The sequence below is a fragment of the Balaenoptera musculus genome, chromosome 5, assembly GCF_009873245.2.
Source record: "Balaenoptera musculus isolate JJ_BM4_2016_0621 chromosome 5, mBalMus1.pri.v3, whole genome shotgun sequence".
Classification (NCBI taxonomy): domain Eukaryota; kingdom Metazoa; phylum Chordata; class Mammalia; order Artiodactyla; family Balaenopteridae; genus Balaenoptera; species Balaenoptera musculus.
In genome coordinates this window covers 102670580-102814201 of record NC_045789.1, presented here as the reverse complement: position 1 = coordinate 102814201, position 143622 = coordinate 102670580, and the positions used below count along the sequence as shown (strand labels likewise).

At 43.9% G+C, this 143622-nt stretch overlaps 4 protein-coding genes, 1 long non-coding RNA gene and 1 pseudogene across 7 annotated transcripts in view; 4 read left to right on the top strand and 2 right to left on the bottom strand.

Annotated features, from left to right (window-relative positions):
• ZBTB49 (zinc finger and BTB domain containing 49) overlaps positions 1 to 16409 on the bottom strand; it is a 23498-nt gene extending 7089 nt beyond the window's left edge. The window contains exons 1-4 of one of the 3 annotated variants that reach the window (XM_036853868.1): positions 16229 to 16409; positions 10749 to 10919; positions 7715 to 8817; positions 4705 to 4751 (exon numbers count right to left, since the gene is read on the bottom strand). In XM_036853868.1, coding sequence (XP_036709763.1) covers positions 4705 to 4751; positions 7715 to 8817; positions 10749 to 10919; positions 16229 to 16269 — 1362 coding nt within the window. In that variant the 5' untranslated portion in view covers positions 16270 to 16409. Of the gene's footprint in view, positions 1 to 4704; positions 4752 to 7714; positions 8818 to 10748; positions 10920 to 15257; positions 15564 to 16228 lie in introns of those variants that run through there. The other 2 variants (XM_036853869.1, XM_036853871.1) reach the window with 2 other exon arrangements.
• Positions 16410 to 16553: 144 nt separating this feature from the next.
• On the top strand, positions 16554 to 41048 carry LYAR (Ly1 antibody reactive). Its single transcript, XM_036852045.1, is given in 10 exon segments — positions 16554 to 16692; positions 21816 to 21990; positions 23407 to 23459; positions 23462 to 23520; positions 26587 to 26694; positions 26812 to 26895; positions 30095 to 30494; positions 31194 to 31280; positions 40317 to 40402; positions 40900 to 41048. Coding segments are annotated over 9 exon segments (1134 nt in total). The 5' UTR covers positions 16554 to 16692; positions 21816 to 21868; the 3' UTR covers positions 41035 to 41048.
• A 20846-nt stretch (positions 41049 to 61894) lies between these two features.
• Positions 61895 to 71281, top strand: TMEM128 (transmembrane protein 128). The gene is made up of 5 exons (XM_036853266.1): positions 61895 to 62020; positions 63670 to 63811; positions 66983 to 67141; positions 69252 to 69360; positions 70630 to 71281. The coding sequence occupies exons 1-4, from the start codon at positions 61924 to 61926 to the stop codon at positions 69349 to 69351; spliced, it is 498 nt and encodes a 165-aa protein (XP_036709161.1). The 5' UTR covers positions 61895 to 61923; the 3' UTR covers positions 69352 to 69360; positions 70630 to 71281.
• OTOP1 (otopetrin 1) lies at positions 63737 to 129768 on the top strand. Its single transcript, XM_036853265.1, has 6 exons — positions 63737 to 63811; positions 98388 to 98524; positions 103280 to 103338; positions 109579 to 109709; positions 112670 to 113598; positions 128269 to 129768. Exons 1-6 carry the CDS (start codon positions 63766 to 63768, stop codon positions 128437 to 128439), a joined length of 1473 nt encoding a protein of 490 aa, XP_036709160.1. The 5' UTR covers positions 63737 to 63765; the 3' UTR covers positions 128440 to 129768.
• On the bottom strand, positions 66118 to 66966 carry LOC118895753 (annotated as a pseudogene).
• A 13491-nt stretch (positions 129769 to 143259) lies between the features above and the next one.
• LOC118895987 overlaps positions 143260 to 143622 on the top strand; it is a 1213-nt gene continuing 850 nt past the window's right edge. Inside the window, exon 1 of the long non-coding RNA XR_005020059.1 lies at positions 143260 to 143480. This is a non-coding gene — a long non-coding RNA (uncharacterized LOC118895987). The remainder of the gene's footprint in view (positions 143481 to 143622) is intronic.

Sequence of the window (143622 nt, the reverse complement as noted above, 5' to 3'; positions counted from 1 at the left end):
TCTACTCAGGCCTTTACAAGTACAGTATAACTAAATTACTCTTAGAAATTGGTATTATTATCTCTATTTTCTAGGTGTAAAACTGAGATTCAGATAAATAAATTAGTTGCTCATGGTAGGCCAGAAATTAATATTAGTTTGTCTGAGTTTAAACTCTTGTCTTACATGAGGGCGTGCAAGTTTCTGTGAATAAACTAGCTTGTGCTGAGTTCTCAGTATGACAAGCAGTCACTTTGCCGTCCAGGAACCAGTTCACTGGAGTTCACATAATGCACCACTGAGGGCTTTAAACCAGTCATTTCCAAATTTCAGAAAAGCTTGTCATTTAAATAACAATTTGAATAGCACCATCTGCTCAACAGTTAAATTAGATCCCTCTTGTTTTAAGCTATTTTGTAAACTATGTATTATGATTGAAATGCATTCTGATTTGATTCTTAGCAATGCTGCATCTTTCTTTTTTAAATATAGCATAACAATTACTTGTTTTCAAAGTAAACAATTACTTTTGTTTTCAAAGTAAACAATTACTTGTTTTCAAACTGAATAATCTTCCACTTAATATTATAGTACAGTAAATATTATAGTACAGTAAAACAAACTTTAAGATGTTTCCTTAGCTATTTAATACTGGACATGTCTAATGAAAGTAATTATCATTCCCCCAAATAAAGGAGCACAAATTAGTCTGATAAATGGTATAAAAGTAGATTAAATAATGGAAAGATTCAGGCAAAAAAATCCAATAATGCATGCAGATAATTTATACCAAATTACACAGCACAGTGGGGCCCAGATTATTTGCCCTTTAGTCAAGAGTCTTTATTTTTGGTAAACTTTGCTATGCTTTATTACTAGTTACACATCTTAGAAATCATCTATAGTTGGATCCATAAAAACTTCAGTAAGTGCTAATACTAGTAGCCCTCATTTATTAAGAGTTTACTATGAATGGAACACTTTGCTAAGCAGTTGCAAATAGTGTTTCAGTGAGTCGTCACAATGTCCTCATAAAGTATAATTCACACATTACAGGAAATAAACAGAGGCTCTGGGAGGGAAGCAGCCTCAGCCCCTATAGCTGGGATGGAATATTCTGATTCAGCTTTGTCTGTGGACTCAAAAGCTTGTGCTGCTGTTGGGCTGAAAAATATTAGCACAAAAGGAAGTTCCACCCTTTCTAAGTGGATACCATTTTAAATTAGGATGGAGCTGTCAGAATTTTGAAGTGAAAAACTCTGTTGTAGAAAAGAAGTTAACACCTGATTTGTTGAGCAATTTAAAAAATAAACTCCTTCTAATAGGTACCTGAACCTCAGTATTTAAACATGATCAAACCAAGCAGAGACTCTCTGTCAGAGTACTCTTCTAGTGGCTGCTGATTGTTTATATAAAAAATAGAGAACCATAAAACTTTATAGAGAAAGAGAACTCAGATCTTAAAAGTAATCTAGTTTAGAAGTTTTAAGACTTTGAAACAAAACCAAAAAAATGTGGAGACTAACATACAGATATCACCTAAAGAACAATGATCATTACATTGATAAAAGGACATTTAACACTGAAAATGTGGGAAATATCGCCTCAGAGTTGAAAATTTAAAAATTTTTAAAAAGGTCATTAAAATATTCTTATTTTTTGCATTTTCACCATGGATGGTATGAAACTTTGCCACCCCTGGCATCGGGCCACATCAGTGCCCTGGAATGTGTCTAAGCAGCCTCCCACGGGATGCTGTATCCCGTCAGTCATGCCCTGGACACAACACAGGAGCTGCTGGGAGGGCACCGAGCCTCTCAGAACCTGTCCTTCTGCAGCAGCTGCTCAGTGTTTCTATTCTGCCTCCTTGGAGAGACAATGCTTTGTCTCCATTCCTCTCCCCCGAAGACAGCTAAATACACTGTTTCCCTTTTCCTGTTTCTCATGTGACAGGCACTCCAGACCTGTCACTATCTTAGTTTTCTCCCCTGGATGCATCAAATGGCCCAGGTCCTCCACACGGGAGACACGTGGCTCCAAATGGAGCCTCATTCATACTCTGAAGTCCTGCGTGACTCTTACTTGCTGAGATCCAGGCCCGTACAGTGTCCAGAATTATATTAATATGTGCATAGTTTGTTGTCACAATCTAGGCTTATCACAGCTTTTTAAAGCTGAGGTCTCAAACTGCTTGCTGACTCATTATTAAGGTTGTGGCTGACCTTTTTTTAAAAAAAGACTAACACTACGAAATACTACACAGCATAAAAGATTAATTCTTATTGGTAGGTCTGTTTTCTAAATCTTCCAGAAAGGAAAATATTTCCAGTCCATTGTAACCACACGTATTCCAGTTCGTATGGGAAATGAAGGACAGGTTACTGAGTATCCGTGTGTAAACACCACCACTGCTCTCTCCACCTGGAATGCCAGAGACTCCAGGCTGATCAATGACTCCCTGTCTTCAGTGCCCACCCCGCCCCCCGCCAGCTTTCAGGTAGAAATGACTACTCTCCTCTTCATACTGTTGCCTATACAAGTGTCACGGCACTTGCAGCGTTTCATTGTGCTTTATCAGTTTATACAACTGTTTCTTCCTCTAAACACAAAGCTCCTTGAAGCCTTACTTGTTTTTGTGCCCTAGCACATGGCAGAGCTTATTCACAAAAATTTCGTTATTTCATTATGAAATAACACAGCAATATACATCTGTAAACTATAACTATACATAACTTTACAGTCATAAAAATCTGATAAACATACAGACACCAACACAGAAGACGAGGATTTCTGTAGCGTCTATCAGACAGGGCCACCCTTGGTGGGACTCCAGAAGGAAAGTGTAGGACAAGGTCTGAAGCAGTGGACAAGGCTGCCATCCAAACCACTGTATTAAAAAGTACCAACACTCAAGCCCCAGCCCCAACCAACAGAGTCAGAATCTCTGAGGGTGAGCCCCGGCATTAATGCCAGGAGAGAAGGCCGAAGGCAGACTTGATGATTGAATGTCTGGGTACACTTTATTTGGTTAGGTCAAGGAAAGGTTCCAAGCAAGAAAAGGACAGAACCTAAATTGTTATCACAATGTAAACGTATAAAGGACTTTCATGTCCATTTTTTCATTTAATTCTAATAGTCCCATGAGGTGGTATCATCCCTATTTTTAAGAATTAGAAAAATGAGGCCCAGAGTAGAGATTGCTAATTATTAATGGTCATTAATCCAGGTTTTACGATTTCCCACTACACCAAAACTAGAAAGATTAAAATGGTGGGATGTGGGGTGGAGAAAAGTGCACCTTAGGAAGACTGGTCTACAAGAGCAGAGAGGACAGAGAGAGGAGAGAAGGGAGGTGATGGCAACAGGAGAGGGACTAGTGACGTGTCCTGAGGATGTACTATGAGCCAGGTGTGATGCTAATCATCTTATGAACTCACTGACTCCTCACACACTATGGGGGTCAGGGGTCTCACACCCTTGCTCTATAGATAAGAAAGCTGAGTGCCAAATGGTTAGGTAGTTTGTCCAAGGTCAGAGCAGTAAACCAGAGGCTGGATCCAAATCCATACTGTCTGGCTCTAGAGGCCAAGCTCCGACCCCCAGGTGAGGCTGGTAGGAAGAAGCACAGGCCTCAACTAGAGAGGCAGGTAGAGCAACGACCCCTCCACTCAGTTCAGCAGAAGCTTACTGAACACTCAGTGGGTGCACGGACCCTGCCTGGACTAGTAATACACAGGAACACGTTAGGATGAGGTGAATCACTGCTTGCAGCCAGTAGGAAGAGTGAGAAGTAATTAGGTGGCAGGTCTGGGTGTGTGGGAGACTGATGAAGGGTAAACTGGAAGAGGCGGCTCCGTGGGGGATGTGACAAAAGCAGGGGCCGCGCTCCTGCCGTTCCCGTGCTCCGCGGGGCCACCCTCTCCAGACTCGAGGGCTCGAGTCCTCCATTGAGGTCCAGCCCCAAGGTCCTTCCCCAGTAAGACAGCATTTGCACATGCTGTTACTCCAGGATTAGCACGCATGTGTAAAACAGTTGTGGGGTGACTGCTTCCTCTGCAGGACTGTGCACTGGGCCCCTGCGAGAAGCTTCTGGAATGCCAATGCCCGGCACGTGGCAGGGGAAGAGTTACCTTCCATTTCAGAAGGAAAAGCAGGATCCTACAGCCATTCTATCATGTTCAAAATTTTCTCTAGAACATTCAATCTCTAGGTTTCTCTACGTCTAGTGCCCAGATCAGTACAGAGCCCATAGGAGGACACAACACATGCTGGCTGAGTGAGAGAATACATGTGTAATGGTAGTGAAAGCAGGGAATGGAATGTGTTTGGTCTTTTCTCCAACATCCTAACATCTAGTGTCTCAGTAGGAATAAGGACATTTGTCTTGGATCCAGCCCAGCACAATCTGCAGCCCCCAAGTGGTGCTCAATATGCTTTACATCACTTGGGGAAGAAAAGAAATATACTAGAAATGGACCCATCCTTAATGGGGGAAAAAGGTATTGTGAGAGTTCACACACTTATAAAAAATGGTATTTTCCGCCCAATGAACTAGAAATTTCTTTTCTTGAAAATTATTTTTTCTTGATTTAGTCTGAAGTCTTTTAAGTTACAGATATCATCAGAGGCTTCTCTCCCAAGTCAAAAAGTATGTCTTATCTGTAATAAAAATAAACACTGGGTTTCAGGTTTCCAATTATTAACAATAAATAAAAGTATTCCCACCTGAGAGAAATGTTTCCCACAAATGTTACATTCAAAAGGTTTCTCACCTAAAACAAAACAAAACAAAACAACAACTTGTAAAACCATGAGTAACATCTGCAGGGTAGTTTTCTGTTTAAAATGTTTAAAGTGTCTCCTTTGTCCCACCTTTCAAACCACAGCATTACATACTTCATCATCAGAGTATGAAAATGGGGAGCCTCTATCCTCATCCTCATCATCTCTCTCACCCTTAGATGATAGGCAGAGATGATAAAAGTGAATTCTATATTTACTTTTCTCTAAAAAATTAAATTGTTCTCCAAATTGTGTTGAAATCAAACGTATTTATCTGCATTCAAACCATATTTAGGCTTTGGACACAGACTTTCCCTTCAGTTGAAAATCAAATGTGAGTTTTCTGGCTGAACAGCATGAACCTGGTCACCCGTCCTCAGCCTGACTCCTGCAATGACCACCGATTCCTAACAGAACCAGGGTGACTCATTCACACCACACGAGGTATGAACCTGGGAAAGCCCAAAGCAGAGGGGGATCTCCTGAAAGTGTGATGGGAAAAATCCCCTCCCCACTGCCTTTCAGCTTTGGTTGAAACGTGCTGACAGGGGAAAAGAAGATTCCATTATGAGACATGTTCCCCTGCTGACTGCTTGGCCCCCTCTGATTTCAGCAACTCTGAATAATTAACTTTGGTACAGAATAGATGGAGAGAATGGACTCTACTACAAATAAACCACAGCAGTTCTGAAGACAGTCTCTAGAAAATGATCTGTTTAAAAACATACTTCAGGTACTGCCTTTAACACCTCTAGAACCCTAATAAACAGACTGTGAAGACCAAGAACCTTCCATTTTTCCCACTCCCCTCAAATCAAGTGCTTTCATTAAGAGCCTTTTAAAAAAATAACACAAATGTTTCCCTTCCTACTGTATTGCTGGGGTGTGCCAGCTTTATGGGCTTCTGCTAAGGTACTTTTATTTTGATCTTTTCCTAAAAACTGTTTAATGGCTTCCTCAATGATAAGGGGGGAGCTTTTGACCCCAAGTACAGTTGATCCTTGAACAACAGGGTTTTAACTGCACAGGTCCACTCATACATGGGGTTTTTTCAATAGTAAATATTACAGTACTACATGATGGAAGTTGGCTGAGTCTGCAGATGTGGCGGAACCAGTACATGGAGGACCAACTATAAGTTATACTAGGATTTTCGACTGCTCAGAGGGTCAGCGCCCCTCAGCCCTGCGTTGTTCAAGGGTCAACTGTAATTATAATCATATAGATGCTGTATTTTGGACTACATTTATGTCTGAAGTTATGGGGATAATAGATGTTATGTTAAAGTCCGCCCTATGAGATATGAGAGTCTGAAAAAAGAGATCACTAGTTCCTAAGACTCTCAAGTGACCAGGGTTAACAACCCTACTCCAGTGGTTCTCACACTTTGTGTTCTCAGGACCCCTTTACGCTCTTAACAGCTGAGGACCCTAAAGAGCTCTTGTCCATATGGGCTGTATTTGGCAGTACAGACCATATCAGAAATCAAAACGGAGTGATTTTTGAAACACACGACTAGACATTTTTCACTGGCCACCAGAGTGAAGGCCTCATCACAGATCCTGCAGCTTTTAGCCGACTCCACTGTACACTTGTGGGAGAAGGAGAAGGAAAAGGAAAAGGCAAGGAGCATCCTACATTATGATACAAAGAGTTTTGGCCTCAATGACCCCCTGAAAGGGTTCCCCAGATCATACTTTGAGAACTGCTGCCCTTCTCAATATATTTATGTCCCAGGAAGCAGCTGTGCCATATAACTGTATGACTACTATTATCCAAAGATGTTTTTGCAGAATAAACAATTCTTGTTTCCTTTAAAGTTAAATAGGTAAGTTTCTCAAATAAAAATTATAGTGATCATTAGGCTCCAGAAAATTACAGAATGACCTAAATTAAGTTTTTACAGGGCAAAACTGAGTCAATGATACTGCCTTCATATGGAGTAATAATAATGATAGTATTTTATATTCAAATACACCAAAATTTATAAAGGGCTTTCATAAATATTAATTCAGTCTCAACAGTGCAATGAGGTAGTAAACACCTAAGCAAACAGGGAATCAAAAGTGATAACAGAACATCACATCAATGGTCACAATTACACAAGCACCTTGAAAAGCAGTTACTTTAGAAGCATCCTATAACATATTCCTTCTCATGCCTCTAAGATAATTGCCATTAATTTGTAATGTGTACTAGAGTCATCATGCTTAAATGCAGGAAGGAAAGTAATATATATGTATTATATTACATAATGTATATATACTGTATAACACTTCTTTTTAAAGTTTTTGGAAAAAATAAACATTTTGGAAAGGGGAGGTATGAATTACATGAACTAAGGTATGAATTAAGGTAACAAAACTTTGAAAATCCAATGTTCAGATGGAAGGATTTTCATTTGAAAATATCAAATGGTTAAAGCTGATCCTTATTAAAAAGTTTGCCTCCTGCCTCCCAAATCACAATTTTTTAAATCTGATATTCAAATGAACTTCCAAAGCTTTCAGGATTACTCAAACTAAATTACTTCAGTCTGAATTAACCTACATTATGCTTTTAAAAAATAAACAATCTAATTCTAAAGAGAGAACTAAATATTGCTTATCTGTTTTAGAATTAATTTGAAAATCTGAGTGCATCAAAATAATTTGCCATACTTTAGAGATGGAAAGTTTCCCATATACAACCGCAATTAAAATTAAAATGAAAAGTGTACCATCCTTTTAAACTGGCTCTATGAAAGCATTTACAGAACTGAAGATTATTCTTTAAAAGGCATCACCAAAAATATAAAATAAAAAATAGCTAACACTCTTTGATTTTTTTGGGTAAATATCAATGACGTCATCAAGCAATAGCAAAACTTCTTACAAAAACAGGAGCAGGCAGTGGTGTCTGATCGTCTGCATTATTTCCTTTCCTTTTGCCTGTGGGGACCGAATCAGTGTACCTGTATGAGACCGTTTGTGAAGCTCCAAATTGCTGGGATGTTTAAAAGGTTTTCCACACAATTCACACGCATACTGTCTCTGAGATTGAAGTGTCTGGGATTGGTCTTCCAGGGCCGCAGTGTCTTCGGACCTCTCCATCTCATTCATGCAATTAAAATTCTCAGAACTGATGAGCTCTTCACTTTCTTTTTCTTCAGCACTTTGGCTGTTAACTTTCTCTATACTATGTTCACTGGCAGATTCTATCCTCTTGGTTAACCTGTCATCTGATTTGGGTTCAGATGTCTGCTCTGCAGATTTCTGTGACTTTAGGAAATTTAGCTTCTTAAGGTGAATGGCCTTCTTGAGCCTCATCTGTCTGGTAGGTTGTTGGCTTGCGTTGTCTGGCTCAGGGTCTGGGGTAGGTTCACTCAAAGGCTGGGCCAGGAAGTTGGAAGGCAAGTGCTCGGAGGACTCCAGGACACACTCGGCGGGACCAACAGCACAGGGCTGGTGTTCCGTGGCATGAAGGTCTGAGGATGTGCTGAAAGTGAAAGGCTGCTCGATTATTCTCTCATGACTGGGAGAGGTGGCTTGTTTATAGTACTGCTTACTGTACAAGTTTCTGAGCTTGTAGTAATAGTTTGGCTGTTTGAAAGGCAGTTCTGTGCAGCTGCCATCTAATGTATCAGGGGCTTGTTTTGAGGTTTCAGCTGTGGAAGTATGAAGACCAACTGAGGTTGGGGCATGTGAATGTGATTCATCCACAACTCTACTCTGCTGAACACCTGCTGAGCACTCCTGCAGCAAATGAGGGGCGTAGTTTTCACTGATAACACAATTAGAGTCAGGAGTCAAAGCACTTTGCAGGGAGAATGTACTGTGACAAGACAGACCGGGTGGCTGGTCTACACCGGCTGACTTTAAGAATGTGTGACACAGATTCAGAACATTCTGAACTTGCAAACACTGTGCCGTGTCCAGCATGACTTGTATATTGTCCTGGTTAAGATCCAGATGCGATGTGTACATGAAGTCCAGGATCTGCCCGATGCCGCTTACATTTTTAATATCCAAGTGAAAAACATCATTCTTCTGACCTGAAGAATTCTGAAAGAGGCTCCTGATAAAAGAAAGGATATCTGCTTACAGTGTTAACAGTTCATACCTTCTGATAGCTTTTTTAAATAAATAATATTCATGTTAATATTCAAAATTACTATCCTTCTATAAATGCCAAGATTTTAAAATTAAGTATGCTTTAATCCTTTAACAGGCTTTGGCAAGCCCTCCAATAAAGCAATTCGGATGCACTGAATTAGTGTGTTGAATATCCAAACTTCCAAGGAAATCTCAACATAAAATGTTGAAATATACTCATTGTTCTTTTTTTCAAAATGTAATTATCCAAATGTATTACTAATTGCAAACAGAGTATAGAAAACTAAAGAACACACATTTTTCAATATTTTGTGTTTAGTCTGACAAAGTACATATCTCAGACCATAAAACGCATACAAAAATATTTCCGTATCTGTCTTAAAAACATCTGAAAATAAAAATAGCTATAATAAACCAACCCTAGATATACACTCATTTTTTAAAATTTCAATTTGTTAATTGTGGCAAAATACACATAATATCAAACACTTGAGTATGGTTCATATGATAAATTCAGTGGCATTAAGTACATTCACATTGTTGTACAACCATCACTACTAACCATTTCCAGCACCTTTTCAACATCCCAAACAGAAACTCTATACCCGTGAAACAATAACTCCCATTATCCCCATCCCCTCAGCCCCTGGAAACCACCATTCTGCTTTCTGTCTCTAGGAGTCTGACTACTCTAGGTACTTGATAGATACTCATTTTTTAAGCGGTAATTTATCTGGCTGTCAGATGTTTCTCAGCAACCCAATGGTCCATAAACCAGCAGTGAGAGAGCCCTATAAGTTAATGGGGGGAAAAGGCACCATAAAGCCCAGGCACTTTGTTCTGGGCACAAGTCAAGTTCACAGGTGAATGAATTTGTCACATGTAAAACTACCAAGTTGAGTCAGGTAAATTGTCTTGCAAGTTTGTTAAAGACGTTTTATCAAATGCAATCACCTGCATCCCCCAAACAGTCTTCAGTTCTGTTCTAATATGTACTTAAGGAAAGTACATATCAGAAGTAGAGTGGGGAAAACTCAAAATAGCCAATGTATCACAACATCTAAACCTAACTGTTCTATGAAAACAGAAGAGGCAAAGCCCAAGTAGGGGACCATTTTGCACACGGGCAGAAAGTGCTGCCTACCTCAGTGAGCCAATCCACTATAATACAACTTGTAGCATATATGACAGCTGGGATTTAATTTGATGATTCCGGATTATCAAGGAATGAGTAAATCCTGTTCCATATGTTGTTTACTAGAGCAGTAAAATAGTATGAATTTTAGGGGAAAAAAGGTACTGAAAAAGAAGCTTTAGTGCTTAAAGAGAGATAAATCTAGTTAATCAGAAAATGTATGTAGAATACTTAATCTAATGTTAAAAATAAATGAAATACTATTGCTTGATATTATTATTTATAAGTAAATCTTTCACTGAGGCAAAAATGATTACGGGGTAAGTAAATTGAGTTCAAACCTGTTTTCTTAGAATAGTCAAATGAGAAACAAAAACTAAAATGTTTTAATTAAAAAAAATAGCATATAGAATGCTCTGATTTCTTATCACAGAAATGTTCTTACCAGAAATTCTATTCCTCAATCTTTTTATCCTGAAAGGATAAGAAATGTATACAGAAGATGGACATTAATTGGAACTATTAAAATCAAAGACAAAGTGCCAAAATAGTTTCAAGTGCCCCAAATATATTTTAGTTAAAAGGCTCTTTCCCTCAGGTTACTCTAAATATTCAATACAACAGCAAAAAACCCACAATGTGCTACAAAAGATAAGGAGAGTAAAATCCAAGAAGAAAATAAAATTTAGTCAAAATAGTTCCATTCTAGAAGAGCTTTCTCTCCGTACAATTGGAAGAACAAAGTCTAAAATATGTACCTAAAGTACTGGCTGAAAGCTGCTAGAACATTCTTATGTGCTTTAAAGCAGACTCCTTTCACCACCAACATACAGTCACAAAGCAGGCCTTGAATACGCTGCTCGTGCAGCTGCTGGAGGAGATGGCAGCTGTGAGTAGCAACTGGGTCCATGCTCCACCATCTAGGAGACCTAGGACAAAGGACATGGATAAGTTGTGATTCTTGACGCCATCACCAGAAATCAAATGGCACCCGAACCCAGTGGCTGATCTGTGCTTCACTGTCATGATTCCCTGTCACAACAGTTAAAAAAAACGAGTGAAAAACATAGCTTCTGAAGCATCTAGACCAATGCTGTCCAACAGAACCATCAGCAATGATGGACATGTTCCTTATCTGTACTGCTCAATACAGCAGCCGTGAGCCACATATGGCCGCTGAACACTGGAAATGTGGTGAGTACGACCGAGGAACTGAACGTGTAATGTAATTTATACTTAAAGTCACCATATTTGGCAGTGCAAACCTAGAATATGACCATGCTAATACTACATGCACGTCTCTCATTTCTACTTAGATTACTTCAATGAAAAAATATACATATATAAACACTTATGAGGTTGGGAAATGGCCAACTGGATAAGATGAAATCAATACTTATTGAGCAGGTGTATACGGGGCATTGAATTAGAAGTTGAGGAAAATTACAAGCCTGTTTGGGGAGATAAGACACAAGCCAAAATAAATGAACACACACCATAAGATGGCAATAAGAGAGGTACTGCAAAGCAGCACCTCCATCCATTCGTCCCTCCAGCCTCTCTGACAAGGCGCTACTTTAGCAGAGACCTGAGGAAGGAACGGGAATGAGCCGGGGGTCCTGGAACAGAAACACTGGCAATCATGAAGTCTGAGCCGGAGCTGAGTAGGCAGCTGAAGCCAAGGGAGAGGGAGGACCTGACACCCGGGGGAGGGGAGAGGCAGGGAGGGGAAGGAGAAGCAGAAGGCCAGACCCCGTAGAGCCTTGCAGGGACTTTTAAGAACCTTGATTTTGACTCTGAATGAGACGGAAGCTGTTATATGGATACAAAAAATTTCATCACTCAACATCTACTTACTGACTCCTCTGTGCCAGGCTCAAGGGCTACAACGGTAAGCAAAACACCCCAGGTCCCCACCCTCCTGAACTTACATTCTAGGGGAGGAAACACACACAAAAGTACATGACAGTGAAGCCAAACAGTCTGAGCTAGATACTTCATGAGTTAAGACACGGGCTCTGACGACGAGGAGCTCAGTCTAGTAAGAGATGATTTTTGGAAGAGGAAAAGTGGGGAGAGATGGAGTCAGACTGAGATGAGACTGTGGAAGTTAAAATGGCAGTTTGGTAGTAAAAACTAAAAAGCCATTACCTGCTTTATTTGCTTTCATTCTCAATACATAAGCATTACTGAAAAAGTCACTAAACCATGAAGGCAAAATCTTTTTAACAAGGCCTCTACTTCTATTATTGTTATTATTATTATCATTATTAGGCTTACTTCCTATTAATCCCAGGTGTGCCCTCCAAAATAAACTACCTGCAGCTCCCCAAACAAGCTGTGTTCCTGGCCAGTTTTGGACCCCTAGCCCACTACTCACTAGCTATATGACTGGGCAAATGACTTCTCTGTGTCCTACTTTCCTCATCCTATCTCACAGTTATAGAGATAATTGTGAGAACCCACATGAACATTTAAAATAGCCCCTGGCATGTATTAAGTATTCAACTCATGTTATCTAGAAGGAACACGTAGAGAGCCAGTTAAAATGCAGAGCCCTGGGGCCGAGGCATCTGCAGTGTACGCATCCAGGTGATTCTGAAGCAGGTGGATTGCAGACCTCTGCCTTGCTCTCTCCTCAAAAGTCTCTGGTTCTGATACTTCCTGTCCTGGGAGTACTTTATTTACAAATGACTCTCCCACCTTCCAGGTAACGCCCACTCTCTGAACAGGGTTTGGCTGAACTGTCATCTGTTCCTGAAGTCTTTCCGGCCACGTTTCTTCTTCCCCACCGTTCCCTCCTCAAGTCTGACTTTGGGGTCACATCTGTGCGATCTTACCGCATAAATACTTCAGTAAGATAACCTGTCATTATGTCCTATCACCTGTGTCTCCAACTCTGCCGTGAGTTCTGAAGGTACCATCTTATCCACCTTCACCTGGCACACCGCAGATACTCAACCACTAAAATGCACGCTAGCTGATCTCTGCTGCTGGTTAATGATGGTTAGTAACGTTTTCTATTTGTTTCTTTTCAACTCCGTCTACATTCCCTACAGTAGTGCTTCTGAATCCTTTCCATTCTCTTCATTCCCACCACGTCTGTCTCCCTCTTCCATAAAAATGACTGTGACCCTGACTTCACTAAGGTTGATTCCATGAATAACTTACTATAGCCTGAGTGCCTTTAAATTCTTTTTGTGATTCCAAATTTCCCCCTCACCCCCCTCAATCCCTTCACCTCAAAGGATAAAGTGCGCCTTCTCCTTCCAAAGCTAACTTCCCTTCTCCTCCCCCCCAGGACTCTGCTTCATCACCCCTTTCAGTGCTCCACTCTGTCCTCCACTGGCTCACCAGTCCCTATAAACACACCAAGATGGCCCCATGTTGAAAAAAGCAAAACAAAACAGGACAACAAACCTTTCCCCCGGGTATATCTAGTCATCACAGGCCCCCCTCTCACACATTTGAAAGAGCAATCTACACATCTTACTTTACTTTCTCACCACTCCTATTTTCACCTTACAACCTGCCGCCCTTCTCACTGTGCTGAAAGACTCCCCACAGTGGCCTGCCCTCAGTCCCTTCCCCCCAAGCTTTCCCACGACAGGTGGTGGTGCAGCCTGCCCACCTCCACTGTGGAACTCCTCCTGCCCAGAAGGCTCCCGGTTCTCTATGTCCCTGATCTGTCCCATCTCCAGGCTGCACTTCTTCCCCTGTGAGCCCCCCACACGTTAATGTCCCTTAAGATTCAGCACCTGGGCCCCCTTCTCTTTCCCGTCACCATCACATCTATTGTAGCTTTCACCTGTTCTAAGCAGACAATTCCTAAATTTGAAACTCTAGCTTCAGCCACCAGTTCCAAATGTCCAACTTTCTGCTGAACATCTCCAACTGTATGACCCTTCAACTCAGAATCTCCAAATCTCACCTCCCATCATCTCACCTCCTGGTTCCTAAACGCTGAAGCCAATGCTCTTATGCCCATGAGAAAAAGAACATTAAAAACACAACATAGAACCTTCCTCCAAAGACTTAAATGTTAAAATACAGCAAATATTCTGAATCTATATTAGACATTCTCTAGCTATAGAGAAGTGACATGCAAAGTTATGAACCATTCCACAGTTTACTTTGACTATAAAAATTGTAACGATTCTATATTACTTAGTATAGTTCTCTAATTGCTTCATGATGTCAATCCTGCGCCTCCCCAATAAGATTATAAAAAACTCCAGAAAAAGAATTTGCATCTTGTATTTCTTATGTGTCCTATGAATAACAGCTATGAATAATAATGTATCATGTACCTAGTAACAATAATAATAACAACAAATATTTATCAAATGTTTCCTCTATGCCAGGCAGTATTTGAAGCTCTTTACACATATTAACTCATTTAATCCTCAGAATAACTGTAAAATAGATACAGATGAGGACGATGAGGCATTTGGTGGATAAAAGAGGTCCACAACTTCTCTGACCCTCTTCCCAAGGGGAGGTGGGATCTAGGTCTCCTCTCCTTGAATCTGAACAGCCTCTACCTTAATCAACAGAACAGGTAAAAGGAAGGGTGTAAAGCTGTGCCCATTTCTGGGCCCAAGCCCCACAAGCAGACAGCTTCCACCTTCCATGTTTTGGACACCGGCTCTGGAAGGCCTGCGTCAACAGCAGGACTGTAAGACACCCAGCTGGAGAGAGCGCATGGGGCAGGAGCAGGGCTCAGCTGAGCCCAGCCATACCAGATATGGGAGCAAAGCCACAGTGAATGCTCCACACCAGCCCCTCCAGCTGATCACCACTCCCAGTCCATACCATGTGGAGCTGAAGAACCACCCAGCACAGCCCTGCCTGAATTCCTGCCCCACAAAACCGTGAGGTAAAATAAAACAGTTTTTAAGTCACCAAGTTTTGGGATAGTTTGTCACACAGCAATAGATAACCTGACCAGAGTTACAGAGGACAAACACAGCTAATAAGTAATAGGTAATCAATAAGACCCAGAATTGGGATTTAAACCCAGGGAATCTGACTCCAAAGTCCACATGCTTAACCACTACTCCAAGTTACATGCAATAGCTCAAAGGCCTTCCTTGGAATAAGTCAGTAGCCTTCTTCAGTCTACTACCTATACCTGACTGTCCAGGTGACCCCAGAGATAAGCACCAAAGTAAAGCACAGCACACATGAGGATGAACACGTGCAACACAGGCGCTGTGTTGTGATACAAGAAGCACGGGGCTCTCATATCTTTGCAGCTAACTCACTTTGTCACAAGGTAAAATAATCTTCTGTCTTGTTGATCAGCGTATCTCTGGTACCTAGAAGAGTGCCTTGGACACAGTAGGTGCTCAATACATGGTTTCGGGATGGATGGAGACTCTGGGCCTCAGTTTTTTCATCTGTGAAAGTGGAGGGGTCCATTGGGTCAGATAATCTCTAAGGTATCCTCCTGTTCTAAATGCTACAAATCTATACCAAGATAGTATAGATTACTATCTTGCTGACACCTTGATCTTGGACTTCTAGTTCCCAGAACTGTGAGAAAATAAACGTCTACTGTTCAAGGCCCCCACCAGGTTGCGGTATTTTGTTATAGCAGCCCTCACATACACCCTCTGTTCCATTCCCAACCCTGCTCACCTCCAGAATGAAAGCCTCCTTATCACCCACACAGCCCCACCCTAGGCCTAATGCTTCTCACAATTCTCTGTTCAAACCCCGTTCAACCTTCATTCACTCATTGAAGCAACACACACTTAGTCTCCACCGCTGTGTGCGAGACCTGTCTTAAGGGCTAAGAGCAGCCAAGCGATTAAGCCGCAGGCACTCTGCTGAGTGCTTTACATTCACCAACTCATGAAATCCTCCAAGAACCCCACCACGTAGGAACCGTTATTACACCCGTTTTACAGACGCGGAACCGAGGCACAGAGAGGTCTTAACGCCAGTGGGGCTGGGGGGACTAGGAGCTCTGTAGTCTTAAGCACTATTATCAACTACAGCGTGATGCAGCGAGCCGCGGCGGGGAGGGACCCGCTTCTTCTCGCGGGCGGTGCCCGGGCGGCCGGCAGCGACGAGCCGGAGGAGGCCGGGAGGGGACGCGGGTGGGGTTTCCATGCCGGGGGAGCTGCACGAAGGGGAAGGCCCCGCTCGAGGCCCCGGACCGGTCTTCATCTCTGAGCCAGAGCACCGCGCGGCCGTGGGTTAACACGCCTGACCCGGCAGCTCCACTGACCCTCGCGGTGCCCGGGGATGCGAGCGCGGCGGTGGTTCCATGCCCTGCCCGGCCCTCGGGAGCCCAGCCGGGGTTCCGGGGTGCTCCCACCGCGCCGGACCCGCACGCCCTCGCGAGGCCGGCCTCCTGGCCCAGCGCCCACCTTCCCCTCGGAGGCCGCTTCCCGCCCCGCCGCCTCCTCTTCTCCTGCCGCCGCCACCGCCCTCAGCGCCGTTCGCCGGGCTCCGCCGGCAGCCGAACCGCCCCGACAACGCCCCCTCAGCCAGCAGGCTCCGCCTCCGGCTTCCGGTTGCGTCACTTCCGCCAGGAGGTGTGGCCGCGGCGCGCAGGCGCGCGGGGAGGCGCAGAAGCGAGTTTTGCTGGGGGAAGCTCTGGAGGGAGGTGGCGGCTCTGCTGGGCGGGCGGTGGCGATTCCACGTGCTCCTCGCGGCCGGTTGAAACCGTTGGCGGGCGCTGGCTGAGAGGTGAGGGGCGGTGGCCCAGAGGTCCGACCTAGGAGGCTGGGGCTCAGAGAGTGGGGAGGGGGACGCGCTGTGGCCGATGCCTGCATTTCCACCGTTAGAGAGTCTCTCCTTTGGCTTATACGCATGGAAGGAGGAAATGCATTCAGGTCCCATTCGTACTCTGGGGAAGTGGAAGGAGTCCCGGATTTGGGATGACCAATTCCTCCCGGTTTTAAAATGGAAAGGTCCTCGTGCCGGGAACCCACAGAGGGGGTTGCATCCAGGATGGTTGGTCACCGCTGGACTGGGCTGCAAGGCTTGCGGCATGTTGGGGATGAGGCGCTTGCCTTCTCTGAGTCTTGGGGAGCTGGGTCCCAAAGGAGGAGGCCTTAGGGCATAGTGTTTGAGAGCCCGGGACTTAGGGCCAGAATAGCTGCGTGTGAAAACAGGTTTGCCACTAACTGGATGTGTGACCTGCTGCAGGTTACTGAACCACTTCGTGCCTGGTCTGTCAAAAGGGAATAATATAGAATCTAACTCAGAGGATTCTTGTGAGGATTACATGAGCCCAAACGTGTTAACCGCCTATGATAGGGCTTGGCACATAGTAGATGCTCAATAAATGTCAGGATCTTCTGCAACTCCTGCCTCTGAGGAGGGATTAGGGGCATGAGGTGGGGTGTGAGTGAGTGCAAGGCTGCCTTTCCTGCAGAGGGCCCATCTGGGACTTATTCAAAGAGCTCCCCCAGCCTTCCCCACCAGTGCCTAGCATAGTGCCTAACAGATAGGCTTGCACAGATAGTTATTATACCAGTGTTTAAACCCGTGCTGGTGATGTAGTGTGTGGGGAGGGTGTGAGACTGCAACTGGGAGGCAGAGAGACACGGCTCAGCTTCTCCCAGCCTCAGCTGGCTCATCTGTCCAGTGGAGATGGGTGTAACTGCCTCCTAGAGTTTTTGCAGAGCAAGGAAGAGGTCCTCCCTGAGTGCACATCCAGACCCTCATCACCCCACATTCAGAGGTTTAGGTGTGATGGTGGACAGTTTGTACTTGTCTGTCCTTCCTTTTCACCATACCCTTCATTTCTTGGAATTCTCCCTTCTCCCCGCCACCCCCCAGGGGGCTCAGGACTGGCCTAGTTGACCTGATGCATTGTTTCACAGATGGGAGAATTTAAGTTCTGAGGGTTGAGTGCTCAAGGTCACAGTGCTCACTGGGGGCTGTTGACAGCTTGGCCACTCAGGTGGGCTGTTTCGGTGTGTGATGGTGGCAGTGGGGTTTGGGTCTGTGTGTGTATGCGAAGGAATGTTTTAAGAATAGTTTTGTTTTTTTTTTTTAATAAACAATACAAAAATGTGTAGGGAAGAAGGTAAAAAATCATTCCAAATACAATCCCAGAACAAACCTGAGTTCATGTCATCAGGGAACAGGGTAGTAGCGTGGACACCCATGGGGTGGGGAGCTATAGGAGACTAGAGAGAGTTTATGAAGATGGATGGGTAGACTGAGGGTTACATTTAAAGAAGCATGTGTTTGGAGGGGACTGGGAGCCATGTCATTGATGTGCAGATTAATAGATCACAAGAAATTATACCATTGGGTAAGGATCCATCATTGACATCTGGTTATTTAACTTTCCACACAGTGCTCTACTATAGATAATAGACCCATTTAACAGATAAACAGAATCTGCGAAGTGTAGGTACCTCAAGGTCATTTAGTTTTCACTTGGCAGATGTGGGCTCCAGCTCAGATCCTCTGGCCCTGACTCCAGGCCCAGGTCAACAGAACTCGGCCACCGTCTTGCTAAGAGGAGACTGAGGTGCCTGGATTGCTTCACAAGTTCCCGGCCCCGTGCTGATGCTGTCTGTTGCCCATCAACTCAGCGCTACTGTCCAATACCCATCATACTCTGCTGTGACAAGGGTGGTCCCCTTGCCCAGTGTGGCCTGGCTTTAGGCTAAAGACTTAGGTTTCCTTTAAATGGACGGTCATGACATATATGGCACCTGAACCCAGTAGACAGGTGTCCTAAAAGTCTTAATGCAGCATGTTTTTAGCTTTTCTCACCTCTGAGCTACAAATGTGACAAATTTACCAAAAAACATCATTTGAAAGTTGAATTATTTAAATTTCTTCCACATTTATTTAGTCTTGTGAAGTTTGAATGAGTTGAGTCTTTTGTTTCAGGAAGTGCAGTGCTATCTTCAATTAGAGGAGCTGAATTTTCACAGGGTGTCTTTTTGTAAGTTTGTAGCGTTTGCACTTCCGAAATTGTCAGCCCTGCACTCAGACTTGCCAGGCAGGCTGTGCAGTTAGGGTGGTTTTGAGCTTGCTGTTTTGCAGCCCCTCCCTCCTCTCCCCACACAGGCACACAGGCAAGTGTTTACTGCATAAAAGAAAGGGGTAAGCTCCTTACAGACCTTATCTCCTTAGCAAGCAGGTGGCCACACTGCCCCCATTGCTCATCAACTATAAAAATGCAGTGATGGCTCTAAAAATCCAGAGGCACTGTGAGACTGAGTTCTGGCTTTCTGTGCAAGCTACGCATTCTACCTTTTATTTATTTATTTATTTATGGCTGTGTTGGGTCTTCGTTTCTGTGCGAGGGCTTTCTCTAGTTGAGGCAAGCGGGGGCCACTCTTCATCGCGGTGCGGGGGCCTCTCACTTTCGCGCCCTCTCTTGTTGCGGAGCACAGGCTCCAGTCGCGCAGGCTCAGTAGTTGTGGCTCACGGGCCTAGTTGCTCCACGGCATGTGGGATCTTCCCAGACCAGGGCTCGAACCCGTGTCCCCTGCATTGGCAGGCAGATTCTCAACCACTGCGCCACCAGGGAAGCCCCACATTCTACCTTTTAAAGAATCGCAACAAATTTCTAAATGCGAACATATGCCACAAAAGACCAAATGAAAACGCTTGGAGGGGTATTTTTCCGACGGACATGTGACCAAATTCTAATCCTCTCCTGAATTGATGTTTACACTGTGTATGGTTAATCCCCAGAGGTAAAACATGTTTTACACAGATATTCCGAGCATCTTTTTTGTCAACATCACTGGCTTCTTTGAGTTGATAAATTTTGTCTCCAGCGGTCCTCCTTCAGGCCTTTAATTCCTGACCTTCCACTGCAGCCTGCACCTCCCAGCTGGATCTCAAAGGCTGCCTGAGCCTCCTCCCCTCCCCTCTCCCCCTTGATTAAGATACAGAATAGACCTCAAAAACGAAGGTTGGAAAGCGCCAGTCCAGAGCTTCAGTTTGAGGGGGTATTTTTTTCATTGTTGAATCTCATTATGAAAGTACTTTTAAATTTTCCAGCAGATAATTTGGCTCATCGCAGCTGCTTCTGCCTTGCGTGTACGATGACAGTCCGTTTCTTGGTGATTAATTAATGGTTTACTCTCATTCTTAGACCAGAGTGCCGCGAGAGACTATTTATTTGACAGTGTGGTGTTGGCTTTTGTTCTGGCCTTGTTCTCTCCTCGTGAGGCAGGGTGGCTGCTCCGTTGCCTGCCAGTAATCCGTCATCCTGCTGCTGGGTGCAGAATGCTGGCTTCGGGGGAATGGGTCATAGTCCAAGTGATGCCAGCCCCCCAGGACTTGTGACTGTTTCACATGTCTTTACCATAATCAGATGAGAAGATGGTCTTTGTTGGTGCGCATCCCAGAACAGTCAGGTTTGTTTTCCTCTGGATTCTCTGCTAGGCTGTAGCTGACCACATGTAACCCTGGTGGTGAGCTGAGGAAGGGGTCCTGGGGTCAGGGACCCTCGTTTTGTGTGTAGCACATCAAGCAAACTGACATCGGACAGTGCTCCGCGGGGCCAGAGACCCCCAAGAGAGACCAGCTGGGCCTCTGTAAACCCTGGAGTTGCAGCCAGGATGTACATTTCCATTCAGGGTTGAATGGATGGGAATAGCCCTGATCCTTGCTTAGGTATGTCCTCTCCAGCAGTGACTCAGAACGTGGGAGTGGAGGAGAGACAGTGATTTCATACATGAGAATTTTCCACGACCCAGGAGTCACTCATTTGTGCTGAAGGATTCTCAAATGAAGTCTTATCCTGAAACAAATTGTATCATTTTACTTGATCCTTACCTTCACCATGAGGAAGAAAGTGCTGGGTTAAACAATTGTTCTCAGTATTTTTGCTGTGAAACTTACTTATAATGTAAAATGACAATACTCTTAGAATCTAGTGATAAAAAATTATATAACCCTGGAAAGTTACTATGACTTCTGTCCCACTTTTAGGTGAATTCGTGTTTTCTTGAGCACAATAGCATCTCCGTGAACTTTTAAAATGGTAGTTATGTGTAGGTGTGGACCCACTTAATCATGGGGCAGTGCTCGGGACACTTGGGTTTGGGAACACCCTCCAGTAATGCGGCACCCAGCATTGGGACACCTGAATATGGTCCCATTTCTTTCTTATTGATCTGACAGGGAGCCACACCTACTCCTGTCCATTAAAACTGAGAGGCACATCCTCATTTTTAACATCTGGTGGGTACATAGTTATGCCTATATGAGTGCTTTCTGTGCTTATAGAAATTATTTTTAGGCCTCTTCTCCACTTTCTAAACCTTTCTCAGTTCCCCTTGTGCTGTGTTCGTATTGTATTTGGGGACTTGAAATAATTTGCAGCGCATACCTAGAGGCATTAGAGAGAAAGAGAAGGCATGTATGCACTTTAAGTTATTGGGAAACGTAGGATATTTCATTTAACGCCCCCAAAACTCTTCATCTCTAGAGACAGCCTGCGAAGCTTAAATCCTGATTCTGCTACTGTGTGACCTTGGACAAATTACTTAATCTCTCTGAGTCCCAATACCTCATGTAAATTGAGAACAGTAATAGTCCTTACCTCATAGGGTTGCTGTGAGGATTAAGTAAGTTCATTAGCGTAAAGATTTTAGAATAGAGCCCAGCACACGGTAAGCACTCAACAAATGTTAGCCATATTATTATTGTTGATTATAATTTTACTTATGTGGTGGTAGAGGTTTATGTAGATTGCTAATCAACTTTGATTCTGTTGTGTTGTTGTTTTCATGTGAAAAGCTAGCTGTCTGAATCATATATTTGGAAAAGAAGCTTCAGACTACAATGATAATTATATTTTTTCCTTTTTGATTTTCTTTTAGGATAAGACTTAAAACCTGTCTTGGATAAAAAATATTTAATCATATAGCTAAAAATGGTATTTTTTACATGCAATGCATGTGGTGAATCAGTGAAGAAAATACAAGTAGAAAAGCATGTGGCTCTTTGCAGAAACTGGAATGTCTTTCCTGCAATTGACTGTGGTAAAGACTTCTGGTAAGTTCCACAGAATTCAGGTAGATCCATAGTAAAGGTCCAGACCAGTTATGGAACCCCTGGTCCCACAAAGCAGTAAAAAAAAAAAAAAAAAAAGAATAAGCAAGAAGCAAATTTGAGGAAAGAAATTAAGAAAGAAATTAAAAGTAACCTTACAAGACCATTTGCCTTTTAAGGGTGATTTAAAGAGGTAGACTCAGGGAAAGGGAATTGTGGGTTCGGTCATAATCTGATCAGTCTGTGGACACTGTGTTGTCAGTGTCTGCTGTTGTGTCCTTGGCCACCATTACCAGACCCAGGGAGGTGGACCACGTGGAGTAAGGTTTCAGGGGTGTGGTGTGCTGATCACAGTGAAGAAAATGGATTTATCAGACCGGAAAATGAAATTTATTTAATTCACAGTGGAGGAGCTATCTGGGAGAATAGGCTCGGCCCTCCCTAGAATATCAGCGGATAGCGGCAGTGAAGCTCCTGGCCCCCCGTGTGTCAGGTGCTTCCACTGAGGGGGTCTCTGGAAAGGGGAGGACTGAGGGGAGGGGGGCAGGATGGATCTAGCTCCTCCACTGTTTCTTCGGGAGGGTCATTTGCCAGTTGGCCAACCTCAGCCTCGTACTGATTTCCCTTCAGCTTCAGAGGGTTCAGGTAAAAAAGGTCATTTTTGGTGCATCTGCCCTAATGGCCTCTATGGCATTTGGGGGATATTTGCTGACAGTCCCTTTTAATTTCTTTCTAAAGCAGTGATATTTAAAAAAAAAAAAAAAAAGTTTGGAAAACTGCTGAAGTCTTCGTTCATGTCTAATCCTAGAGAGGAAGGATATATAGAACAGGTGAAAATTGGGGTGGTTTCTCCTTAGGGGACTTTGCCCTCAACCTTGTCCCAACGTTTCCCTGAGGACCCCATAGAGCTTCAGAAAGGTCGTTTGAGACAGAATCGAGTTTCCTTTTTTTTCCAAGGCTCTGAGATCTTTTTTTGTGACCTGATACCACCATTTTACACCACCTTTTAACTTAGTCTACAACTGATTATTGATTGCCTACTATATTACCAGGAAGTCCTACAGGTTTTGTAATTTAAGATAAAGCCACCCTGTTGCAGAGAATTCTTTTCTTTTTTATTTAGTATATATTCACATAAGAAAAAAAAAAAAAATGCTGCCTATCAATTTGATTTTAAGACATTTGTATATAAAAATGGGTGGAAAGTTTGGTGTGGTGGGTTTTGCAACAGTTGGGAAGAAGGAAAATGTGATGTGACCAGGTAGGTTACCAGCATAGTAAGTGAAAGAGGTGGGATGGCCGTGCAGAGCACAGATGTGAATGTAAGTTGTGGACGCAGAAGGCTGGGGCAGCGTGCTAGCTTTAGACAGAGACTCCAATTTGAGAATCAATCTAATGGTGGAACTTTCTCACTTTAAGGGGTTGACGACTATAAAACCACGTGAAATGCATAAGTGAAGATCAGAAGTATGGTGCAAAGGGTATGAAGGTAAAACCCACAAAGGTGATGTTAAACAGCAGGCATGGATTCAGGTTTCAGGTCTTTCTTTTTTTTTTTTAATTAGTATTTTACTTGGCTAGTTTCTCTCTCTTTTTTTTTAAGACTCAAGCTGTTTGTTTTTTAATTTATTTATGTTTATTTTTATGTTATTTTTGGCTGCAATTGGGTCTTTGTTGCTGCACACGGGCTTTCTCTAGTTGCGGAGAGTGGGGGGCTACTCTTCATTGCGGTGTGCAGGGCTTCTCATTGCGGTGGCTTTCTTTGTTGCAGAGCATGGCTCTAGGCGCGCGGACTCAGTAGTTGTGGCGCATGGGCTTAGTTGCTCTGCGGCATGTGGGATCTTCCCGGACCAGGGCTCGAACCCGTGTCCCCTGCCTTGGCAGGCGGATTCTTAACCACTGCGCCACCAGGGAAGCCCTGTAAGATCTTTCTAATTCATCAAGAAGCTTCATCTCACATCTTCTACTTTCTTGGGACACCTAAGAAACCAAGAATAAATGTATCATCTGTGCAGGCAACACCCAGAAACATCACGTCTTAGGATAGAGCTCTTTATTTCTCTTTCAGTACAACGGCAGTGTATTTTGTCTTTACACGTTTTACAGATTTCTTGCAAAAATATTTCCTAATTCTCACTGACTTTCCCTTGGCTACGAAACCGAACGGAAGCTTTCTAATCTGTATCTGCATCTAGTGATGATGCAACTTTTATAACTCAAACTATGTTAAGCTGTGATGTCTGTCATCAGAGTCGGGCAAAACAGAGACATTTTCATAAATGTGAGGAATTTTCTACTTCTAAAATAAAATGAAAACATACATTATAAAAGTGGCAAAAGCAACGAAATCCATAATTTACTGAGGTATAACTTCCAGTATGTTATTCACATTTACAGAATAGTAGCAGGAGGAAAGATTCAGAAAGGAAGGTAGGAGAATGAAAAGACAAATGTCATCTGTGTGGAAACTCTGTATTTTCCTGGAAATCAAATAAATAGTTACTCTCTTTGATGACAGAGTTTAAATGTGTATTTTCTGATATTGACTAGCTTACTGAGTTAGAAAACTCCTGGGAGGGAAAATCGGTTCACAAAGGACTAACAAAGCCTGCCAGTGCAGGTTGAGAAGCTAGTGAGACCCCTTGTCTTAACTGAGGTATTTGGGCTGGCGGCCGTCAGCCACACTTTGGGGCGCTATGTCTGCTCTCCCTGAGCACCAGATGACATTCCTAGGCCCCTGCGCTAGAGGTGCCTGGTGTGTGAGTTCTGTGTCTGTTGACATCACATCTTGAATGAAATCCTCTAGAGCAGAGGTCAGCAAACTACAGCCCACAGGTCAGATCCGGCCCACCGCCTCTTTGTAAAGTTTTATTGGCACCCAGCCATACCCATTTGTTTACACATTGTCTATGGTTGCTTTAGTGCTACAAGGACTGCACTGAGTAGTTAGGACAGAAACTGAATGGTCTGCAAAGCCTCAAATCTTTTCAGAAAAGGTTTGCCCACCCTTGTTCTAAACTGTCAGGCTTCAGCAGCCGTGCCACTGTATTAGAGATCCGAGGACTTTGTTCCGGATTCTGTCCTGGTGCACCGGTCCGCTCCCCATCTGAGTCCTCTCTAGCTCCCTAGCTGGCGTCGTTAGCAGACACCTAAGACCGAATGTGGTCTGCTGGGAGAGTGCACGGGTCCTGCTGCGACCTGTCCAACAGACATGGATTTGGGTATTTATTCTTTTCCTTAAATCCTTAAACCCTCCAGTTTTAAAGATTGAATTTTGGAATCCCATCAGTGTTAATGTTCACCGAGCATCCTTCCAGATGTCTCTGTGCTTATACACGGAGAGTGGATAGTGGGTCAGGGAGAAATACCCTATTTGGCATGGATCACAGTGTTTTCCTCCAAACTTGGTCTCCGGTGCGCTTCTCGTCTGGTTCCGCACGTGGCTCTGGCCAGTGCTGAGCTAGCCTGACTTCTTCCTTGTTCATGCTTTCTTGATTTGTTTTTCTGCCTGGGTGCCTTATCCTCTTTGTATCCTATGTCAGTTTTTTTCTGGTCTGTTTATATGTAGCTGCAGTTCTTCCGTAATGCAGGGACCCTTTCCTGCACTATATTTGTTTAGCTGCATTATTTGTCTTTATTTGTTGGTTCATAAGTGACCATCTTTCTTATGTATTGCCATCTCCCTAACTTTAATAATTACCTTTTTCCTCTGCCTTCACGGTGATTGCCATAAGCCCTTTCTCTAGATCACTTATTTATTTTTCATCTCTGTTCTTGCTATGTCATGTTTGTTTGTTAGATTTATTCCCTAGTCCCTAGAATATCCATTTTTGTCTTATTCTTTTGATCACTTTTGGTTTGTTTATATTTTTTTCTTTGTTTTTAAAAATTGTGATAGATTATACATGACATATAGTTTACCATTTTAAAGTATATACAACTAAGTACATCCACAATGTTGTGCAACCATCACCACCATCTATCTCCAGAACTTTTTCATTTTTTGATAGGGATTACATTTGAATCTGTAGCTCTCTTTGGGTAGTACTGACATCTTAATAATATTGTCTTCAATTCATGGACATGGGATATCTTTCCATTTATTTGTATCTTTAATTTCTCTCAGCTGTGTTTTGTAGTTTTCAGTATATGTCTTTCACCCCCTTGGTTGGTTAAGTTTGTTCCTAAGTATTTTATTCTTTTTGATGGTATTATAAATGGAATTGTTTTCTTAATTTCTTTTTCAGTTTGTTTACTGTTAGTGTATATAAATGCAACTTGATTTCTGAGTGTTGATTTTGTATCCTGTAACTGCTGAACTTGTTAATTGGTCCTGAAGATTCTTTTTGTGGAATCTTTTGTGTTTGCACCATATAAGACTATGTTATCTGCGAACAGAGATTATTTTACTTCTTCCTTTCCAATGTAGATGCTTTTTATTTCTTGCCTAATCGCTCTGGACTTTCAGTACTATGTTGAATTTGTAAGCATAGACATTAATACAAAATCTGTACGTGAAGTGTGAACCCTCTAGTTTGACTTTCATGAAACTCATCGGTCAATTATTTATTGTTTTTGTTTTATCTTCCTTTTTTGTAGAAAATTAATGAATTAATAAAAAGACCCAGTGTCGGCCCCAAAGTGAGGGAACTTTTAGGGCAAATTAGTGGTTTTGACAACGTTCCCAGGAAAAGGGCGAAATTTCAGGTATGTATTTGATATGACTTCCTTGAATGGAAGGGCTATGGGCCTATTGGTGACAGCTTATGTATACCTGTCAAAATATGGGATAAGTGGGTTTTTTTCTTTTTTTTTTCCATACAGAATTGGATGAAGAACAGTTTAAAAGTTCATAATGAATCCATCCTGGAACAGGTGTGGAATATCTTTTCTGAAGCTTCCAGCAATGTAAGTCAGATCTCACTCTAGACTTGTAGTGTGGCAAAAATGATTGGTAATAATGAAATGGGAATGTCTTATTTTTGGAGGTCAGGACAGCCTTCTTTTTCAGAGAGCCTCTCTGTGCCTTCATTAATGGGAAGGAATAAACAGTGCACTGCAGAGAAGATTTCCTTATTGTGCAGAGAAAGGTATTTAATCCCAATGTTTGATAATGGTACCAGTTAACATGAATTGATCCGCTTAGAAATCAGGCAGCGGGAAGTGTTAGAAAGAACGGGACCTTCGGGTTTCTGACAGATCTGGTTTGAATCCCTGCTGTGCTGTTTGCCAAGCGTTTGATCTTGAGCATGTTATTTAACCTCTCTGAGCCTAAGTTTCCTTATCTTAAATAAAAGTGGGTATTTATACTCAGTACTTACTGGGTACCTGATGTGTGTCAGGCCCCAAACAAAAAATAGAAAATATCTCAGGTGTGATAATGCCACCAAGAAAAATAAACAGGGTGAGGACAGAGAGGGTGACTAGGTGTTCTTTTAGGTGTGGGGTGAGGGGTCACAGAAGGCAAATGAGGGTATACAGGCATCCCAGCTCATGCCCAGCAGGTAGGGGGCACTTGGTAAGTGCTGGTCTCCTTCCTTCTGCTGGACGGAGAAGTCGTTGGAGTGAATGAGTCAACCACCTTCAGTCAAAGTGGTTTGATCAGAGAGGCCCCAGATGTGGAATATACATGCAGGGTCTTACTTTGATATCTTGTAGGCACATTCTTGGTTACATTGTTAAACATTTTTCTCATTAATTCAGTTGCACTTAGCTCCTACTTGGGGCTTAAGTCCCATCTGGAGACACATTGTTAGTGTTTCAAAAAAACAGTGGCATCTGTCTGGTCTTTTATTCTAGTCACCTTGTCAGCAATTGATTTGCTTTTTTATGTAGAGAGAATAGTTTTGGCCACAAATTGGGATAAAAATGAAACTTTCTCTTGGCAGTATATCTAGCGTTTGTCTCTAAACATACAAACTAGGCCTTTGAAACCTTAATACCAATCATTTAATTGGCATTTATGTGGCACCTGCTTTTTAAAGGTTATTTACATTTTAACTAAGAATCAAAAGTTTAAAATTACTTAGTTTAACTCCAGAGCTCAAAAAAAAAAAGTGTTTTCCACTTTCCTTTTTAAAGCCGTGAACATACTAAGAATTAAATAAAATAACCAGCAAGCAGCTTGTGGTAAACTCTGAGCTCTGTAAAATGAGGCTTGTTATTGCACTGCCTTTGTACAGTAAATGTCCCAGCACGTGCCTAGAGATTGTGGTGCAAACAGTTCAGAGGCCCCGGAGGTGCTGGGCTGGAGGCTTTATATTCTTCTCAGCTGCAACACTCTCTGTACCCTGGTGCGCATCGCACCTGGTCACTGTGGACACAGCCATCCTCAGGCCCAAGTCCTGCCCTCCAGAGCTGTATTCTAGTGGGGGAGACAGACAGCTGAGTATAAGGGTTGATGCTATGGTGTCAGGTGGTGATATGGGCCAGGAAGCAATGGGAGGCAGGAGACGGGGCAGAGAGTAAAGGAGGGCGCTCTGTCAGGAGAGAGTCGGTGAAGTCGTCCCTGAGGTGACCACGTTGGAGGAGAGCCTGGAATGAAGTAGGAAGTAGATGGGGAGTGAATTTGTTCACTCATTTATTGAGTGGCTGCTGGGTGGATGAATGTGTGTTTCCCTCCCTCCTTCCTTTCCTCGCTCTCTCCCCTCCCTCTCTCCACCTTCTCCCAGCAGCTGGGGGATTGGTTTGGAAGTGGAGGCGAGGCAGCAGCTGGAGACTTAGCTGAACGGGTCAGTCTCGGGGCTGCGGCGCTCAGACCCTGGTGTGATCATGCTCGCTACACACTGTACCCTAGGAGGGAGCTTGTAGGACAGGGTGTCCCTCTTCCTCCTGAGATCCTTTCTGAACTCATCCCCTGCCTCCCCCGCATGTACATGGACGACTTGACTTCTCTGAACTGCTGCTGAGAAAACTCCAACTATTTAGTTTAATCTTTAGTATTAATATCTTAAATGCTACTCTGAGCCGGGGGCTGGGCATTAAGGGTTGCCTGAGGCGGGAGCTCACTAGAGTTCTCGTCTGTCAGTGAAAGCCAAGCCTTCATCTGGTCCAGCTTGGGAGCAGCATTCCCCCCTTGTGACCTCGCCTCTCAAAGGAGGAGGACTGCGGTGACTTGTGCCAGTCACCTGGCCGGTAACTAACAGGGATGGAACGTGGGCCCTGGCCTCGGACTGTCCACCACACCTGCAGCAGCCCCAGAGCCGCCAGCACTGACCTTGGCCCTGCCCCTCCAGATGCATCAGGGCTCCCCGAGCAGTTCAGTGAATTGCTCCACATCCTCTCTTGAGAAAGGGCAGGCCTAGAGACTGCAGCATATTTATAGTCAGAGGACAGCAGGCAGTGGGGCTGGCTTTGCTGAAGTCATTTTTAAAAACAATCTGTGTGCTGGTTTGAATAAGGTGGTGCAGTAAATGGGAAGTTTATCTTATTCCAGCTCACATTTCCATGGCTCCTTACTCACCACTTTATACTCTGTCCAGGTGTCCCTGACTGTCCGCTAAGGGTAACCATCAATCTAAACACTGGTGATGATAACAGCACCTCTGCCTAGTACTCAGTAGTTTACAAAACTCTTCCCGTACATCTGGCTGCTTTATTGAGCATCACTTTTCTCATTTTATTCGTACATGAACTGTATCAGGTAGATATCACTAGCTTTCTTTTCACAGACGAGGAAATAGGTTTGGAGCAGATAAATAACTTGCCCTGAGTTACCTGGTTAGTAATGAACAGAGCTGGAACTTGAACCCAGGTCTGCAGATGCATAAATCTGGTGGTTTCTGCCACACCTACATGCTCATCTTCTACCTAAAAGGCAAATAGCGAGCCAGAATTAAAGGTCTGGCTTTTACGTGACATACGGATTCTTCACTTTTCCAGTGGAATGAAAATGTTAAGTGCAGAGAGGAATGTGGGCTGGGGGTAGTTTTTTCCATTTTTGTATATTTACTGCTACATGTTAACTGTTTTTTTTGGGGGGGGGGGTCACAGTTATAAAATGGTAAATAATAACAATTTCCTTAGAAGAATTTATTCAGTAGATACATGAGACGATATGTGTCTGGAATGAGTATTTATGTGTTTCTTGGTTTTGCTTAATAATAAGGAACCAGTCAGTAAGGGGCAAGATCAGCAGCCGCTGGAGCAAGTGGCCAAACCATGTGCAGAGAACAACGCCAAGGTCGCGTCCTCCAAAGCAAATGACAGCATGGAAGAGCCAGCAGAGACGAAGAAGAATAAGAGAGAAAGGAAGGAAGAACGGCAGAAGAAGAGAAAAAAGGAAAAGAAAGAACAAAAATTAGAAAACCACCAAGAGAATTCAAAGAGTCAGAAGCCTAAGAAGCGCAAAGCAGGACAGGAGGCCGAGCAGGAGGCTGCAGGGAAGAAGAGCCAGAGGAAGAGGAGCAAGGCTGAGCGCACCCAGGACGGGGCGGTGGACGGAGGCGCGGAGCGGGGAGGGGAGACAAAAACCAGTCTAGGGAAAAGAAAGCGGAAGCATTCGGAAGGTTTGTGGCTAGCTTATACTCCAGGGTTTGTTTTTTGTTTTGTTTTGTTTTTTGTTTTTTTTATAAATTTATTTATTTTTGTTCATCTTTGGCTGCGTTGGGTCTTCGTTGCTGCGCGCCGGCTTTCTCTAGTTGCGGCGAGCTCCTCTTCGTTGTGGTGCATGAGCTTCTCATTGTGGTGGCTTCCCTTGTTGCGGAGCACGGGCTCTAGGTGCTCGGGCTTCAGCAGTTGTGGCTCACAGGCTCTAGAGCGCAGGCTCAGTAGTTGTGGCGCACGGGCTTAGTTGCTCCGCGGCATGTGGGATCTTCCCGGACCAGGGCTCGAACCCGTGTCCCCTGCTTTGGCAGGCGGATTCTTAATCACTGCGCCACCAGGGAAGCCCCCCAGGGTTTGTTAAATACTTTTTAAGCTGTGAGTTTGGGATATCTAAAATCTGTTAGACCTTGCCTTTTGAACCACGTAAGGCAGAGAGCATAAGGTTTGGGATCAGGCCGTCCTGGGCTTAGTCTGGGCAGGTGCCGTCACCTCGCAACTGCCCATTTTGTCATCTGCCTTGGAGGAGAAACCCCATGGGTCTGGGGTGCTTGGGGAATGAGCAGGGTGATGGATGTGATGGGCCTGGCCATGTAGGCCTCTCATTAAATGGTAGCTGCTAGTATAAATGTGAAATATTTTTTTAAATCTTTCTAATTACTTAGTTGAAGCAGATTCTAAGAAGAAAAAGATTAAGCTCCCGGGACATTCTGAGAACGGAGAACCGGAAAACCATGAGGCTCCTGCGAAAGGTATGGCTGCCATCATTTGGAAGCTCTGCCCTCTTTAGGCTGGGGGAGGAGGAGGAGAGCTGGGCCCGTCTGATGGTCATGCCCTCCGGAGGCACGTGGAAGAACTTGAAGCAAAATCCGCTCTCTAGAGTGTGACTGCTAAGTAATGAGGGAGAGCTGTGTGAGTTGGTCTTACAGGGTCTGTCCAGCTTTAAGGATAGAATGTAAAGCTGTCTGGATTGGAAGCATGTGTTATCTTTGGAGCTTAAAATAAACCCTGGTTCTGAGGCCCTGTTCGCTCTCCCTGCTTCCTTGTCCCTGCCTCTCATCCTCTCTGAGAAGTACCCTGAGGTCCAGCCGGCCTTGTCTGTTCCTCCTCCCGTCTCTGGGTCTGTCCCTGCTGTCCCCGTGCTCGGAGCCCCACGGCCACCCCGTCCCTCAGCCAGAGTGCGCAGTTGTCAGCTCCAAGGTTCCTCTTAAATGCTGCCCCCTCCGCAGAGCTGTTCCCACTGCTCAGGCCTAGAGCACTCCCTAGGGTCCTGCCAGTCAAGGACAGGCCCGAGGACCCGATGGGAATCGAGACTTTATTCACAGAACTTCAGTAACTGCCCAAGTTGGGTTAGATTTCTTAGCTTGTAACTTTGATTATGTGAAGCTTTTCTTTTTTTTTTTTTTTTTAAGTTAAATTTTCAGTTTTGATATAATTGTAGATTCACGTCCAGTTGTAAGAAATAATACAGACTTACGGATCCTTCTGTAGCCTTTACCCCATTTCCTCTGAGGCTGATACCTCACACAACTGTAGGACAAAACTCCACTGGGCTGTTGACCTCGTACAGTCAAGAGACAAACGTTCGCATCCCCACAAGGACCCTCCTGCTGTCCTCTTATAGCCACACCCACTTTCCTCTCTCCCCACCCCCTCCTTTACCCCAGAGGTCAACACTGTCCGTTTACCTCCATTTACCTCTCTGTTTACCTCTCCATTTCTATAATTTTATAGTTTCAGAATGTGACATAAATGGCATCATTTAGTATGTAACCTTTTGAGACTGGCTCTTTCCACTCAGCATTATTCTCAGGAGATTCATCCAGGTTGCCGCACATCTCAATAATCCATTCCTCTTCATTGTGAGCAGTGGTCTGGTGTGAATGTACCACAGTTTGGTTATCCGTTCATCTGTTGACAGACATCTAGGTTATTTCCAGTTCAGGGTTATTATGAATAAAGTTCATGTACAGTTTTTCCTGTGGACATGTGTCATGTTTTCTGGAATAAATGTTCAGGAGTGCAATGGCTGTCTAGTACGGTAGTTGCATGTTTAGTTTTTTAAGAAACTGCCAACTTCCTCAAGAGTGGCTGTACCATTTAATATTCCCACCAGCAATGTGTGAGGGGTCCAGTTTCCCCACACCCTGGCCAACATTTGGTGTTACTATTTTTTATTTTAGCCATTTTAATGGGTATGTAGTAATAGCTCACAGTGGTTTTAATTTGTATATCCCTAATGACGTTGAATATCTTTTCATGTATTTATTTGCCATTTGTCTATCTCTTCATTAAATTGTCTGTTCTTGTTCTTTGCCCATTTTCTAATTGGATTGTTTGATTTTTTTTTTTTAACTGTTGAGATTTGAGAGGTCTTTATATATTCTAAATACTAGTCCTTTGTGAGATATGTGGTTTGCAAGTTTTTTTCAGTCTGTAGCTTGTCTTTTTATCCTCTTAACAGTATCTTTTTGTAGAGCAAAAGTTTTTTATTTTGATGAAGCCTCATTTATCCGTTTTTCCTTTAAGAGATGATACTTTTGATGTCATCTAAGAACTCTCTTTGCCAGCCCTAAATGCCAAAGACTTTTTTTTTTTTTTTTTTCTTTTGTTAGCACTTTTATGAGTTCATCAGTTTTTCATTAGAGTTCTGAAGATGCTTATTCATTCAGTTCAGCAGTACAGTCAGTTACCAGAAACCTGTACTTGTCAGAGTCTTTTCCATGAATTTCTTGAAGATGAAACCCTTTTATAGGAACATATTTGCAAAATCATCAGAGTACACCCAGAACTGTCTGTAAATGACAAAAGACTTAAAAATGACCACGGTTAAAGATTTGATGAAAGTTCATAATAATGCAGTTGACAAGAAAATTAGTTATTTCTGAGATATACATTTTAAAGTAATAACTAGGATTATTACTTATAACATTATACCAGAACATATAAGATTTTTAGAAATTTCATACAATGTCTGAAACATTTATATTAACATATTTCCATACAAATACAAATATAAGATTTTTAGAAATTTCATGTAATGTCTGAAACATTTATATTAACATATTTCCATACATATTTCCATACAAATACAAATATAAGATTTTTAGAAATTTCATGTAATGTCTGAAACATTTATATTAACATATTTCCATACAAATACAAATATAAGATTTTTAGAAATTTCATGTAATGTCTGAAACATTTATATTAACATATTTCCATACAAATAACCCAATGAAAGTTTAGTATTAGTTGTTTTGTTTGTTTTTTTATACTGCAGGTTCTTATTAGGCATCAATTTTACACACATTAGTGTATACATGTCAATCCCAATCGCCCAATTCAGCACACCACCATCCCCACCTCACCGCAGTTTTCCCCCCTTGGTGTCCATATGTCCATTCTCTACATCTGTGTCTCAACTTCTGCCCTGCAAACTGGCTCATCTATACCATTTTTCTAGGTTCCACATACATGCATTAATATACGATATTTGTTTTTCTCTTTCTGACTTACTTCACTCTGTATGACATTCTCTAGATCCATCCACGTCTCAACAAATGACTCAATTTCGTTCCTTTTTATGGCTGAGTAATATTCCATTGTATACATGTACCACATCTTCTTTATCCATTCGTCTGTTGATGGGCATTTAGGTTGCTTCCATGACCTGGCTATTGTAAATAGTGCTGCAATGAACATTGGGGTGCATGTGTCTTTTTGAATTATGGTTTTCTCTGGGTATATGCCCAGTAGTGGGATTGCTGGGTCATATGGTAATTCTATTTTTAGTTTTTTAAGGAACCTCCATATTGTTCTCCATAGTGGCTGTATCAATTTACATTCCCACCAACAGTGCAAGAGGGTTCCCTTTTCTCCACACCCTCTCCAGCATTTGTTGTTTGTAGATTTTCTGATGATGCCCATTCTAACAGGAGTGAGGTGATACCTCATTGTTGTTTTGATTTGCATTTCTCTAATAATTAGTGATGTTGAGCATCTTTTCATGTGCTTCGTGGCCGTCTGTATGTCTTCTTTGGAGAAATGTCTATTTAGGTCTTCTGCCCATTTTTGGATTGGGGTGTTTGTTTCTTTGATATTGAGCTGAATGAGCTGTTTATATATTTTGGAGATTAATCCTTTGTCCGTTGATTCATTTGCAAATATTTTCTCCCATTCTGAGGGTTGTCTTTTTGTCTTGTTTATGGTTTCCTTTGCTGTGCAAAAGCTTTGAAGTTTCATTAGGTCCCACTTGTTTATTTTTGTTTTTATTTCCATTACTCTAGGAGGTGGATCAAAAAAGATCTTGCTGTGATTTATGTCAAAGAGTGTTCTTCCTATGTTTTCCTCTAAGAGTTTTATAGTGTCCAGTCTTATATTTAGGTCTCTAATCCATTTTGAGTTTATTTTTGTGTATGGTGTTAGGGAGTATTCTAATTTCATTCTTTTACATGTAGCTGTCCAGTTTTCCCAGCACCACTTATTGAAGAGACTGTCTTTTCTCCATTGTATATCTTTGCCTCCTTTGTCATAGATTAGTTGACCATAGGTGCGTGGGTTAATCTCTGGGCTTTCTATCTTGTTCCATTGATCTATGTTTCTGTTTTTGTGCCAGTACCATATTGTCTTGATTACTGTAGCTTTGTAGTATAGTCTGAAGTCTGGGAGTCTGATTCCTCCAGCTCCGTTTTTTTGCCTCAAGACTGCTTTGGCTATTCGGGGTCTTTTGTGTCTCCATACAAATTTTAAGATGATTTGTTCTAGCTCCGTAAAAAATGCCATTGGTAATTTGATAGGGATTGCATTGAATCTGTAGATTGCTTTGGGTAGTATACTCATTTTCACAATGTTGATTCTTCCAGTCCAAGAACATGGTATATCTCTCCATCTGTTGGTATCATCTTTAATTTCTTTCATCAGTGTCTTATAGTTTTCTGCATACAGGTCTTTTGTCTCCCTAGGTAGGTTTATTCCTAGGTATTTTATTCTTTTTGTTGCAATGGTAAATGGGAGTGTTTCCATAATTTCTCTTTCAGATTTTTCATCATTAGTGTATAGGAATGCAAGAGATTTCTGTGCATTAATTTTGTATCCTGCAACTTTACCATATTCATTAATTAGCTCTAGCAGTTTTCTGGTGGCAGTTTTAGGATTCTCTATGTATAGTATCATGTCATCCGCAAACAGTGACAGTTTTATTTCTTCCTTTCCAATTTGTATTCCTTTTATTTCTTTTTCTTCTCTGATTGCCGTGGCTAGGACTTCCAGAACTATGTTGAATAATAGTGGTGAGAGTGGACATCCTTGTCTCGTTCCTGATCTTAGAGGAAATGCTTTCAGTTTTTCACCATTGAGAATGATGTTTGCTGTGGGTTTGTCATATATGGCCTTTATTATGTTGAGGTAGGTTCCCTCTATGCCCACTTTCTGGAGAGTTTTTATCAGAAATGGGTGTTGAATTTTGTCAAAAGCTTTTTCTGCATCTATTGAGATGATCATATGGGTTTTATTCTTCAATTTGTTAATATGGTGTATCACATTGATTGATTTGCGTATATTGAAGAATCCTTGCATCCCTGGGATAAGTCCCACTTGATCGTGGTGTATGATCCTTTTAATGTGATGTTGGATTCTGTTTGCTAGTATTTTGTTGAGGATTTTTGCATCTATATTCATCAGTGATATTGGTCTGTAATTTTCTTTTTTTGTAGTGTCTTTGTCTGGTTTTGGTATCAGGGTGATGGTGGCCTCATAGAATGAGTTTGGGAGTGTTCCTTCCTCTGCAATTTTTTGGAAGAGTTTGAGAAGGATGGGTGTTAGCTCTTCTCTAAATGTTTCATAGAATTCACCTGTGAAGCCATCTGGTCCTGGGCTTTTGTTTGTTGGAAGATTTTTAATCACAGTTTCAATTTCATTACTTGTGATTGGTCTGTTCATATTTTCTCTTTCTTCCTGATTCAGTCTTGGAAGGTTATACCTTTCTAAGAATTTGTCCATTTCTTCCAGGTTGTCCATTTTATTGGCATAAAGTTGCTTGTAGTAGTCTCTTAGGATGCTTTGTATTTCTGCGGTGTCTGTTGTAACTTCTCCTTTTTCATTTCTGATTTTATTGATTTGAGTCCTCTCCCTCTTTTTCTTGATGAGTCTGGCTAATGGCTTATCAATTTTGTTTATCTTCTCAAAGAACCAACTTTTAGTTTTATTGATCTTTGCTATTGTTTTCTTTGTTTCTATTTCATTTATTTCTGCTCTGATCTTTATGATTTCTTCCCTTCTGCTAACTTTGGGTTTTGTTTGTTCTTCTTTCTCTAGTTTCTTTAGGTGTAAGGTTAGATTGTTTACTTGAGATTTTTCTTGTTTCTTTAGGTAGGCTTGTATAGCTATAAACTTCCCTCTTAGAACCGCTTTTGCTGCATCCCATAGGTTTTGGGTCGTCGTGTTTTCATTGTCATTTGTCTCTAGGTATTTTTTTATTTCCTCTTTGATTTCTTCAGTAATCTCTTGGTTATTTAGTAACGTATTGTTTAGCCTCCATGTGTTTGTCTTTTTTACGTTTTTTTCCCTGTAATTCATTTCTAATCTCATAGCGTTGTGGTCAGAAAAGATGCTTGATATGATTTCAATTTTCTTAAATTTACTGAGGCTTGATTTGTGACCCAAGATGTGATCTATCCTGGAGAATGTTCCGTGCGCACTTGAGAAGAACGTGTAATCTGCTGTTTTTGGATGGAATGTCCTATATATATCAATTAAATCTATCTGGTCTATTGTGTCATTTAAAGCTTCTGTTTCCTTATTTATTTTCATTTTGGATGATCTGTCCATTGGTGTAAGTGAAGTGTTAAAGTCCCCCACTATTATTGTGTTACTGTCGATTTCCTCTTTTATAGCTGTTAGCAGTTGCCTTATGTATTGTGGTGCTCCTATGTTGGGTGCATATATATTTATAATTGTTATATCTTCTTCATGGATTGATCCCTGGATCATTATGTAGTGTCCTTCCTTGTCTCTTGTAACATTCTTTATTTTAAAGTCTATTTTATCTGATATGAGTATAGCTACTCCAGCTTTCTTTTGATTTCCATTTGCATGGAATATCTTTTTCCATCCCCTCACTTTCAGTCTGTATGTGTCCCTAGGTCTAAAGTGGGTCTCTTGTAGACAGCATATATATGGGTCTTGTTTTTGTATCCATTCAGCCAGTCTATGTCTTTTGGTTGGGGCATTTAATCCATTCACGTTTAAGGTAATTATCGATATGTATGTTCCTATGACCATTTTCTTAATTGTTTTGGATTTGTTTTTGTAGGTCCTTTTCTTCTCTTGTGTTTCCCACTTAGAGAAGTTCCTTTAGCATTTGTTGTAGAGCTGGTTTGGTGGTGCTGAATTCTCTTAGCTTTTGCTTGTCTGTAAAGCTTTTGATTTCTCCATCAAATCTAAATGAGATCCTTGCCGGGTAGAGTAATCTTGGTTGTAGGTTCTTCCCTTTCATCACTTTAAGTATATCATGCCACTCCCTTCTGGCTTGCAGAGTTTCTGCTGAGAAATCAGCTGTTAACCTTATGGGAGTTCCCTTGTATGTTATTTGTCGTTTTTCCCTTGCTGCTTTCAATAATTTTTCTTTGTCTTTAATTTTTGCCACTTTGATTACTATGTGTCTCGGCGTGTTTCTCCTTGGGTTTATTCTGTATGGGACTCTCTGCGCTTCCGGGACTTGGGTGGCTATTTCCTTTCCCATGTTAGGGAAGTTTTCGACTGTAATCTCTTCAAATATTTTCTCTGGTCCTTTCTCTCTCTCTTCTCCTTCTGGGACCCCTATAATGCGAATGTTGTTGCGTTTAATGTTGTCCCAGAGATCTCTTAGGCTGTCTTCATTTCTTTTCATTCTTTTTTCTTTAGTCTGTTCCGCAGCAGTGAATTCCACCATTCTGTCTTCCAGGTCACTTATCCGTTCTTCTGCCTCAGTTATTCTGCTATTGATTCCTTCTAGTGTAGTTTTCATTTCAGTTATTGTATTGGTCATCTCTGTTTGTTCGTTCTTTAATTCTTCTAGGTCTTTGTTAATCATTTCTTGCATCTTCTCAATCTTTGCCTCCATTCTTATTCCGAGGTCCTGGATCATCTTCACTATCATTATTCTGAATTCTTTTTCTGGAAGGTTGCCTATCTCCACTTCATTTAGTTGTTTTTCTGGGGTTTTTTCTTGTTCCTTCATCTGGTACATAGCCCTCTGCCTTTTCATCTTCTCTATCTTTCTGTAACTGTGGTTTTTGGTCCACAGGCTGCAGGATTGTAGTTTTTCTTGCTTCTGTTGTCTGCCCTCTGGTGGTTGAGGCTATCTAAGAGGCTTGATGGGAGGCTCTGGTGGTGGGTAGAGCTGACTCGCCAAAGACTTTTTTTCTGTTTTTTCCAAAATGTCTTACAGTTTTAGATTTTACACCCAAGTCCATGGTCAATTTTGAGTTAATTTTTATGAGGTATGAGACTTGGTTCAAGGTTCATTTCTTTGCTCATCAGTGTCCAGTTGGTCCACACCATTTGTTGAAAAGGCTGTCTTTTCCCTCAGTGAATTGCTTTTGCACCTTTGTCAAATATCCATTGGGCATATTTGTGTAGTTCTGTTCTGGGTTCTGTTTCATTGGTTTGTGTATCCGTCCCTCCACCACACATTCTTTTTTTTTTTTTAATATTTATTTATTTATATATTTTTGGCTGTGTTGGGTCTTCGTTGCTGTGTGTGGACTTTCTCTAGTTGCGGCAAGCGGGGGCTACTCTTCGTTGCGGTGCGCGGGCTTCTCATTGTGTGGCTTCTCTTGTTGCAGAGCACGGGCTCTAGGCGTGCGGGCTTCAGTAGTTGTGGCACGTGGGCTCAGTAGTTGTGGCTCATGGGCTCTAGAGTGCAGGCTCAGTAGTTACGGCGCACGGGCTTAGTTGCTCCGTGGCATGTGGGATCTTCCTGGACCAGGGATTGAACCTGTATCCCCTGCATTGGCAGGCAGATTCTTATCCACTGCGCCACCAGGGGAGCCCCACCACACATTCTTGACTAGCGTAGTTATATCCAAAGATTTAAATTGGGTAGGCTTATTCCTCTCGCTTTTCAAAATTCTTTTTCAAAATTAGAAGATTTAGAATAATCTTACCTATATCTGCAAAAAATCTTGCTGTGATTTATGTAGGAATTGCATTATACCTGTATATCAATCTGGGGAGAATTGATCACTTTACTGTGTTGAGTCTCCTACGCCATGAACATAGCATGTCTTTCTGTGTATTTAAATCTTTGAATTCTTTCATTAGCATTATGTATCTTCAGCCTACATGTCTTCATCTTCCCAGAAGCAGAGGTTCCCTAGATGAGTCCTAACCTGCTGACAGGAATTATTTGTGGCTGTCCTCTCTGGTTCAAGGTTCAGCTCCTTTTGCTCATCTTTGCCTTTCTTACTGTGCTTAGACAGCCCCTTGATCTTAGTGGATCCTTAGTAAATCTTAAGTTCATTAGATACAAGTCCTATCTTTTTATAGGAATTTATAGGATGGTGGTACTTAATGATACTTAGTTAACCTGCTCACTCTAAGAATGAGTTCTGTGGATGGTAGTCAGCACTTCTCGGCCACTGTGATTGGACGGGTCAGGTGTCTGCAGCATGGTACTGTGGCATCCTGTCCGTTCTGGGCTTCTTCATTCCTGGGTAGCAGCAAATAGATGGTGCAGAAATGGTTTCTTAACCCTTTTGGTAGGACAACAAAATACAGTGTTTTACATGTAATTCTCTATATTGTAGGTAAATTCAACTGGAAGGGAACTATTAAAGCAGTTCTGAAACAGGCCCCAGACAATGAAATAACAATCAAAAAGCTAAGGAAAAAGGTATGAAGTATGAACCAGGTATATATAAGCTGGGGAGAATCAGTTCTTTATTTTAAAATGTACAGTTTTGTTCTGTTTTTCTAAATCTGAAATACTGTAGTGTGTATGTGTGTGTCTCAGTGACTTTCAAGTTGCTCCTTTTAGCCCCTCAGGGCTTGTGGGGAAGGGATGGAGCCAAACCCCATTCACACTGCCTCAGCCAGAACAGTGCCTACATTAAATATGAAAATTACTGCTCTAGATATGTTGCTATCTTTTGATTATTGCAGAACAATGTTTTTTTCTCATTGTAACTTTTTATTAGTGTCTGAAACATGCAGCCAAGTGCTCACACGTGTACAGCCACATGAATTGTCACGAGCAGGACACCCTTGTGTAACCAGCACCTGGGTTCTTTCATTTGTCACTGTCGGCCTTATTGTGGGTCAGAGGAAGAACATTGTAGGTCAATTTTCAGGACAAATACACCCATTTGACAGTTGTTTTTCTTTGTGAAGGTTTTAGCTCAGTATTATGCAGTGACAAATGAACATCACAAATCTGAAGAGGAACTCCTGGTCATCTTTAACAAGAAAATCAGCAAGAACCCCACCTTGAAGTTATTAAAGGACAAGGTCAAGCTTTTAAAATGAACATTTTTATATTTAAAAATCGAATCCATTCCATTGATCTCTTCCTTTCACAACTGTTTGTAAAACATGTAATGAATTATAACAACTCAAATTTTGCTTTCCAAAGCTGTATTTTTAAGTTAAGAAAAAAATATATTTTTGGTAGAACTTATATGAGAAAATAAAATATATTCTTGTCCCAAGTTCTAAATTTGTGGTAGTGAAAATATTTTTAAATGTGACAGGTCAAAAAATAACTTGGTCAGACTAGGAAGCAGTTGTTTTAACTACATCACTTCTACACATTTTCAATTAGAGGGTTTTGTGGGTTAGTTTTTTGCGTGGTTTAAATGTACATGTGAATTGTAGTATTTCATCCAGGAACAGTCGAAACAGTCTTTTGTGTGTCATAATCCTTGCCCAGCCAGAAGTTCTGCTCTTTAGAGGGGGTTTCTCTGTAACAGTTTGGCCCATCCGCTCTGGCCCAGTCCATCTTCGGCCAAAGATGGCAGATTTGTCGGTGACTAGATTTTGGGGTGTGGCCTGTGACCAGGTATAGGGAACTAGCTCGTTTGAAACTGAATCCATTATTCGGTGCCCCAGTTGGATTGACATGCTTTCAGAACTGGTCCTCTAAATCTTAGTTTATTGTGCAGGAGGAGAGCCAGGCCACTCTTTGATATTTGAGTAGGTTTTGCCCACAAGTCCCTTCACAGCTGGTGTGTGTGGTAAGAATCACCCCTTTAACCAGTGTTAACTATCATTGTTAATACCTCTTACTACAGGTGAAAGCAAGAATGGGGCATGGAACAAGTGTTAAAAGGATTGGTGGGGGGGGATTAACAGGAGCAGGGGGGCAACAGGGCAGACGGAGATACGCTGTGAGCCTCCGAGTCCCAGATGAGCCAGCTTTCCTCCCGGACTTGCACTGTGTTCTGTTCTGATTTGGGGATGTGTTGCTGTGTCATGGCGGGACTCAGTGGCACTGTGTCAGGAGCAGTGAGGACCCGGGCTTTAGAATCAGGCCTGGAGTCAGGCCCTGGCTTGGTCCCTTCATAGGTAACTGCTCTGAACCTCACTCTTTTCATCTGGACAGTGAAACAGTAAAGGTCCCTCTTGGCTTGTGAGTGAAGGGACTAATTTGTGTAAAGCTCACAACACCATACCTAAGCCGAGAGACACCCATTCAGTGGTTGCCATGACTACTGTTAGCAGGAACAGTTTCTGAGCCACGAGAGGCTTTAGACGTTTTGGAAGCAAGGGGGAAAAAGTGGGAAAGTGAAGCTTGACTCAGAACACATAGTTCGGGACAAAGCCGAGCCCTGAGTCCAGTCCAGGACGTCCCTGTCGCAGCTCTCCAGGGACCTGAAGCAAGCACCGTCGTCCTCCGGGGATGGGGGTGGGGCTACAGCACCACTCCCTGTGGGTGCTACAAGCACCACAGTATTTCAGGATTTGTGTTGCTTTTTATTTTTCCGTCAGTTTTACTGTCATGCGTTTAAGGCTGTTCCAGAATGCTAGCAGAACATTGGGCTGGAGGAGGTAGCCACTCAGCTCCCTTGAGCTCTGCGAGGACGAAGCAAGGCCAGCAGGTGGCGATTCTGATGGTCAGTGTCATGGGCAGGTCCCTTCTTTGGAAACTGCAGTTGGTGGCAGGAACGGCTCGCCATGCCTGTAGTTGTCCCATGGCTCTGGCTGCAAAGCACAATCTACAGATCCTTCCCAAGGTCTTAGCACAGAGACCACCCTTTGGTTTTGGCAAGTGCCTGCCTGACTTGAACTCAAGCACAGATGATACTGGAACTCTGGGGACTTTGGAACCAATCTAATGACATTTGTTTTGGGCTTTACAGCTTCATTTTGTCTAAGTTGAGTGTAAGATTGAATTCTACCATGTTCCGCCTGTCCCTATGCTGGTCTGATGGGTCTGGCACTTGGGTTTCCCCAAACCTGCCAGGCATGCATTTTGACACACTTAAAAAAATTTTTTTTTGGACACCTTCCTTTCTGGCATTCCTGGTATTTGTCAACTGTGTGCACTGGCCATTTTCTGTGATGCTGTTTACAAATAGGATTTGGGAGAAGATGGGCTGTATTCTGCCCACCAAAAGATTAAGATGTATTGCCGGCTGGGGTCCTCCTTTATGTCAGACACACAAGGCATTTTGCAGTCTGATGAGGAAACTGAGGCTCAGAACAGTGAAAGGGAGGCCAAGCAGGAGTGAACCCAGGGCTGCCCTTTCTTCTGATTGGCTGTGACAGCCAGACTTGTGCTGATGCAGAAGTCTAAATATTCAAGCAGCTGAAGGCAGGGGGCATTTAGGTGGAGAGAGTTTAAAAATTGCAAAACCACTCAAGTTCCCCCAGGTTAATCTTGCTCCAGGCAGGTACGAGTGGTTTGTTACCTCAGTGTGAAGTAAGAAAAAAGAGGCTTTCAAAGACCCTGTTCTTAGTTCTCTGTTTAAACCCACCTCACAGGGTGGTTATAAGAATAAACTAATAAAAGTCAAGGTTAATCGCATTGTAACAGGTCTGCAAATTTTTATGAATATCCTTAAAAAGTTATTGTATTATCCTTATAAACATGTCATTTTTCTTTCAGGGTTAAACCTTGAGCTGACTAGGTCCTATTAAAACAATTTACTTTGATAGTATTGGGTTGGCCAAAAAGTTCGTTCGGGTCTTTCCATCACATCTTACCCTGAACAGACTTGTTGGCCAACCCAGTATCAAAGCAGCCTGAATTTCCTCTCTTTTCCGAAATAGATTTCTAGGAGTTGGAGAGAAAAAGAAAAAGAAGAAGCAATCTTTGGTATAGATTGTTTTCTTTTAGATAGCACTTTTGCAGTTGAATAAGGAAAGTTTTAAGAAATCAGTAGTTTTATTCAGTTCAACTCCATTGGTGAAAACATGTATAGTTCTTTATTCCACCACTGAAAACTGATCCTCCTAGGTGTTTTTTTGTTTGTTTTGTGTGTGTGTGTGTGTGTGTGTGTGTGTGTGTGTGTGTGTGTGGTGCCCCCTGCCCTGTCTCGGTGATGAAACTGGACTCCAGCATAAAGTAGATAATTGTATATTGTTGACTTTTACCTGGATATAGAACCATGACACCATAGCACTCTTAAGATTATAACTCCTTCCTTGTGGAAGGAAATTAGAGATCAATTATACTCAGATAAGAGAAAAGGCATTTTATATGTACTTACCAGTACTTTGTGGTTACTGGAACTCAGCATACATTCAGCCTTTATCCCTTCTTCTAATTAAGCTTTCAAGATGGCTAGAATAGGCCTTCTAAGTTTCTTTTCTCCTTGGCCAAGGAGAGTGTATTGTATTTCTCATTTCCTAGGCACAGCAGTGTTACTTTATGTTGATTCCTAAATGACACATGGGCAGGAGGTGGGTTGTGTAGTTAATCCTCATTCTCTCTCAAGTAAGCTGGATTTTGGCAGAAGAATTGGTACACGTGAGAACCTCGCCCCTTTCAGGTTCGGAAGAGGAATCATTGATCATAAGCATGCAGTGGGATTTCACAATGAAGGAGGTTCTGTTGGGAAGTTGTGTGCACTGATTTTTGCCTTTCCTCACAAACATATGTTTGGACCTGAATCCTCTAGTACCCTTAGAGCCTGCAGTTCTGCTCTAAGCCCTCTTGTTGTTGAAACCATTCTAAATCACAGGGACTAATGAGATAATTCCAGAGTGCCCACCCTGGGCCAGGCTCTGCCCTGCCTTCAGGGAGAGGGAAACAGACAACCTCAAGGCAAGCACAGTAAGAAGTCCTGCAGATGAACCAGCTGTAAGGTACACCCAGCGGGGGAGGGAGTCATTCCGCCTAGGGTGGGGATGGAGGCCGTTAGGTTATTACTGGCCCTCTGGATTGACTGACAGGTATTTACTAACTCCTTGCGGTCTCGGGTCATCTTTCTCTTACTCCTGCCACCTCACTGTAAGGAGGACCCTGTGAGGCTTTCCCGGAAGAGATCCCCACCCACGTCCTCCGCCTACCTTTTGTCTTAGAAAAACTTTTGTCAAAGAATAAATTTAATCAGAGAAGTGAGAAAATGCAGAAAGAAAGGAAAACAGTCAGGCAGGACAAAATAATCATACTTTAGCCATTAAACAAAGTCAAGGACCTTTAAACAAAGTCAAGTTCTTCCTCAAGAACTGTAGATAATATTCTGAGCCATGTCCTTTGAGCTGTTTTGCAGACTAAAACCCTCACCAGGTGGAAGAAATTAACTGTATGCTGCCCACAAGCCATGTAGACCCCAAACCCGTTGGAACCTGAAGGTTGATGATGCTTATTCCTGATTACTTCACCACCAACCAATCAGAAGAATGTCCATGAGCTGATCATGCCCTGCTCCTTGAACACTGAAAGACTCCTCACTACACCTCCAGTGGAGAACACACAGTTTTGAGGGTGTTAGCCTGCCGTGGCCCCCTTTGCCTGGCAAAGCAATAAAGCTATTCTTTTCTACTTCACCCAAAACCGTGGCTGCGTTTCTATTTGTCACTGGTGAACAGAGGCCGAATTTCGGCAGCATCACCTACTTTCACCCTGACTCTCATTCCCACCCACAAGGGAGGCAGTGGGAGATGGTAAACGCTAAACAGGGCTCCATGTGCCAGAATGAGACTTGACATTGAATCTGACTTCATCTTATTAGCCAAGGGCAGGTTACGTAGCCTCCCTGAACCTCAGGGGTTTTGTCTATTATACTGCCTTCCTAGGGTAGACAGAGTGAAATTAGAATATTGTACACGAGGTGTCCGGCACATAGTAAGTATCTGATAATATTTCATCTTCCAGTGTGTGAAGTCTGCCCAGACTGCACTGTCTACCATGGATTGTCTGAGGCACTGGCCCCAGGGAGAGGCCACATCCTCTAGATACCTTGCTTTTTTCCAGCACATGGCTTTCCAAGTGACTGGACTGTTAAAGCAAAAAGAACCACAGTGGCCAAACCGGGCAGTAAGGCAGCATGTTTTAATGTAGAAATCCACTTTAATTCTGAAGTAATACTCTAGTTTACAGTTATATATAATCATTTTTCAAGATACAGATACAGCCATAAGACTGTCACACAAACCTGTATTTTTGATAAAAGCTTTCTATTGAAGTCTATACATACAGAAACATAAAAACCTGCATATGGACAGCTCAAAGAATTTCACAGAGTGCACACACTTAAATGCCGTTACTACCCAAATCAAAGAAATAGACTATTTAGCCGAAGGGTGAGCATATCCTTACTTCTGTCAGCATGGATTGATTTAGCCTGGTTTTGAATTTTATGTAAATGGAATCATAGGGCATGTACCCTTTGGTGTCTGGCTTCTTTCACTTAAGATTCCATGAGAGGGCTTCCCTGGTGGCGCAGTGGTTAAGAATCCACCTGCTAATGCAGGGGACACGGGTTCGAGCCCTGGCCCGGGAAGATCCCACCTGCCACGGAGCAACTAAGCCCGTGCGCCGCAACTACTGAGCCTGCGCTCTAGAGCCCGCAAGCCACAGCTACTGAGCCCGCGCGCCTAGAGCCTGTGCTGTGCACAAGACAAGCCACGACAATGAGAAACCCGCACACCACAACGAAGAGCAGCCCCCTCTCGCCGCAACTATAGAAAGCCCACGCGCAGCAAGGAAGACCCAACACGGCCAATAAATAAATATATTTAAAAAAAAAAAAAGATTCCATGAGATTCATCCATGTTGCTTTGTAACAGGAGTTTATGCTGTCTTTATTGCTGTACAGTATTTCTCCATTCTACTGTCAATGAGATGTTCAGCTTTTCCTGTGGGGTGGGGTCGGGGGAGGGCAGCTGAATGTCTAAGGAAGTCAACATCTACACATATACTGGTACATACACTTTCTCAGTTCTGCTGAGGGCCTGCCTTGGAGTGGAATTGCTGAGTCATCAGGTGGATTTCAGCTGTAATAGATAAGAGCCAAGTTGTTTTCCAGGCTGCTTTTCCCAGTTTACATTGCCACCCTCAGTGTGTGAGGGGATATGTGTTTATTTTGCCCCAAAATGCGCTGAAATTGAATATTTCTCAAATTTCTATCTCTGTATCCAACTCCTCTAAATAGCTGTTAAATTCAATGCTGTCAAGTATAATCCCTGGGGGTTACCACTAGATTATAAAACTGGAAAATGTCATCTCCAAGTTTTCAGATTTCAGTCTCGCATGATGTTAAAAATAGATCAGAATAGCAATTTCCCTCAGCTTAAAAAATGACAACCACTTAGATACTCTACGACTGTGCTTTTAGATTTTAGATTTTTCAACTTGCAATTTGGGGCTGAACCTTCCTTCTGTCTGTCTTGGTTACAGACAATGAGGATTTCGGAGAAACCACTGTATGCCCTGGTGAAAAAGAGAAGTTTCTTTGTTTTAGAGGTCAAAGGCTAATGTAGCTTTTTTTCTTCTGGGATCCAGGGAAGCTTTAATTTATTCCCTTTGATATAAGTGATTAAACTGCCCTTTTAGTAGCTTAAATTGTAATTGCTGAGTAAATACATGTGTTTGTCAGAGTTGAAAGGTCAGACATCGCTGGGAAGGTCAGGCCATTGTTTGGCCACAGAGCCAGTATTGTGAGCTGCTGAAATATGACCTGTGCTGCTGTGCCTTCCTGGTGACCTCAGGCCAACTTCTGTTGGAGACCTGTGGTTGTCCATATATTAGATTTCTCCATTGTAGATCAAAGGTAGGTAAAAGACTCAGTCCTACTGGGTAGTTTGAACAGCGTTGCTCTTGGGCTTTGGAGTCAAGTTTACATAGGGATACTAATAGTAACGCAATATGATGGCTCTGCTCCAACCAATTTTATCCTGAACAGAGAGGTATTTTACAGCTAAAATTGAAACGGCAATCTCTCAGTTTTAGAAAAAGTTTAAGGTAATAGCATTTTCTCAATTTTAAGGTGTCCCTGCATAAAATTTCTTAAGCTTCTTGGCCCTTGTCACCACTTGATTCTAGTTTAGATGCTGTGAAAGCTGGCATAAACTTTTATAGCACTTGGTTATTTTTTGCTTAATTTATCCATATTTCATGATGTCCCCCAAAAGTGTTTGGTGCTCTACTGTTTGAGGATGTTTGAGAATAGTGGGTCTGGAAGGAGAGGCGGTGGTTCCAAACCATTGTCGTGGTGGCAGGTACTGCGTGTAGGTCCCTAATATCCATCTTCCAGTTTCATCCAGCCTGATGCTGGGTTTCATGGTGTGGCCACCCTTCCCTTGCAGCCAGTTCTGCTCTCCGTTGCCAGTCTTCTTTTTTTTTTTTTTTTTTAAGTTGATTTACAATATCGTGTTAGTTTCAGTTGTACAGCACAGTGATTCAGTTTTATATGTATATATATGTTAATAACCTGTATATATAGGTTATATATAGGTTATTACAAAATATTGAGTATAGTTCCGTGTGCTATACAGTAGGTTCTTGTTGGTTATCTATTTTATATCTAGTAGTGTGTATATGTTAATCCCAATCTCCTAATTTATCCCTCCCCCACCCCCCTCTCCGTTGCCAGGCTGGTGTTTTCTCCCCCTTGTTCAGTTTCCTTAACCTGAGGGCCTGCAGGTTCCTCAGGAGTTGTGGCCGTGCTGGTGGAGGTGATGCCCAAGGGGAGGTCACAGAGCCCAGCTGACCCTCTGTGATCAGGATTTTCCCACCAATACGACCTTGAAACACCTTGATTTTCCTAAGGTTGGCAGAGGGGTCTCCCTATGGATTCTGTTTAATATATGTATGTTTGCATATTTACTTTAGTGATTTTCAGTTCATCTAGATGAGTGAAGTGGGTCTTTTAGGGAATGACATGAAGATTCTTACTGATATAAAAGCAGTCTCCAGCTAGCATTCTGTACTGTTGTCTGGCATGTCCCAAGCCCTCAACCTAATAACAGCAAATAGATTGTATCTGACCTATCAACTCCAGTTAATTGGTGGTGGTTTTCTGGTGTTCTTGAGGATTTTGAGGCCTTATCCCTCTCTTAGGAAGGGGAAGAAATGCTTTTTTCTATTAGCAATGCCTGCCATGGGTTGGGTAGGAAAGGGGCAACCAGGCCACCACAGGTTGCCTTCTGGGTTTCTAACAGGATGAGGGAGTCTGGCACCAGGGAGCCAGCATTTGGCAAGAATGAGCCCTCCCGGGCACTCTGACTTTTCCACACCTTCTGTTCTGAGAAGCTCTGAGTCATTAGCACGGCAGCTCAGTGCTTAGGCTGGGAGCCTAAACCTCCGTGGGTTCAAATCCCAGCTCCACTTTGCTAGCTGTGAGCCTTGGCAGAGACCTTTACACTCTAGGAAACTAGGTATTTACTCAGCAATTACAATTAAACTGCCAAACGGGGTAGTTCAGTCACTTACACTCAAACCTCGTTTGATTGTAATTTGCAGACACTTGCATTTTTTTACAAATTGAAGGTTTGTGGCAACCCTGCATCAAGCAAGTCTATCGGTGCCATTCTTCCAAGAGCATTTGCTCACTTTGTGTCACTGTGTCACATTTTGGTAATTCTCGCCATAGTTCAAACTTTTTCATTATTATTATATTTGTTATTGTGATTGGTGATCTTTCATGTTACTATTGTAATTTTTTGTCTTGCATTTTAAAATTCAGGTATATACATTGCTTTTTTTAGACATAATGCTATTGCACACTTAATAGACTACAGCATAGTGTAAACATAACTTTTAGATGCACCAGGAAACCAGAGAATTCATGTGACTCGCTTTATTTAGTTAGTTTTTAAAACAATAGAAATGCATTCTCCCACAGTTCTGGAGGCTAGAAGTTCAAAATTAAAGTGATGGCAGGGCGGAGCTCCCTCTGAAGCCTGTGGAGGAGAATCCATTCTTCCCTCCTGGCTTCTGGTGGCTGGTTGGCAATCCTGGCGCTCCTCCGAGCTCCTCTGCACTCCTCAGCTCACAGTGTATGCAGCACTTCAGTCTCTGCCTTCCTGGTCACAGGGCATTGTCCCCTTGCTTCTCTGTGTCTTTCTTCTTCATATAAGGACAACAGTCACTTTGGATTAAGCCCACCCTTCTCCAGGATAATCTCATCTTTGCTAATTACATCTGCAATGACCCTATTTCCAAATAAGGTCACATTCTGAGGTACTGGCGGCTAGGGCTTCAACAAAGCATCTTTGAGGGACACAGTTCAACCCATAACACTCAGGGTTGCTTCCTAGTCCACTGTCAGTTCCCTTAGCCCTGCCCCTAGCTTGTTAAAGAATCCTTTCATTGAACCTTCTTCATTTACCCCTTTGAGTGTGCGATTCCTGCTCTGAAATGGATCTTTGACCCTTACGAGCTGTGTGACCTTGGGCAAGACACTTAACCTCTCTGAGGTTCCTTCACCTCTAAAATGGAAATAATTTTCATACCTTCCCTATCTAATTCACTGAGTTGCTGAAAGGTCTTTGTAAACCAAAGAGGCCCATAGCACTGACAGGGATCACTATCATTCTGTGTGTGTTGCAAGGTACTGCTAGGAAAGGGCCATGTCTAGATTGTTCTCTTTGATCTGAACGGAACCTAGCACCACATACCAATACATGCTGAATAAACGCTTCTTGATGTTGACCTATCTCGTGCATCCTGGCCGGTGTTGAGAGGCTGAACACTGAACTGCTCCCCGGAAGACTTGCTTTATTGAGGACATTTAGTTCCTCCTCAAGGGCTGTAGATAATATTCTGAGCCATATCCTGCGAGCTGTTTTGTAGATCCTGAAACCCCTACCAGGTAGACGTTAACTACATGATGACCAGACTGTAGCCATGACATAAGCTGCCCCATGTCCTCAGCCTGCCTATAGTTCCAAGAATTGGCCTCCAATAAATGGGAACAAACCGACCCTGGAACTGAAGATCAACTGTACTTAAAACAATCAAGATGACGCTGATCAGACCACTGCGTGACCAGTTTCCAGATGACTGTCGGAGCTGACTGTGCCGTTTCTGCACGTAGCCCCCTCCCTCCACCTATAAAAGTTCTTGCCCCCTGACTGTGTGCGTGGGGGGCAGTCGGCCTGTGGACAGCCGTCTGCCCCATCCCCTCCCCCGGTTGCCGGCATCTGACATAAAGCAAGCTTTCCTTTCCACCAACCTTGCCTCTTTATTGGCTTTTGAGCAGCGAGCCGCTGGACCCCACTTTTGGTTACAGTATCCCAAGTGATATATATTAACATCTACTGAGCATTTTTCACATGTCAGGCGCTTTTCTAAGGGCTTCACATGTGTGAAGTCACTCTTGGAGGCACTTGCAGTCCAGCTAGGGACCAATAGGGGCAGGTACATGGTACAGCGGGAGAATAGGGTGGTATTGGTCGGGCCTCAGTGTTGCAAGTAACAGAAACCCACTCAAATTAGCATTCATTTGAAAAAAAAATCCTTTTTTTTTGGCTCAGAAATCTGTGAAGTCTCAGTGATGGATAAGCACAACAGCTAAGACTTATTGGGGAAACTATATTCAATATTCTGTAATAAACCATAATGGATGAGAATTTGAAAAAGAATATATGTATATATACACACAATATATATATGTATAACTGAATCACTTTGCTGTACACCAGAAACACACACAACATTGTAAATCAACTATACTTCACTTAAAAAGACTTATTGAGAGCTTTCTATGCACCAGGCACTGTACTAAGCACTTTGCATGTATTTTTAAATTAAATTAAATTTATTTTTTATACAGCAGGTTCTTATTAGTTATCTATTTTATACATATTAGTGTATATATGTCAATCCCAATCTCCCAATTCATCCCACCACCACCACCCTGCCCCCCCGCTTTCCCCCCTTGATGTCCATACGTTCGTTCTCTACATCTGTGTCTCTATTTCTGCCTTGCAAACTGGTTCATCTGTACCATTTTTCTAGATTCCACATATATGCGTTAACATATGATATTTGTTTTCCTCTTTCTGACTTACTTCACTCTGTATGACAGTCTCTAGATCCATCCACATCTCTACAAATGACCCAATTTTGTTCCTTTTTATGGCTGAGTAATATTCCATTGTATATATGTACCACATCTTCTTTATCCATTCGTCTGTCGATGGGCGTTTAGGTTGCTTCCATGACCTGGCTATTGTAAATAGTGCTACAATGAACATTGGGGTGCATGTGTCTTTTTGAATTATGGTTTTCTCTGGGTATATGCCCAGTAGTGGGGTTGCTGGGTCATATGGTAGTCCTATTTTTAGTTTTTTAAGGAACCTCCATACTGTTCTGCAGAGTGGGTGTATCAGTTTACATTCCCACAAACAGTGCAAGAGGGTTCCGTTTTCTCCACACCTCTCCAGCATTTGTTGTTTGCAGATTTTCTGATGATGCCCATTCTAACCAGTGTGAGGTAATACCTCACTGTAGTTTTGATTTGCATTTCTCTAATAATTAGTGATGTTGAGCAGCTTTTCATGTGCCTCTTGGCCATCTGTATGTCTTCTTTGGAGAGATGTCTATTTAGGTCTTCTGCCCATTTTTGGATTGGGTTGTTTGTTTTTTTAATATTGAGCTGCATGAGCTGTTTATATATTTTGGAGATTAATCCTTTGTCCATTGATTCATTTGCAAATATTTTCTCCCATTCTGAGGGTTGTCTTTTCGTCTTGTTTATAGTTTCCTTTGCTGTGCAAAAGCTTTGAAGTTTCATTAGGTCCCATTTCTTTATTTTTGTTTTTATTTCCATTTCTCTAGGAGGTGGGTCAAAAAGGACCTTGCTGTGATTTATGTCATAGAGTGTTCTTCCTATGTTTTCCTCTATGAGTTTTATAGTGTCTGGTCTTACATTTAGGTCTTTTTGATCGATTTTGAGTTTATTTTTGTGTATGGTGTTAGGGAGTGTTCTAATTTCATTCTTTTACATGTAGCTGTCCAGTTTTCCCAGCACCACTTATGGAAGAGACTGTCTTTTCTCCATTTTATATACTTGACTCCTTTGTCATAGATTAGTTGACCACAGGTGCATGGGTTTATCTCTGGGCTTTCTATCCTGTTCCATTGATCTATATTTCTGTTTCTGTGCCAGTACCATATTGTCTTGATTACTGTAGCTTTTTAGTATACTCTGAAGTCAGGGAGTCTGATTCCTCTGGTTTTTTCTTTTCCCTCAAGATTGCTTTGGCTATTCAGGGGCTTTTGTGTCTCCATACAAATTTTAAGATTTTTTGCTCCAGTTCTGTAAAAATGCCATTGGTAATTATATAGTGATTGCATTGACTCTGTAGATTGCTTTGGGTAGTATAGTCATTTTCACAATATTGATTCTTCCAATCCAAGAACATGGTATATCTCTCCATCTGTTTGTGTCATCTTTGATTTCTTTCATCAGTGTCTTATAGTTTTCTGCATACAGGTCTTTTGTCTCCTTAGGTAGGTTTATTCCTAGGTATTTTATTCTTTTTGTTGTAATGGTGAATGGAATTGTTTCCTTAATTTCTCTTTCTGATCTTTCATTGTTAGTGTATAGGAATGCAAGAGATTTCTGTGCATTAATTTTGTATCCTGCAACTTTACCAAATTCATTGATGAGCTCTAGTAGTTTTCTGGTGGCATCTTTAGGATTATCTTTGTATCGTATCATGTCATCTGCAAACGGTGCCAGTTTTACTTCGTCTTTTCCATTTGGATTCCTTTTATTTCTTTTTCTTCTCTGGTTGCCATTGCTAGGACTTCCAAAACTATATTGAATAACAGTGGAGAGAGTGGACATCCTTGTCTTGTTCCTGATCTTAGAGGAAATGCTTTCAGTTTTTCACCATTGAGAATGATGTTTGCTGTGGGGTTGCCATATATGGCCTTTATTATGTTGAGGTAGGTTCCCTCTATGCCCACTTTCTGGAGAGTTTTTATCATATGCATGTTGAATTTTGTCAAAAGCTTTTTCTGCATCTATTGAGTTGATCGTATGGTTTTCATTCTTCAATTTGTTAATATGGTGTATCACATTGATTGATTTGCGTATATTGAAGAATACTTGCATCCCTGGGATAAATCCCACTTGATCATGGTGTATGATCCTTTTAATGTGTTGTTGGATTCTGTTTGCTAGTATTTTGTTGAGGATTTTTGCATCTATATTCATCAGTGATATTGGTCTGTAATTTTCTTTTTTTGTAGTATCTTTGTCTGGTTTTGGTATCAGGGTGATGGTGGCCTCATAGAATGAGTTTGGGAGTGATCCTTCCTCTGCAATTTTTGGAAGAGTTTGAGAAGGATGGATGTTAGCTCTTCTCTAAATGTTTGATAGAAATCACCTGTGAAGCCATCTGGTCCTTGACTTTGTTTGTTGGAAGATTTTTAATCACAGTTTCAATTTCATTACTTGTGATTGGTCTGTTCATATTTTCTATTTCTTCCTGGTTCAGTCTTGGAAGGTTATACCTTTCTAAGAATTTCTCCATTTCTTCCAGGTTGTCCATTTTGTTGGCATAGAGTTGCTTGTAGTAGTCTCTTATGATGCTTTGTATTTCTGCGGTGTCCATTGTAACTTCTCCTTTTTCATTTCTAATTTTATTGATTTGAGTCCTCTTCCTCTTTTTCTTGATGAGTCTGGCTAAAAGTTTATAAATTTTGTTTATCTTCTCAAAGAACTAGCTTTTCGTTTTATTTATCTTTGCTATTGTTTTCCTCAAAGAACCAGCTTTTAGTTTTATTGATCTTTGCTATTGTTTTCTTTGTTTCTATTTCATTTATTTCTACTCGGATCTTTATGATTTCTTTCCTTATATTAACTTTGGGTTTTGTTTGTTCTTCTTTCTCTAGTTCTTTTAGCTGTAAGGTTAGATTGTCTATTTGAGATTTTTCTTGTTTCTTGAGGTAGGCTTGTATTGCTATAAACTGCCCTCTTAGAACTGCTTTTGCTGCATCCCATAGGTTTTGGATCATCGTGTTTTCATTGTCATTTGTCTCTAGGTATTTTTTGATTTCCTCTTTGATTTCTTCAGTGATCTCTTGGTTATTTAGTAACGTTTTGTTTAGCCTCCATGTGTTTGTGTTTTTTATGTTTTTTTTCCCTGTAATTGATTTCTAATCTCATAGCATTGTGGTCGGAAAAGATGCTTGATGTGATTTCAATTTTCTTAAATTTACTGAGGCTTGATTTGTTGACCCAAGATGTTATCTATCGTGGAGAATGTTCCATGTGCACTTGAGAAGAAAGTGTAATCTGTTGTTTTTGGATGGAGTGTCCTATAAATATCAATTAAGTCTGTCTGGTCTATTGTGTCATTTAAAGCTTGTGTTTCGTTATTAATTTTCTGTTTGGATGATCTGTCCATTGGTGTAAATGAATTGTTAAAGTCCCCCACTATTATTGTGTTATTGTCAATTTCCTCTTTTATAGCTGTTGGCATTTGCCTTGTGTATTGAGGTGCTCCTATGTTGGGTGCATATTTATTTAGAATTGTTATATCTTCCTCTTGGATTGATCCCTTGATCATTATGTAGTGTCCTTGCTTGTCTCTTGTAACATCCTTTATTTTAAAGTTTATTTTGTCTGATATGAGTATTGATACTCCAGCTTTCTTTAGATTTCCATTTGCATGGAATATCTTTTTCCATTCCCTCACTTTCAGTCTGTATGTGTCCCTAGGTCTGAAGTGGGTCTCTTGTAGACAGCATATATATGGGTCTTGTTTCTGTATCCACTCAGCAAGCCTGTGTCTTTTGGTTGGAGCATTTAATCCATTCACATTTAAGGTAATTATCGATATGTATGTTCCTATTACCATTTTCTTAATTGCTTTGGGTTTGTTTTTGTAGGTCGTTTTTTCTATTGTGTTTCCCGCCTAGAGGAGTTCTTTTAGCATTGTTGTAGAGCTGGTTTGGTGGTGCTGAATTCTCTTAGCTTTTGCTTGTCTCTAAAGCTTTTGATTTCTCCGTTGAATCTGAATGAGATCCTTGCCAGGTAGAGTAATCTTGGTTCTTCCCTTTCATCACTTTAAATATATTGTGCCACTCCCTTCTGGCTTGTAGAGTTTCTGCTGAGAAATCAGCTGCCTACCTCATGGGAGTTCCCTTATATTTTATTTGTTGTTTTTCCCCTGTTGCTTTTTTTTTTTTTGGCCTCACTGTACATCGGGCATGCGGACTTGTGTTCAGTAACATGGAAACAACCTACGTGTCTATCAACAGATGAATGGGTAAAGAAAATGTGACGTATATGTTTTTTTTAATTAATTAATTTATTTATGGCTGTGTTGGGTCTTCGTTTCTGTGCGAGGGCTTTCTCTAGTTGCGGCAAGTGGGGGCCACTCTTCATCGCGGTGCGCGGGCCTCTCACTATCGCGGCCTCTCTTGTTGCGGAGCACAAGCCCCAGACGCGCAGGCTCAGTAGTTGTGGCTCACGGGCCCAGTTGCTCCGTGGCATGTGGGATCCTCCCAGACCAGGGCTCGAACCCGTGTCCCCTACATTGGCAGGCAGATTCTCAACCACTGCGCCACCAGGGAAGCCCTCCCCTGTTGCTTTTAATAATTTTTCTTTGTCTTTAATTCTTGTGAGTTTGATAACTATATGTCTCAGCGTGTCTCTCCTTGGGTTTATCCTGCGTGGGACTCTCTGTGCTTCCTGGACTTGGGTGGCTATTTCCTTTTCCGTTTTAGGGAAGTTTTTGAATATAATCTCTTCAAATATCTTCTCAGGTCCTTTCTCTCTCTCTTCTCCTTCTGGGACCCCTATAATGTGAATGTTGGTGTGTTAATGTTGTCCCAGAGGTCTCTTATGCTGTCTTCATTTCTTTTCATTCTTTCTTCTTTATTCTGTTCTGTGGCAGTGAATTCCACCATTCTGTCTTCCAGGTCACTTATCCATTCTTCTGCCTCAGTTATTCTGCTATTGATTCCTTCTAGTGTATTTTTCATTTCATTTATTGTATTGTTCATCTGTTTGTTTGTTCTTTAATTCTTCTAGGTGTTTGTTCTTTAATTCTTCTAGGTCTTTTTTAAACATTTCTTGCCTCTTCTCGATCTTTGTCTCCATTTTTTTTCCCAAGTCCTGGACCATCTTCACTAACATTATTCTCAATTCTTTTTCTGGAAGGTTGCCTACCTCCACTTCATTTAATTGTTTTTCTGAGGTTTTATCTTATTCATTCATCTGGTACATATTCCTCTGCCTTTTCATCTTGTCTACCTTTCTGTGAATGTGGTTTTTGTTCCACAGGCTGCAGGATTGTAGTTCTTCTTGCTTCTGCTGTCTGCCCTCTGGTGGATGAGGTTATCTAAGAGCCTTGTGCAAGCTTCCTGATGGGAGGGACTGGTCGTGGGTAAGCTGGGTGTTGCTCTGGTGGGTAGAGCTCAGTAAAACTTTAATCTGCTTGTCTGCTGATGGGTGGGGTTGAGTTCCCTCCCTGTTGGTTGGTTGGCCTGAGGGGACCCAGCACTGGAGGCTACAGGCTTTTTGGTTGCACTAACGGCGGACTCCAGGAGGGCTCATGCCAAGGAGTACTTCCCAGAACTTCTGCTGCCAGTGTCCTTGTTCCTGCAGTGAGTCACAGCCGCCCCCTGCCTCTGTAGGAGACCCTCCAACACTAGCAGGTAGGCCTAGTTCAGTCTCCTATGGGGTCACTACTCCTTTCCCCGGGTCCTAATGCACACACTACTTTGTGTGTGCCCTCCATGAGTGGAGTCTCCGTTTCCCCTAGTCCTGTCGAAGTCCTGCAATCAAATCCTGTTAGCCTTCAAAGTCTGATTCTCTGGGAATTCCTCCTCCCATCGCTGGACCGCCAGGTTGGGAAGCCTGACATGGGGCTCAGAACCTTTACTCCAGTGGGTGGACTTCAGTGGTATAACTGTTCTCCAGTTTGTGAGTCACCCACCCAGTGGTTATGGGATTTGATTTTATTGTGATGGCGCCCCTCCTACTGTCTCACTGCAGCTTCTCCTTTGTCCTTGGATGTGGGGTATCTTTTTTGGTGAGTTCCAGTGTCTTCCTGTCGATGATTATTCAGCAGTTAGTTGTCATTCTGGTGCTCTCGCAAGAAGGAGTGAGTGCACGTCCTTCTATTCTGCCATCTTGAACCAACCCCTGCATGTATTAGTAGTTTTAATCTTTACCCAATCTTGTAGACAAAAGAGAGGATCTGTGGCTTGCCCAAGGTTGAAACAACCAGTAATGACAGAACCAGTAATGACAGCTGGCCAGGCAGCTGGCTCCAGAGTTCATGTTCTTAACTAGCTTAAGTAGGGTTTGGCTGGATTCAGGGGTTGAAACAGTGCTATGAGACTGCTTGGCTTGGCCTGCATCTCAGAGCTTCCTTCCTAAGGTGGGCTCCTCTGTGTGTCTCCATGGTGACAAGCCCACACTGACCTCAGAGAGGTCTTCCCAACAGCTCTAGCCTAAGTCCTGGGGACTGACAGGTCTGGTCTGGGTCATGTGCCCTCTCCTAGGGCAGGGTCAGCCTCTTGAGAACACTGCAGGAGTACTACAGAAGGGAGAAAAGTGTTTTCTCAGAGGAAGGGATGTCTACACCAAAGACCAGAGTTAATTGTGACCAAGGGTCAAAGTGAAAACCGGGTAATGGAATTCCTATGTCGACGAAAATAATCAACAAACAATCAATAATTAGAAAAGAGTTTTAATTGCGTCAAACTGAGGACTAGCCCGGAAGCCTGGTTCCCAGATTACTCTAAGAAACTGCTCTGGAGAAGCAGGTTTTCAGCACAGTTTTATATCTTGTCAGAACAAAGAACATTAAACAAGTCAGGGATACATTTCTTCAAGGTTTCAAAAAAACACCAATGCATACACATACAGCACATACAGTAATGGCCTTGGCACCTGGGAAGGGAGTCTTATCATCAAAGGAGGACCAGCATTGGCGTTCCAGGAAGAGGGGCATTTAATCTTTATTTTTAAAATGGACATTCTTTACATCTGGTCAATGTGCCCTTTTCTTTAATAATTAAAGCAGATGTACAGGGTTTCCCTGGTGGCACAGTGGTTAAGAATCCGTCTGCCAATGCAGGGGACACGGGTTCAAGCCCTGGTCCGGGAAGATTCCACATGCCGTGGAGCAACAAAGCCTGTGCGCTACAGCTGAGCCTGCGCTCTAGGGCCCACGAGCCACAACTACTGAGCCTGTGTGCCACAACTACTGAAGCCCCCGCACCTAGAGCCTGTGCTCCGCAACGAGAAGGCACCGCAATGAGAAGCCCACACACCACAACGAAGAGAAGCCCCCGCTTGGCGCAACTAAAGAATGCCCGCGCGCAGCAACGAAGACCCAATGCAGCCAAAAATAAATAAATAAATAATTTAATTAAAAAAAATAAAACAGATGTACAAAGTAGGTTTGATAGGCCACAAACAGGCTATTTTAGTTAGCATAAAATTCAAGTTAACTCATGTAGAAGCCAGAATGATTTCCCTATATCTCAATATGTAAAAATTTCTTTTATCACCTGCTATGTGCCAGGTGTTTGCAAGGCATTGGGGAGAAACTATGACATGGTTGTAGCCCCCCGTCAACTGGGAGAGCACAGGCAAAAGGAAAATTGTAACACAGAGTAACTGGAGCCCAAGGAGAAGGGAATAATTGATGAGGAGGTAAGCAGGAACCAAATCCAGAAAGCCTGGCAAGGCCAATTAATAACTACCACTGCTTGAATGTGCGAGGCACTAGCCTAAACAATTGGTATACACTTATCTTCACTCTGGTACCCACTGTGTCACATATGAGGAAACTGATACTTAGAACAATGAAATAACTTGCCCAAGGAATCCAGATTGATGGAGCCAGGATTCAATAGTCTATAAACACCATGGATTTAACCACATTGCTAAGGGAAGGCCAGCAAAGGTCACAGTCAAATTTATTTTTTCCCCCAAAGTAATCCACAGTCAAAATGAAATTTCTTGGTTGGTAGCAATCTGATATCATACATCTATCATTTCGGTGCACAACACACACATTGAAGAACTTATTTAATGGGCCCTAGCAATGAAGATGTGGTCATTAAATACCGGATATTTTCCAACCTGCTTTTAAGTATCATCAATATGGTCTGCAAGAAGTGCATTTAAAATATCAGGGGGGAAAAAAAAGCTGAAAGGCATTCGGATCCAAATACAAAGGCCCTGAAACCACCAAAGGGGAAACTGATCTGACCCGAACATACTACATATGGAAACCCTGGAATGGTTACGATGCTCTCGGGAATATTCAATTACAAGGGAGACCCAGCACTGACCTTTTTACAAGGAGACAATCAACAGAAGACTGTATTTGATAAGAGGAATTCACTTCCTGTTAACAAGGCTTCTAACCCTGTACAAGCAAAAGGAGAAGGGAGGGCAAAGACCCCAGTTGGCTTTGAAGAGATAAACCCTGGTTCTTTAGGAGTCTGAAAAGAAAAAGAAAAAAACAAAACGGGAAAAAGGAGGTATTGTGTACAAAGGCCATATGATCCACCCAGTTGTTAAATCCTTTGCTCCAAAGGGTTTGCTACAAGGGCTGAAGAAATGATAGAAATACACCTGTAGAAACTTGACATTCTTTTCTTGAATATTTATTGCATTTCTTCTGCAAACACTCACAACACATAGAGATATTAAAGAATGCCTACTAATTCAGATTTTACTTCCTGGGTGGCTTTCTGGACTATCCATCCCTGTATTCAACCTACCTCAAGCCACTCTCCCTGGTCCCCACGTACCACAGCAGAATGAAGGGCTGCCCTTTATTCGGTGCTCCCATAACCCCATATGCAGTATCTCTGTTATGGCATTGGATGGAAATAGTCTCCACCACTAGATTCTAACTTACCCCTGTCCTCAGCATTTTAGCAGATGTAGCTGCTCAGAAATTGTTTGTTGACTGAATTAATGAAACGCTTCCATACATTTATAAATACTGCTTTCTACTGTACTACGTCTCTGTGGTCATTTTTGGCCCAGGAGCTCCTCAAGGGCAACGTCATGTCTTATCCATCTTATCTCCATTGCCTCGCATGGTGCCTAACAGTTCCTAGCAGACAGTAGGTGCTCAGCAAAAGTTTGAAGGGTTAAGCACAAAATTTCTCAACATATGACACGGTAGGAAGGAGGCAGGAGAGTAGCAAACAGGATTACTGATGGAGGAAAACTTGTGAATTAGTGACACGGTCTTTTTCAGTTTATGAGCGTGAGTGATGGGAACCGACGGATTTCTGGGAAAGTACAAATTTAGCTTTCACGTTTCTGGCTGGGAGCAATTTCTCACAAGCCGTAAGAAAAGGGCTAACACGAACCACATACGGGTGCTTCACATTTATAACTCCAGAACAAATCCATGAAGCAGGTATAATCCCCGTTGTACAGAAGAGGAAACAGGCCCAGAAAGGTTTATTTCTTGCCTGAGCCCACCCGAGCGGTCAGCGCCAGGCCCAGACTCCACCGCAGGTTCCCGGGCCCGGCCCAGCGGTCCTTTCCTCCTCCTGGGTGGCCTCTGACTCTTTCAAGTTTGCTGGGCGACTCCTGAGGAGGAGGAGGAGGAAGAGGAGGAAAGAAGCTGGGGGCTGAGATGCTTTGGGCATACAGGAGCCACGAGGTTCAGGACGCAGAGCATAAATGCAACGAAGTGCCCCCTTAGGGCCCCGCACACCCGCCCGCGCCATTCGCCGGCATCGATAAGCTTGATCCTTCTGGGCTTCCGTAGTTCGGAACAAAACTGGATATCTTTAGGTGGGGAAGGATAAATATTTTGAAATTCAAATCATGTTTGCGGATTTGAGCACTGAGATAGCAAAGCCAAACCCTCCGTACGTTCTCACGAACTAAAACAGCGAAGACAACACAGTCTCTCCCCTTCACAAAAGGAAATCCCTCCCTCCGCCGGCGAACCGATGCCGGAAGTTCCGGTGGGCTTGACGTCACTACCGCCCAATTTCTGGGAGGTGCTAAGATGGATGCTCTACAGGCTCGGGAGCGACTCCGGCGGAGATACCTGTTCCCGCGGGACGTGGAGGTTCAGCTGGACCGCGAGGGCTACGCCGGGCCGGGTGAGGCACCCCCCGCCCTGGCGCGCTCCGAGTCGCGCCGAGGTTCCCGGAGGCGAGGCGCCGGACACGGCCGGCCCCGCGGGCCTCCCGCAGCCCTACCCAGTCAGGAGGGACCGGGTTTCGTTTTTTCAAGGCTTACCAAGTAGTTTTGCAAGTCGGGTATTTACTATCGTAAAAGATCCTTAGAGATCAGGTAGCCCTGCGCATCTTGGTCTTCAGGATTCCTAGGAGAGCTGGTTTAACACCTGTTTGGCAATATCCATTAAAATAAAAAATATCCACAGATTGTATATTTAAGAATCTAACAGAGGAGCGTACTCGTAGCAGTACACAAGGGCGTGTGTGCAAAGTCTTTCATCTCAGCTTTGCTTGTAATAGCGAACGACTGGAAACATCTAATTGTCCGTCAGCAGGGAGCTGGTTAAGTACACTTGGCTGTTTATACATGACACAGCAGGCAGACTTTTATGTACCAATGTGGATGCTTTTCAAAGGGAGGCGCAGAACAACGTATGGTATGCCACCATTTGTGTTCAAACCAGATAACATGCTGTGTGTGTTTACCTGTAGATGCATAGAATATGCAAGAATTCAGTAGACGTTATTACTGGTAGCTGCTTTGGGGCTGGGGAACTGGGGTTAAGGATAAAGAGAGAGGTTTCACCTTAGATCTTTTTGTCCTGTATGTTGTAAATCTTGTGTATTTATTATTTTTAAAAAGTAAACGCAGAAAACATCATGCGCAGGCATGCTGGTTTCTAAATTTTGAGGGTGTCTCGCAGAATTTGTATTATGAATAAGCTTCCCAGGAATTCTGATGGTCAGCTAAAAGCTCGGGAACCTTGGCTACATACTAGTGGTTCTCACATGAACTGAGAGAGAGGGCATGTCAGTCACATGGGGAACTTGTTAGACCCCATTTGACCCATTCTTTCAGATTGGGTCCCGAATAGAAGGAATTTGACTTGTCCATCACCTGTCTAAGACAGTACCATGTTGGGACTGGACCTCCAGTGTGCCCTTTCCACTTTTGAGCTGCCCCAGAAGGTTGTGTTTGTTTAAAAAATTAAAATGTGTAGTTTAAGTAGTGTTTTTGGAAAATCAAGTCCATTTTGTGTTCTAATGTTTGCCACTTGCATTTTTCTTAATTAACAGGACTAATCACTTTCCTAGACTATATATGAAGCATAGCATTAAAATTCCTATACTACCAGATGACATTATTCTTTCCAAAAGACTATATAAATAAATTTGGTTGCAAAACTCATTTAGTGGCAAAAAAGTTGACTATATTGGACAGGTTTTATGGCAGGCTCCTATTAATTATTTCTAAAAATATAAACCTATTTTGGTGGTTTTACAGAAGAAATTGGTACTGTAATGGGAGAGAATGTGGTTCTTAGAAAGCTCTAGGAAATTATTTTATTTGACTTAAAATAGGTGTAATTTAAAAAAAAGAAAAAAAGGGGGAATTCCCTGGCAGTCCAGTAGTTAGGACTCCGCGCTTTCACTGCCGAGGGAGCAGGTTCAGCCCCCGGTTGGGGAACTAAAATCCTGTAAGCGGCACGGCGTGGCCAAAAAAAAAAAGGCATAATTTTTCCTGTGAAGTTAATGGTTACTTCATAAGTTGAACTCTCCGTTATTTGCAGAAACCTCTACACCTGTTGAGAAAAAGGAGAAACCTCTTCCAAGACTTAATATCCATTCTGGATTCTGGATTTTGGCATCCATTGCTGTGACCTATTATGTTGATTTCTTTCAAGCCGTTAAAGAAAACTTTCACACCAATAGGTAAGAAAACTTTATTGCTTCGTAAGTTAAACACGTGTGTTTTATTTTTCACATTTTGTGAGCCGAATTCTTCAAACGCTTAGTAGGCACCTACCTTCTGCCGGGCATGGTGTTGGAGGTGCTGGTGACGCAGAGTTGAAAAAGAGAGTGTGTATTCTGGGCACATACCGCAGAGTGGGTGAGGCTGGAAATTATTTCATTGGGCTTTTACAGCACAGGTGTTTTCTGGATGAGGACGGTAGTGAATTTAAGAAGGACCTAATCCATTTGTAAACCATGCAGAGAGAATGACTGAAGGTCTTTAAGAAGATCAAGTACACGAGCACTGGGAGAAGGGAATGAGAATTGTGTGGTGGATGGGAATTGGGTCTCAGAGCTCATTTTCAGAGAATAGTTACAGCCAACAAGGTAATTACATGTACAGGCTGTGATTGAATTAGAGTTGAGGTCACTGGTGGGAGGAGTCAGGAGCTTTGAGGCAGGATGTCAAATAGTCCATCGTTCATGAGGATTGAAATCTCTGTAGTATAATCCAGGAGTTGACATGGAGGGGAAGGTTGTTCATCACACTCCTGAGTCCTCACTGAACATTGGAGAGTGTTCTGGAGGCCCCTAGGTAACAGAAAAAGAGGGAGAGGTGTTGGTGAGCATTGGGGCTGGCATCGAGAGGGGTGGTTTGCTTAAAGTGCAAGTGTAATTGTTTGGAAGTACCAGCGGGGCTAGAAAGGTGCAGACGGGACTGTTTGATCCGGTGATATCGTTGGGGATTGGGGGACACACATTCTCTCCCGCAGAGGCCCTCAGGAAGAGCAGTGACTGCTGGAGGGGTGCCTGAGGAGAGTAAGGGAGCAGGTGGTCCGGGGAAGGCAGGTGGGGGACGGGGGTGGGGATGTTATGTAAACTATGGGAGGGAGAGAGCTTGTTCCCGTTCCTTACTTCCACAAGCAGGAGCTTTCCCTAAACACTGCCATCTTCTGGCCCTTCCCCTCACTGGCTCCTTCCCTGGGAGGTGCTAGACCTCCTGATAGGGTTTGGGATGAAGAACCAGACGTGTAGCTCAGCACCTTCTTCCTCTTGGGAGCCAGCTGCCCATGGGAAGCACAGATTCTGGGCTGTTTTTCTGCACCATTGTTTTATGGGGCGACCCTGACATGAGAAGGTCTCTAGGTTTTCACTGTGACTTGAAACCCAGTGGGTAAGTCTGTCTGTTTCTGGGTCTCAGTGTGAGGAAGAACGTTGTCACCATTCACCAAAGCTGTCTTCTTTTTGTAGCTCCATCAGTAAAAAAGCTGACAGTTGGTCTTTATCAGTCTGGTTCCTTTGTGTCTTTCACTTGGTCTAGAACTTGGGCTGGGAAAAGAAGGGATGGATGTTTCAGGCACCATCAGTAGCACCTGCTGCTTCGTTCATGAAATATCTCATGAGAGCCTGAGAGGTACCCAGTTATGGTGACAGTGATGAACAAGGCACATTTCTCACCCTCCACCAGCTCATTTTAGGCTGTGATAGATGAGTAAGTCATGTGGTGTGTACTGTTTGCGTGTACGAGTGTATGTGCGGGATGCCGTGGGTGCACCTAGAAGGGGCACCCAGTCCAGCCCAACCTCATGAGGTAGGCCTTTTTGAGGTTTCAGGAGAGATGAGAGGATTTTTCCATTTGTGTCCTATGTATCCTTGTATATGAGAATACTAAGTATTCTTAGTAGTTAAAGGAGATGGTGAGGTAAGGAATAGCTCACTACACTGTAAGGTGTTTGGGGGCGCCCACAGGAGTAGTGGCACCCAGTAGCCCACCGGTGGTGTGTGACAGAGCCTGGACTCAGCCTCTGGACCAGGACTGGGGGGCATGAAAAGAAAGTGGGAGTCATAGGCCTGTCCTCAAAGAAGTGTCAGCTTAGAGGAAACGAGACAGAAACGCATGGTCGAAGGCTAAGGATTTTGAGTAGAGTAGTGTTGCATTCTTGCTGAGGCCTCGCTAAGCAGCGGGGAGTTGGGGCGGCTGTGGCGGGAGAGCGCTACCCACAGACAGTACGTGCAGGCTGCCTTCTGCTTTCTCGAAAAGGGTTCATTCCTCTGATTTTCCAAATCTGGCCTCCTCCCATGACCAGCAGGGGCTGGAAGGAAGGGGCTGATGAGCTTTTTCTCACACACACTGAGCCAGGTCTTGTGTGGAGTTGGAAGGAGCAAAAAGCCATTGTCCCTTGGGGGAGGACTGGAGATATTCTAGGAACGGGAGGGTGTCATTTAGAAACCTTTTACGAGAGGCAGTATGAATTAACTCCTTCCAAATTGATTTTCAGTATTTCAAGAAACCCTGCTGAACTTGGAGGAGTTGATGGTATCTGTTGAAATCTTTATTACTCTCACACTCAAAACTTCAGAAACAACCAGAAAGCCGCTAGCTTTCCTGTATGTTTAAAGAAAACGTCATTTTTTGTCGGTTAGTTTATGAAAGTGTGTGTGTGTGTGCGTGTGTGTTTAAAGTCTTACTTTTTCATCCTTTCATGTATCTCACTCTCATCCTTACCTACCCATCTCCTATTAGATTTAGACTTTCTGCAAGCCGGGATTGAGTAACTGTGGGTCCCTCTGCCCCTTCCCCAGTTGATACTCTTCTTAGAAATAGATATTAATCTATTAATGAAAACTTTTAAGATATCTGATTTGTTAAGTGCTGTCAATTAGCACTTTTTTTTTAAACCACTTTATTTTTGTGTACATATTTGCTTAACAATCACTGAATTTCTAGTCAGCTTCAGGTATCTGAAGAGCCTTTATAAGTAGTTTATATTGTCTAGACCCAAGGTATGCTGCACACAGTCTGTAGCAAAATTGCAAATAACATCTTTCTAAAGATAGGCATAGAAATTCTGATTCAGTAAGTTAAGATGCTTCCTTTCTCTAGTAGCAGGGCTGAGTCATACCTGGCTGGTAGGCCCTGTGTTATGGGACAGGACTCAAAATTCAAATCACCTGTATTCAAGGGTAAACTTACAAAACCTTTGTCAGATACATGCACTGTCAAAAGTGGGGTCACTGCCATTGATATGGTAAGCCAGCAACGATATGAGCCTATGTCACATTTAAGATGTGTCAAAAAAGATTATTTACTATTAGGCTGCAGAGGATGTAAAAGAGGATAATAGAAGGGTATTATTTTTGTCTCTACAGTTGGTTTCTGTTTGGTGGTGCCTTGTTGCTTGTTAGCTTATCGATTGCATTTTACTGCATAGTCTATCTGGAATGGTATTGTGGAATTGAAGATTATGATATCAAGTATCCAACGCTGATACCTATTACAACTGCTACTTTTATTGTAGCAGGAATTTGGTAAGTTACCTTTGGAATGAAAATTTTTTTGATCAGGTAATGATGTACATGGTACAAAATTCAAGAGGGGGAAAAAAAAGGGAATAATGGGAAAACAGTCTCCTTGATTCCCGTTTCAGTAGTATCTTTCTTTACTTATATATTTAGTTATTTAAAATACAAATGGTGACATGCTATATATGTATATTGCATTTTGCTTTTTAAATCATTTTCATTGTGAAGTATAATACAGACAGAAAAGTGGAAGAATCTAAGATGTACAGCTGAATTATCATGCAGTGAGCCTTGGTGTAAACCCTAACGAGGTCAAGAGAAAGATCTGTTCTGGCCCCCTCTAACCCCTTCCATGCCCCCTCTGACCCCTTCCATGCCCCCTCTAACCCCTTCCATGCCCCCTCTGACCCCTTCCATGCCCCCTCCCAGTCACTCTACCTTCATTCCTGCCCGCAGGTAAACACTGTCCCCACCTTCATGGTAATTGCTTTCTTTTGCATCTCTTATAGAAATGGGTTCATATAGTATGTATTCTTTTACATTTGACTGTTTACATGCAACATTATGTATGATTCATCCATATTGTGCATAACAGGTGCTCGTTTTCATTGCTGTTCAGCATTCCGTCTTGTAACCAAGTCCCAGTTTATCTGTTCTGCTGTTGATAGCATTTGGATTGTTTCCAGTTTGGGGTTATTATGAGTGATGCTGTTACGAACATTCTTGTGTATGTCTTGTGTGCCTGTGTGTGTTTCTGTTGGACGTATATGTACATGCATACATATATACATATCTCTAGAAGGGAAATCGTTGGCTCATCGGGTATGCATACCTCCAACTCTAGTAAATAGTGCCAAACTGTTTTCCAGAGTGATCTTTTTTTTTTTTTTAAATTGAGTTTGGAATTCTTCCATACCAGTACATATAGATGTGTCTCATTCTTTTTAACAGTTACATCATTATCACTGCATGGACATATCATGATTTATTTAACCAGCTCCCTGTTTTTTTTATTCTTTTGCTGTTATAAATAATGCCACAATTAACATCATTTTTCATAAGCTAAGAGGTTCTCAATGAAAAGTTTTTTTTATGTTTTTAAAAGTATTTTATAACTTGCTCATTAAAGAAAAATCTGTAAATTACAGAAAAACACAAAGGAAGTAAATCCCATGATCCTGCCAACCAGAGAGAAAACTACACTGAATATTGTGTATGGCCTTTTAGGTTTTTTTCCTCTCTTTATATTAATTGCATTTTAATTTGGGGAAAACCACACACCTTTGTACATATTCAGTTTAAATGTATTTTTTCTATTATATATTTTCTGTAGTTGAAGTTTATGGGTGTTTGACATATGTTACATTGTGATGGGGTTTTTTATTAACCCTTTGGTGACGAGTGTAGACAGTTGTCTTATTTTACAATTTCTTATAAGGCTAATGTCACCCCTAGAAATGTTATTGTATTTTTAAGAACAGTAGGATTATAGCTATTTAAATTTCTACTTCTCAAAATATTATGTTAGTCATTAACTATCTGAAACACTTGTTTAATTGACTATAATTTTCCTTTATTAACTTCTGCTCTTAAAAATTCAGTTCATAAAAATCATTGCACTTAGAAAGTGTGTTATTCTTACCTTGGTGACAGGAATAGTGTTTTTCTCAATGGAAAGTTTAATAGCAGCTTATAAATGATTACTTTTTCATTCTGTTTCTAACAGAAAAATACTTTAACCGTCTTTTTTTTTTACCATTATAGTTTGGTAGTGTGTGAGATCGTAAAAGCAGGCTGTAGTCATTTTATTTCGTGTTCCTTTACAGATACTAATGTTAAGAGACTGAAGTCTCTGTTAAGCCAGGCCAGCTCTCGTTAGAGGAGCTTTAGTGATTCCAGTTCTGAGTACTTTGTGAAGAAATTGTGATATTTCTAATATTGGCTAAATCACATATCTGAGAAACATGATTTATATATAGAAAGTTACTGGCTGAATGAACTTTCCCAAACCGGGTAAAAGTGAGTCCTTTAAATCTAGATTCTACAGTAGAATATAGTTGTATAGAGTATAGCTATAGTTGTGAACTGTGTGGCTATTTTGTCCTTTTCTTTTCAGCTTCAATGTTGCTTTATGGCATGTGTGGTCATTTTTCACTCCACTGCTGTTGTTTACCCAGTTTATGGGGGTTGTAATGTTGATCTCACTCCTTGGATGATTTCTAAAGGTAAGATTTCTGGAATGGTATTTCTAATAATGAATGCATTTGAAAAAGTCTTTCATGATAATTTTCAGTGGACATAGCAATAGCAGACTAGTAAATTATTTCAGTCATGTTTACACGAGAGCTGTTCATCCATTGAACTCTGAGGTAGAAGGGACTGTGATCCCTTCCCATTTGCATAATTTAGTTCTAAGGGACTACTTTTTAGAGAAGGCACCCTGACCTTCCTAGATCTCATGAAGAGAGTATTTGCACCTTCCAATATGGATAAGTTCACACATTGATCCATTTTCTATTGCAGTAGACTTCCATCTACTTCTATACAGATGACTATTGGCTAGATCATTCTTAGTTAATGGGAATATGGGAAGAATGGGCAGTTCTACCCAGTTGAGAAGAAAAGTCTGTTTTCTAACTGTCCTGGCTGCCTCATAAAAATCTGATGGATGGCACATCAGCCTTTTCCTTCCATGTTATTTATAGAATTTCTGCTTCCCCAGAGACCACTGTGTCCCTGGGCCTGCTGCCTTCACAATGGGGTCTACTTGCTAATTGTCAGATAACTCATTTATTGAATAAGTATGTGTTCAGAGTACTCACTGTACATGCTTAGGGACATGGTGAAAAAGACAGACGGTCCCTCTCTTCATGTTGCTTATGTTAGAACTTGGAGAAAATCTACTCCATATGTCAGTTTACTTACTTGTAAACTTGAAAACTGAGACCCAGAGGAGTAAACTTGAAAACTAAGACCCAGAGAAGTAAACTTGGGAAACTGAGGCCTAGAGAAGAAAAAGTTAATGCACTCAATTATTGGGGTGCAAAAGAAAACTGACATTTCAGCTCGCAGACAGCATGTTCTCCCTTTGGAGTTTTAAAGGAAAGTCCCTATAACCAGGTAAAGAAGAAATGGATGTCCTCTCATTGTTGCTAGTCTGAAAATAGCTGCTAGCACACACAAGCTGATGTGCAGAGGCCCCTCCACACGTTGTGCTGTGTCTAGGACCGTTTGGACTCTCACAGTATGTCCTCTGTCCCTGTTGACCTGTCGCCACAAGAACATTCCCTCATCTGACCCTGTCTCCTTTGAATTTCTGGCTGTTCAGTATTGAGTTTTTCCACGTGTTCAGGAGCTTTTGACTTATTGCCGACATCAACTTATAATTGCTAACAGAGAGCCAGAGAGTGTTGTAGGCAGGGAGATTGAACTGTGCTTTTCAATATTAAATCCAACAGCCTGAGATAGAATGTCTCGCTTGGGTTTTCTTTCAGGTGTAAGGGCATGTCAGTTTAAAGTGAATGGTTAACATCCTGCTAGCTGAAAGCACCGCAGACATAATGGAAAAGCTACAGTGTGTTTTGCATCTATGAAGTGAATGGTTTCCTTGGAAGAATTGTAACTTTATAGCTCTGTAGTTGAAATCAGAATAAATTATATTTCATTTGCATATTCCTAAACTCATTATCGAATTTTTCAGATTCAAAGTAGAAATATTCTATTCAAGACAGAAATAACTAATTTGCAGTGTTAACCTGTTTGGATCATTGGAGAAACTGCTGGTGTAAAAATTTAAATGAATTTTCATTAGAGATGCATAATGTACTCCAGATAGTGTAGAGATGTTGTTCACTCTTCCATTTAAGGGGGGGCAGTTCAGTGTATGAGATGACTGGCTGTGTATAAGGAATGATAGTGTCATGTGCCTTTAACCCAACTTCAGCAATTCCTATATAATACCATTTTTATAATAGTTTTGTTAGGAGGAGGACCAGTTGAAAGGATTTTGTGTTTTCCCATCACTTAAGATTTTATCACTGTGTAAATTACTGGGTTTTTAGCACTTGTTTAACATACGAACTTTTAATCATCTTAAGTACGTGTAATTTTTTTCTTAATATTTAAATAAAGTATTTCTATAACTTTCTTGTGGGTTTTGTTAATACAGACTTTGGAATTGTTTCTGTCTTCAGCTATTAGCACTTTCACTATAGAAATAAGGCTTCTTTTTAGAGAAGGCTACTCTGCTTTTCAAAGACCAATGGAAGACAGTATTTGCACTTTCAAATGCAAATATGTTTACATTAAACCTAAACATCGTAAGCATTGTTGACATTTTAAGTACCTTATGTTGGTTTCTGCGCTCCCCACCCCCAAGGGGCTTCAGGTGACGATATGTTTCAGTCAGCACTTGTGTCTGGCTCGGATCACACCCTGCAGTAGTAGTTAATCTTGACCTTGAGTAGCAGTTAATCTTTCTCCAGCTGTGAGGCAGGAACAATATCTGTGTTGTTGGGTTGCGGGTGATAAGAATAATGTTTATGAAACACCTACTACAGTGCCTGGCACACAGTAGGTGCTCACTCAATAAATGGTAATGGAGAGGGAATGAAAGACAAAGTAGATCAAAGAGCAGGAATGGGAAGAGGCAGGCATGATCGGTAAACAGAATCAAGCCCAGTTTGTGTACATATGCATGTGAGGGTGTGTGGAGAGAGTCATTTAAAGTAAGGAGCAAAGTCTGGCGAAGGTCAGAATCAGGTGGCCAAGTCAGTCAGTGACGTGAGGGTCCAGTGCAAGGCTGAGGTTGCAAACCCAGGAAGTAGGATTAGAGCACTGATTCAGACCCTCCGGAGGGAACTTGTGGGGGGCCAAGGGACGTACCCCTGTGACAACTCCCACAAAGTCTTTGGGCAGATTCTGCAAGAAATCCTTCCTTCCCTCCCTCCCTTCCTTCCATTTTTCTTTTCTTGAAAAGTAGTTTTACTGTTGATACTTGGATAGAAACCTAAGGCTGGGATTTTCTGTGTAATACAGTCATTAGAATCCAGTTAGCCAAGTGCTGATACTGTGGTATAGCTAGGGTGGTAAGGAGATGATTCTGTTACAAAGAGACATCTGAATAAATTTGTTTAAACAGGATCATGCCTGGTCCCTGTGCCCATTAAATAAGTGCTGTGCAGACTATTTGTGGGTCTTTTCCTATTGTTATAATTATTTTTTTTTAAAAATATTTATTTATTTATTTTTGGCTGTGTTGGGTCTTCGTTTCTGTGCGAGGGCTTTCTCCGGTTGCGGCGAGCGGGGGCCACTCTTCATCGCGGTGCGCGGGCCTCTCACTGTCGCGGCCTCTCTTGTTGCGGAGCACAGGCTCCAGATGCGCAGGCTCAGTAATTGTGGCTCATGGGCCCAGTTGCTCCGCGGCATGTGGGATCTTCCCAGACCAGGGCTCGAACCCGTGTCCCCTGCATTGGCAGGCAAATTCTCAACCATTGCACCGCCAGGGAAGCCCTTGTTATAATTATTAAATAAAAGCTGTGTCAAGCAGTGTTGTTGCTGCTTCTAAACAAGCCTGTGGGAGGAGCATCCACTCAGAATAGTAATGAATAACAGAATTAACAGTTGTGAATGTGTATCGTGAAGGTCAGGGATATGGTAGAAGCAAGTGTGTGCTCTTAAAAATGTCCCTGACTGACAATCCCAAGTGTCAAGACCGAGTCTTCCACCCGGGTTGCATACTGGTTGCCTCAGGCCTGCTGCTCAGAGGTTCCCATTGCAGCTGGTGACAAGGCTGTCTTGTGAAGAGTCCTCCAGGTGATTCTAACGTGCAGCCTCGTTCCAGAACTATCCTGTTCCAATCACTTTGGGCAGAGACGTCTCTGCAGAAGCTAGAATGTTCGAATTGTCAGGGAACACAGAGATAGCAGAATCGAACTTAGCTCCCTAGGGTAAAAACCAGATTGAGGCTCCCTCCAAATCTGTGTCTGGGACCTAGCTTGGGAGGCGATGGTCTATCTAGGAGACTTAATAGCATTTAACATGCTGGCTGTCTCAGGGTTCTTTGGTTTTATACAACAACAACAAGAAAAGGTCTCTGGCTATGCTTAAGCAAAAGAGAAATACATTGGAAAGGAATCGAGGGAAAAGCTAGGAGCCAAATCTTTATAAGTAGAATCATTTGGGGAGGTGGGGCGGGGTGGTCCTAGGTAATAGGGGTTATTAGATGCCCTCTTCTGTGGCCACAGGATAACTGCCCTTCACTTAAAAATATTTTAAAGACTTTGATTCAGCTCAGTGTTTCTTGAGGTGGGAAAGAGCTTGGTAGATTTTAAGAAATGTTTACATAGAATTCATAAAAATAAATAACAATCAGGAATATTTCGCATACACTAAGGACTAATTTGAAAGAAGCCAAATTGCAGGCTCCGGTCAAGGGAAGATTGGGAGTTGAACAGAAGAGTGAATTATTCCTAAAAAGGCCACAAAGATCTCTTCTAAGTCTCTCAGATTCAATTCTGAAGTTGAGGAATGGGATTTTCCCAATTCGACAGAAATGTAATGTGTAGCTATTTTATTTCTAAAGCAATGTGAGCACCTAGCTTTTAGTAGAGCTGTAGCTTTGGCAAACCTTATTATACCTCACTTTGGGTATATTCATGATGCCTTGAGATGCATCATTCCTATCCACATACAAATGTGTTGTGCTATTTACCATCTTCAAACAAACACCCAAGATAGGGCTCCCTCACGCTTCTCCAGTTATTAACCACTTTTTGGGTCCCCTTTACAGCAAAACTCCACCGAAGAATTCTCTAGGCTCATGATATCCAATTGTGTTCCTCATTAAAAAAAATTGTATTATGACATATGGACGCAAAAGACTGTGTATAATGTTCCTTTATGTATAAAAATAGAGTCCAAAAGGATGTCAGGAACTTGGCCCCTCCCCAGCCCACACTCAGGAGTAGGAGTGGACCCTGGAGTTCATTCAGCTCACTGCTTCCCTTGCTCCCGCACGCCCAGCCCTCAGCCTGATCCCCACTCTCTCTCAGGACCAGCAGGACTCCTCGTAATCCCGCCACCCCTGTCATGGTGCCACCACAAAACCTGGGATTCCTTATCATACCCTGGGCTGACTTCCATGTGCATCTGTCTGTATGTTCCGGTTATCACCTATCACTGCATAACAAACCACGCCAAAACTAAGTGCCTTAGGACAACCACCACCCTTTATTTTGCTCAGGAATCTGAAATTTGAGCAGGAATTGATAGGAACAGCTTGTTATGCATGGGGTGACTCAACTGGGACTGGACGGTCCACTTCCAAGGTGGTTCCCTCGTGGTTGGCGAGATGGTGCTGGCCGCCAATTTCACTCCGCCTGGACCTCTTCATGGGCCGCTTGGGTTTCCTCATGGCATAGTAGCTGGGATTCAAGGGTGAGCTTTTACGTTAGTTTTCTGTTGCTGCTGTAACAGATTGCCACCAATAGCGCTAAAAATGACAGAAATTGATTATCTCACGGTTCCTTGGTTAGAAGTCTAATATGGGTCTTGGCAGGGCTACATCCCTTTCTGGAGGCTCTTAGGGGAGAGTCCACGTCCTTGTTCTTTCAGGCCGTTGGCAGAATTCAGTCCCTTGCAGCTGAAGGCCTGAGATCCCCATTTCCCAGCTGGCTGGCAGCTGAGGGCCGTTCTCAGCTTGGAGACACCAGCCACGTGCATTTCTTGCTGTGTAGCCTTCTTCCTCCATCTTCAAAGCCTAGGACAGTGGGTCAACACATCCCTCTTATACTTTGAAATGCTCCTGCCTCTTCTTCCATTGCCACATTGCTCTGACCCACTCTTCTGCTGCCTCCTTCACTCCTAAGGGTCCGTGTGAATACATTGGGCCCTCCCACCTGGGTCACCCAACATCATCTCCGTGTTTTAAAATCCTTACTTCATTTCAGTGTTCCTTTTGCCAAGTAACACAACATATTTATAGGTTCCAGGGAGTATAGGGTGTGGACGTCTTTGGGGCCATTACTCCACCTACCACGGTGTTCCTAGAGACAGGAAATGGAAGCTACTGCTTAAAGCGTGGGCTCAGAAGCTGAGAGTGTCACTTCCATCCTATGCTACTGGTCAAGCAGTCACAGATCCCCTATTTAAGGGGAGGGGACATGGCTTTGCCCCATCCTCAAGGAGGAGTACCAAAAAATTTGGAGGTCGTGTTTTAAAATTGCCATAGTCTAGCAGCCACTGTGGAGAGCAGTAGGGAATTTCCTTAAAAAACTAAAAAAAAGTTGCCATATGATCCAGCAATCCCACTCCTGGGCGTATATCCTGAGAAAACTTGAATTCTAAAAGATACATGCACCCCAGTGCTCATAGCAGCACTATTCACAACAGCCAAGTCATGGAAGCAACCTAAATGTCCATCAACAGATGAATGGATGAAGAAGATGTGTATAAATACAATGGAATACTACTCAGCCATAAAAAAGAATGAGATAATGCTGTTTGCAGCAACATGGATGGACCTAGAGATTATCATACTAAGTGAAGTAAGTCAGAAAAAGACAAATGTCAATGTCATATGATATCACTTATGTGTGGAATCTAAAATATGATACAAATGAACTTATTTACAAAACAGAAACACACACAGACATAGAAAACAAACATACGGTTACCAAAGGGGAATGGGGATGGGGGAGGAATAAATTAGGAGTTTGGGGTTAACAGGTACACACTACTATATGTAAAATAGATAAACAACAAAGTCCTACTGTATAGCACAAGGAACTATATTCAATATCTTGTATAAACCATAATGGAAAAGAATATGAAAAAGAATTTTATATATATATATATGAGATTCACTTTGCTGTACAACAGAAACTAACACATTGTAAGTCAACTATATTTCAATAAAAAAAAAAGAAAACTGAAAATTGCCACAGTCTAATCTCTGTTCATAAATTCTCTAGATTCCTTCCACATGCAAAAGTCATTTATCCTCAGGAATCACTGAAGTTTCATCCCATTACAGCATCAGGTTCAGGCTTGAGCTCCCGGATCTCATCGTCTAAATCAATAAAAGGTGCCTCAACAGGTGCAAGGTCCTCTCAATCTGCACACCTTTAAAGGTAAGTTACCTGCCAATTACACACCAAACATACAGGGGTGAGATAGACATAGGGTGCTCGCAATAACATTCCCGTTCAAAGAGGGGTAACAAGGCACGTGGCCTCTGTTCCCTAAAAATTCTGAAAGCCAGCTGGGCGTATGTCTCCCTCTCTTGATTAGGGACCAGTGCTGCTTCCTAGGACTGTGCAGAGCTTTAGGCTCTACCCTCTGGGCTCTATTCTGCCCTCTGTGTCATCCTTTTTTTAGTGGAAGCCGGTGGTTCTTCCACTAGAACAAGTCTCAGAGAGTGAGAAGTAGAAGAGCTGCTGCTGCTGCTGCTTTTTTTAAAAAAATATTTTGTTTATTTATTTATTTATTTATTTATGGCTGTGTCGGGTCTTAGTTGTGGCACGAGGGATCTTCCGTTGCGGCACGCGGGCTCTTTGTTGAGGCGCATGGGCTCTCTAGTTGTAGCGCCCGGGCTCAGTAGTTGCGGTGTGTGGGCTTAGTTGCCCCATGACATGTGGGATCTTAGTTCCCCGACCAGGGATCGAACCTGCATCCCCTGCATTAGAAGGCAGATTCTTAACCAGTGGACCACCAGGGAAGTCCCAGAAGAGCTTCTTGGTAGCATTTAAAGAAATCTTTACCTCCTGCAGCTGGAGGGTAGACATAGCTAGGGATCAGCACAGAACTGCATTGTGAGAGTGGCAGAGTAGCAGAGAAGGCTGCTGAATTCTCAGTCTAGGAAAATATCATCCACCAGAGTCAGAGCCCTGATAGGGAAGGAGCAGGAATTTGAGAATTGGGAAGGGGATAACTGGTGAAATGCACTTGAGAACCTTGCACTCCTAGATTCCTCAGAACCTTCTGGACCTACAGAAGGGCCACCTCTCCCTTACTGGGTGATAGAGCCACTCCTTGCTTGAAGACCATGCTGAGGCCCCAGAGGCGGTAGGAACCTTACAAAGCAATGCTTGGTCACCTCCAGAATTGTCCCCATGTCCCTCCTGGCCACCCATCCATTATTCTGGATCAAATGCTTGCATAGCCTTACTGGGGATGTGCTGGCCTGCTAAGTAGAGAGAGGGATCATATGGCAAAGGTGCTTCAGGACCTGAATGACATATACTGACAAATACTTCAGGAGCCTGTGCCTGGGAGTAAATCATGGTGGTGCTTTATTAAAAGCAGACTATAACATTGGTTAAGGGAGAGTTTGTCAGTGTGGTTGCTCCCTTTTGAAACAGGATTTAACACCCTGGCAAGGGCTTGAAGAGGTGGTTCTAATCCACTGCTGTTATGGTTCTTGGAGACTTGGAAAAAGTCATGGTCCACATTAAACAAAGTAGAGATGCCAGGATCGCCATGACACATTGTAGGGGAAGGGATCAACGGACTCAGGGAAGTGGGCGTGCTCAAATGGGTCCACCACGTAAGATTGGAAAACCTACCAGCTGATCTTTGGAGGACCCCAAAGGCTCTCCATTTATCATGGAGATAAGAAATATGCCAGTAAGAAGGGATAGGCATCATTGAGTTGGTCAACAGTGACTGTCCTCTGTAGGCCATGCTGAGGCAGGAATGCTGTTATAGAACTGGTCTCCCTAGCAGCAGTTGGAATGATAGGATCCCGTAATAGTGGAGGCTGTACCATTTTTGCTTTTCCCAGGCAGGTCTAACAGTGCACCTTCACAGCCTTGCCTCAGAGCTACCTGACTCTTGTTATCTCCCATAATACAGAACTGGATTATCTGACATTCTACACAGCATCGTACTGGTCCACTACACTGATGATCTACAGTCATTGGATCTGATGAGCAGGAAGCAGCCAGTACTTTAGATGTCTTATCTGAAACAGGGTGGACGAGAAAACCTACTGAAATTCAGGAGGCTATAACTTTGGTGAAGTCTCTGGGGGTTCAGTGATCTTGAACGTGTTGGCCTATCACCTCCAAGATGAAAGACAAGATGCTGCTCCTTGTTCTTCCTCCCATTAAAAAAGAGGCAAATACTTATGGGGATTTCTAGACGTTGGAGGCAACATAGACTACATCTAAGTGTGTTACTTTGACCTGTTTACTGAGGAACTCACGAGGCTGCCCATTTTGAGTGGGTGTTGGAGCAAGAGAAGGCTCGGAAGCATCTCCAGGCTGTAGTGCACACATTCTCCCACTTGGATCTTACAACCCAACAAAGCCAATGGCACTTGAAGTGTTTGTGGCACATAGTGGTCTTATGTTGGAGACTCTAGCACAAACCACTAGGAGGGTCACAGCACAGACCACAAGGATTTTAGAGCAAATCCATACCTTCTTCTGTAGATTATTATCTCCCTTTTGAGAAATAACTTCTCACTTGCTACTAAGCCCTGGTAGAGACTGAACGTCCATCTATGGCATGGACTGGAGTCGTCTGACCCACCAAACCACAAGGTTGGGCATGCCCAGCAGTGATATGTTGTTGAGTAGGAATGATGTAGAAGACTTGAACTTGAGCAGGGTTGAAAACCATGAATAAGTTGCATGCACAGGTGGCTCAGGTTCCTTTGAAACCACTCCTCCTGCATTGTCTCCTTTCCTTTAATTCACACCTATGGTCTCATGGGGTTTTTTTCATGACTGATGAGAAAAAGCTCAGGCTTAGTTTACGGGTGGCTCTATGTGATATGACAACACCAACCATCATGATATGATGTCCAACCACGTGGACAGCTGCAGCATTACAGCCCCACCCAAAGGGATCCCTGAAGGGAAGGGTGGTAAAGGAAAGTCTTCCCAGTGGGCAGAATGTTGAGTGGTACATAGGGTTGTTCACTTTGTCTGGATTGAGAGACGTCCAGAGTGCAAATATACATGAACTCATGGATGGTTGCTAACAGGCTACCAGTTTGTCTAGATATTCAGTGACTTGGAAATAAAATCTGAAGATCGGTTACAAGGAGGTTTTGGGGAAAAGTGTGTGGATGGACCTCTCAGAATGGATTCAGGGTATGAAGATTTGCATCTCATGTGAATGCTCACCAGCGGCGTCCCCTACAGAGCAGCGGGATGAAATGGCTGCTCTGTGGGAGTCCGTCAGCCTCGTTGCCTAGCCACCCCAGTGCTTGCTCTACGGGCCCATGTACAAGGTACACGGTGGCAGGAATGGAGGCCATGCTTGTGCTCAGCAACACAGAAATCTCCTCTCCAAGGCTGATGTGGTTAACAGAGTGCTGAGTGCAGAACCTGCTGTGATGATCTGAAAAAATAAAATTTTGGAAACGTCTTCCATTGAGAAGGGGAACCTTTATCCCCTTCCCTTGAATCTGGGTGGGCTTATGACAGCTTTCACCAACATAGGATGCCATAAATGATGCTATGTGGCTTCTCAGGCTAGGTCGTAAAGGCCATACAGCTTTTGCTAGTTCTCTTGGAATGCTTGCTTGCCAGATGTTCCCTCCTGGTATGCTCCCTTTCAAAACCCAGATGCAACGCTATGAGAGGTTCAAGCCACACATAAAGAAGCCACGTGGAGGTGCTCTGGTCGAGAGTCCCAGCTGAGACCAGCCTTCGGGTTATCCTATTCCAAGCACCAGAATGTGAGTGAGGCAACCTTTAAATGATTCCAGCCCTGGCCATTGAGTCACCCCCAGCTGTTCAGGTCTTCCCAGGGAGGGACCTAGACATTGTAGACCAGAGAAAAAACAATTCCTGCTGTGTGTCCTCTGCAAATTCTGACCCACAAAATGCAACAAAATGATGGTTGTTATTTACTACTAAGTTGGGTGGTTTAGTATGTCACATTGGAACAGATGCCAGGAGCAGAGGTCAACGCCGAGCTGCCGATGTGGCCCCTTTCCCTGGGGAGACCTGCCTGGTGGGTGTTTAGTTGTATGGCGCCCCTTCCGTCGTGGAGGGGGTGGAGACTTGTCCTTCCTGGATGAGACACACATCCTGAAGATGTATTTGCCTTTCCTTCCCATGGTGCTTCTGCTAGCTTTCCCATCCGTACACTCAGGGAGATTCATATAAAATTGTCAGGGTGTTCTTGGCTTCTGATCAAGGAATTTATTTCCCAGCAAAAGAAATGACCATGGACTCCACCAATCCTCAGGACTTAGCATCCACTCAGAGCCCATATCTAGTGTTTTCCAAAAGATCTGTGTAGGAAAAAATGACATTAGTGGGAAAAGTAGCTAAGTTCGAATAAAGCCTGTAGTTTCGTTAATGGTTTTACATCAGTGTTAATTTCTTCATTTTGACAAGGGTACCATGATGTGTAAGATATTAGGGGACGCTGGGAGAAGGGTAAATAGGAAAGTCTATACTATCTTTGCAACTCTTCTGTAAATCTAATATTATTTCAAAAGAAAAGGTTAAGAAAAGGAGACCTGGTTTGGACCTCTCCCCAGTGAATGATCACCTTGCTGTAATGCTATATGTCCTTTTGGGGAGCCTTGGAGGAAGATCCCCAGTATATTTGTGCCAGCGTTCCAGAGCTTTTTCTCGAGGAGACCAGCCCCCTCTTCATTCAAGGGTTCCAGGTCTGTGAACTGGCTCAGGTGTGGGAATTGAGAGTTTTTGACTCTCTTGCATAATGATTCAAGATAGGTCTCTATTTACCTTCTCTAGAGATTTTCCAGTTATATAGATCCAATAATGCTTTAATAGGCTGCCTGTTGTAGGTTGAATTATGCCTCCCGAAAGTTATGTTGTAGTCCTAACCCCTGATATCTCTGAATGTGACCTTATTTGGAAATAAGGTCTTTGCAGATGTAATTACCATGTAAGTTAAGACGAGATCATACTGGAGGAGGGTTGGCCCTTAATCCAATATGACTGGTGTCCTTATAAAAGAGGAGAAGAGGCAGACGCAGACAGAGGGAAGATGGCCATGTGATGACAGAGATAATAGATTGGAGTTATGCAACTGTAAGCAAAGGAACGCCAAGGATCGCCGGCAGCCACCAGAAGCTAGACTAGGCAAGGAAGGCTCCTCCCTAGAACCCTCAGAGAGAGCCTGTCCCTGCCGACACCTTGATTTCCAAATTCCAGGCTCCAGAACTGTGAGCCAAGAAATTTCTGTTAAGGAACCCACTTGGTGGTACTTTGCTACAGCGCCCTAGGAAGCTAATACACTGCTCACCTCTCTTATTCTTAGGAACTCTGGGATTATGTAGCCACCGGCAAACATAAGTGGGGCAAAATCTGCTAATTGGCACTCGGGTCCTGTTGCCTATCAGAGTAACTGTGCCCGTGTTATCTGTGGCAGTTAAGCACGTCTGGTTGGCCTCTGCCCCTCTGGGGATTCTGTCATCCTCATTGAAATTGGGGAGCCCCTGTTTCAGGGCAGCATTTCTCAGCGTCATCCAAGAGGCGCCGAATTGTCACAGGAGAGCAGCTGCCTGGTCAAGGCATTCCCAGCCCCTTACAACTAGGTGAGCCCTGCGACCAGCTCTCACCGTGGAATGTGGGTGGGGTAACGTGCTCCAGAGGTGAACGCCAGGGGCCTGGATGCCATCAGAGCCCACCATTTCTCACGCCCCCATGTCTGCCCACTGCTGAGCTGGGATCACTCAGAAGACATTGAGGTTCCTGTGCAGTTCAGACCTTTGAAAAAATGTCATCCACAGAAGGCAGAAAGCAGCATGGGTAAATCTCTCAATCAGTTTTTCCCATTGTCTTGAGTAGAGGGGAAAGGGGACAGACTTCACTTTCTCTCTTTGGTGTCCAGAAACTTACATTTCATTGCTTATTAGAAAGAATTGAGGTAGCCCAGACCAGGGAGTCCCACCTGATTTTCTGATGGGGCTTGTGTGTTATCTATCTTTGTATTCTAAGCGAGTTAAGGGTCATGCTAGCTGCTGTAGCAGATACCTTTCCAAATTGCAGTGGCTTAGCACAATAGGAACTCATGTCTCACTCATGTAAGGTCCAGTTTCAGCAGGGAGAATGTGCTTCACCGGTCACGGGGGGCTCAGGCTGACAGGCTCCGCCGTCTTCAGCACGAGGCTCCAACGTTGCCCTGGGTGTTGGTGTCAACATCTGGCTGGTGGCGGGGGAGAAAATGGAGGATTGTGTAGGGGTTTTTCATGGGCTAGGGCCCTGAGTGTGTGTGTCACTTCTGTCTGCACCCCACTGTCCAGAACTTAGTCATTTGGTCCACTTAGATGCAAGTTGCACTGGGAAGTGAGTCCCAGGCTGGGCAGACACTTCCCTGTGACAGCTCTATGCTCCGGAAGGGGAGCATGTGTTTAATGGACAGTTGGCAGCCTCTGCCACACAGCGTCAGCTCAGGGTCTGACACATAGTAGGTGCTCAGTAAATAACAAAGGGTCTTAGGTACATTGTATTTGGCGGGCACCTTCCAAAGTGCTTCATATGTATCGACTCATTTTGTCCTCATAGAAACTTGTAAGAGTGGTTACTATTAAGAGCTCCCTTTTACCGATGAGGAAATTGAGGCACAGTGAGTCTTAGTAACTCATCCAGGGTCACACAGCAGGAAGTGATGGAGACAGGAATCAAACCTCGCAGCCTGGCTTTAGAGCTCATCCCCTTAACCACCACTTGGTGCTGCCTTTCCCTCCGCATTTGTGTTGACTTGAGCTGACGTATGAAAAAGAGATAACGGATGTGCACGTGCTTTGTAAACTTGTAGAGTGAAATAAAAGCAGAGGTGGTTTTTATGGGACTCTGGGGCATTCACGGAGCCCTGGCCACTTGTCAGACACTAACTAAGCTCTCTCTCTCCCAGGTTCCTGTGGCATTTGGCATAAACTGTGGGTTTCATCTTGTTGCCCCCAGGCCTGGTCCCATACCTGGCACATGAGAGGTGCTTAGGACCCATTTTTCAATAGATAAAAAGAAAAAAACACATGCTGGGTTTAGAGAACAGAATGAACCAGATGTAGTTCTTGCCTTTAGGGAGCTCAGAATAGGAAAGACAGTTAAAAAATAGATTATGCCATGTGGGAAATAGAGGGATGGAGAGGTGAACAGGTCCCCAGGGGACCACAGAAGGAATAAGCTGGGTGTCTTAGTTTCCTGGGGCTGCCCTAACAAAGACCACACTGGATGGCTTAAGCAACAGAAATTTATAATCTCACAATTCTCAAGACTAGAAATCCAAGATCAAGGTGTCGGAGGGGTTGGTTACTTCTGGGGACTGAGAGGGAAAAAGCTGTTCCAGGCCCCTCCTAGTTTCTGGTAGTCTCAGATAATCCTTGGCTTGCAGGTGACATTCTTTCTATATCTTCACATCCTCTTCCTTCTGTATGTGTCTATCTTCACATTTCCCTTTTTTATAAGGATGCAGTCATATTGGATTGGAACCCACACTAATGACCTCAACTTGATCATTTGCAAAGACCTTCTTTCCAAAGAAGGTCCCATTCACAGGTACTTCAACATCTTTTGGGGGGACACAATTCAACAGATATTTATTGAGTACCTACTATGTGCTGGGCACCACTGTTCTACATGCTGGAAATACAGCAGTGGACAAGACAGGCCACATCCTTCTCATAGAGCTTTCATTACAGTGGGAGTGACAGGCCCCAGATATACACACATTCCAGGTAACGCTGTGTGCTAAGAAGGAAAACGAAGCAAGGTCAGGGGCTAGAGCACTGGGGGGGAAACACATCCCGAGTCCCACCTCCCATTGATCTGATGAGAAGACGACACTTCACTTATTCATACAGCCTCCATCCACTTGTGCATTCATTAACTCTTTGGTTTATGTACTGAGCACCCACCTGGCTTGGCTCTGGGGACACCCAGCTGAAGGGCACACTCTAAGCTTCATACTGATGAACACGTTTCCTGGTCCTCACCTGCCTTTTCACTCTCATTTCTGTGCACGTGCTTCATCGTCTCTCTGGAACGCCCTCCTCTGCCCTGCCCCGTGTCACCTGGCCAGCTCCTACTCCTATCAAAAGTGTACAGGTGGTGGGATAGGGAGGGTGGGAGGGAGATGCAAGAGGGAGGAGATATGGGGATATATGTATGCGTATAGCTGATTCACTTTGTTATTAAGCAGAAACTAATACACCATTGTAAAGCAATTATACTCCAATTAAGTTGTTAAAAAACTCCCACAAAAACAACTGTACAGGCCGTGCCTCCTCCAGGAACCTCTCACCCTTCTTGGCAGACTCAGGGCTCACCCAACCCTCCCACCCTAGGCAGTCCTGGGTCATGAGCTCCTGGAAGGCAGGGCTGAGTCTCATGTTTGATACTCTCTAGCTTCTCAGCGAGTTAAATAGTTATCCACTGAGTGTGTCTCCACCAGAATGTCAGCTCCGTGAGGGCAGTCTTTCATAACTGAATTCCTGGCACCTAGAACAGAGCCTGAAATGATTCAGTGTAGTATAAATGAGTGTTGACCACATAAATGAATGAACAAAGTGAAAACGTGAATGATGGCAAGTCCTCAGGTTGACTCCCTCCCAGCCCAGGGCTCCCTCACAGCCAGAACCCTCTGGCAATCAGAACCAGCTACGTAATTTGCTGGGTCCACTGCAAAAATGAAAATGTGGGTCCCCTTGTTCAAAAATTAAGAATTTCAGAACGGCAACAGCAAGATGTTAAGCCAAGGGGGAAAGGGTGTCTCCTGGGTGCTGAGCCCTATACTACTGCACAAGTGGCTCGCTGTGAGCCCTGCCTGCCCTCTCCTGGGCTCCATCCCCCAGCGGCTCACTCCCAGCTTCCTGCTCCAGCCCTGATCTCAGCCATGCCAGCCCTTAAGACCTCCTGAGAGGGGCACTCTGACGGACCAGGTCAGCTTGGGGGGCCTGGGGGAGCAGAGGGAGATGCTCCGGTTTCCCCGGTTCCAGGGAGGATCCCTGGCAGCCCCCAGCCCCAGCTCAGCTCAGTCCAGAAGTAGCTCCCCATTCCCTTGGAGGAGGGAGAGAGATGATCTCTTTTCTTGGGAAGTGGCTCCTGTCTTGTCCGCATCTGGGCATCTCCTGGCAGACACACAGGTACACCAGACGGACAGACAAACATAGACACAAACGAAAAGGACACCCCGTCCCCCTATTCATAGATCTAGGGACAGGAGCTGCCACCCCCTCCCATCCTCCCAGACCCAACCAGACCCACCCAAAGACTGACCTCCAGAGAGACACAGCAACACGCACGGAGAAAACAGACCGTAGAAATACGCAGCGACGAGGACAGGCAGACACTCACGCACACGGACGCGTTCGTCCGGGCTCACTTAGACCTCCGTGGTCCGCTACGGAGCCGCTCAGGGGCACCAGAGGAGCGCACTCACCCGCGGAGCCCCGGACGCGCCGCTCCGCCGCGGCCACGCCTCCGCGCCCACACCCTCGGGCCGGCTCAGGGCGACACCTTGCCCCCCATCCCACCTCTGGGAGGCACCTGTCATCCTGGCAGGACTGGGTCAGCTGGCATCGGCTCAGGGAACAGAGCTGAGGACAGCGGGTGGGCCGGGTGCGCGGGTCGGGGGGCGGGAGGACACGCGGCCGTCGGGGCAGGGCTGGCCCCAGGCCGAGGCACCAGGAGCGGGGAGCGGCCCGCGTGGGTCCAGAGTGGGCGGAAGTGTTGCCCCGGACACTGAGGAGGGAGGGAAGGTGGGCGGTGCGAATTGGGGAGCGCGAAGAAGCCGGGGTCAGCCCGGGTCAGCCCGGGTCGGCGTGGGGGGGAAAGGTGGTAAGTGGATCGGGTGGGTACCTTGACCGAGGGCAGGGGGCAGAAGGCGGGAGATCAGGCGTCCGAGGGTGATCAGGACAGCGAGCTGGTTGGCAGAGGGCGTCGGGGCTAGGGTAGGGGACAGGGGCAGCGGGTGGGGCCCGGGTCGCAGCCACCCCCGGGACTAGACTCAGTGCGGGTCCCTCAATGATGCCCGAGGGCCAGGGGGCGCCTGCCTCTCCCCAGGCGTTTCGGAGCAGCCCGGACAGGGGCTCGTCGGGGCCCGCAGCCTGCCCGCCGCCCCAGCTCCCGGCCCCGGGGCCCCCGCAGTCCCCGGCCCCTCGTCGGGGTGCCATCCGCTCCAGCTTCCCGCAGAAGCTGGCGGAGGCGCTGAGCAGCCAGTATGGGCTGAACGTGTTCGTGGCGGGGCTGCTGTTCCTGCTGGCCTGGGCCGTGCACGCCTCGGGCGTGGGCAAGAGCGACCTGCTGTGCTTCCTCACGGCGCTCATGCTGCTGCAGCTGCTCTGGATGCTGTGGTACGTGGGCCGCAGCTCCGCGCACCGCCGCCCCAGCCGCCTCAAGGACACGCACGCCGGCGCGCGCTGGCTCCGCGGTGAGTCCCCGAAGCAGCGAACCGGCCGGCGGGTGAGTGCCCAGCGAGCCCAGCCTGCTCGCCCGCTAGCCGCAGCCCGACAGCAGCTCCGTGCCCTTTCCTCCTTGGACTTCTCTCCTTTAGTCTTTTCTGCCTCCATCTTCCTGCACATCTTTTCTGCCCGCCCCCGCCCACCTTCCCTTCTCTCTCTTTCTTTGTTAAGGCTGGATTATTGCCGTAGTCTCCTCTCTCCGCCTCCAGGCTCTTGCCTTACATCCCATCGTTGGAACTGCGATTACACAAACCTATTCACATCCTTTCTTGTTTAAAGCCCTGCCGTGGTTCCACGGACCCCATGATGGAGGCCACTCTCCTTATCCTGGCATTCAAGGCCCTCTAAGATCTGAGCCCAGATGGCCTCTTTAGTTTTATCCTCTCCTTGGCCCGCATTCTGTGCTCCAGTCTCAAAGGCTTTTAGTTCCCTTCACAATATTTCATGCTTATCTGCCTTTGCATATTCTGTTCCCTCCTCCTGGAATGCCTCCCACCTTCCTTGCTTTACGAGATAGGGCTCAGGCCCCACCCCGTGCTCCCCAGTGATGCTTTTCAGACCCCCTCTCTCACCCTTTGGGGTTCTGACCGCACTCCTTCACCCCTCACTGCGCCCTGGGAAGGCACTGTGCTTCTTGTTGACACTTCTGTCCCCTCTGCCAACACTGGGGGAACTCTAAGATGCTCATCTCTTAGTCCTAGAGCCAACTCAGGGCCTGGCATAGAGTGGGTGCTAAGAAAATGCGGTTGAGGTGAATGATGTAATCAATGAGTGCATAAATGTTCAGGCAGCGGGGAATAGAAGCACTTGCTAGGTACTCACAACACATTGATTGAAACGTTGTCAAGACAGGAACCCTCCCCTCCTCAAGGACCTTGCACTCTTGGAAGGGAGATAGACATGATGCAGGTCAAAGGGAGGAGGTGGCGGGGAGTCTGTGGAGAAGGCGGGTGCCTGAGAAATCTTCATGGGAGGGGCCGGGTACATTTCACTCTGTGTGGTCCAGACCCATCACAGGTCGCTGCTTGAATTCTCATGTTCGATCTGAATTTAAGTCTCTCCTAGAGTGTGGCTGTCCTTTTCCTTGCACGCTCTTGGGCACGTTACTTAGTCTTCCCACTCCCCTAGTTTCAGCATGTGTAGAATGGGAATCACACACGTGTAGGACCAGTGGCTGCTGGGTACAGGGTGGGCGCCCAGCACACAGTCACTCTCCCTCCCACCCACACTCCCTTCAAAGGTCTGCCCCGATGACACCTTCTCTACACACCTGGCAGGAAGTACTCCTCACTCCCATGGGCTGCCACGGCTCTCTCTGTGTAGAGCTCTTCGGCGCTTGTCAATTTCTGCCTTGTCTTATGACTAGTGGATATAAGCCTTGTCATCTGGATGAGATTTTAGGTTTCTTAGGCTCAGGGACTGTGTCTAGTTCATCTTGCCTTTGGAAAAACTGCACACAACTGCAGCGTGGCCCAGATTCCTGCTCTGAAAGTGGTTGTTTCAGGGAGGTTCATGGTTTTGTGACCCTATAAATGGCAGTAAATCCAGTGTCATAGCCAACAAGCAAACAAACAAGCAAGGAAACAAGAATAAAATGTTATTTTGAGGTTGTTGACTTAAACAGGCTAAAAAAATATTGCATACAGAGGCTTTTGACCTATGCTTTCCTGTAGTGGCAGGATCCTTCCTTGGTCTTTCCCTCACTTCCTTCCTACTCCATCCTTCTGTTCTTCCTTCTTTCTTCTCTTCTTCCCTTCTTCTTCTCTCCTCATCCATCCCTTCCTTTCTCTGTTACCCTTCCCTGTTCCATCCTCCCCCTCCTCCCTCCTTTCCTTTCTCTTGCCCTCCCTCCCTCTCTCCCTCCTTCCTCTTTTTCTCTCCTGCCCTCCCCTCATCCTTCCTTCCTCTCTCCCTCTCTCCTTTCTCCTTTCCTTCCTCTCTCCCTCCCCCACCCTGTTCTTCCTCACTCTTCCCTCCTCTCTCTCTCCCTCTTCCCAGGAAGACTCTAAGCACTGGGACCCCAGTCAATGGGTGAATGGTGGTGCCATTTCCCAAGACTGGGAAGACAAATGGAGGAGTAAGCGTGGGGATGCAGAATCAGGATTCCTCTGGTGGACGTGTTACATTTGAGATGTCCATTAGACACCAGGTAGAGCTGGAGTAAATGAGGTAGTGTAGGAGAGCACATAGTAGGTGTTCAGTAAAGGGTGTGGCTGTTTAGACACTCAGCAAGTTACCCCATAATAACATAACTATTCAAGTGAGCTATATGGATGATGGAAGTGGTGCTGACCCTGGAAGTCTTGGCTTGATGTCTCAGCTCTGCTACCTTCGCCTTTCTGAGTCCTGGTTTCCTCATCAGTAAAATAAGAATCCTGGCCACCTCTCAGGGAGGAGCTGGGAGAGGTCGAGTGAAAGCTGTTTGCAAAGCACTGTCTATCCCTGTAAATGAGCTGCAGTTTATCAAAGAAGCAAGAGCCTAATTATCCCCAAAGTACACCAGGAGGCCATAATGCCAAGGGAAGTGCCTTCAGCCCCAGCAGGGACTGAGGATTTCCCTGGAATCCTAGCTGGAGAAACAGGTTTGACTTAGCTCTGCCCTGGCTTCTGTGATGTCTTAGAAGTCTGGGGCTCTGAGAAAGAGCCAACCTGTGGAATTCTGGGCACTGAGGTTTTCCAGAGAAAGTTTTTGGGTCTTGTTACGGGCTGTGAGGCATTTCTTTGAGCAGGAAAACATTCTGTCCCACCTACTGGGTGTGAGAAAGTGAAGACTTTCTTTGGAACAAAAAATATTGACCAATTTTTAAAAATGAGTGGAAGTGATGGATTATTCATCCAGATCCTCTGTTTGCTAAGTAAAGAGATTGATTTCTTCTGGAAGAGATGGCAGCAGCTGGGACATCTCATGCCAGTCCCGTGTGTCCAGTGACATGAAAACCTAATGAATAGCCATTTCTTCCTGTTAATTACCAGGGTCCTGTTTCTGTTCTGTTTCTGGTCTCTTAAAAGACCGCAGTGGTGAAGGTAGTCTTTTTCCTTGTTTCTGGCCTGTCTCAAGCCCAGAGAAGTGTTATTAACATAAAATCATGGCAATGACGACAGTAAGACTAATAGCCACATTTATTGAGTGCATTTGGAATGCTGGTACATTAGACGCATTGTCCCAGTTGTTTGTCACAGTGAGGCTTTCTTTGTGCTTGTGAATAATCACTCCCAAATCTACTTTTATGAGATCAGATTTTTACAAAGTGCTTTTTACTTAAAATGAGGCACATCCATGTATACGATGCGTTACATCTCTGTCCAGTGCACCATCCTTGGAAAAGGGCTGCTCAGAGCACTGTGTTAAGGAACACAGTGAGGGGCTGCAAGTAAAGGGGCAGATGTGAGCTGCTTATGTAAGATCTGCCCAGGACAGGTGGCTGTACAGGCTGTAGAGAGAAAGGTTGGGACACAGTGATGGGTTTTAGAAACAGGCGGTCCAACGTGTGAGAAAGTGAAGGTTGCTAAAAGAAATGGTTCCAAGTGCACGTGTGAAGAGAGGCGGGGTGCCATGCGGGATGGTGGCGGAGAGCAGAAGAAGAGGGAGAGGGAAAGGATGAAGCCTGCAGGACACGAGGATGCAACCGCCCCTGCACCCAGGGGAGCCCACAGTCTAGGAGTGCAGCCAGGACTCACAGAAACCACTGGAGGATGATTGACAGGATGGCAAAACCTGGTGTGCAGTCCTGGGGCAGCATCTGGTGTGGCCAAGGAGGGAGTGGTCAGGGTGGGTCACTGTGGTATTCCAGCCCACCCTGCTGACTTCAGGGCAGATGCAGCAAGTTCATGAACACGGGTCTGGGCTTCACTTTGTTTCCTTCCTCAGAATGCACGCTCATCTCAGTTTGATCACCTCACTCCTCTGCAGACACAGCCTCTCCAGATACTCCTCGTTTCCTTGGGCTTCTGTCCCTGCTATGGGTATAGCGACCCCATGTCAGTGTGCCTAGCAATTCTCCTCCTTTCTTTCAAACAATAGTTTTCTTGAGATGTAGTCCACATAGTCTACAGTTCACCCATTCAAGGTGCACAAGCCGATGGTTTGTAGGATATTCACAGAGATGTGCAACCATCACCACAGTCAATTTTTAGAACATTTTATCATCTCAAAAAGAAACACTGTGCCCTTTAGCTATCATCCCCCAGACCCTCCCCAGGAATAGACAACCATGGATCTACTTTATGTCTCTAGACTCACCTGGTCTGGACATTTTTATAAATGGAATCACATAATATGTCATCTTGGCGACTGGCTTCTTTCACTTAGCGTAATGTTTTCAGTCTCCCAGCGGTTCTTGGGGTGGGTGTTATCACCCTCATTTTCTAGACCAGGAAGCTGAAAGGGCCTCAGGAGGAGGGAGGGTTGAGCCCCTGTCACCAGAAATATTCAGACAGAGTGAGAAAGAGAAGAGGGATAAGTTCCTGGCTTCGGGACAGAGGGTGTGATATTAGCAGACGACAGAGAAGGCAAAACCTCTGACTTCCATTTGGTCTCTGTCCTCTTCATCGAGTAGAGGGGTCTTTGGAACTTGCAGGGAACAGCAGAGAAGGTGGCCAAGCCCACTGCATGGGGACAACTTTTGTGACGTCGGGGCAGAAACTTTGGTCTGAGAAATACATTATTACTATTAACTAAATGATTCAGTGTTATGATGTGCAGGGGATGGGTGGGTAGGCAGAAGGGTAGCCTGGGGCAAGGGTTTGGGGGTTTAGGGAAAGGTCCCAGAGGAGGACCTTCTGCTTTTGCTGGAGTCTGGAAGTGAGTCCAGAGATAACAGCAAGATCTGAGTTAGCTGGGACCCTATCTGCAGGCTTCAGATCTTGGTTTTGTCCAGGGGGTAGTGGGGAGCCATTGAAGGTTTTGAACAAAGGAAATGATGTGATCATACTTGTATTTCAGAATGATCACTCCATCTGCAGGGTGGGACCTGGTTTTCAGAGGAGTAAAACAGGAGGCTGAGAGGTCAGTTAGGAATTAAGTGGACTTAGGGAGAATATGTAGGGTCTCAGGAAGCTACCCTGAATTTTAAAAATGATAAAAGAATACACAGAATATAGAGAACTGAGCATAACAGCAACCCCCAGCAAAATTCTGGAGCAGATCAAGATGCAGGGAGTTTTGAGCAATTCCCTCAGGAAGGGGAGCGGTGATCCCCAAGGTCCAGCCTGGGGTCACTGTGAGAGAGTCTTGCCTAACTGCATGCATTATCATGCATGTTTGGGGTTTTGGGACGGGATTTCTGCTCTAGTAGAAAATGTAAACCTGATGTCAGGATTTCAGCCTCATGATGTAGCTGCCCAAAAAGCCGATGCTGGTCGGGCATTGATTGGAAAGGAAGTCAGGCTGCACGTGGAGTGTCTCGTCCCCCTTTGAGCATCACGTGGGTGCCTGCAGGAGGGCGGCCCCAGGAGGAGCGAAAGGATGTCTAGTCCAGGAGAGAGAGGATGTGGAGGTGGTGGGGTGGAAAATGCTGCAGCCCCATCCCCGTCAGCTCCGGGTCAGCAAACGACAGTCACTTCTTCAGGGAAGCCTTTCCCGATGCCTTCAGACCAGGTGTGGCTTCCGGGTTGTATGTTCTCATAACACCCTGTTTTCTTCCTAGCACTTCTCAAGCAGGAGATTGTGTCATTCAGTTTGTTTGTTGATCTGACCAGATGGTGAGCTCTTGAAGGCAAAGACCCTGTCTGAATGTAATTACCATTATAACCTGAGCTCCTGGCGCAGTGCCTAACATGTAACAAGTGCCAGCTGATATTTACTGAATCATCAAATGGATGAGTGCATGGATGAAGGAATAAGTGAACCATGGCAGAATCTCCAGGGAAGAGGATGGCAGTTCTGGGAGGCTGACTGCAGTTCAGTGCGGGGAAGAGCATTGTAATCTAAGCACCAGCTGGTGATGGAAGGGTGAGCTCCCAGCCCTGGGCATGTCCAGGTGGAGACCAGATGGCCGCTGGTCACGATGCACTGGGAAGCATCCTTGCATGAGATGGGAGATGTAAACTAACTTTGTGGAACCTTCCACCTCTAAGAGCCTATGGTTCAAGATTCTAGACTCCTAGAAGGGATCTGGGAGCCTAACACAGAGGAGGAGTCTCCCCTCTGCCAACACTAGACATTTTAGGATTATTCTCAAGGAATGTGGCTGGGGAACTTTCTAATTGGTTCTAATTCGTTAAGTGTTTCTTTGTGGTTGAGGGATGATGATGATGATAACATCCCGTTTACAGAATTTTCTATTTGTGGGGCACTGTTCTAGGAGCTTTTCATGTTATGACTCATTTAATCTCTGCTACATCCCTAGGAGATAGTCAATCTTATTATCCACATTTTACAGATGAGGAAACTGAGGCACAGAGAAGTTAAGTAATTGCTCAAGGTCATCAACTATAATAAGTGGTAGAAAAAGGATTTGAAGCCAGGCAGTCAGTACCGACCTCTATACTCTGTGTAGTTTGTTTTTATAGCATAATTGATTTTTATCAATATGCAAGGTGGTATTATGAAACCAAGTTTATCAATTGTGTGATTCAATTCTTCTGTGTCATATCTTATGTCTACTAGATCTGTCTAGTTCTGAAATCTTCCACTCTTTTTTTTTAAAGTAGCAGTTAAATATGCAAAACAAAAATGATTTTATATGGGTTATTTGATTATTATATCTTCCTCATACATTATGTTTTTTTTTTTCATGTGTAGTGATAAGGGTGGAAGGATTCTTTATCCTATTTATTACATTGAACCCTAAATCCCACGTGGTCTGATATTAATATTGCTGTTCCTCCTTTCTATTTGTTTTCATTGCTACTTCCTCTTTGCCCATCCCTGTATTTTCCACTATTATCACTTAGTTAAAAGTGTGTTTCGTATAAAGAACATATAGCTAGGTTTTGTTTTTAATTCAATATTCCCATCCCTTAATTAATGCGAGACTTAGATCATTCTAATTGTAATGACTTATATCCCAGACTTTATTATTTCTATTTTTCTTTATGTTGATTATAATGATTTATTTTACATATTGTTGCCTCATTTGCCTTTTCCACATGTTTGCTTTTTGGAGCACTTTGAACATTTTATTGTTTTTTTCTATTCCATTAATGGCTAGATTCCCTTTTCTCATTCTCATAACCAGATACATATTACTCCATTCTAACCTGAAAACAAAGTACGCAACATTTCCCCCAGCAAGACACATGGCTTCCCACTCCAAGATCCTCCCACCCACTCTCTATTCCAGTGAGACAAGACCTTTAGAGTATACATTTGTTTCCCTCTTTTCCCCTAGTACCCATCTTTTTACCATGAGAACTTTGAAAGGTTTTTCATCTCTGCTCCCTACTCAGTCATCCCCAATTTTATTCTGTATCACAAGTCTTTATATAGCATGTAAATTACACATTTCCAGACAGTTTATCTTCATCCATTCGGATTTAACCTGTCTTATCTTGCTTTATTTTCTATTAATCTGTTTATCTACTGGACTATTCACCCATTCACTCATTCATCCACCCATCATCCATCCATCCATCCATCATCCATCCATCCATCCAACCATTCTCTATCCATCATCCATCCATCCTCCATCCATCCATCCATCATCCTTCCATCTATCCATCCATCCATCATACATTCATTTACACCCTCCCTCCCTTCCTTCTCTCCTTCCTTCCATTATATGTCCATCTACCTCTTCATTCTGTTGCAAAGTTTGTTGCTCACTATCGTTGCCTCTCCTCTTCGTCTTCTCTCATTAAGAGGACTCTCTCCTAATTCACTGGTTGTTTGGTTAAAGCCCTTTTTCAGGTGAGTTATGTGGATGATATTTTTCTCCCGTCCTTTTTTGTCTGTTCAACTGTCACCTTCTCAGAGAATCCTTTTTTGACCACCACCATCAACCTCAGTCCTCTTCCCTGCTTTACTTTCCTTCATGCACTTAGCACTTCCTGACATTTCTTCTATGTTTATTATTTATTTGTTTATTTTTCTGCTTCCCCACTCAATGTTAAACTCATCAAGGACAGATACTTTATTTTATTGACATTTTTATATCCCAAGTACCTGGATCATAGTTGAACAACAAATAGTTGTCAAACAATTATATTTGGCATACCTTCAAATACCTTTCTGTCTTTTGCCCTGACAAGTGGGTGCCATCTTGGCTGGGAATAGGGTTCTTGAGATGCAGTCCTTTCCTTGCAGTGGACTCTAACTACTCTTCCACTGGCTTCTGGTTTCCCACGATGCAGATGAGAAGTCTGATGCCAGCTCATCGCTCTACATTTTGTGTACTCCACAATTTATGCAATACTATATGTGTGTATTTTTGTTTCTCCAGCAATCTTACTTGTTTACCTTTGAGCCCCTGGCAAAATTCCTCATGCATAGTATGAGTCCCTAAAATATTTGTTGCACAAATAAATGGATGGAAGGATGGATGAAGGAAGGAAGGGCTTTAAGAGCGTGAGAAGGCACGTGATGTGTTTGTCACAACTCTTGAAATGTCAGTAGCAAAGATCAGTGGTTCTCAAGGTGGGGTCCCAGATCACCAGCATCACCCCACCTGTGAACTTGTTAGAGATGCAAATTTGGGGACTCCATCCCAGATCTATTGAATCAGAAACTCTGGGGGTGCAGCCCAGCACTCCGTGTTTTAACAAGCCCTCCAGGTGATTCTGTTGCAGTTTGTGAGCCACTGCTGTGGTCCAATCTCATTTTATAGATGGGAAAACCGAGGCCGGGAGCATGGAAGTGACCTGTCTGAGCTCCCATGTTCCATTGGTGGCACAGCCAGGTTCCCAGAGTTACAGCCTGTGCCCTTGCCACCCAACCAGGCTGCCTCACCTCATCTTGCTATTTCTCTTTGTAATCAGAACGAACCATGCATTTGTCAAACCATTTCAAAGCCCTGGGATTCATTCTCCACTCTTACGACGTTTCTGATTTCACTGGGGCATTTCCAGGATATAAGAAAATGTGACTTAGAGTTGTTTCTATAACGCTTTGAGCAATGGAAAGGAGCCAGGCGATTGCATTACTCTTCACTGGAGGCTTCTTAGGCCAGAGCTGTAATATTATAGCTCCCTGTTATGGCTCATGCCCTTCTCTCTTCTCTTGCCAAAATTCATGTCAAACACGATCCAGTTTCCTCTGTTCGTGGGAGAGAATGTATGAATGGTGGTTAATGTTGGCCCAGAAGGGGGATTAGGGATTGTGACATTGATCAAGCCCCCACCATCATTATGGTTTTCTTGCTATTTTTTTTCATTTGGTTACGAGTTTCTTTTTAATGTATTTTGCATATTCCTTCCCAGTCTTATTCATAGGCATATTTTTCGTTTGTTTTATTTGTTGTCAACTATGCTGGATGTATCATCAGAGAACTTGCCTTTCTTCACTTCACTAGCACAGCCCTTTTCATGCCACTGCTCTAGACCCCTCCCTATCATTTTGAAAAAATAAACTTTCTATTTTACAGACGAATTGCAAAGATAGTACAGAAAGTTCCTGTATACCTTATACCCCTTACTTTTATTATTTAGAGCAGGAATTTAGGATCAGAGAACTGAGATTTTTGAGCAGAACAGTGACACTCTTAGATGGATCATTTCTGGGGGAAAACTTCTAGAGGACTTGTGTTGTTTTGGCCAAACTTTGTTGAATGTACGTCCCTTATCAGACCCTGGAATATGCATGAGGTCGGTACAATGATAAACAAGACATAATATTGTCTTCTACTTTCAGCTCGTGAGGCCAGTAGTAGAATTTGCTTTATATATATTTAAAACTTTTCAAATTGTGATAAAATAAACATAACATACAATTTACCAACTTAATCATTTAAGTGTACAGTTCAGTGGTGTTAAGTACATTCATATTGTGAATTCATTACAATTGTAATGTCCAACACTCTTTCATCTTGTAACACTAAAAGTCTGTATCATTAAATAACTCCCCATTTCCCCCTCACCCCAGCCCCTGGCAGCCACGATTTTGCTTTTTCTCCCTACGAATTGAGCTATTCTAAGGCATCTCATAGGAGCACAGTCATGCAGCATCTGTCCTTCTGTGACTGGCTTATTTCACTTGGCATAATGTCCTCAAGGTTCATCCACGGTGTAGCAGGGGTCAGAATGCCTTTCCTTTTTAAAACGGAATCATATTCCATTGCACAGATATGCCACACTTTTTTTTTTTTTAAAAAGGGCAATTAAAAAAATTATTTATTTATTACATATTTATTTATTTATTTTTGGCTGCATTGGGTCTTCGTTGCTGCGCGTGGGCTTTCTCTAGTTGCAGCGAGCGGGGGCTACTCTTTGTTGCAGTGCGCAGGCTTCTCATTGCGGTGGCTTCTGTTGTTGCAAAGCATGGGCTTTAGGTGTGTGGGCTTCAGTAGTTGTGGCACAAGGGCTTAGTAGTCGTGGCACGCGGGCTCTAGAGCACAGGCTCAGTAGTTGTGGCTCACGGGCTTTGTTGCTCCGCGACATGTGGGATCTTCCCTGACCAGGGCTCGAACCTTGCCCCCTGCATTGGCAGGTGGATTCTCAACCACTGCGCCACCAGGGAAGTCCCTGCCACACTTTATCCGTTCATCCATTGATGGACACTTGGGTTGCTTTCACGTTTAGGCTATTGTGAATAATGCTGCCATGAACATGGGTGTACATGCTTTGTGTACCTGCTTTTGATCCTCTTGGGTATATTGCTGGACCATGTGGAGTTACTGTTTTTAAATTTTTGAGAAACTGCCATACTGTTTTCCATAGCAGCTACACCATTTTACCTTCCATCAACAGTGTATAAGGGTTCCAATTTCTCCACATCTTTGCCAGCATTTGTTATTATTTTACTTCTCTCCCCACTCCTTCTCTCCCTCCCTCCCTCTCTCCCTCCCTTCCTTCCTTTCCCCCTTCCCCTCGCTCCCCTCCCCCTCTCCTTCCCCCCTCCCTCCACACCTTTTCTTTCTCTTTTTTGGGTAGCAGCCATCCTAATGCATGTGAAGTGGTATTTCTTTTCTTTTTTTTTGGCCATGGCACACAGCATGTGGGATCTTAGTTCCCTGACCAGGGATCGAACCGCACCCCCTGCAGTGGAAGCATGGAGTCTTAACCACTGGACCACTGGGGAAGTCCCTGAGGTGGTATTTCGTAGTGATTTTCATTTTCATTTCCCTAATGATTAGTGATGTTGAGCATCTTTTCATGTATTAATTATCCATTTACATATGTTCTTTGGAGAAATGTCTATTCAAGTCCTTTGTTTATTTTTTATTTTTTTATTAATGGTTAAATTGTAGTTCTGTATAGAGTCTGGATACTCACACCTTATCAGATATACGATTTGTGAATATTTTCTCCATTCTGTGGGTTGATAGTGTCCTCTGATGCATAATTTTTTTTTCATTTTGATGTAGCCCAAGTTACCTATTTCTTACTTTTGTGGCTTGTGCTTTTGGTGTCATATCCAATAAGTCATTGCCAAATCCAACAAAATAAAGATTTCCCCCTATGTTTTCATCTAAGATTTTTATAGATTTAGGTTTTACATTTAAGTCTTTGATTCATTTTGAGGTAATTTTTGATATACTGTAAGGTAAGCAACCAGCTTCATTCTTTTGCATGTGGATACCCAGTTTCCTAGCACTAGTTGTTGAAACAAATGTACTTTCCCCATTGAATTGTCTTGGCACCCTTGTCAAAAATCATTTGACCATTTATGTGAAGGTTTAATATAATTTATTTTGAAATGATATTAGTGCATATTAACACTTATATGTGTGTATTTCTACCCTTCCCCCTCCCCCAATTTAGGTAGTATCACATTGTTTGCAGTCATTACCATCATCCTGGGATGCCTTAAAATTGGGTACTTCGTTGGATTTTCTGAATGTTTATCAGCCACAGAAGGAGTTTTCCCTGTTACCCACGCGGTACATACTCTGTTGCAGGTAAACCACATCATGCTTGTTGCTTGTTGCTTGTTGCCTTGATTCCTGTTAAGTGTATCCCAGGGTATATAAACAGTCTTCAGCTGCCTCCACTGTAAAGTGGGACTGTGTCCTCTTGGCCATTTTTGTGGGAATCTTAAGTGGCAGAACTTACACTGATGAAGAATCAGGAAACTCTGCCAAGTCAGAGTCCACCAGAAAAGGCTCCGGGGAATTTTAATTAACAGTTTTATTGAGATATAATTCACATACTATAGAATTCACTGATTAAAGTGTACATTTCAGTGGTTTAGTATATTCATAGGGTTGTGCAACCATTACCACAATCCATTTTAGAGCATTTTCCTCACCCCCAAAAGAAACTTTGTGCCATTACAGTCACTCCTCTGAGTCACTGAGACCTTTTCTTTGTTCGTTTGTTTGTTTGCTTACTTGTGGATTAAATTCTTTAGAAATGAATGAGAGGTTCATTCTCAGCCTTGGTCAACTTGGTGTGGGTAGAGAAATGAGGATTTTTTTTTTTGATATATTAATTTAAAACCTATAGCTTAGAATCAGAAAAATCTCATGTTTGAAAAAAACCTTAGATGGATCTCCAATGTAGCTTCAATCCTTGGCAGAACTCCCTGGAAATGGCTTATCAGAGTGAGATAACAGTAATAGTAATAAGTAGTAGGTCTATAGGACTTTTGCAAAGTACTTTTCATTTTTCACTTCGTGTAATGCTTTCAACAAACTCCACCGAGAACAACTGTCGGATGTCACACTACGGAAGAAAAGGGGACAAATGACTTGCCCTAAAGTCACAGCCAAGAGCCATGATTCTTTTTTTATTGAAGTATGGTTGATTTACACTGTTGTGTTAATTTATGTACAGGACAGTGATTCAGTTTATACATATATACACACACATTCTTTACAGATAATATTGAAATACATTCTTTATACATATATATATATATATATATATATATATATATACACACAATCTTATGCATATATATATATTACATTCTCCATGATTCTTCTCCACAGAAGTCACCCAGAAAGACCATGAACTTGGTCCAGGGATACTGTTATTACTCAAAATATTTCTGCTTTCCCGATTTAGGAACATCCTTCAGGACCTATTTCTCACCTCTGAATGCCAAGGATGCCATTTTTAATCTCAGTCTTTTATAAGAAAGTGGTCTCCGCTCTGCACCCAGGTGACTGCCAGTCAGCTCTTGGTGACCTTACGGTGTTTCTTGAGATCAAACACACTGTCACAAGTGAAGCTCTGTGAGAGACGAGCCTGGCAGCAGTTTGCCTCCGCGGGAGAACAGGGTGGCAACGTCGGTGGAACAGGGTGGCAGCTTCCAGGGAGACTTGTTTGAACGGGTCACCTTGTGTTTTGAGAGTTGTTAAGGGCTGAATTGTGTCCCCTGCATTCATATGTTGAAGTCCTAACCTCCAGGACCTCAGAATGTGACTGTGTGGAGATAGGGTCTTGACAGAGGTAATTAAGGCTAAATAAGGTCATGAGGGTGGGCCCCTAATCCAATGCGACTGGGCATCCTTATGAGCAGAGGAGAGGAGGACAGACACACAGTGTGAGGACGCTGAAGGGAGGTGGCCGTCTGCAGGGCAAGGAGAGGGGCCTCAGGAGGAACCAGCCTGCCAATACCTTGATCTCGGACTTACGGCTTCTAGAACTATGGGAAAATTAATTTTGGTTGTTTTAAGCCACCCAGTCTGTGGTACTTTGTTCTGGAAATGCCAGTAAAGGAATACAAGAGTTAATTGGCTATTTATTCCAGGGGCGTCCAATCCCATGATGACAGTCTTATAGTGATGCCAGTGACAATATGGAAAGCCTTAGGGGACCAGAAAGAACTCCCTTCCTCCTCCCTCCCCCCCCCCTCCTTCCACTCTTCTCTCTCTCTCTCCCTCCCTCCCTCCCTCCCTCCCTTCCTCCTCCCTCCCCCCACCCCTTCCTCCCTCCTTCCACTCTGCTCTCCTTCCCTCCCTCCCTCCCTTCCTTCCACACGGGGCAAAACCCTGTGTTCAGTACTGTGAGTCCAGGGTTGAAAAGCTGTGGTCTGTGCCCTGTGGAGGTGTCAGAGCGGGAGACAGTCACCAAAACAGACTCTGTCAGCACTGTCAATGCTTTGACATAATCGCCCAGAGGGGGCGCCAGGGAGGGCCTCTCACTAGCTTTGGGGTGCGGGGTGGTTGTCAAGGAGAGAGGGGTGTGGTGTGTCAGACACCATTACAAAGGACATTTGGGATTGTGAAGTCTCTCCACCCGATGGGGAGAAGATGTGTGGCCCGTGGGGGGAGGTGAGCAGGGGTGACGGGCCCGGACTGGAGCCATGGTTTAGTGTAGGGCTTATAAGCATGGACCTGGCTTTGGCTCACACCAGCAGTGTGACCTCGGGCAAATGTCTTAACCTCTCTAGGCCTCATGGTTCTCATCTAAAAATGCCTCCTTCATGGGGTTGTTGTGAGGATTAAGGTGCTGTGTGTAGAACACTTTGCAGTGAGCGCTTGGTCAAGGCTGACAGCCGCTTAGGAGCTTTGACTTTACCTTGAGGGCAATGGGGAGCCATTGAATGTTCTGGGCAGAGGAAAGACCTGGACAGATGTGAGTTTTCAAAAACTGTTACTTGGTGGGTTGGGGATCTCTTTCTTCCTCATTTAAGGCATTTGGTCAGTAGGTCAATTAATCAATCTTTCTATACCTACTGGACACTTACTACGTGCATTTGCGACATTAGATGATGGGAGAATAAAAAACATTACTTTCTAAAACGTACTATTTATTTTTAAATTGTGGTAGAGTACACATACCATAACATTTGCCACCTTAGCCATTTTTATGTGTCTGGTTCAGCAGTGTTAAGTATATTCACATTGCTGTGCAACCAATCAGCAGAACTCTTTCATCTTGCAAAGGAAATTCTGTCCTTTTTAAACACTAACTCCTGATTCCCGCCACCCCTAGCCCCTGGCAACTGCCATTCAACTTTCCATCTGTATGAATTTGACTACTTTCTGTTTCTTTGAATCAGACAAGTGGAATCATACAGGATCTGTCCTTCTGTGACTGGCTTACTTCACTTAGCATAATGTCCTCAAGGTTCATCCATGTCTTAACGTGTCAGAATTTTCTTCCTTGTTAAGGCTGAATACTATTCCGTTGTGTGGATGGACCACGTGTTGTGTATCTGTTCATCCACTGTTGGACACTTGGGTTACTTCCATCTTTTGACCATTGTGAATAATGCTGCTGTGAACATGGGTGTACAAATATCTTTTTGAGACCCTGCTTTCAATTCTTTTGGATTTGTACCCAGAAGTGGGATTGCTGGGTTGTATGGTAATTTAAAAATATTTATTTAAAAAATATGGTATAACATTACTGAAAAAATTGAAAAAGAGACTAAAAATGTGTCTGTAAGCCCATTAACTGAAATATTTGTTGCTGTTTTTATGTGTTCCTCCATTCTTTGTACTCAAGTGTACATTCTTGGCAAAGTTTACATGTAAGGTGCAGAATTTACTGTTTTGAGTGTTTCACTTAAAAAAATCATAAACATTTTTGTGTTGCTATGTAGTCTATCAAGCATCAGTTAAGTGGTCCTTTAACTTAGGAATTCATAGATAAAAAGCTAATTTACTTCAGTGTTTCCCTGTTGTTGGGTTGAATGTCCTCTTTACCAGGAGTCACTGCTATCTGTTTTTTAACTTGTTAGATGTTTCGAGAATCATGCTGAAGTGTTTTCTAGAGCAGGATAGTAAATCTTAGGTGAAATGATGTGGAAGAGAGGAGTATGTGTAAGTGTAATTTCTTGTGTGTTGTTTGATTTTCTTTTTTATAGCACTTAATTGAAATGAAGGCTAAATGAGACAAATTTATAAAGTGCCCAGCTGTGTTTGGCACGTAGTAGGTGCCTCAACATGCGTTTGTGTTTAAATGAGGCCCCAAATGCTTTTAGAGCTCAGAAAGTGCCTGGGACAGAGGAGGTGCTCATTCAATGTCCACAAATGAGCGAGTTTGAGAGCAGAGAGATTAACTGAAAAGGTACCTGCTCCAGGCACTGTTCTAATTAGTTGACGTGGATTATCCTATTTCATGCTCACAACACGCCTCCAAGGTAGGTTCACTATTTATACCCATTTCCATAGATGGGAAAACAGACCTGCCCAGGCCGAGGGAGCCAGGATTTGCACACGGGTCCCGATACAGCCCCCATTCCTGAGTTGCTTCTAGTGACTGCTTGCCAGGGCCTGGGCAGCGTATATAACAGAGTGAAATAAAAGACCAGCTTGAATTAATTCTGTTCCTCATTTAAAGCACTCAAAATCTGGTTTCCGGTCACTGGCGTAGTAACAGTTCAGTGAATATTTCTCAAATGAAGCCCGATAAGGATGACATAAACACGTGAACAAGGGTTACAGTCAGCATGCTGCCACTCCCCAAGCCCCGCCCCGCGGCAGACTCAGCACTATTTCCTCCTAAACCCGGAGGCCTCCCTCTGATTCTCATGGCAGTGCCCCTGCAGCACTGTTCCCCCCCACACCCCTGGGAATGGCACTGCCACCAGAGGTGAGGATAGTGACTTGCCATTTTTGGGCGGGGGAGGTCACTGCACTGACTTCCCCAAAATTTTTCACATCTTTCCCTTAGGTTTTATAGCTTCTCAAGGGTGCAAATACAGTGATGGCTTTCCCATTGATGTATCTTTCTTTTCTTCCTTTATTTCCATTTAGGTGTACTTTCTTTGGGGACACGCAAAGGATATCATCCAATCTTTCAAAACACTGGAAAGGTAAAGATCGTGGGTAATTGCTTACGTGTTGAATTTAACGTTCATTTGGAACGAACAAAACTCATCACTGCCATCTTGATTGGGGTTTTTTGTGTGTGTGTGTGTTTGAACTGACTTTATTATTCTGTAAATGTGAATTTTACAAAGCGCTTTACAATGAACGATCACATCCTTTTGTTTGTTTGTAATGGATTTCACCTCCTGAAACGGCTCTGAGCGCACTGCAAGCCCTCGGTTTCCTGGTCGCTGGCGGACGTTGTGTCTTCTGAGTTATGATACGGTGTCAGCCGTGGCAAAAAAGCAACATTCTGGACTCTGCCAACTAGCTTGCTTGGGTTTTAAATGAGACCGAGTCTCCTCTCCATCCTGACAAGCAAAGCCTTTATTTGTGGCCTGGGAAGGGGACCCTCCGCTTTGGCCTCTCTGGGACAGCTCTGGAAGTAGGGTGTTGTGGGTTGGATTTCACTTCTGCTGTCTTAGAAACTTCCCCTTTATGAGCTTCAGCTTTTCTCATCTGTAAAATGGAGATAATAGCATAGCCAGCCTCTGGGGACTGGATGAAATAATTGATGTAGAGCTTGTTCCTGGCATAGAACAAGGACTCAGTAAGTGTTGTGGCTCTATTATTACCTCTGTCCTCCTCTCTCTCGAGATGACTGTGAGGGTCAAGGGAGAGAATCTATAGGATAAGAGGGTGAATTACCTAAATGCATGGTATGCTTATCATGTAAGAAAGCCTCTGTGCATACATACAGAGGAATCAAGGGATCACTATTTGGTTTCTAGAAAGATCCCTCATCATATAAACTGTCAGTGAGGAACAGAAAAGTCCCCCAGTACCATTTGAAATGAAAACTGCTATTTAAAAGAGTGACTTATGTAAGACCACTGGTTGGAACTATTTTAATAGACTATTGAATTAGAAATAACTTTCACCAACCTCATTAGGCAAAAAGGATCAGCTTCGACAAGGAGTGAGGCATCTATTGAGCTCCTACTGTGTGCAGAGCCCGCTGCCAGGCACTGGTGGTGATATGCAGAGGTAAAGGGCCGAGATATCCAGGCATCTGAGCGTCATTCCAGGAATGTGCAGCCTGTGTTCTCCCCTGTGCAGCCCCAAGCAGTGGCCTTGGCAGTGATCTTTAAGTCCCATCTTAACACGAGAAGCCACGCCTCCTGACAGAAGGCGCCACTGCTCTGCCTCCAGGGGAGGAGAATGGACAAATGGGGTCCAATGGATAAGTCAGGGACGAATGAAGTCCAGGCCCCGATGACCCAGCAAAGGCAGCTTTAATTGTCCCTTTGGGCAGGACAAAGACTTCTACATCCATCCTCACATTTAATCTAGGCTCTGCTAGGGTAACTATGGTAACCATTCTTCTCTGCATTAAATGGATGTGGCAGTTTAGGGGACTTACCTGGGTCCCCAGAGTGCAAGTGGCCAGCTGGGGATTTCCATCCAGTTTCTCCCATTTTGTGTGCTGGACCAGGTCACCTGGTCCTCCTTCCATCAGTGAGCCTGGGCTCCACTCGCAGCTTCAGGAGAACACTTGCTGATTTTGTTCTGGGGCATGGGTTTCACTTCATCTATTCCATAGACATTCTTTAAAAAATATCACTTTTTTTTCCTGATAAAACTTGTAAGGGTACAGTGGAATTAAAAATCATCATAATGCCACTGTTATGGACTGAATGTTTGTGTCCCCCCCCCCCCAAATGCATATGCTGAAGCTCTAACCCCCAATGTGATGGTATTAGGTGGTGCCTTTGGGAAGTAGTTAGGTCATGAGGGTCATTAGGTCCCACTAATTCCCCATGATGGGATTAGTGTTCTTATAGAAGAGGAAGAGACACCAGGTCTCCCCGCTCCTCAACCCCTGCACTGAGCGCACCCAGGGGAAAGGCCACGTGAAGACACAGTGAGAAGGCAGCCATCTGCAAGCTAAGAAGGGAGGCCTCACCAGAGACCACCTCTGCTGGCACCTTGCTCTTGGACTTTGAGCCTCTAGAACTGTGAGAAATAAACGTCTGTTGTTTTGTTACAGCAACCACAGCTAAGACAGCCGCTACCCAGAGGTCACTACTATTCACATTTTGGTCTGTTTTCTTCCAGTCTTTTTTCGGTGAATAGATATATATTTTTTTCTTCTTTTCTTTTTACAGTTGTGGTCCTGGGGAGGCTCTCTTCCTGACTTTCAGGTGCTGCCTTCTTGCCATGTCCTCACATGGCCTTTTCTCTGGGCAGGGAGAGGGAGACCTCTCTGGTGTCTCCTCCTCTTCTTATAAGGACACCAGTCCTATTGGATCAGGGCCCCTCCCGTATGACCTCATTTAACCTTAATTACCTCCTTATACTCCATCCAAGTACAGTCACATTGGGGGTTAGGGCTTCAACATATACCTTTTGAGGGGCCACAATCCAGTCCATAACACCTCTTGTTGGACATCGAATTTGTCTGAAAGTTTTTGTTGTTATTATAAATAGTACTGTGATGAACATCTTTGGCTAAAAATATTTTTGAACATCTCTGATTCTTTTCTTTTTTAAAATTTATTTTATTGCAGTATAGTTGATTTACAATGTTGTGTTAATTTCTGCTGTCTAGGAAAGTGATTCATTTGTGTATATTTCTTTTCCTTTACAATTTATTGCAGGATATTGAACATAGTTCTCTGTGCTATACAGTAGGACCTTGCTGTTTATCCTCTGGTTATTTTCTTGAGTTAAATTCCTAGAAGTAGGATTGTGGGGATGAAGGGTGAGATGTTTTCAACAAATGTATATTGGGTAGTTTGACCTACTGGGAACTCCTGGCTGAATGAAATGGACTTTCCCATTCATAAAGCATTTTCTTTTACACGTGTTACTTATGAGAACCTCTCACAGTAGCCCTGTCAGGGACAGTAGGTATGATCATGATCCCACTTAGAGATGAGGAAACTGAGAAATGAAGTAAATGTCCAAGGACAGGCAGCCCGCCTGTGCATAGCTGGGCGGGATCTGAATGCTGACTTTAAATCTACTGCTATTTCCGTGGCATTGCAGTGGCTGCAGTGGCCAGCAGGGTTTGCTGGGTGAAATCTTTCTCTTTGATTAGTTGACATCACAGTATATTAGATATATTGGGATTAACAAAAATATCATTAAAATTATTTTCACCTGTTCCTTTTTACTATTCTTTAAATGTGGCTACTAAGAAATTAAAAATTAACATATGTGGCTCACATCAGTGTCTTGCATTATCTTCTGGGGGATAATGCTGTTCTAGGCCATGTATGCAGACATTTCCCACCAGGATTTTTCATCTGAGGGAACCCGATAGGACTGGGGCCTAGTCCTTCCTTGGCCTTGCTTGTTGAGCAATTGGAGACAAGTCTCTCCCTGTCTCTGGGCCTCTTTCCTAAACTAGATAGTGAGTGGTTTGAACCAGATATACTTATATCTTGATTTAGCCTGTTTTTTGTTTGTTTGTTTGTTTGTTTTTGTTTTTTTTTAAATAGGGCAAAGTGTTAACCATTTTTGAGTTACCACCTTTCAGTTTTTTTTTTTTTTAATTTGTTTTTTCGTTGCACTGGGTCTTTGTTGTTGCGCGCAGGCTTTCTCTAGTTGTGGTGAGTGGGGTCTACTCTTTGTTGTGGTGCGTGGGCTTCTCATCGTGGTGGCTTCTCTTGTTGCGGAGCACAGGCTCTAGGCACGCGGGCTTCAGTAGTTGTGGCATGCGGGCTCAGTAGTTGTGGCTTGTGGGCTCTAGAGCGCAGGTTCAGCAGTTGTGGTGCATGGGCTTAGTTGCTCCGCGGCATGTGGGATCTTCCTGGACCAGGGCTCGAACCCATGTCTCCTGCATTGGCAGGCGGATTCTTAACCACTGCGCCACCAGGGAAATCCCATCTTTCAGTTTTAGATTTAGATGTCTCTAGAAAAATTGGGAGGTTTGATAATCCAAGATGTGTATGGCAACAAAGAGCTAGAGCCAAGTTGGGGTTGTTCCCTCCAGATGGGGGGGTGGCTGCTCAGTTAGCTACAGTCCCCAGCACTCCCTAATGTTATCCCAGGCCTGCTTTATTCATTGACATTTCTTGCCATGCCCTGGAGTTTTCAAAACTTCCCTCTCCTGGACTTACCCTTTTTTCTGATCTTTCGAGCCAGTATTCCACCATCCGTGCTTTTAGTGCATACAAGGACTTTTCTCCTGTGTGAGAATTCCTCTTACTGGTTTGAGTCCTTTTCTTTTCTCAAGAGTGAAGTTTCGAGGAGCTGCAGTTCTGAAGAGAGAGCTGGAAACATAAATTGAGATTAGAAAATGGCTCACAGAACCCTTCTTTACTGTGGTCTGGGGTTATCGGATCCAAGTGTGAGAAAGGCAGCTTGGCATGAGGAAACAACGCCTGCCTTTAGTTTATAGGACAATTTCCAGATCAAATCAACAGGAGGCTGCCAGCTCGCAGGGAGCGTTTGTGGCAGAACATCCTGCAGCTGTGGGCGGCATTGGTATTACCTGCTCAGGTTCAGTGGACCTGGGATTAGACAACGCCATTTGGACCAGGAAAGAGGAGAAGAAAGGGGAGCTGTGTGCATTATAAGTAAAAGAAAAGCCAGCCAGCCCGAGGCAAACAGTATTGTCTGCATTTGTCAAAGGCTCTATACAGTGCCTCCCAGATGTCCCGGGGAAGGCTGGCCACAATCTATAGCAACTGGGCAAGCATGAGGGGCAAGCAGATGGGCAAACAGCTGACTCAGACACCCCCAGGCGGCTGTTTCCTTCTCCACCTGTGCCTGGACACTGGGAAGCTGCCAAAGGAAGCTGGAGTTCAAATGAGGAAAGACTTTGCTTGCAGTTGCTCGTGGGAACCCCAGGGGGTCATCTGGGGTTAAAACTCAGAGGAGAGGCAAGGTCAGGGTTGAGGACCCAACTGTACCATTCTTCCTGTAGGGAGATTATGGACAAGGATGCTCTTGGTTACACGGGGAGGGGGCTCACATCCTCTGGGCCTCTGCTCTCCAACTGAGAAGTGATCAGTTACACACAGGTTTCAAGGAATTCCTCTCTCAAATCACCTGTATTTGCTGAACCTGCTCCATGCAAGGCCCATTGTTAAGCACCCTGGAAGCTACCAAAGTGAATACATCTTAAACTGGCAGCCATGGGGAGTCTTTGGAGGTTTTGAAACAGATAGTGACTCCATTGGAACCATATTCTCCCAGATCCCTCCTCTGTTCTCCAGAGTCCAGAGTCCACCCTCTATGTCATTTCTTTTCTTCTTCTTTAGGAGGCAGTGTGGTCAGAGGCAGGGACAGAACTCTGAGGTCAGACTAGAACAGCCTTATTGCTTCCTAACTTTCAAACCCCAAATGCAGCTACTTATTCTATTTGTAAATAATATGGCCTAATTCCTGAACCTATCCAAGACTCCAGCAGCTCAACAGTGTCGTCACAGAGCAGGATCTTTCTATGTTTCCACTCTGCCACCCTCAGTGGGTGAGGGTTTCATCCCATGCTTGTTGCTTCATGGTCACAAGATAGCTGCCACAACTCCAGCCTTCATGTCTGTATTGAAGGCTGGAAAAAACTGGGAGAAGGAGAATAAGTAGGCTTTTCTCATTCTGATCTCTTCCATCAAGAAAGCAAAAGCTTTTCAGTAGTGCCCAGTAGACCTCATCTCACATCCTACTGGCCACAGTGGCCATGCCTAACTTCAAGGGAGGCCAGATAGTGAGCTTCTGGTTTGTTTTGGTGTCTTTAGAAGTAAGTGGTAAGACAGAGGGGGAGGATAATGATCATTGGGTTGGCAACCCAACAGTAAAGGCATACCCAGTTCTCCAGATTTCCAGTGTAGCCCTTTCATCTTTCCTTCATTGTTCTCTTCCCTTTTGGAAGAAAGGGTTTGGGGTATGGTGGGGTTGGTTGCCTGTTTTTAGTAAATTTCCATCCGTGTATCCCTGCTTCCAAGACCCAGATTTGTTTTGTTTTGTTTTGTCCCGTAGACAATGAGTTGAGTACTGGCAGGTTCAAGATTAAGGCAGAATGCCAAGGCTGTGGTTTTGGAAGGTCCCATGGAACTGCTTCTCCCAGCCAGACAGGGGACCCACCCAGAGCCTGAGCTGCCAGATGAAATCACAATCACTGCTAAGAAGGAAGCTTGTGCGTGTGCCCGTGTACATGTGTGCAATGTCTCCATCTCACCTCACGGGGCTAGGAGCTTCCCAGAGCTGCTCAGGAAGTGAGTCCTTGTGTTTTTCAGGTTTGGGGTGATCCACTCAGTGTTCACCAACCTGCTTCTTTGGGCGAACAGCGTCCTGAATGAATCGAAGCACCAGCTTAACGAGCACAAGGAGCGGCTCATCACCCTGGGCTTCGGGAACATAACAATAGGTGAGTGGTAAGAGTTGCCCAGCTGCCATCTTGGAACAGCTTGGAAACCTGCAGAGACCAGAATGTCCATAGATGGAGGTATGGGTTTCAAAGACCTGCAGGGTCCACCCAATTCAACATCGGCCAGACAATCCTCTGTTGTTGAAAGTCTTTCAAAACCTCCTAAGTCTCTCATCCTGCTTCCATAAGTAGGGTGTGCTGAGCATAATTAAAGGTTTCTTCAGTGACTCAGGGACTTGTCAGATCCAGGGGTCATCATTTTGATCACCATTTCTCACGGTCCAGTTTGGTATGGAAATGAATGTCTTTGTTTACAACTGTGGAAGATTGGTGGTTGTTTCTGTTTGTGTTTTAAATTAAACCTCTATTACCAGTTCTTTCTACTAAAAGTATAGCTTTAAAAAATCCATAGAAGTCTAATGGTATGTTGTGGTTAATTGCTTTTTGTTCATTTGAAGTTTTTATTTAACTCTACTTAGTTTATAATTTTGGCCCATCTTTATTCCCCCTGGTTCCTATTGGAGTGCCTGTCTCATGACTCTTCATTTTCTTCCAAAATTCTTTAGCATTTGTGACCTGTTGCTTCTATATTAGAGCACTGGGGTTGAGAAGAACATGGGGTAGAGGAAGGTGCAATGTACAGGGGACTGATGTCTCAGGTTTGGGTCTTGTTCCCATCACGTTCTAGCTGTGTGACCTTTGGAAACCATTCAACCACTCTGAGCCTCCCTTTTCTCTTTTATGAAGTGAGGGGACTTGAACCATGTACTTTCCATGAGTCCTTCCAGCTTTAATGCAATGCACATCTATCCTCTCTGTACAAACCCAGTTCAGTCCCAGAGAGCAACTTTAAACCTGTTTCCTTACCAGTGGGGTGGGGATGACAAAATCAGGGGGACACACTCACATTTCTTCACCACCCCTAACCAGCAGCCCACTCTTGGGAAGGCCATTCTCTTTGGGCCCCAGTTCCTCATTGGTATCAATAACAGTAACAGCAGTGACAACAATAACAAAAAGTTTTGTTAAGCATTTTCTGAGTGGCTGGCACATTAAACTCTTGTCCCAACACTCTGAGGTAGGCAACAGTGACCTCATTATATGGATGAAGCCATTGAGCCACAGAGAAGTTAAGTGACTAACCCAAGATCACAAAGCAAATGGACGATTGAGCCGGGATTTGAATTCCAGCAATCTGGCTCCACAGACCTTGGTGAAGATGGGATTAGATTAATTTATAAAAAAGGACTCTGTCAGCTCTAACATTTTGTTAATCTGAACCTTTTCTCCTGAGTATTTCCCTTGTCTTTTGCATTGTATTGTATTGTGTTACAAGTGTTGGGGAAACTCCTTATGAATTGAAAATTGCAGTGTTCTGCAAAAGTGAGGGTAGTTAATGCTACTACCAGGCTTTTTTGTCTGATTTTATAAGTAGTATCACATAAATTAAAATATATCATAAATTAAAACAATGACAAAACATAAAGAAAAAATCCACAATAGCACCTACCCAGAAGTGCACTTAAATGCTGTTAACATCTGGTTATTTTTTGGTCTTGTGCTATTTATTTATTTATAGTTGAGGTCATACTGTACACATTCAATCAGTTTTTTCTACAACATACAACAAGAAATAGATTTTACATTGAAGCCCAAATGCATACATACCTGTATGTGTGTACACATGAAATAATAATCTTACTATATCAGAGACACTCAAATTTCTATTGTATTTGATTCCATTCATTCAATCCTGTTTTATTCCATTGCAATTCCATTAAAAAAAATATTGGTTGCTACCCTCTAAATTGATTTCACAACTGAGTTCTGGGTTGTGGTATGCATTTACAAATACTGGATATACAATTTGTTCTTACTTTTTTCCCATTGTTATTGTAACAATTATTTTCTTGTATCGTTAAAACACAATTATAATTTTTATGGCTGCCTACTATTCTATTGTAAGGAGGTACCAAAATTCATTTAACACTTTCTAAATTGTTACACATTGAGGTGTTTCTCTTTCTTTCTCAAAAACACACAACAAAATTTTATCTAATGCTTTGACTATATTTTTGACTTGTCCCTTAGAATAGATTGGAATTATAGGCCAGAGACTTTATATCATCTTTAAGGCTTTTGTTGCATATTTCATTATTTACTTACAGCTTTTCCCCTCCTTGTTATGAAATGGTCCTTTATACCATTGCCAAGTGTCTTTCAGAAGGTGGGGCCTGTCTCGTGCCACACTTGCTGGCTTTGGATATTCTCAAGAGGAAAATTTTTGCTGATAAGGGGCATTTTCCCTCACAAAGTTGTTTTTAAAAAGTAATTTAAAAATCACACAGGTCAATCATATTCATATAGAAAGTTTAGAAAATACAGCAAAGCCAAATCTAGAGGAAAACTTACATAAGGTTGTATGTCAATTATATCTCAATAGAAGTTTCTTTTACTGAAAAAAAAAAAAAAATCACCTGCCATTTTTCCGCCCAGAGATAACCATTGTTAACATTTTAGTTTATGTCCTTCCATATTTTTTTCTATGTCTGTCTATCTCCCTATCTCTCTCTCTCTGTATATATATATCACCAAGATATCTATAATTTATAAAAACGGAGCCATACTCTAGCCTCTTTGGCAAGCTGCTTTTGTTCAACAATATCTTCTGAACGTCTTTATATGTTGATAAGTAAATTTCTAAAATACCATTTGCAATGGCTGGACAATATTCTGATGTATGGATAAGATCTAATTCGTGTAATTAGTACTCTTTGGGGAGTATTCATGGCTGTCAATTTAGCCATGATATTAAACATGACAAAAAGTCATGAAATAAAGCTTTTAATCCAATGGCAAACCCAAGCATGAATCCACAGTGAGAATATTTTTTTTTGTGGTTTTCTGCTTTGCCACTGAATGTGCTAATTGCCCTCCCCTGTGGTCTGTCTCCCCCCTAGTTTTAGATGACCACACGCCTCCGTGTAACTGCACACCCCCAACCCTCTGCTCTGCCATCTCCCACGGGATCTACTACCTCTACCCTTTCAACATAGAGTATCAGATACTGGCCTCCACGATGCTCTACGTCCTGTGGAAAAACATCGGGCGCAAAGTTGACAGTCATCAGCATCAGAAGATGCAGTTCAGGTCTCACGGGGTCATGCTGGGCTCGGTACTGGGCCTGACCGCACTGGCTGCCACCATTGGGGTCGTGGTGGTGTATCTGATTTGGATCGGGCGTTCCAAAACCAGGAGCGAGTCAGCACTCATCATGTTCTACCTGTATGCCATCATCTTGCTCATGCTCATGGGGGCGGCAGGGCTGGCTGGGATCCGGATTTACAGGCTAGATGAGCAATCACTAGATGAGTCCAAAAATCCGGCCCGCAAACTGGATGCGGACCTGTTGGTGGGCACTGCCTCCGGCTCCTGGCTCATCTCCTGGGGCTCCATCCTGGCCATCCTCTGTGCCGAGTCCCGCCCCCCGTACACCTGGTACAACCTGCCCTACTCCATCCTGGTGGTTGTTGAGAAATACATCCAGAACCTCTTCATCATTGAGTCCATTCACCGAGAGCCGGAGAAGCTCTCCAAGGACATCAGAACCCTGCAGGTGGTCACAGTCTGCAATGGCAATGCCACATCCCTCCCTTCTTCTTGCTTTGAGAGCAGACCTGCAGCCGGGGACGTGGCTCCCCAGGGCAGCGAGATGCCACATGCGGCCAATGGAAATATGTGTCTGAGAGAAGTTGGTAGCAAAGAGGAAGAGGAGAAGAGCTGGGAAGGGTCCCTGGGCCCAGCCTGCCACCCCCATTTCCTGCAGGGCAATGCCCAGAGAAGAGTCTTAAGGAATATTGCAGCCTTTTTGTTCCTCTGCAATATTTCGGTAATCTGCAAGTTATTTCTTTATTTAAAAATATTGATTAATCTATTTTCCTTGCCGTTTTCAAATAAGGAATGAAGGCAGCTTTTAATCAAAATAATTGAGACGTAAGGTTAAAATATTAGACTGGAACGTAGGCTTATATTCTACAAATCCGCTTACTGAGTATCTGTGTGCCATGGACTGGGGTGGGAACTAAGAATTAAAGGTGAGAAGACGTAATCTCTTTCCTCAAAAAGGTCACAGTATTAGTGGGAGAGGGAGACAAGGAAAAAATATAGTACAGTGAATATGGCAAATGCTGGGACAGGGCTATCTGCAAGGTGGAATGGGAGCATGGATTCAAAGAGGGACTTCAATAAGTAGGGGATGCTTGAGGTGAGACAGAGACTCCATTAGGAGTGCTTTTGGCTGCAAATAACAGAACGCTTGATCAGCAGTATCTTCAGTCTTAAAGACAAGAATTCTGGAAGTTGGCTGTTCAGGGTTGGCCTGGCAGCTGAACCCTATCATCAAGGATCCAGGCACTGTTCACCTTTCTACTGAATGTGGTTGGCACATGGTCATAGGATGGCTGCAGCAGCACCAGGCATCACGTCTGGGTTCAAGACAGGAAGACAGAGGGAAGGATTGGTGCCAGGCAATGTCTGCAATTGATGTGACCACCCCTAACTGCAAGGGAGGAGGGGGAAGTGGATGGTTTGCTTTCTAGCCTCTATAATAGACGGTAACAAGGTAGAAAAAGATGTATAATCAGCCACTCGATGTTGTCTGCCTCAGCCTCAAGGAACAGTTGGAAGTTTACCAACTGTGGTCAAGGCAAGAAAAAGAAAGCCTTGGGGCAGAGGGCACACAGTGTGCAAAGACACAGAGGCAAAGGACACCATGGCCTAGTTGAGTAGCACCAGCAGCTTGTCATGAATTCCATACACGTGAAGCAGGATGGTGGGAAACAGGATGGAGGGTCTGGTTAGACGGGTCTGGCTTGCTCAGAGCTTCATAAGCCTGGCTGAGTCTGGTCTTCATGCTGAGGGCAGTAGAGGACCCTCTCAGATTTGTGTTTTAGAATGATCTTCTAGCAGCAACGTGCAGGAAGGATGGAGGGAGGTAAGATCAAAGTCAGGGAAACGGGAACAGAAGCCCCACACAGCTGCCCAGATAGGAAATGATGGGAACTTGAACCAGGGCAGTGCTGGTGGGGATGGGGAGAAGGAAAAGGAATGCAAAGCATTGGGTGTTGTTGGGATTTGTTCTAGAGGTACATAGAAGGATGGCAGGTCTGGGTAAAAAGAAGGGAGAAGCAGCCTTTGGTGCACACAGGCATCTGCAGTGACTGTGGCTGGTGGAATGGGAACGACGCCCCAGCCCACAGGGCCCGCCCATCATCACAGCCAACTCTCTGCTACCAGCCTCCGTATCATCAGGGCTGCTCTGTTTCCCCAGAAGCTTACTGGCTTTTTTGCTTCCTCTCCCTAATATCAATTGGTGCGTGCCCAGGGACTGCAACTTTTGATATTACCCTAAGGCCACAAAATTGGGAGGGTCCATCTGAAGCTGAAAGGACCATGTGTCTGCCAACAACATCTGATTCTTGCTTTGGGTCACCTGGACCTTGGTCCCCCTCCAGGTCGGCAGACAGATACGGGGAGTTCTGAAGGGAGAAGGGGTCCCAGAAGAGTGTGGCTCCAGGTGCGTGCTCTTCTTTCATCTTATAGACATTTATGGGGCACCTGCTCTGTGTCAGGAGCTATGTGGGTACAGCAGTGAACAAAGGACTTAAAACAGGAAAACAAGAGAGAGGGATATTTTTTTTTTTTTAATTTTTTTGTATTTATTATTTATTTATTATGTTTATTTTTGGCTGTGTTGGGTCTTCGTTTCTGTGCGAGGGCTTTCTCCAGTTGCGGCGAGTGGGGGCCACTCTTCATCGCGGTGCGCGGGCCTCTCACTATCGCGGCCTCTCTTGTTGCGGAGCAGAGGCTCCAGACGCTCAGGCTCAGTAGTTGTGTTGTGGCTCATGGGCCCAGTTGCTCCGCGGCATGTGGGATCTTCCCAGACCAAGGCTCGAACCCGTGTCCCCTGCATTGGCAGGCAGATTCTCAACCACTGCGCCACCAGGGAAGCCCCGAGAGAGGGATATTAATAACTACAATGGGGCTGCATTTCATGTAAGGCTTACATTCCAGAGAGGGGTGTATCAGCTTAGATTCTTATAAAGTCAGAGTTGGTTCTAGAAAGCCCCTAAAGCGTATTGTTTTTTATGCACCCCAAGGTATAAAGATCTCTCTTTTCAGTGAGTTCGGAAAGACCACTTTCCCTGTGTTGGTTTTTTGCTTGATCACCAGGTGATACACTTGGCTTGGTTTTTTGGACCAGCTTGACCAAGAATAGCCCTGCTATACTAGAATCGAGTGGCAACTGATGGTCTCTTGGGACCCGAAGGCCAGGTCCAGGGCTCTGGACCAGGAGAAGGACACGTTTTATCTCTTCATCTCTGTGCTCTGCCCCTGATGGCCCCAGGCACTGCCTCTGTTCCCTGGGGAGTGAGCCAGAGGATGGAAATCATTGCAGGCTGATGTCTTAGGATGACCTGAGCCAACTCCATGGGCAGCACTTTGAAACCCTGCACTTTATCCCATGTTGTGCTAAAGGCATCTGGCAGAGGCAGGAACTGTTTCTGTCTGGGACCAGGAGCTGGCACAGAGGCAGCGGCTGGAGGTGCTGGTGTGCACGACCACGTGGGGCAATTGGCACCTGTGGGGTGGACAGTAAAGGGTGGTGGGTGTGATGACGGAAGAGTTTGGGTGCTGTGGGAACACTGGGATTCAGGGGAGGCCTCCTCTTGGTGGAGTGGGGCAGTCTTGGCGGAGCAGCAGGTACGGGGAAGGCACGGATGCAGAGCAAGGCAGGGCTTGCTGGATGCGCTCAAGAACTGGAAGGAAACCCACGTGGCTAGAACTTGGAGAGCAAGAAGAGAGAGGCGTGGCCTCGTAAGCCATGGCCACAAGCCAGGACTTAATCCTAAATGCAACAGAAAACCATCTAAGGGTTTTATGCTCTGAGTGACAAGATCTGATTCGTGTTTTTATTCTTTTAAATTAAATTAAATTTTAATGGTGGTAATGAACACATAACCTAAAATTTACCATTTTAACCATTTTCCAGTGTACGATTCTGTAGCATTTAGTACATTCACATGATTGTGCTACCATCACCGCCACTCACCTCTAAAGCTTTTTCACTTTGTAAAACTGAAATTTTGTACTCATGAAACAACTCTCCATTTCCTCTCCACCCCATCCCCTGGCAACCACCGTTCTACTCTCTTTCTCTATGAGTTTGACTCTGGGTATCTCATATAAGTGGAATCATACGGGATTTATCTCATGTGGTGCAAGGACCTTCAGGTTCATCCATGTCGTAGCCTGTGAAGGGAGAGGGATGCCAAGAGCGGCTCCCAGGTTCCGCCTTGAGTTCCTGGTACATGGTGATGCTATTTATGGAGATTAGGGTCTCTGGAGGGGGAGCAGGCTTGGGAGGGGGCTCAGGTGGAAGGAAGCACGTGGGTTTAGTACTGGACACATTCAGTGGTAAGGTCTCTTGGACATCCAAGTGGACATAACCAACAGGCAGATATTTTGGTTTTCTATTGCTGTGTAACCAGTGACCCCAAATGCATGACAAAAACAGCAACCATTTTACTATGTCTCAGGACCTTGTGGGTTAGGAATTCTGGCAGGGCTTGGCTGGACAATTCTATTCCTAATGAAACTGACTGAAGCTACTGGATGGGCTGCTTGGGTTGGAAAGTCCACGATCTGGTGCCTTGGGTTGGGGAGGCTGAAAGGCTGGACTCAGCGGGGACTCTGGCTGCAGCGTATTCGTGAGGACTCTCCAGCACGGCGGTCTCAGGGGAGGTGGACTTCTTAGGTGATGGCTCAGGACCCAGAGCCAGGCTTCCAAAGGACTGGAAGTGCCAGTCTCTTAAGGTCTGGGTGTGGACATTGCATGGCACCATTTCTGCCATATTTTATGGGTCCAGCAGTGATAGCGTCCACCCAGATTCAAAGGAAGGGGGCATAGTTCGCCTTTCAAGGGGATGAGTAGCAAGAATTATAGCCAACTTCACAGCAGATGGAAAGATCTGGATTTCAGGAAAGAGGTCCATAATCTCTTCTTCTTTTATTCTCATTTTCTTTCTTTTTAACATACTTAATGGAGTATAATTTGCTTTACAATGTTGTGTTAGTTTCTGCTGTATAACAAAGTGAATCAGCTATACATATACATATATCCCCATATCTCCTCCCTCTTGTGTCTCCCTCCCACCCTCCCTATCCCACCCCTCTAGGTGGTCACAAAGCACCAAGCTGATCTCCCTGTGCTATGCAGCTACTTCCCACTAGCTATCTGTTTTACATTTGGTAGTGTATATATGCCAATGCTACTCTTTCACTTCACCCAGCTTACCCTTTCCCCTCCCCGTGTCCTCAAGTCCATTCTCTATGTCCGTGTCTTTATTCCTGTCCTGGCCCTAGGACCATCAGAGCCTTTTTTTTTTTTTAAATTCCATATATATGTGTTAGCATATGGTATTTGTTTTTCTCTTTCTGACTTACTTCACTCTGTATGACGGACTCTAGGTCCATCCACCTCACTACAAATAACTCAATTTCGTTTCGTTTTATGGCTGAGTAATATTCCATTGTATCTATGTGCCACATCTTCTTTATCCATTCATCTGTCGATGGACAATTTGGTTGCTTCCATGTCCTGGCTATTGTAAATAGAGCTGCAATGAACATTGCGGTACATGACTCTTTTTGAATTATGGTTTTCTCAGGGTATATGCCCAGTAGTGAGATTGCTGGGTCGTATGGTAGTTCTATTTTTAGTTTTTTAAGGAACCTCCATACTGTTCTCCATAGTGGCTGTATCAACATTCCCACCAACAGTGCAGGAGGGTTCCCTTTTCTCACACCCTTTCCAGCATTTATTGTTGTAGATTTTTTGATGATGGCCATTCTGACCAGTGTTGAGGTGATACCTCATTGTGGTTTTGATTTGCATTTCTCTAATGGTTAGTGATGTTGAGCATCCTTTCATGTGTTTTGTTGGCAATCTGTAGATCTTTGGAGAAATGTCTGTTTAGGTGTTCTGCCATTTTTGGATGGGTTGTTTGTTTTTTTGATATTGAGCTGCATGAGCTGCTTGTATATTTGGAGATTAATCCTTTGTCAGTTGCTTCATTTGCAAATATTTTCTCCCATTCTGAGGGTTGTCTTTTCACCTTGTTTATGGTTCCTTGCTGTGCAAAAGCTTTTAAGTTTCATTAGGTCCCATTTGTTTATTTTTGTTTTTATTTCCATTTCTCAAGGAGATGGGTCAAAAAGGATCTTGCTGTGATTTATGTCATAGGGTGTTTTGCCTATGTTTTCCTCTAAGAGTTTTATAGTGTCTGGCCTTACATTTAGGTCTTTAAACCATTTTGAGTTTATCTTTGTGCGTGGTGTTAGGAAGTGTTCTAATTTCATTCTTTTACATGTAGCTGTCCAGTTTTCCCAGCACCACTTATTGAAGAGGCTGTCTTTTCTCCATTGTATATTCTTGCCTCCTTTGTCACAGATAAGGTGACCATATATGCATGGGTTTATCTCTGGGCTTTCTATCCTGTTCCATTGATCTATATTTCTGTTTTTGTGCCAGTACTATACTGTCTTGATTACTGTAGCTTTGTAGTATAGTCTGAAGTCAGGGAGCCTGATTCCTCCAGCTCCGTTTTTCTTTCTCAAGATTGCTTTGGCTATTTGGGTCTTCTGTGTTTCCATACAATTGTGAATTTTTTTATTCTAGTTCTATGAAAAATGCCATTGGTAGCATGATAGGGATTGCATTGAATCTGTAAATTGCTTTGGGTAGTATAGTCATTTTCACAATGTTGATTCTTCCAATCCAAGAACATGGTATATCTCTCCATCTGGTTGTATCATCTTTAATTTCCTTCGTCAGTGTCTATCTGCATACAGGTCTTTTGTCTCCTTAGGTAGGTTTATTCCTAGGTATTTTATTCTTTTTGTTGCAATGGTAAATGGGAGGGTTTCCTTAATTTATCTTTCAGATTTTTTATCATTAGTGTATAGGAATGCAAGAGATTTCTGTGCATTAATTTTGTATCCTGCTACTTAACCAAATTCATTGATTAGCTCTAGTAGTTTTCTAGTAGCATCTTTAGGATTCTCTATGTATAGTATCATGTCATCTGCAAACAGTGACAGCTTACTTCTTTCTGATTTGGATTCCTTTTATTTCTTTTTCTCTTTGACTGCTGTGGCTAAAACTTCCAAAACTATGTTGAATAATAGTGGTGAGAGTGGGCATCCTTGTCTTGTTCCTGATTTTAGAGGAAATGGTTTCAATTTTTCACCATTGAGAACGGTGTTGGCTGTGGGTTTGTCATATATGGCCTTTATTATGTTGAGGTAAGTTCCCTCTATGCCTACTTTCTGGAGAGTTTTTATCATAAATTGGTGTTGAATTTTCTTGAAAGCTTTTTCTGCATCTATTAAGATGATCATATGGTTTTTAGCCTTCAGTGTGTTAATATGGTGTATCATATTGATTTGTGTATATTGAAGAATCCTTGCATCCCTGGGATAAACCCCACTTGATCATGGTCTATGATCTTTTTAACGTGCTGTTGGATTCTGTTTGCTAGTATTTTGTTGAGGATTTTTGCATCTATATTCATCAGTGATATTAGTCTGTAATTTTCTTTTTTTGTAGTATCTTTGTCTGGTTTTGGTATCACGGTGATGGTGGCCTCATAGAATGAGTTTGGGAGTGTTCCTCCCTCTGCTATATTTTGGAAGAGTTTGAGAAGGATGGGTGTTAGCTCTTCTCTAAATGTTTGATAGAATTCACCTGTGAAGCCATCTGGTCCTGGGCTTTGGTTTGTTGGAAGATTTTTAATCACAGTTTCAATTTCAGTGCTTATGATTGGTCTGTTCATATTTTCTATTTCTTCCTGGTTTAGTCTTGGAAGTTTGCACTTTTCTAAGAATTTTTCCATTTCTTCCAGGTTGTCCATTTTATTGGCATATAGTTGCTTGTAGTTGTCTCTCATGATCCTTTGTATTTCTGCAGTATCAGTTGTTACTTCTCCTTTTTCATTTCTAATTCTGTTGATTTGAGTCCTCTCCCTTTTTTTTTCTTGATGATTCTGGCTAATGGTTTATCAATTTTGTTTATCTTCTCAAAGACCCAGCTTTTAATTTTATTGATCTTTGTTATTGTTTTCTTCATTTCTTTTTCATTTATTTCTGACCTGATCTTTATGATTTCTTTCCTTCTGCTAACTTTGGGGGTTTTTTTGTCCTTCTTTCTCTAATTGCTTTAGGTGTAAGGTTAGGTTGTTTATTTGAGATGTTTCTTCTTTCTTGAGGTAGGATTGTATTGCTATAAACTTCCCTCTTAGAACTGCTTTTGCTGCATCCCATAGGTTTTGGGTCATCATGTTTTCATTGTCATTTGTTTCTAGGTAGTTTTTGATTTCCTCTTTGATTTCTTCAGTGATCTCTTGGTTATTTAGTAGTGTATTGTGTAGCCTCCATGTGTTTGTATTTTTTACAGCTTTTTTTCCCTGTAATTGATATCTAGTCTCATAGCGTTGTGGTTGGAAAAGATACTTGATACAATTTCAATTTTCTTAAATTTACCGAGGCTTGATTTGTGACCCAAGATATGATCTATCCTGGAGAATGTTCCATGAGCACTTGAGAAGAAAGTGTATTCTGTTGTTTTTGGATGGAATGTCCTATAAATATCAATTAAGTCTGTCTGGTCTAATATGTCTTTTAAAGCTTGTGTTTCCTTATTTATTTTCATTTTGGATGATCTGTCCATTGGTGAAAGTAGGGTGTTAAAGTCCCCTACTATGATTGTGTTACTGTTGATTTCCCCTTTTATGGCTGTTAGCATTTGCTTTATGTATTGAGGTGCACCTATGTTGAGTGCATAAATATTTACATTGTTATATCTTCTTCTTGGATTGATCCCTTGATCATTATGTAGTGTCCTTCTGTGTCTCTTGTAATAGTCTTTGTTTTAAAGTCTATTTTGTCTGATATGAGAATTGCTACTCCAGCTTTCTTTTGATTTCCATTTGCATGGAATATCTTTTTCCATCCCCTCACTTTCAGTCTGTATGTGTCCCTAGGTCTGAAGTGTGGTGTTTTTTAGACAGCATATATACAGGTCTTGTTTTTGTATCCATTCAGCCAGTCTATGTCTTTTGGTTCGAGCACTTAATCCATTTACATTTAAGGTAATTATTGATATGTATGTTCCTATTACCATTTTCTTAATTGTTTTGGGTTCGTTATTGTAGGTCGTTTCCTTCTCTTGTGTTTCCTGCCTAGAGAAGTTCCTTTAGCATTTGTTATAAAGCTGGTTTTGGTGGTACTGAATTCTCTTAACTTTTGCTTATCTGTAAAGGTTTTAATTTCTCATCGAATCTGAATGTGATTCTTGCTGGTTAGAGTAATCTTGGTTGTAGGTTGTTCCCTTTCATCACTTTAAATATGTCCTGCCACTCTCTTCTGGCTTGCAGAGTTTCTGCTTAAAGATCAGCTGTTAACCTTATTGGGTTTCCCTTTTATGTTATTTGTCACTTTTCCCTTGCTGCTTTTAATATTTTTTCTTTGAATTTAATTTTTGATAGTTTGATTAATATGTGTCTTGGCATGTTTCTCCTTGGATTTATCCTGTATGGGACTCTCTGCACTTCTTGGACTTGATTGACTATTTCTTTTCTCATGTTAGGGAAGTTTTCAACTATAATCTCTTCAAATATTTTCTCAGGCCCTTTCTTTTTCTCTTCTTCTTCTGGGGCCCCTAAAATTCAAATGTTGTTGCATTTAATGTTGTCCCAGAGGTCTCTGAGACTGTCCTCAATTCTTTTCATTCTTTTTTCTTTATTCTGCTCTGTGGTAGTTATTTCCACTATTTTATTTTCCAGGTCACTTATCCGTTTTTCTGCCTCAGTTATTCTGCTAGTGATTCCTTCTAGAGTATTTTTAATTTCATTTATTATGTTGTTCATCACTGTTTGTTTGCTCTTTAGTGCTTCTAGGTCCTTGTTAAACATTTCTTGTATTTTCTCCATTCTATTTCCGAGATTTTGGATCATCTTTACTATCATTACTCTGAATTCTTTTTCAGGTAGACTACCTATTTCCTCTTCATTTGTTTGGTCTGGTGGGTTTTTACCTTGCTCCTTCATCTGCTGCATATTTCTCTGTTTTCTCATTTTGTTTAACTTACTGTGTTTGGGGTCTCCTTTTCGCAGGCTGCAGGTCCATAGTTCGCATTATTTTTGGTGTCTTCCCCCAATGGGTGAGGTTGGTTCAGTGGCTGTGTAGGCTTCCTGGTGGGGGGGGGGGGACTGGTGCCTGTGTTCTGGTGGATGGGGCTGTATCTTGTCCTTCTGGTGCGCAGGGCCATGTCCAGTGGTGTGTTTTGGAGTGTCTGTGAACTTAGTATGACTTTAGGCAGCCTCTCTGCCTAAAAGGTGGGGTTGTGTTCCTGTCTTGCTAGCTGTTTGGCATGGGGTGTCCAGCACTGGAATTTGCTGGCCGTTGGGTGGAGCTGGGTCTTAGTGTTGAGATGAAGTTCTCTGGGAGAGCTCTTGCTGATTGATATTACATGGGGCTGGGAGGTTTCTGGTGGTCCAATGTCCTGGACTTGGTCCTCCCACCTCGGAGGCTCAGGCCTGACACCTGGCCGGAGCAGCAAGACCCTACGAGCCACACGGCTCAGAAGAAAAGGAAGAGAGAAAAAAAACAAAAACAAAAACAAACAAAAAATGAACAGACAGAACCCTAGGACAAATGGTAAAATCAAACCTATACAGACAAAATCACACAAAGAAGCATACACATACACACTCACAAAAAGAGAAAAAGGAAAAATATATATATATTTTAAAAAAAGGAAGAGAACAACCAAACCAATAAACAAATCCACCAATGATAATAAGCACTAAATACTAAACTAAGATAAACATAAAACCAAAAACAAATTAGATGCAGAAAGCAAACTCCAAGTCTACAGTTGCTCCCAAAGTCCACTGCCTCAATTTTGGGAACGTTCGTTGTTTATTCAGGTATTCTTCAGATGCAGGGTTTATCAAGTTGATTGTGGGGATTTAATCTGCTGCTCTGAGGCTGCATGGAGAAATTTTCCTTTCTCTTCTTTATTAGCACAGCTCCTGGGGTTCAGCTTTGGTTTAGGCCCTGCCTCTGCGTGTAGGCTGCCCTCAGGAGTCTGTTACCCGCCCAGACAGGAGGGGGTTAAAGCAGCAGCTGATTAGGGGGCTCTTACTCAGGCCGGGGAGAGGCAGGGGTATGGTAGTCATAATTGGAATGCGGGGCGAGCCTGAGGCAGCAGAGGCTGGCGTGACGTTACAACAGCCTGAGGTGTGCTGTGTGTTCTCCTGGAGAACTTGTCCCTGGATCATGGGACCCTGGCAGTGGCGGGCTGCACAGGCTCCCAGGGTGGGCATGGGTAGTGACCTGTGCTTGCACACAGGATTCTTGGTGGCAGCAGCAGCAGCGTTAGTGATTCATGCCTGTCTCTGGTGTCTGAGCTGTTAGCCGCGGATTGCGCCCGTATCTGGAGCTCATTTAGGCGGTGCTCTGCCCCCTGTGGGCAGACAGGGAGGATCCCCTCTCCTCATGCACCCTGAAACAATGGTCTCTTGCCTCTCCGGCAGCTCCAGACTTTTTCCTGGACTCCCTCCCGGCTAGCTGTGACGTATTAGACCCCTTCAGGCTGTGTTCACGCAGCCAACCCCAGTCCTCTCCCTGGGATCCGACCTCCAAAGCCCCAGCCTCAGCTCCCAGCCCCCACCTGCCCCAGTGGGTGAGCAGACAAGCCTCTCGGGCTGGTGAGTGCTGGTTGGCACCGATCCTCTGTCCAGGGATCTCTTCGTTTTGCCCTCCGCACCCCTGTTGCTGTGCTCTCCTCCGTGGCTCCAAAGCTTCCCCCCCGCCCACCCCCCATCCCTGCCAGTGAAGGGGCTTCCTAGTGTGTGGAAACATTTCCTCCTTCACAGCTCCCTCCCAGAGGTGCAGGTCCTGTCCCTATTCTTTTGTCTCTGTTTTTTCTTTTTTCTTTTGCCCTACCCCAGTACGTGGGGATTTTCTTGCCTTTTGGGAAGTCTGAGGTCTTCTGTCAGCATTCAGTAGGTGTTCTGTAGAAGTTGTTCCACATGCAGATGTGTTTTTGATGTATTTATGGGGAGGAAGGTGATCTCCACGTCTTACTCTTCTGCCATCTTGAAGGTCTCTTCCTTTTCTTCTCATTTTCCCTCCCTTCCTGACAATATATCCTCTGTGTGCCCACTGAGGGCCAGCAGTGCTGTGAGTGATGAGGGTGCAACATGCCCCAGAGCTCTGGTCTTCCTCCTATGGGGCTTATAAACCAGATGCCAGGACTAGCAACAAAAAATCAAACAGGAGAAATGCCTATAGTGATGTGTGCCCTGCAGGGAAGTAAGAAAGGATGGTGCGTGAGCTGGTGCTTGGATGGCCATGGTAGATCACATGGCCAAGTTGGTGGGAAGGGCTTTCTCAGGCGGTGGGATTAGAGACCAGAGCTGGATGGCAGAAGGAGCCATGGGTGCTCCAGGCAGAGGAAGCAGCCAGTACAAAACCCTGGGTGGGAGGAGCTTGCCTCCTTTGAGAAGAGGAGGAAGGGCATGTGACTGGGGTGGGTGGGTGGGGGACAATCTGGGGAGCTGGGTTGGAGGGTGGTAAGGGATCATCTAACAGAGGGCTCTGCCATCCCGTGTAGCAGGTAGATTTTATTTTAAATGTGCTGTGAAGCCCTTGGGTGTTTAACCAGGAAAGGGACACCATCTTACATAAATAATTAATCTGGCGATGAGTGGTGAATAGACTGTAAGCTGAGAGCTTAAGCAGGGAGCCACTGCAATGGTCCAGGTGAGAGATGGGGGTGGTGGCCTGGCCGGTGGAGTGGAGAGAAACGGGTGGATTGAGAATTGATGGATTGGGTGGCAGGTGGATTGTTATGAGAATGAGTGAGAAGATGAGGATGATGCCTGAAATTTTGATTGAGCCTCTGGGAGGAAGATGTTGCTGAGGAGGCGGGGAGAAATGGGAATGTAATGTTGAGTTTGAGATGCATTTTAGACAACCAAGTAGCCAGTGGGATATGCGAGCCTGCAATTCTCAAGGGTAGACCAGGCTGGTGATTTAGATTGGGAAGTCGTAGGCCCATAGCTGGTATTTACAACCAGGACTGGGTGAGATCATCAGAGGTCATGGGTATAGGGTAGAGAAGAGGACCCAGGAATGAATGAGCCCTGGGACCAGCCAACATTAAGAGACTGAGCAAAGGAGGAGGAACCAGCTAAGGAGGGCAGGAAGAACCAGCTGGCGTAAGAGGATGACCCTTAAGGACCCAGAACACAGAGAACACAGTGGGCTAGAAATATAAGGCCACGAGTGTTCTATACGGAGATGTTAATGAAAGCCACGTGTATCAGTTACCCATTGCTGCGTAAGAAATGACCCCTAAACTTGGCAACTTAAAACAACAGACATTTCTTTTTTTTTTTTAAAAGGAATTCCTTTATTATTTATTTATTTATTTATTTATTATTTATTTATTTATTTATTTATAGCTGTGTTGGGTCTTTGTTTCTGTGCAAGGGCTTTCTCTAGTTGCGGCAAGCGGGGGCCACTCTTCATCGCGGTGCGCGGGCCTCTCACTATCGCGGCCTCTCCTGTTGCGGAGCACAGGCTCCAGACGCGCAGGCTCAGTAGTTGTGGTTCACGGGCCCAGTTGCTCCGTGGCATGTGGGATCTTCCCAGACCAGGGCTTGAACCCGCGTCCCCTGCATTGGCAGGCAGACTCTCAACCACTGCGCCACCAAGGAAGCCCCAGACATTTCTTATTTCACAGCTTCTCTGGGTCAGGAATCTGAGTGTGACTTAGCTGGGTGGCTCTGCTCAGGGTCCCTTGCAGGCTGTGGCCAAACTGCCCACTGGGGCTGCAGTCATTTCATGGCTTGATTTTGGAGGGGAAGGGGGTCTGTTTCTAAACTCACTTATGTGGCTGTTGGAAGGATTTGGTTCCTGGTGGGCTGTTGGGCTGAGGGTTTGATTTCCTTGCTGGCTGCAGGCCTGAGATCCCCCTCAGTTCCTGGCCATGTGGCCTCTCCATAGGCTGGCTCACATGGCAGCCAGCTTCCTCTCTTGCAAGAGGGGGTGAGCAAGATGGACTCCAGAGTCCTTTTGTAACCTAATCTCAGAAGTGACATCCCATGACTTGTGTCATATTCTGTTGGTTAGAAGAGAGTCACTAGATTCAGTCCAACTCAAGGGGACAGGGCTCCACAAGATTCCCAGGAGGTGGGACCACTGGGAGTCACCCGAGAGGCTGCCTGCCACAGTGTAGGGGTGGAGAAAGTTGTAGAAATGTCAGTGTGAGAGGGAAGCAGGTCTAGGAGCCCAACAATTTAAGGGGAGGTAGAGGAGGAGGAGCTGGGACAGGGAGGCTGAGAAGGGGGAACCAGTGTGTGGGTTCCATGAGCAACAAAAATAATAGGTTATTGCTTTATGTTTTGCAGACTTAGTTGCCATTTTATTCTCATCTGAGCCCTCTGAGACAGGTGTTAGTATTCCCATCTTATAGGTGAGGAAACTGTGGCTTGGAGATGTTAAATTGTAGTCTGTAAGTGGCAGGAACCCAGGGCTGGTTCCATGGCATGTGCTTCTCCTCCTGATCAGGGGGATGTGGGCAGGGCCTGGGCTGCCTCTCTAAGCCAAGGACAAGCCAGAAAAAGGACCACAGAACTCACCAGCCCAGACCCACGTGGCTGGGACCCCCAAGCACCAATGGTGAAATGTAAAGACGGGTGTGGGAAACAGGGAGCACCACTGTAGGAAATCACTGGGGGCTATGGGAACACACAGGGAGTTCCTGCCTGACTGGTTAGATCAAGGAGGGCTACCTGGAAGGGGAGGTGTCTCAGGACTTGGAAGAAGGTAGGACTTAGCAGAAGAAGGAAGACAGGGAGTCCCTGATAGAGGAAGAGGCAGGAGCAAAACCCTGAAGGCTGGGGAAAGGCACATTTGGGGGCTGTGCACAGCCTGGGAGGGCCAGAGTGAAGGGTGTGATGAGGGATGTGGAGATGTGGACGTGTTCCCGATCATTGAGGGAATTTTGACTGTCTCCTGAAGGCATTTGGAGCCCTGGTGAGTGGTCAGCAGAGGAGTGACAAGGTCAGATGTGTGCTTTATAAAGATCACTCTGAAGCCACGTGATGGGCTGGAGGCGGGGGGGGGGATCGAAGGAGCCCACTGGAGTGGAGGGGATCATGGGAGGCATTGCAGCAGTCCGGGGAGGGGGAGACGGAGGACCAGACCAAGGTGAGGGCTGTGGGGATGGAGAGAACCAGGTAGGTGTGAAGAACGTTCGTGCAGGATCGGGGCTCAGTGGACTGACGCACTCCATAGAGATGGGAAACACGCAGGGGCTGCTTACCCCTGTGACAGGTGTGACTTGGTCTCCCTGAGTCCAGGTCAGCGCCTGGGTTTGTGGGGGACCCCCGGGCGGCTGCTAGGACCACCTCCTCTTCTCTTGCAGCTCTGGATCCCTCCCGCCTTTGGCTGCCGCCCCGAGTACGACAATGGATTGGAGGAAATTGTCTTTGGCTTTGAACCCTGGATAATAGTGGTCAACCTGGCCATGCCTTTTTCTATTTTCTACCGAATGCACGCAGCTGCCTCCCTCTTTGAGGTCTATTGTAAGATATAATCTGTGTCCACATCAAAGACTGAGGAGAGAGCTAACAAGAGAATTCAGTGGAGCCACCTGGGAATGTCGAGGTCGGGCAAATACTGCCTTACAAATGTGAGAAGGGCTGCCTTTTGTCTGCGATAATTGTTTTTCCCATGAGCTGGAATTGCCCATCACCCTGGATGAGTGTAAACAAGTTAGATCAAAATCTGAGATGGCTGAAGTCTGCCCTTGGTTAGTTAATTCTAATCGAACCTAAATTATTTGATCTCCTTCGAAATGAGATCCTCTGTTTTAGAATAATGTGATTTCAGGTTGGAAAAAAATATATCCAGTTTGTTTTTCATTAAAATATTTTCTGTTATCATGTTACTATATACAACCTTTTCCTGACCATCTGCATAGTCTAATCACCTTTAAATTTTATCTTTCCCAGAGCTGATGAATGTAGCTAAAATCACATTTAGTTTATATTGTACTTTCTGAATACGTTTCATTTTTTTGAACAAAGTTATTTTTATTGCCTGGACGGAAATTTGTGTATAGATCAATATAAAGACATATTTCTCACCTGAAATTTTGGCATATTTTCATTTGTAAAGTTTTTTTTTAAATACATTTTTAGTATCTTTCACTATAAATATATATATGCTTATCTTAGAAAATTAGGACATTTCAGAAGAGTAGAGAGAGAAAAATCCCCTAAGATGCCATTGTTCAATTGACAATCATCTTTTTCTTCCAGTTTAATTGAGATGTAATTGACATATAGCACTGTATAAGTTTGAGGTGTACATTAATGATTTGGCTTACATCATGAAGTGATTATCACAATAAGCTTTGTGAACACTGGCCATCTTATATAGATACAAAATTAAAGATAAGGATCTTGACAGTCATTTTTTAGATACAAAATTAAAGATAAGGATCTTGACAGTCATTTTTTAAACATCTTGATGTGTTTCTTTTAACAGTGTTGGACGCACAGGATTCTTTTCATTGTTGTTTTGTTATACTTGCCAGTGATGATGCAACATATTCAATTTTGTATGCATTTTACCCTCAACAATATGGTACAAACCTTCCCACCCACACTGTTATAAACTCTTTGTAAATATCATTTTCATACTATATTATATTCTATTGAGTACCGTAATTAACTTTGTTTCCTATTGTTGGTTTTAGAGTGTTTATAACTTTTTGTTTTTATCAGTGACTCTGCAAAAATCCACCATATATGTAAAACATTTTTTATATTTAGAATTGCTTCTTAAGATATATCCTTAAAATCAGGATGCCATATCCAAAGGTTATAAATAGTTTAAAGACTCTGAAGGAATATTGACATTTGGGATCGCTTTGTATATGCTTTTTCTTAATTCTTTTAAAATCATAATAAAATTAGTTAACTTACTGTAAGTACTAATGTGAACATCTTTTCATCTGAGTGTGTATATATATATATATATATTTTTTTTTTTTTTGACAGCACAGACAGAGGGACATTAAGAAACACCAAAATTTTTACATAACTGAAATACTTTATATTCATTTTTGGAAAAAGTAGGAATTGGGCAGATAGACTAAAAGCAAAGTAAAACATTATCTATCATACCTTCCATCTAGGGCAGTGGTTCTCAACCGTGGGTGATCTTGTCTTCCAGGGGACTTTCGGCAATGTCTGGAGACATTTTTGTTACCGCTAGGGGGCGTTACTGGCATCTAATGGGTAGAGGCCAGGGAAGCTGCTAAACATCTTCCAGTACACAGGACGGGACTGTTTCCACCACAAATTATTGTGCTCCAAAGAATTATTCTGCTCCAAATGTTAACAGTGCCTAGGTTGAGAAATTGCAATCTAGAGGTTACTGCTGCTAATTTTTGGTACCTATTAGTACACACACAGACACACACACACTCACACAGGCACAAATGGGATTGCTTTTATATATATTGTATTTGCATGCAACTTGCTTTTTAAATCTTAATACACCAGCAAGCTTTGTAACTATTTTAGGGTCCCCCGGCATTGATTCTCACACTTCTGAATGCATTAGAATCATTTAGGGAGCCTGTTAGGATTCCTGCCTTCCCAGCTAGAAGGTCAGCTCCCGTTGGTCTACAGCTGGGTCCTGGATGCTTAAATAAGCATCTCAGGTGATGCCAACTCCCTTTCAGAAGCATCTCAGGAGTCCACGCACCTCAAGTTAAGACTCCTGAAGGACATTCCTCGACATTGTGTTCTCTTCTGCAATGTGACTTTGCATGGCTTCAAAGTACATTCCTTGGAGGGAGGTACCATTCCTGATGTAGTGAAACCCTGATGTTGGACATTTAGAGACATTTAAGTGGTTTGCTTGTTTGTTTGTTTGGTATTATAAATGACACCATGGCAAGCATCTTCTGCTGAGTCTTTGTGCACATTGGTAAACGACACTGTGTGAGATGACTACATGTGAATGCCAATTTCTCCAAAAGATCCCATTTTGGTCATTATTAATTTCCCCCTGTTCTAAGCACATCAGTACAGCCCTAGGGCCTCAGCCTGTGGGTTTTAGGCCCTGCCAAAGAGATATAGGGAATCACAGTAATGCTGGGAACAACTGGTCCAGGCGTAGTGGTTTTGGGGTGGGCATGGGGCACCATCAGAGCTCAGAAAAGTCAGCACAGCCTTGCTGGGCTCAGGGCTTTTGAGGAGTGATCTTAAAGATGTCCCTAAACAAGAAGAGCCCACAGCCTCAGGGGTGGCTCTTCCAGCCAGGCAGCTTCGACCCACAAGTAGTTAAGCATCCTGACTCAATCAGTTTAGGCCCCAAGGAAAATTTATTACCTTAATATCAATGCAATTCACAGAAGACGAACCAGAGTGTGCAATTAACAAGTGCCCAGATCTCAGGGCTAGAATAAGAGCAATACAAATTAAAATAACAATGAGATACTATTTCCCATTCATCAGATTGGCAAGGGTTGGTTGGCAAGATGTGAAAGAAAGGGAATTCACATACACAGGTGGTAGGAGAGTATATTGATAAAGCCACATGGAAGAACAATTGGCAATATTGACTCGGGCTAAAGGTGCATATTCCTTAAGACCTAGCAATACCACTTGATGTATGCCCCAGAGGTACCCTCAACTCACATGTGTTCATCACACATAGGAGGTGTGTTCATCACACATAGGAGATGTGTTCAGAAATGTCTACAGCAATAGTGCTTGTCATTGGGAAAAACTGAAAACAGGCCGAAATGTCCATCAGTTAGGAGTATGAATAGGTAAATTATGGACGATTCCTACAATGGAATATTTTTTCACAGGAGTGAAAAAAATGAATGGGCCAGAATAACATGTATCAACCTGGGTAGTCCCTCAAGACAATGCTGAATTAAGAATGAAGTAGCATGAAGGTATAATTGGTATGATACCATTAATATAATGTTTCAAAACAGGCAAAACAATTCCTGATATTTAGGTGATACATCCATACACAGTAAAATGATAAACACACATGAAGATAGGATGCACCCCAAGTTTAGTGTAGTGGTTACCTGTGGGCTGGGAGGGAGGCAGGGGCAGGACTGGATTGGAGACAAACAGCTGAGTGCATGCAGTGTCTGAAATGTTTGATGTCTTAGACAAAGTGATTGGTATAAAAGTATTCATTATAGTTTCTTCTGTGCTTTTTTGATATACACAAGATATTTCATAATAAAAAACATTTGAAAGAAAGGGAAAAGAAAGTCAACATAAGGAAGATGAAGTCAGAGTCATCAGAGAAGGTGAACTTGCAATATTCATCCACCATTGTTGGGAGGAGTGTGTCAAGGCTACTGCTGTGTGGCCTCCTCGGCAGGTAGATCCCGGAGGTGGAGTTAACTCAATGCCATTAGCTGTAAACATCACCCGACTCGCTCCCCAGGGATGATTCCGTGCTCATCAGGAAACCCGACATGGATTTGTTTTCCCATGTGGTTCTCTACTGTGGGGACCGATGCCCTTGGCACTCAAGTTACCAGGATAATCTCTTTCTCATCTGTTCTCACCTGTGGCAACCTGATCAGGGAAGAGCCTATGCATTTGGCAGCTTGAGCTCATTCATCCCTGACCCTGGTCAAGGCAGGATTTGAACTCGTGATTTTTGGGTACCGTGGCTCTTGGTGAGGCTGAATGGAAGGGCAAAAACTTTGGAGCTGGACACCCAGGGTCACAACTAGCCCCGTGGCACCTGGGTGTGCCTTAGAAAAGATTTCCCTTCCACAAGACCTTTTATGAACTGCTGGACTAAACCGCACCAGCATCTGCCAGTCGTCCTTGCCTGGAGGTCAAATTAGCCTCCTTTGTCTCCCCGCAGGGAACATCGGTCATGAAGCCCAGCTGGAGTAATTACTACTCTCGCCTGCCTTACTGCATAACCCTTCAAATTCACCAAGCTCCTCGTGTCTGTCTCTGTCTATGAAGTCTCAGCTCCCAGCTGACCTCACTGGATAAGCATTACTACTCTATTAGAATTGGGGGGGGGGCGGTGAGACTTCCCTGGCGGTCCAGTGGTTAAGAATCTGTGCTTCCACTGCAGGAGGACACGGGGTTCGATCCCCGGTCGTGGAACTAAGATCCCGCATGCTGCGCGGTGCGGCCAAAAAAAATGCGGGGAAACTTTGACCACGCCTACATCACGAGGAAGTTGTAGCATTTGGACCACTGAGCCTTTTAAAAACCCATTGCCTTTCCTCTCTATTAGACATATCATCTTAAAAAGAAAGCCAATTCGGTAAAAATATCATTCAAACAATTGCTTGAGGATGTGTGTACAGGCCAATGCATCCACGGACAGAACGTCTCCCTTTTCTCCCAGTTGTAAATTGCTACACTTAGCTTCACAGGGTGAAGAGCGAGCGGAAACTGCTGCAAACAGCTGGTTCTTCCCTGGGATTATGAGCGTTGCTGTGGAAGAGCATGACCAGCAGGGGGCGCTGGTGCCTTTCCTTCTGAGTCCACTTGCACTTTCAGGCCAAAGTGAGGCGAGATGTTGTGATAGCAGCCTAAGGGTAAAAATGCCCCGATTGTACTCTATCCATAGCTCTGGGTTCCTGCGATGTGTCAGAGATGGCTGTCACCATCCCAGCGGAGGGCTGGGAAAATTCTGAGTTCTCACAGGGAAGCTGAGAACTAGTTAGTTTCAACAAGGATGCTCCTTCCCCGTGCCCTCACCACCTCCCACTTCCTGGGGGAGGTTTGGAGGAACAGGGTGTATGCAGGGTGTTATGAGGCTGGGGTGGAACTTGGTCAGGGCAGCTGGCGGGAGGGCACTCCGTGGGGTCTGATGGGGAATGACCGAGACATTAGCTTGTCCTAAAAGCAGAGCTGAGGGGACCGTGGTGAGGAGACAGGAGAATGATGAGTGTAGTGTTTCAATGCTCAAAAGGGATGGTAGTTCCGGTGTGGTGTTTCAGCCGCATTAATAACATAGGAAACACCACAGTGATGGGTATGTTAATTGTCTAAAAAAAGTAAATCAAATCAAGTCACCTGCTAAAAACCCTTCAACAGCTTCCCGTTGCTTTTAGAAGAATGTACAAACTCCTAACCGTGGTCTGTTGGGATCTTCAGGACCTGGCCTCTGCAGCTTCATCTTCTTCTCAAGCCAGGCCCTCCCTCGGCCTCCCCCTCCCCCGGCCACCCCGCCTGCACTGCTGCAGCCACAGCCGTCTCCCAGTGCACGTCCTTGAATATTCCAAGCTCTTCTGCTCCTCAGGACTTTTGCAGTGCTTCCCACCCCTCCTTGATCATCTGTCTAAACAGACCCTCTGTTGTGCTTCACCTCGGCGCCCTTTACCGTTACTTGCATAGTTATTTACTTGTGTTTTTGTGCTTTTCTCTTGGGAGGGTGGGGCTTTGCCTCTTTCTCTCCCAGGGCCTCACCACGTGGGTTGCATGACCACATGTGCTGCCCTCTCGACCCCAGACTATTGCAGGGCTTGGGGAGACCCCGGGAAGGCTTGTGATTGGCCTGTTTCAGACCTGGCAGAACTTCTCTGCCCGCTTCTCGTCCACATCTGCGGACCCTCGTTCGCCTTTAAGGCACAAGAGGGCGCTTTAAGCCTGGTGCTTAATAAAGAGTCCAGACAAGACCGTGCATTAGAATGTGCTCCCCTCTTCCTGCTCTGCATCAGGAGCTAAGCAGGGGCACCCAGTTCTACGGAGGTCTGTAGGTGGGGTCTGTTCTCCTCCGTAGGGAGGAACCAGCGGCCAATCGCTTCTTCCCGCCGGGACAGGAAGTGATCTGACCGTCTCCCCGACACACTGACAGCCGCAAGGGCTGCCTACATGTCTTGGCAGATGTTTCTAGAACACCCGTCTTGGGTGATTGGTCTAAGCCAAGCATAGTGACACCCTCCTCCCCTTCGCTGGGCATCGGTATGGACGGTATGGAGGTGGGCATGTGAGTAGCTCTAGACCAGGTGGGGGTAACCTATGCCTGTGAGCTAAGAATGGTTTTTACATTTTTGAAAGGTTGTTTTTAAAAAAACCACATTCAAAAAAGAATATGCTGCAGAGACCATAAGGTTCTTATGGCCCATAAGAACCTACCATATTTACTATCTGGTCCTTTACAGAAAACGTTTGCTGACCCCTGGTCTTGACCATGATAGGTAAGAGGCCTCTGCTGGATAGCCCTGGAAGGATTTGGATCCCTAATAGGGAAGAGATGAGGAGGAGGTTTGCCTTTTTTCCTGCCTAAATGTGGTTGTGGGAGGAAGTCAAGCCTGGAGCTGTGGCAGCCAGTTTGTGACCATGAAGCAAGCCCAAGAATAAGAGGCCAATATGCAGAGGAAGGAGATGGAAGGAGGCTGAGTCCTTGAATACACTGCTGAGCCCCTGTCTGATCCTGGAACTGTCGTCCTCTGAACTCCTTCTTATGGGAGGTAAACGTTATTGTTGTTTAAGCAAACGGTGGGCAAACATTTTCTGTAGAGGGCCAGGTAGAAAATATTTTAGGTTTGGTGGACCATAAGCTCTCTGTTGCAACTACTTACCTCTGCCCCTGTAGCATGAAAGCACCCACAGGTGATTCATCAATGAATGGACGGGGCTGTGCCAATAAAACTTTATTGACCCAAACAGGCAGTGGGCTGGATCTGGCCCTGGGAGTTTGCTGATGCCTGCTGTGCATTGGGTATTTTGTTACTTGCAGCTGACCCATCCTAACTAGCATTCTCTGAAGTCGGCCTCAGCTCAGAAGTGCCCCTGGGCTCTAGCATGGAGGGGTAAGCCTGAGAGTGGGGAGGTGCTGCAGTGCTGGTTGGTGCTGGGGGATTAGCACATAAAGCCCACCCGCTGATATGTCCTTTTCTCCATGTCCACCTCATGCTTCCCACTGTTTCCTCCAATATCTTCTCGTAGTCCTAACAACTGTCCTGGGAGCACATGACCTTAACAAAAATGGCTTCACCTTTTCCAGGAATGTGATCCAGGGAATGAAAGGTGCCCCTGCTTCCCCTCCATGCTCCACTCCGGCCGCGGTCAGCCCTTCACCCACCCTGCCTGGCAGGGGATGGCGTGGCCCGCTCACTGGGCAGGACTGAGCTCCACAGCTGTGTCCACCAGGTCACAGAGCCAAAGAGTAGCCAAAGGAGGAACAGGGCAGATCACCTTCCTGGACTGAGCACCGTCCCCGAAAGTGCAATTTCTCCTACAATTTATAAAGGTGATATGATGGCATGATGGTGTTTAAGACCATGGCCAGCACCGTGGTCACAGGTGAACTGCAGAAACAGGTGAGGGCTCTGTCCCTGATGTTACAATCCGGGTGTTCCCTGAGTGCTATGCTGGACCCTGAAGAAAGGACAAGATCCCAGCAAGAGTTAGGGGTGGGGCCTTCCAGAAAAGGGCCCTGATTCTACCCTCCCAGGTGCACAGAGAGCCGGGGCTGCCCCTTAATGTGTCCCTGACGAATGGTACTTCCGTGGCAGAAGTGTGGTTTGGGGAGATGGACGGGCTTTGAGTCCAGGTTCAGGTCTCTGCTGCAAGTTACTGTCCCCTCACTGAGACTTGGTTTTTCTCCTCTATAAGACAGTGGGGATAGCCTGACACACCTTAAAGGGTCACTGAAAGCATGAACTGAGATGATGCATGTAAAGCTGGAACCATAGAGCCTGGCGGGCAGCAAGCTCTTATTACGGCTACACAGACAATTTCAGGTCTCTGCCTCCAGGGATGCTGCCGAGTGTGGACCAGATGTCTCTCTTTGCACATGACAAGTGCTGCTCCGAGAATTCTCAGATCGCTGGTCCTCTACATGGCCCAGAGAGCCCGCAGGAGGAAAGACAATGCCCCCTAAAGATGTCCACACGTCCTAATCCCTGGAACCTGGGAATAGGTCACCTTAGAAGGCAAAAGGGACTTTGCAGATGTGATTAAGTCAAGGATATTAAGGTGGGAGATTCTCCTGGAGTATCAGGGCAGGCCCTCAATGTAATCACAAATGTCCTTATAAAAGGAAGATTTGACTATGGAAGAGGAGGAGGCAATGTGATTACAGAGGCAGAGATTGAAGTGATGTGGCCACAAGCCAAGGAGTTCCAGCAGCCACCAGAAGCTGGAAGAGGCAGGGATGGGAGTCTCCTTCAGGCCTCTGTTGATGGCTCTGCCAACGCCTTCATTTCAGTCCAGTAAGACTCATTTTGATCTTTTGATGTCCAGAACGGTAAGATAATAAATTTATGTTTTAAGCCACAAAGTTTGTGGCAGTTTGTTATAGCATGCATAGGAACTGCCTTTTCCCTTTACGCCGGAAAAAGCGTCACGGTCCAGGGCACTACCAAGCCGTCTGTGTCTTGGTTTCCCCGTCTGCAGATGGAGCGGGTGAGCAGCATGCATCGGGTCTTGGCTTCAATGACACACTTCCTCCGGGCTGGTTCTATTTCTCTGGCCTCCCTTCTCAGAGCTGTTTGCAGGCTCATGGCCCTCTTCTTGGCCATTTGGTGTTGGAATTTCTGGGGGGCTATACTGGGTCCTCTTGGCTTCTCACTGCTCTTCTTGGTGGTCTAGTTCATGGCCAAGGGTTTGCCTACCGTACAGATATTGTTGGCTCTGAAATTGGCATTTTCAGCCTGACCTCTCAACTGCAGGCTGGTTATTTCCAGCAGCATACTTGGATGTCTCAAAGGCATTTTATACTGAATGCGTCCGACACCAAACTCAAGATATCCCACTCCTCTGGCCACTTCTCCCTTCATATTTTCCATCCCCACGGATTGTGCCAGCCTCTGTCTGTTATTCAAGTCAGACATACAAGGGCTGTCTTTACACTGCCCTTATGCCTCATTTCCAATCAGTAGCCACACCTGTCACTTCTACCCCCAAATACCTTGGTTCCATCCACTTCTCCCCACTTCCAACCCCACCACCTACTCCAAGCCACCATCATCTCCATCTTGGTCTTCCGAAGTAGCTTCCTCACTCATTTCTCCAGTGCATCCCTTGCCTCTACCAGTCTGTCCTTCATGCTATGGCTGGAGTGGTGTTTGAGAAAGGCCGAGATGCTCCTATCCCTCCCCTGCCCAACATCCTCCGGTGGCCTCCCCTCACTGCTGAGGCAGAGAAACTTACCTTGGCCCCGGGTCCTGCATGATCTTTCTTGACCACCTCTCCAGCCTGATCTCATATCACTTTCCTTGTGCTTCACTTTTCCTCTGTGCTCCATCACACTGACCAGCTTCTTTAGTTTTTTTAATGTGTTATGTTCCCTCCTGCCCCAGGACCTTTGCACTTGCTGCTTCCTCTTCCTTTCAGTTAGTTAATTCCTACTCATCTTTGAGATCTCCATCCAAACAATGGTTTCTCAGGGAAGTCTTCACTCACCCCTAGACCAGGTCTGGTGTCCCTATGAACTTTTGCAACACAGTGAAGCTTTCCTTCACTGTGTCTATTGTACCTTTTAATCATACAATTGTGTGTCAGATTGTTTGAATAGTGGTCCTTTTTTTAAAACCACTTAACTGTAAGCCTCAAGAGGGAGAGACAGTGTATGTTTTTTTTTTCCTGAGGACTGTGTCCTCAGTCCCAGGAGAGGAGGAGCTCCATAATCATTGTCTAATGAAAAAATAAATGAATGAATGCTTAAAGATCTTGTAAGACAAAAATGGGGAACTGGAAGATAGTTTCAATACTGTGGAAAACTCAGTAAGAAAACACGTATTTGTTTGATATTTGGCTAGGAAGGTTAAAAAGTTATTTATTTATTTGCTATTGGAAAAACACAGATAAACTTTGTGAGGTCACCTTTTCTTGGTACCACTTCCTAATTGAACTGTGAAGGGGCTTCCACACTCCAGATGGAGGGCTGTGATGGGAGAATTACAGACTGTGAGCTCCAGGGATGGGGACTGAGTCTTCATCTCTTTAATTCATCTCTGATGTTCAGTACAATGTCGACCAAGGAGGTATTTAGCAAGTATCAATGATGACACACACTGCTAATTGCCTTCCCAGAACGATTCCTTTGCTTGCTAAGAAAACCCTGACTTTGGTTGGGGACGCAAAGTGCCCGGTCTCAGGTCATGACTCACGGTCTGTTGAAGCCAAGCATGGGCAGTTTGTTCCCTTTTCCCGGATACTGGAAACATTTTGCAGTCTGCCTTGTAGCTAGGGGTGGCCACGTGGTTCCCTTCTGGCTAAGGAGACATAAGGTCCTTCTAAGAAGATTTTCTTCACTGGTGACAGGTGAGAGACACATCAAGAAAAGTCCCCCTGACATAGTCTCCCCCCATTTTTCTCCTGGAGTTTGAACTTGGTCATGATGCTTAAAGCTGTAACAGCCATCCTGTGACCATGAGGCTCCAAGGGCACAAAGCCACAGCGTTGAGAAGGTGGAGCTTTTGGATGAAAAGATGAAAAGATTCTGGGTCCTCAGTTGTATCACTGAGCTTTTGCACCAGCCCTTGCCGGCTCCCTCTGAATTTCCTGTTATGTATGTTATGTATGTATGTATGTCTTTAGTGCATAAACCATGAATAGTCAGGCTTTCTGTTATGCACAGCTGATAGCACCCTTAATCAATATATTTATTTAAAATTTCTTTTAAAAACAGTTAATTAATTAAAAATTTAATTGAAGTACAGTTAATTTACAATGTTCAGGTATACAGCAAAGTGATTCAGTTATACATACATACATACATATATATATTATTTTTCAGATTCTTTTCCATTATAGGTTATTATAAAATATTGAATACAGTTCCTTGTGCTATACAGTAGATCCTTGTTGTTTATCTATTTTATATATAGTAGTAAATTCCCAATTTATCCCTCCGCCACCCCCTTTCCCCTTTGGTAATAAGTTTGTTTTTATGTGGGTCTATTTCTGTTTTGTAAATAAGTTCATTTATATCATTTTTTTTAGATTCCACATATAAGCGATATCATATGATATTTGTCTTTCTCTGTATGATTTACTTCACTTAGTATGATAATCTCTAGGTCCCTCCATGTTGCTACAAATGGCATAATTTCATTCTTTTTTATGGCTGAGTAATATTCCACTGTGTATATGTACCACATCTTCTTTATCCATTCATCTGTTGATGGACGATTAGGTTGCTTCCATAAAATTTTTTTTATTTTGAAATCATTTCAAGCTTACAGAAGAGTAGTAAGACAAAGAAATTTCATCTACCCTTTACCCAGATGCACCAATTGTTCTTGACCATGTCTCTACTGCATATATGGCCTGATCCGATGTGATCTGTTATGGATCCTCTCCTGGAGCATGTGAAGTTTAGTTTAGACATCTGGTTCCTTTTCCTTTAAACATTTCAGCAGGTATTCTCTAAGAACAAGGGAGGTCCAATGATCAAATTCAGGAAATTTAAGGTTGCTGCCATACAACTGTCTTAATTGTCAATGATTGTCGATTGTCAATGGTCTACTTGTCAATGATTGTCTGATGTAGTGTCCACATGAACATTTTGCCAACTGTCGCAATAACATCCTTTAAAGGGTCTCCCCCGATCCCTGGCATGCTTCCACGGTCTTCTTTAATCTGGAACAGTCCCTTGGCCCTTCTTTGTCTGTGGTGACATTGATACTTCTGAAGAGTTCAGGTCAGTTGTTCAAGGTCCCCGATGTGGGTTTGTCTGATGTTTCCTCGGGGAGCAGGGATGCTACATGAAGATGCTGTGTCCTTGGTGCATCACATCGAGGGCCACTTGGTGTCTGTTTGTCCCACTCGTGGGGGTGTTAACTTTGTTCACCTCTTTAAGGTTTCTCAACATTGAAGTTACCATTTTTTCTCTTTGTAATTAATAAATAATCTGAGTGGAGGTGCTTTGAGACCATGCAAATATCCTGTTCCTCTCCAAACTTTTACTTAGTGATGATTCTTGTCTAAATCAATTATTACTATTATGGTTATAAGATGTGATTTTCTTTTCTTCTTTTTTAAATTTTTAAATTTTTTATTGAAGTATAGTTGATTTACAATATTGTGTTAATTTCTGCTGTACAGTAAAGTGACTCAGTTACACACATATATACATTCCTTTTCATATTCTTTTCCATTATGGTTTATCCCAGGAGATTGAATATAGTTTCCTGTGCTGTAGAGCAGGATCTTGTTTATCCATTCTATGTGTAATAGCTTGCATCTACTAACCTCAAACTCCCAGTCCATCCCTCCCTGCCCTCCACTCCCCCTTGGCAACCACAAGTCTGTTCTCTATGTCTGTGAGCCTATTTCTGTTTCGTAGATAAGTTCATTTGTGCCATATTTTAGATTCCACATATAAGTGATATCATATGACATTTGTCTTTCTCTGTCTGACTTACTTCACTTAGTATGATAATCTGTTGCATCCATGTTGCTGCAAATGGCATTATTTTATTCTTTTTTATGGCTGAGTAGTATTCCATTGTATATATGTACCATATCTTCTTTATCCATTCACAAGATGTGATTTTCTAATTCTCTTATTCCTTTGATGTTTATTTTATTTTATTTTTTCTTAACCAATGGCTTGTTTTTTTAAAAAATTTTCTTTTCTTTTCTTTCTTTATTTTTTAACATCTTTATTGGAGTATAATTGCTTCACAATGGTGTATTAGTTTCTGCTTTATAACAAAGTGAATCAGCTATACATATACCTACATCCCCATATCTCCTCCCTCTTGTGTCTCCCTCCCACCCTCCCTATCCCACCCCTCTAGGTGGTCACAAAGCACCGAGCTGATCTCCCTGTGCTATGCGGCTGCTTCCCACTAGCTATCTGTTTTACATTTGGTAGTGTATATATGTCCGTGCCACTCTCTCACTTCATCCGAGCTTACCCTTCCCCCTCCACGTGTCCTCAAGTCCATTCTCTACATCTGTGTCTTTATTCCTGTCCTGCCCCTAGGTTCTTCAGAACCTTTTTTTTTTTTTTTAGATTCCATATATATGTGTTAGCATATGGTATTTGTTTTCCTGTTTCTGACTTACTTCACTCTGTATGTCAGACTCTAGGTCCATCCACCTCACTACAAATAACTCAATTTCATTTCCTTTTATGGCTGAGTAATATTCCATTGTATATATGTGCCACATCTTCTTTATCCATTTATCTGTCAATAGACACTTAGGTTGCTTCCATGTCCTGGCTATTGTAAATAGAGCTGCAATGAACATTGTGGTACATGACTCTTTTTGAATTATGATTTTCTCGGAGTACATGCCCAGTAGTGAGATTGCTGGGTTGTATGGTAGTTCTATTTTTAGTTTTTTAAGGAACCTCCATACTGTTCTCCACTTTGATGTTTATTAATTGTCATTCTACCGTAAGGAAGCCTCCTTCCCCTTCCCTCCCTCCCTCCCATCCTTCCTCCCTATCTTCCTCCCCTTCTCCCTCCCTCCCTCCCTCCCTTCCTTCCTTCCTTCTTCCCTCTCTCCCCCTCTTCTTCCTTTTTATTCTTATTAAAAGGATTATCACTATGGATTCATGAATTTTAATTTTATTCAATAGGTTATAATCCGTTATTATTATCAGTTCTGATGCTCACATTGTCCCAGGTTTAGCAAGTGGGAGCCCTTTCAACTTGGTTGCTGTGCCCTTTTCACATGTCTCCATCATTCTTTGAGCACTCTCTTGTTTTCTGGCACCACAAGATGTCCCAGACTTGTGTGGTACCTTCTCTGCTCAGCTCTGGCATCAGCCATTTCTCTGAGTCCTTCTGGTGAAGGCTGGTGTTTATAAACCAAGATCTGGGTACCCTGTGGGTACTGAGCAACATTTAGTCTGAAGCCATGAGAAATGGAGCAGCACTTACTCATCCGTGTATTAGTCATGCTAACTAGCGTCACCTGGAGAAAGAAGCATATGTGTCACTCATGGAGAGTCTGATGCAGATTAGTGGATCCTGGGAGATTCAATCTTTGCAGCCCTGACGTCCCCGCATGAGATCATTGCTGAAGAGAAGGCCGAGGAGTCATGCCCGTTCTTTTTTTTTTTTTTTAAATTTATTTATTTATTTATTTATTTATTTATTTATTTATTTATTTATTTATTTATTTATTTATTTATGGCTGTGTTGGGTCTTCGTGTCTGCACGAGGGCTTTCTCTAATTGCGGCAAGTGGGGGCCACTCTTCATCACAGTGCGCGGGCCTCTCACTATCGCGGCCTCTCTTGTTGCGGAGCACAGGCTCCAGACGCGCAGGCTCAGTAATTGGGGCTCACGGGCCTAGTTGCTCCGTGGCATGTGGGATCTTCCCAGACCAGGGCTCGAACCCGTGTCCCCTGCATTGGCAGGCGGATTCTCAACCACTGCGCCACCAGGGAAGCCCATGCCCATTCTTAAGATACTTCCAGCAAGGAAGTCTACATCACTTTTGCTCGCATTGCCATTTGCCAGAAGTTCAAGGGAGTCTGGGCAGCACAGGGAACACACAGGTAGTTGGTGCACCCTTACACCTTCTAACCACAGTATGTTCATCCATGCAACAAATGTCAACTCGGTTCCTCGTAGCCAAGCTGACTCCAAGAGGCTGAGATGACTTCACCTCAGGTGGTTTACAGCAGGGAGAGAAAGGTAAGTAAACAGTAAGTGAACAGACCATCACATGACAGTGGGCTTGCGAACTGTAACAGGGGTAGGTGCTGTGCGCTGCGCTGACACTGAATGGTTACCTCCCTGGGGTCTTGAGGAAGACCCATCTGGGTGGTCCATTGGC

Excerpts from the sequence above, each read along its gene's own strand:
- TMEM128 (XM_036853266.1), top strand. The coding sequence starts at position 61,924 with ATGGATGCTCTACAGGCTCGGGAGCGACTCCGGCGGAGATACCTGTTC. Across the intron at positions 62,021-63,669 it reads CGAGGGCTACGCCGGGCCGG|AAACCTCTACACCTGTTGAG; the intron begins GTGAGGCACCCC and ends CGTTATTTGCAG. Across the intron at positions 63,812-66,982 it reads GAAAACTTTCACACCAATAG|TTGGTTTCTGTTTGGTGGTG; the intron begins GTAAGAAAACTT and ends TTGTCTCTACAG.
- OTOP1 (XM_036853265.1), top strand. The coding sequence starts at position 63,766 with ATGTTGATTTCTTTCAAGCCGTTAAAGAAAACTTTCACACCAATAG. Across the intron at positions 63,812-98,387 it reads GAAAACTTTCACACCAATAG|GTAGTATCACATTGTTTGCA; the intron begins GTAAGAAAACTT and ends CCCCCAATTTAG. Across the intron at positions 98,525-103,279 it reads CGGTACATACTCTGTTGCAG|GTGTACTTTCTTTGGGGACA; the intron begins GTAAACCACATC and ends ATTTCCATTTAG.